The sequence below is a fragment of the Pygocentrus nattereri genome, chromosome 8 (assembly GCF_015220715.1).
Source record: "Pygocentrus nattereri isolate fPygNat1 chromosome 8, fPygNat1.pri, whole genome shotgun sequence".
NCBI lineage: Eukaryota > Metazoa > Chordata > Actinopteri > Characiformes > Serrasalmidae > Pygocentrus > Pygocentrus nattereri.
In genome coordinates, this window is record NC_051218.1 from 42,982,607 (window position 1) to 43,126,699 (window position 144,093).

At 41.2% G+C, this 144,093-nt stretch overlaps 7 protein-coding genes and 1 long non-coding RNA gene across 24 annotated transcripts in view; 4 read left to right on the plus strand and 4 right to left on the minus strand.

The window, feature by feature from the left end:
* Positions 1-40,459, plus strand: part of jakmip1 (janus kinase and microtubule interacting protein 1) — a 64,131-nt gene extending 23,672 nt beyond the window's left edge. For 3 of the 4 annotated variants that reach the window (XM_037540711.1, XM_037540710.1, XM_017716168.2), the window contains 19 exons: positions 951-1,445; positions 6,017-6,196; positions 7,540-7,653; positions 9,685-9,831; positions 9,957-10,106; positions 13,834-13,893; positions 16,811-16,939; positions 18,101-18,226; positions 22,778-22,861; positions 23,790-23,852; positions 26,557-26,655; positions 30,141-30,236; positions 31,979-32,032; positions 33,106-33,171; positions 34,737-34,805; positions 34,964-35,041; positions 36,139-36,342; positions 37,359-37,424; positions 40,027-40,459. In XM_037540711.1, coding sequence (XP_037396608.1) covers positions 951-1,445; positions 6,017-6,196; positions 7,540-7,653; positions 9,685-9,831; positions 9,957-10,106; positions 13,834-13,893; positions 16,811-16,939; positions 18,101-18,226; positions 22,778-22,861; positions 23,790-23,852; positions 26,557-26,655; positions 30,141-30,236; positions 31,979-32,032; positions 33,106-33,171; positions 34,737-34,805; positions 34,964-35,041; positions 36,139-36,342; positions 37,359-37,424; positions 40,027-40,077 — 2,331 coding nt within the window. In that variant the 3' untranslated portion in view covers positions 40,078-40,459. The remainder of the gene's footprint in view (positions 1-950; positions 1,446-6,016; positions 6,197-7,539; positions 7,654-9,684; positions 9,832-9,956; positions 10,107-13,833; positions 13,894-16,810; positions 16,940-18,100; positions 18,227-22,777; positions 22,862-23,789; positions 23,853-26,556; positions 26,656-30,140; positions 30,237-31,978; positions 32,033-33,105; positions 33,172-34,736; positions 34,806-34,963; positions 35,042-36,138; positions 36,343-37,358; positions 37,425-40,026) is intronic. The other variant, XM_037540712.1, reaches the window with a different exon arrangement.
* Positions 40,460-48,936: 8,477 nt separating this feature from the next.
* On the minus strand, positions 48,937-54,795 carry rtn4rl2b (reticulon 4 receptor-like 2b). The gene is made up of 4 exons (XM_017716183.2): positions 54,641-54,795; positions 52,935-53,161; positions 51,080-51,475; positions 48,937-50,658 (listed from the first exon to the last, which is right to left on the minus strand). The coding sequence occupies exons 1-4, from the start codon at positions 54,696-54,698 to the stop codon at positions 49,930-49,932; spliced, it is 1,410 nt and encodes a 469-aa protein (XP_017571672.1). The 5' UTR covers positions 54,699-54,795; the 3' UTR covers positions 48,937-49,929.
* An 11,647-nt stretch (positions 54,796-66,442) lies between these two features.
* Positions 66,443-73,556, plus strand: LOC108438374 (zinc finger protein 260-like). 13 transcript variants are annotated; one of them, XM_037540505.1, is made up of 5 exons: positions 66,443-66,592; positions 67,068-67,331; positions 67,533-67,643; positions 67,741-67,861; positions 70,688-73,556. In XM_037540505.1, exons 4-5 carry the CDS (start codon positions 67,744-67,746, stop codon positions 72,499-72,501), a joined length of 1,932 nt encoding a protein of 643 aa, XP_037396402.1. In that variant the 5' UTR covers positions 66,443-66,592; positions 67,068-67,331; positions 67,533-67,643; positions 67,741-67,743; the 3' UTR covers positions 72,502-73,556. The 13 variants fall into 13 exon arrangements, with proteins under 13 accessions (XP_037396402.1, XP_037396406.1, XP_037396403.1 ...); XM_037540509.1 differs by having other exon boundaries at positions 67,741-67,831; XM_037540507.1 differs by having other exon boundaries at positions 66,446-66,729.
* slc43a3b (solute carrier family 43 member 3b) lies at positions 72,951-103,558 on the minus strand. Of its 2 annotated transcripts, none has more exons than XM_017716156.2 (13): positions 103,126-103,558; positions 93,334-93,572; positions 91,511-91,640; positions 87,523-87,569; positions 86,703-86,779; positions 86,340-86,432; positions 86,052-86,191; positions 82,019-82,158; positions 80,163-80,306; positions 79,956-80,063; positions 77,424-77,610; positions 76,759-76,882; positions 72,951-74,819 (listed from the first exon to the last, which is right to left on the minus strand). In XM_017716156.2, the coding sequence occupies exons 2-13, from the start codon at positions 93,518-93,520 to the stop codon at positions 74,700-74,702; spliced, it is 1,497 nt and encodes a 498-aa protein (XP_017571645.1). In that variant the 5' UTR covers positions 93,521-93,572; positions 103,126-103,558; the 3' UTR covers positions 72,951-74,699. The 2 variants fall into 2 exon arrangements, with proteins under 2 accessions (XP_017571645.1, XP_017571646.1); XM_017716157.1 differs by lacking the exon at positions 103,126-103,558 and adding an exon at positions 93,833-94,038.
* Positions 103,559-111,783: 8,225 nt separating this feature from the next.
* LOC119263838 (MICAL-like protein 1) lies at positions 111,784-112,490 on the plus strand. Its single transcript, XM_037540374.1, has 2 exons — positions 111,784-111,926; positions 112,124-112,490. The coding sequence occupies exons 1-2, from the start codon at positions 111,784-111,786 to the stop codon at positions 112,488-112,490; spliced, it is 510 nt and encodes a 169-aa protein (XP_037396271.1).
* Positions 112,491-113,942: 1,452 nt separating this feature from the next.
* On the minus strand, positions 113,943-117,306 carry LOC119263818. Its single transcript, XR_005130546.1, has 2 exons — positions 117,230-117,306; positions 113,943-114,112 (listed from the first exon to the last, which is right to left on the minus strand). It is a non-coding gene; the product is annotated as an uncharacterized LOC119263818 (long non-coding RNA).
* Positions 113,943-117,360, minus strand: LOC108438373 (solute carrier family 43 member 3-like). The gene is made up of 3 exons (XM_017716149.2): positions 117,271-117,360; positions 116,773-117,011; positions 113,943-115,052 (listed from the first exon to the last, which is right to left on the minus strand). The coding sequence occupies exons 2-3, from the start codon at positions 116,957-116,959 to the stop codon at positions 114,919-114,921; spliced, it is 321 nt and encodes a 106-aa protein (XP_017571638.2). The 5' UTR covers positions 116,960-117,011; positions 117,271-117,360; the 3' UTR covers positions 113,943-114,918.
* A 6,253-nt stretch (positions 117,361-123,613) lies between these two features.
* smtnl1 (smoothelin-like 1) lies at positions 123,614-132,732 on the plus strand. Its single transcript, XM_017716182.1, has 6 exons — positions 123,614-123,635; positions 125,640-125,700; positions 127,013-127,677; positions 129,213-129,327; positions 131,761-131,912; positions 132,109-132,732. The coding sequence occupies exons 2-6, from the start codon at positions 125,653-125,655 to the stop codon at positions 132,473-132,475; spliced, it is 1,347 nt and encodes a 448-aa protein (XP_017571671.1). The 5' UTR covers positions 123,614-123,635; positions 125,640-125,652; the 3' UTR covers positions 132,476-132,732.
* Positions 132,733-144,093: the final 11,361 nt, after the last annotated feature.

The window sequence follows — 144,093 nt, forward strand, 5'->3', positions numbered from 1 at the left end:
ATTCTCAGCACTGCAGTAACACTGACGTGGTGGTGGTGTGTTAGTGTGTGTTGTGCTAGTACGAGTGGATCAGACACAGCAGTGCTGCTGGAGTTTTTAACTACTGTGTCCACTCACTGTCCACTCTATTAGACACTCCTACCTTGTCAGTCCACCTTGTAGATGTAAAGCCAGAGACGACAGCTCATCTACTGCTGCACAGTTTGTGTTGGTCATCCTCTAGTCCATCAGTGGTCACAGGACGCTGCCCACAGGACGCTGAGAATGTCTTTTTCTTAGGAACTTTCTCAAGAACAAATGAAAAAAAAAACATATATTAAGATATTAGTGCATAAGGGCCAGTCCTTCTACAGTCACATGCAAAAGTTTGGGTGCTGCCGGTTTAATGACCTTCTGTTGATTTTCTGCATGAAAATAAGTGAAACTGATCATAAACAAACAACACAATTCTCCGTATTTTACTACACAGTCACTGTTTATATTCTGAATTTAGCATTCTGGGAAAAGATCAACATAAACTGTGGTCTATACAAAAGTTTTGGTACATTTTATCTTTTATGTTTTCTTTTTTCCAATATGTTAAACTCTATGTTAAAAAAATAGAAATTGTGCAAATTTGCTGACAAATGTCATTAAAGTTTGTTCTCTGTAGAAGAAGAAAATGTAATATGGCAAGAGGAGTTCAGATGTTTGCGCAATTACATATCATTGCTTTTGCTGAAGAACCCTTGAATAACAACTCTTTAAAGATACATTACATTACATCTTTTGCTGTAGTACTTCTTGTGTGTGTTCTTAACTGACTAATAAAGAATGTTTATGTTGACATGGTGAACTTCTATTCTACTTAAACCTCCTTCATATCATTGTAAATATAAGCTTAAATCAGCCAAATAACATGAACTCTGGAGTCTGGTCCTAGCTCACTCACTCCCCCTGCGTCTCTGTAGGTGAGTAAGCTGCGGGAGCGGGTGCAGGAGCTGAGAGCCCAGAGGGAAACGGAGCAGCACAAGCACTCTGTGGCCCTGACGGAGCTGCGGGTGAAACTGCACGAGGAGAAGCAGCGGGAAGTGGCAGCGGTGCGGGAGGCGATGTGCAGGCAGCACGACGCTGAAATGTCCCGGGCTGGCCGCCTGCATGAGGCAGAGCTGGCTCGCCTTCAGGCCCTGGTCAGTGTGCTGCGGGACGGGGCCAGCGCAGAGCTGAGGAACGCCCTGAGGGAGGAGGCACGCGAGGAGGCACGCAGGAGCCACGAGGCCGAGAGGCTGAAACTGTCGCAGGAGCTGCAGGAGGCCAAGGCGGCCCGGAAGCAAGCCGAGGAGGCGCTCGCCAATGCCGTGCAGGCTGACAAGGCCAAAGCAGCTGACCTCAGGGTGGCCCACCAGGCCCATCACGAGGAGATCCAGCGGATCAAACGAGAGAGCGAGAGAGACATCCGCAGGCTGGTGAGTGGAGGTGCAAGTATATGACCACACCACAATTAGTCAGATTATGATTTCCAAGGAAATTATTTTGTGCCCATTATTTTGTGATTTTTTATTTTTTTGTTAAATGCCCACAAATTTTGTTTAGGCATAATATGAGCACATTCTTTATTGACTATTATTATTATTATTATAATTGTATCTGAAATTTCCAAATTAATGCAATTGATGCAGCAGTGCGTTTACCCCTTGCTTTATCCATCCACTATAAACAGTGGATGGATAAATGGATGATCAGATTGGGAGGCAGGGAGTTAGTGTTGGTGAGTCATAAAGTCATAGAGAAATCCAGGATATAACTCCAGTGAGGCATTTCATAAAGCAATATTTCTCAATAAGCTGGATAATTTTGAGTTTTAACGTTAATTCAATTGAGCAGAATTGCCAAAATTACCTTTTCACCTATTAGACAGGCTTTCTTTCGGTTGTTCCAGTGGTTCTACATCCAGTCCACCAGATGATATGCATTTTTCCTGCATCCTCAATCCCAGTAGAGTACAAATCCGATCTTGATTGCCTGGTTTATTGCCTGGGAGCTAAGAGAGAGGAAGACTGTGGGCTTTTTTGTCCTGCTTGTTGAAATACTCCCTAGTTTTTTTCCAGAATAATGTCTAATTGGTAACCTGAGGCAGATTGCAGTTATGTTACGGTGTGTACCTATTGAGATCCATGAGGGCAAAACATAAAATAAGACATGCCTGTAGTACTGCCAGTACTGCTCTTCTGGTTACCACTCCATACCAAAACAGTAGAGGGCAGTCTTCTGCAGCCTGTCATCAGGTGGACTGCTTAAGTCAGGAGTAACAAACTCAGCCAGTAAAAGGGCCACATTAAAAAAATCTCATCGAATCCGAAGCCAGAGAAAAAAGTGTATTTATTTATTTTTTTATTAATGCTCTATCCCGAACCAGACACAGTTTATTTGAAATATGCAAAAACGTCGTAGTAGACCTTAAAATATTACATGAACACTTTAAATGTAAATGTCTCCAGGAGCTCGGTCATTCAAACCTACCTATTCGCTTAAACTAGACACCTGGCATCCTTTCTTTACTGCAAGTTCATTAAGACTTGGGTCCAATTTCTGAGCTTCTGAGCTCACGTGAAGCGTTTATGTTGGTTGGACTGCAGCTGAAATGCATTTTGGTGAAATGACTGGAGTGGAACTGTGTAGAATTGTGTAGAACTGAGGTGTAACTGCTGTTCCATAGACTGCTGTTGGGGTAGGAGAGTTGGAGCACATTACGTTGCAGTGCATGCTGGGGATTGTAGTGCAGTACATTGTGAAACGGGCTAATGTTAATAGAAAATTAAAATGCTTTTCCGAGACGAATAAGATTGTCACGGGCCTGATCTGGCCTTGTGTTTGACGCATGAGGCTTAAGCGAAGTAAGCTGTGGAAAGAAAGAGAAAAAAGGCAAGCGAGCTGGATAATGTGGAGCCCTGTAGAGCCAAGACAGCTGTGGATGTCCACTGTATTATGCTGTGACGTGGACATTTTTCTACAGTGAAGTGACGACATTATGATCTGATTTTGTAGCTCAGTGTTGGTATGTTGGAGTGAGCTCCTGGTAATACTGTATGCCCAATTTAGCATTAATTCTCTTTGGTCCCCCTTGGAGTTTATGTTTTTGAGCGCTCTTGTTTTTTGTTGTTTTTAGCTCATTAAACTACACAGAAAAATTTTGTCCAAAATACGGATTCTAAACTTTTCTTTGACGCTTCATTTGTGTGAGGAGAAGTGGGCTTGAGTGATATCCACTTGTTCACTTCTGACTTAGGCCCAATCCCATTTCACCTCTCGCCCCTACCACTTAGCCCTTAGCCCTCTGTTCTGCACGTTGATGGGGTAGGGTGTCCCAGTTTTTGTTGAGATAGAGGGGTAGGGCGAACAGAGGTTTTTCAGAGACACTTCAAACCGAGTGTAGTGAGAAAAACAGAAAAACCGACAAGGTGGCTGGACAAGCGACCAAAGAAACCCACAAATGTGAGAATTTTCTTCATTAAAAAAATTACGATAACCACTGTGTTATCTTAGTTTAATGTCATTTCAATGTATTATGGTCCTTTTCTTCATAACAAGCATTAAAAATCATGCTAAAGCTAATGTTATTAGTGGGCAATTATTAGTGTGGGGCAGTCGTGGGCTGGAGGTTAGGAATCTGGCCCTGTGACCGGAAGGTTGCCGGTTCAGTCCCCAGAGCCGACAGTCCATGACTGAGGTGTCCTTGAGCAAGACACCTAACCCCCAACTGCTCCCCGGGCGCCGTGGATAGGGCTGCCCACTGCTCCGGGCAAGTGTGCTCACTGCCCTCTAGTGTGTGTGCTCACTAGTGTGTATGTGGTATTTCACTTCACGGATGGGTTAAATGCGGAGGTGGAATTTCTCCGGTTGTGGGATCAAAAAAGTATCACTTAACTTAATGTCTTGGTAGCTGGCTCGATAATTTTCCCGTTCCACCTTAAACAGTCCAGCAGTTCTGATGCCTGAAGCGCCAGAATGTAACCATTTAAGGTGGAATGGGAAAATTCGAACAAAAAGCTGGTGAATATCACTGAAGAACAAGTGGTGGGCGATAATAAATAATTGCCCCCCTCTTTGAAAGCGTATGATGCCCTAAATGTAACTAAAGCTCAGCAGTGAGGAGCTGAACTTTACCCTCCTCTACTGTCCCTGCAGACAGAAGGGGTAAAAAAGAAATGGGATTGTGCCTCACTAAAGCACCGACACAAGTTTAGATCATAATTGTTCAAATCTGAGGTAGTGAAGTGATCCAACTGGCACTAAAGGGACAGAAACACAAGAGTAAACCTGTTCCTTGGTGTTTGGATCTGCATCCTGATCAGCCAACTTAACATTAGCTTAGCAAGCAGGCTACAGGCCCAAACATTACCACTCACCACAGTACAGGTTTCTGACTAACTGGTACTCTTCTGATGCAGGTTCACATGATAAAAACTCGTCTGTTGAGTGATCGGTGTTGGAGGGGCAGGAAGCCAAAGTCAAACCTGTTCTGTGGTGTTTGGGACTGTAGCGTTCTGGCTAAGCTAATGATAGCTCAGTTAGCAGGCCAAACGTGCCACACACACCACACTGTAGGCTTGGTTTCAGCTAAGTGACAATTATTTAGAGCCCGTGTGTCAAAGCGTGTGTCAAAGGCCCACGGCTCGAGTCAAGCCTGTGACACAGTGTTATTCGGCCTGCAGAATTATTTTAATCGTCTATTCTTATTAGCCTGTTTCAACCTGAGATGCACTACAGTCTCCAGCATGCCCTGCAACATAGTGTGTGTTCTGACACCCAGCAACAATCTATGGGCCAGCAGTAACACAAAAAGAAAGGATGGTGCCTGGTGTCTAGTTCAAGTAAATAGGCCGTTTTAAAAAAACTACCCAAAACAATTTATTTTTATTTAGAATTATTTTTGAATTAGATAGATAGACAGACAGACAGACAGATAGATGGACAGACAGACAGACAGATAGATGGACAGACAGACAGACAGACAGATAGATGGACAGACAGACAGACAGACAGACAGATAGATAGATAGATAGATAGATAGACAGACAGACAGACAGACAGACAGACAGTCAGACAGATAGATAGATAGATAGATAGATAGATAGATAGATAGATAGATAGATAGACAAACAGACAGACAGATAGAACTTTATTGATCCCAGAGGGAAATTGCAGTGTTTCAGTAGCAAGACACATGATTACACATCAACTTACATAAACTATGCAGGAAAATACAAAATAGAAATAAATCTAGACAGAAGTTAAAGTACAAGAGAAATAAAATAAAGTATACAAGTATATCTCAGGCACTGAGTGGTATGAGGTCGTCTAACAGCACATATTAAAGACATAACTAACTCTGAGTTGCATCGGTATTGTAGTGTAAAGTAAAGTGCACAGTGAAAAGTGTCATTTCAGTAATTGTTGTGATATATTGCACAGTGTGTGTTGAATAAGTGAATAAGTATTCAATGCCTATTTTGCTGTTTCAGTTTTGGCATATTTTGAATAAACAGTGGCCCGTCCAGGTCATGGCAAATTAAAAAATGAAATAAAGAGACAGTTGGCCCACAGATTTGCAGAGATTTTTAAATATGGCTGTATTAGCGGTTGATTTTGATACCTCTGATTTAGTCTTGTGACTGGTGTTAGAGCGACGGATGGAAAACTCTGAGCCCCTCTATAATATAAATAGGTGGCATGCGTATGTTTTGGCAGTTCAAACATGGAACAGAAATTTTATACGTCATAATTCTGGAAGTGCACACTCAAACCTGTTAATAGTGATTGAAGAGTGAATGTAAATGTAATTTATTATGTAGCTGCGTAATTAATTTGGCATAATTATTGTTGAATAATTATGTAATGTAACTCGAAATGACAGTAATACGTCTGTACTTCTAAGACTTTCTGACTCTTTAACATGATTTACCATAAAGACTTCTTACGTGAAGGGTCTGTTTCATGTTTCATAAGTGTTTGGGCTGTTAATGCATGCATGTGTTAGATGGAGGAGCTGCGGGGGAGGGACCGTGTGGTGCAGGCTCTGGAGAAGGAGCTGGGCGTGCAGGCAGGTCAGACCCAGAGGCTGCTGCTGCAGAGAGAGGAGGCCGAGCGTCACCACGGCAGCCCGAAGAGAGAGGTCATTCCTACACTCGGAGAGAACTGTGACTCCATCAGCAGCCAGGTCACTCCTGCCCTCTGTCCTGAGCACATATTGTTAACCCTTGTGAGGTGTTGATGTGTTTGCTATTCAGTGGTCTGGTGGACCCACTGCATCATTGACTTTAAGTCAATACAGTCATAACAATTTATGTAAAAATACCAGATCTTTAAAACATCACGAGTGTCCAGCATGGGGTTCACCTTTAGCAGCTGTAGCCAGTCAGCAGCCAGTCAGCAGCTAATTTGATGCATTATGTATTTTTGTTTATTAAAATGGACGAAAGTACATATTTCAGGCCCCATGATTGCTGCTAGTACTGTTTTGAATCATGAAAGCCTCATTTTCCTTGTTTTTTTTTTTAATTAAAAGATTGTTGGGAAACTTGGCTGTAATAACAGCCAATTTTGAATATACTGTTTTTGTGATGTCACAGATACCACTCATTTACATATCCATCTATTTAGCCAGCAGCAGTTTAGCCCTGCCCAAGCAAGCTTTAGTTATAAGGAGTGTTTCAGTATGGATTGTTTTTAAATGAGGACCAGTACAGAACAACCAATCAGAGCAGAGGTCATTCACAAATATGAGTCTTAAAGGCACAGTAACAAAAACAGTCAGCTGCAAGGGTTAAAGAGAGACTTGAAAATGGGAATGAAAAATGAATTTTGACTGTTTTTGGGTCATGAAACAACAAAATACCATAAGTTGAGCTCTGAGAACATAAAACCCAAAGGCAAAATGTAGGATACAGGCCCTTTAACCACATTTTGACCCTTATGTTATAGAAATATGTGCTACAGTGTCAGAAACCACCTAACCACATCGCTGTATGTCATGTACAGTCATATGCAAAAGTTTGCACACTCCTGGTCAAATCATGTGAAAATAAGTGATCTTATAACTCCCCTTCTAGAGTGAACATTCTTTTGCATATTTTGATGCACAATTACTGTTTGCTGAATTTACCACACTGGGTAAATATACAACCTGAAATGTGCCCTGTGCCAAAGTTATGGGGCATCTTATATTTTAGGCTTTTATTTATTTTTTTATATAAAGGGTGATTCAGAAAGATTAATAAAATAATTTTATTCCATTTGTACATGATTACAGAACAATGCAGTGAACTTTAGTGAGTTCAGCGTGAATTTCAGTGTGTTCTCTGTAGAGAATGTGTTTTTTTTTTTTGCTTAGAAAATCAGCAAAACATATAATCAGCCAAACGTTTGCAACGGTATGATTTACCATGTTTAAGTAAATTACAGGATGCACACTTTAAGGTTGCTTTGGTGTTTGTTATCTGACTGATCTTTCTGGGCCACTTTTTTGTTTGCATCTATCTGTCTGTGTGTCTGTGGGTATAGGAGGTAGATGAAAGGGACACTCGGAGGTTCCAGCTGAAGATCGCTGAGCTGCAGGCTGTCATCAGGAAGCTAGAAGACAGAAACACACTACTGTCAGATGAGAGGACTGAACTGGTACACACACACACACACACACACACACACACACACCTCCTCACAAAATCATGCTTGAACTATACAGGCCAAACATGTAGAAACATTTTTTTTCCAAGTTTCAATTTAACAACCAACACAACATGAGCTAATGAGCCAAAACATAATGACCACCCACAGATGAAGTGAAAATCATTGATAATCTTGTAAAAACAGAACATCAATATCTGGGATACATTAGGCTACACAGCAGGTAAAAGTGGCCCAAATCTGGTTCTCTCCCCATATCCGTTTTTATTGTTTGGCTGTTGACAGTATCTTTTAAATGTGATCTGTATCTGACATCAGTCCAAACAGATCAGCTCCTAAACTGACCCACATGCACAAAAGAACAGAGCTTCAAAAGATTGGCATCGAACACAAGTCACTCCCGGAGGGTTCAGCTTCTTCGCCAGCCTCATAGGAGCGATCATAAAGCTTTACTGGCTGACAGCTGGGCTCATCACACAGAATGTGTTCGAACTCGCCGTAAAAAGTGCACGTTATTCTTTTTTCTCCCCAATTCCACCCGCTAGGACTCCCCCAGTCACATGATGCTATTAATGTTAAATGTTAGGAGGGTGAAGACTAACGCAGACTTCCTCCGAGAGCTGTGAAACCAGCCACCATTTCTTTTTTCGAACTGCAGCTCACGCAACTTCACGGGACAGCCGAACGCGCTTGGAGGAAAGTTCCAACTGCCAGATCTGTTACGTCAGCAAACAGACGCCTGCACTGAGTGATGGGGGGAGAAGGGGGGGCCATCCGACCCACCCAGAGAGAACGAGGCCAATTGTGCTTTCTTGGACTCCCAGCTACGGACGGCTGCAGCATCACCAGGGATCGAACTCGCGATCTCCTGATGACACGGCCAACACTTAAGACAGTTGCGCCACTCAAGAGTTTTTACATGTACATTTATGGTATTTGGCTGACGCTCTTATCCAGAGCGACTTACAGTTTGGTCATTTTACACAGGAAGGCCAAGGTGGTGTTAGGAGTCTTGCCCAAGGACTCTTATTGGTATAGTGTAGGGTGTTTACCCTGGTGGGGGATTGAACCCCAGTCTACAGCATAGAAAGCAGAGGTGTTAACCACTACACTAACCAACCCAGTTGCGCCACTGTTCTTGGATTCACGTCCCACAGCTGCGTTCGGCCATGTCTTTTGAAACCTCTTTGAATACAGAGCAGTTGTGTTAAGTTTCTTCAATTTTTTTGTACAGAAACATCATAACGTAAATGTTTCCAGTCTCAGTAGTGCGAAATTTTGACAAATGTTGAGTCAAAAGTCAAATGAATTCCGATCCTGCTGTTCAGATCACATCTGTGTCACATATGAAGAAAAAGATCGGATTTGGGCCACTTTACCAGCTGTGTGAACAAACCTTAGATTCGTTACGCTGACATACAGTCGGCATGTTGGATGTGGGAGAAATGGGCAGCGTGAACACCTGAGCGACTTTGACAAGGGTGTAGTGGTTAGACGCTAGACGACTGAGCAGGCACATCCCTGAAACAGCAAACCGGTCAGCAGTGACGAGTGTCTACCGACAATGTTCCCAGGAAGGATAAACCACGTACCGGCGACAGGGAGTTGAGCGCCCAAAGCTCACATATCATACATCCTGATGCACTCTGTGGTAGGTTAAGTTTGAGATTCTTGATTTTAAGCAGATCTCTGACCAATCAGAGCTGACCTCTGGGTGCAGGCGGACACTTCGGTCCTTTTAGGTCATATTTTCTTAGTAGCAAATTGCTGCAGTTGATTTGCTATTAAACTGATTGGTAGTACACATGCAATTAATATATGAATAAAGGAATGATACAGCAACCACTTAGCCATGTCTTTGTGACGTTTTGGCTTATTATGTAAAATCATGTCTCGGCAAAGAAGCAAGAAATCATAGGTAAAATAGATAAAATTATTATTTCGCCAGAGGCACCGCTGCTAAGTGTGGCAACAAACGGACACATATGAACAGACGTAAATTACTCTCTCACTCTTTCTCAGTTGAAGCGTGTGCGAGAAACTGATGGACAGATGAAGCCGCTGTTAGAGAAGAACAGACGGATGAGTAAAAAGAATGAAGAACTCCTGCAGACCCTGCAGCGCATGGAGGACAAACTGAAGTCCCTCAGCCGCGAGAACGCTGAACTGGTGAGTGACACACACACAAACACACACACACACACACACACACACACACACACACACACACACACACAGACACACCTTCACAACCTCACATACAGGAGCACTTCAAACCAACGTTCCTCTCTCAGAAGGAGAAGGCAAACTCCGAATCCCAGCATGCGCTGCTGAAGAGGCCCAGCTCACTGACTGATCTAAGCCACGCCCACGAGCAGCAGGAGGTGGAGTTTCTGCGGCTGCAGGTCAGCGAACAGCGCAATGTCATCGAGGAGCTCACGCAGGTGTGTTACCATAACCACACACACACACACACACACACACACACAGGTGTATACCAAAGATATGCAAAAGTTTGGGCACTCATGGACAGATTGCTTTTTGTTGATATTTTACTGCACAACTACTGTTTACTTGATAAATTTAACGTATTTGAAAGAAATAAAACGTAAAATGTGACCTGTGTAAAAGTAAAGGCACATTTTACGTTTTATATTGCTTTAGGTAATTGGCCTAGAAGGGGGAAGTGGCAGCGCAGTCAACGTGTCCCGGCCCAGGTCTTAAAAATGTGCTGACATTATTAACAATCATACAGAATGTGGTTCTTAGAGAATCTTCTAAACCGCTAAAAAATCCCAGCCAGTCCATCACAGGGCAGACAAGCAGACATATACATTCACACCTAGGGGCAATTTAGCATGTCCAATTGGCCTGCATCTCTAGACTGTGGGAGGAGAACCTGGAGGAAACCCTTGCAGACATGGGGAGAGCATGTGAACCCATGCCCTTCTATCTGTGAGACAGTGCTACCTGCTGCTGCCCTATAACATATTCAGTACCCGTATATACACCGATCAGGCATAACATTATAACCAAGTCCTTGTTTTTACACTCATTGTCAGCACAACTCACACTAACACACCACATCAGTGTTACTGCAGTGCTGAGAATGATCCACCACCCAAACAGTACCTGCTCTGTGAGGGTCCATGGGGTCCTGACCACTGAAGAACAGGGTAACAGAGTATCAGAGAAACAGATGGACTACAGTCTGTAACTGTAGAACTACAAAGTGCAGCTATACAGTAAGTGGAGCTGATAAGATGGACAGTGAGCGTAGAAACAAGGAGGTGGTCATAATTTTATACGTACACACACACACACACGTATATATATATATATATGCTGTCTGAACAAAACCTTGTATCTCAACATCTCAACTTTTGTCGTTTTTCAGTCTTTGACATAATCTGAAAATGCATGTTATTCTTTACATTGTATGTAAATGTCATGATGAACGGACCAAAAAATGTGTGGTTCCATTGATTTACATTAAAAGTAAAGTATGTCTTTTTTTTTCTTCTCCTGTAAAGCTATTATTTTAGAGCTATGAGGTTTTGTTTCTGATATATACATATATATAATGGCATGTCGTTTTTATATCTACACAATGACTGAAAACTCTGAATATATGGATTGAACCTTGAGAATATGAAATGAATGTCTGAATATATGCAGTGAAACTTGAGAATACGGAATGAAATCTGACATTATTAAGGCGTTTGCGCGAGGTTTTTTTTTAATGTGTGATATTATCCCATACGGACGCAGGCCGTGCGTCACTATGACTGAGTCAGCACAAAATCTAGTAGCTGCTAAATAATGGGAAGATAATTAACACCCTGGCGAATGCATGTACTGGCCAAAATAACACTAGTAACTGTATTTAATATTGTTCTACTGAGGAAAACGTTTATTCACCGTTTCATCACGGAAGGCTCAATGCGGTCAATTTGCTGTGCTCATTCAACCATAATTCCTGTTCATCAGGCAAAAATTAAAGCCTTAATAAACATGCTTTCCACCTCACAGCAGTCCACACTTAAAGTCTTCACCCATTCACTCTAAAGGACCCAATTAAGGCCAGCTTTATAATATATACGCTACCTAGTCCTACCCCACGAAATAGCCTTGGGGTAGGACTAGGTAGTGTATGTATATTATAAGCGTAGTTTGGTACTGAGGGCGCCAGCAATTTAACATGTTTTTAGTTTTTCCAAATAGTCTATTTTCTCTAATTTAACAGGTGAAGGGCATCTTCAACCCAGTGAACAAAGATTGGTGGACAGATGTCAGATTTCAGTAAATGTTATATGGCGAATAATGTAACAAAAACAACACGATTAGTTTCTATCCCAGATAAACGGACCATATTCAGAAATACACTGAAAATGGTCACCACTGGACTTGAATATGTAGATATTAAGCCTCTGAAAGAATTTTAAAGGTCAAGGACTCAAATTCTGCTTTTTTGCACATGACCAGTGCATGTGTGCATGGGTAGCTGGGGTTACATTACATGAGTTACATGAAGGGTCAACATCAGTCAAAACCTTTGGTAGCTTCTCATTTGTCCTATGAATACGGTGCCCAGATTTACAAAGCTTAAGGCCAAGCTTTGCACAAATTAAGGAAGTATGAGCTGTATGTCAGATGGAATGCCAAAGTCGTTACCACCAAAATGAAATCAGTGACCCTTCTGTACATTTTAGAGGTCACCGCTGTTCACTCATCTTCTTGTGCGAGTGCCTTAATTGGTCTCAGACTGATTATTTCTGTTGTGTAATCAGTTCTGTTTGTTAATTAGGATGTTTACCTCATTAATCTGAGGACTAATTATCGATTTGTCATGCCTCCTCACTCACCCCTCTTTTCATCATAATCTCCAAATCCATTTTTAGCCAAAATGCTAAGCTGCTCTTGTAACTTGACTGTGTGTTTACTGCGAGAACCGCCTCAGTAACCCCTGCTCTTAGTCTGACCCACACGCTATGAAGTTTATAATGCGCTGAGCTGTTTTGATCTGCGCTGTACTTCTGCTATAAAATATACATTATAGGGATTCACCTATTTGTCAAGTACAGTGGTAGGCAAAAGTGCCAAGGTTTGAGCACCTCTGGATACATTTTTTTAAGTGAAAATAAACACACATCTGGTTAATTTAATGCACAATTACTGGGGGGGGGCATAAAATGATCCACAGCATTTCATGTCCATATCAATGAAGTAATGTTTCACCATCTTGGCTGTAAATATGTCTCAGCATGTGTTAATGTCCTAGTATAGACTAACAAATAAACACAAAAACACAGACTTACTTTGCTCTGCTTTAAGCTTTAGCTCAGCTATAGTCACTTTTCTCGCATCTCCAGCAGGAAGCGATTCACGCAAAAGTAGAAAAGCTTCTTGTAAAATGTTTCTCAACATTTGACTTTTTACGAGGCTAAAGACATTCAGATTTTCCGGTTCCACGTTAAATGGTGCCTGAGGTGCCAGAATGTTGCACCATTTAAGGTGGAACAGGAAAATTCAACCTCAGCTTTGCGACTTTATAGCATTTGACTCAGTGCAGATTATGTGTATGAGGAAACCAGCTGGAGTGATTATAAACACAAATAAGTCCATTTGTCTGCAAATGATCAATATTTGTCTTAAATCTTTGTGTGCTGTTTCGTTAGCTACTAGCTTGGCAAGACAGTTGTGTGCGTTGCTATGGTGACCAGCCGTCTGCGCTGATCGTCAGGGTTAAAGGGTGAATCAGCAGTTCTACATTAACTCCAGCGTTTAAGACCATTTACTGTTAAACTGAGTTAAAACTATCAGCAGAGCTTTATTTTACTGTAAAGGAGGATTATTTTATTTTTACATACAAACCTAATTCTGCTGTGGAGCCACAACAGGGCAGTAAAAGAGCCGCATGTTGCCGACCCCTGATTTGAAAACTGGCCTATAGTCTCTATTAAGTCTTTTCAAAATTCTATAATATTTAGAGATTTTTGAGAGGCTCTTCATTGCTGTTGTTCAGGTCATTTAATTTTTTGGCCTTTTTTAAGAAAATACTTTTGCATTACTAATATAATAGATAGTCCTGGTGTCAAAGCCCTTCTTAGCCTGACGAGTGAAGTGTTTTGTGAAACTGTTCTGTGATGTGATGTTTCTGTCTGGTTTCAGGAGCGAGACAGACTGATGATAAACAAAAGGAACAAGAGGAAAAACATCAGACTGCCGAAGGTGAGCAAGAGCAGGCGTTTAGAAATGCCACACAGTTACGCTCGCTAATATACTGCGTTGTGATGACGGTGAAAGAGGGGTGTGTGAGCTCTGTGTTGTGTGTATGTATGTGCAGTCTGTCATCGTTCTGTCACCAAGCAACCGTCTCCTTTGAGAGGTGAGCGTGTGAGAGAGAAAAGAAGGAACAGTCTACCTGCCGTTTAATTAACCTCCTGAGGACTCGAAGGAAAACTTTCTCCTTTCTGCCTCTTTTTCCTCCTCTCTGTCTGTCTTTCAGTCTCTCTTTTCTAGGCTCTTATTCTTACAATCCTAATTTCTTCAGTTAGTTGTTAAAGAGCCCATATCCTACGTTTGTCAAGGGTTTATGTAAATGAACTATGTTCTTATTGGCTGTCTTGTATTGCACCTTATTCAAAAATCAGTTTAGGCTGAAACACTCCTCATACCACATTCAGTGTGAGTAGGTGGGGCTGTAGGCCGAAAAGGGGGATGATGAATATAAATGGTTTTCATGACATCACAAAAGCAGTGAATTTGAAAGGCCATTTCGCAGCCTTGGTTTCCATATAGAGACTCTATGGACTGTGGAGCATGTTTAGAAACTTTGTCACTGTCCAAAAAAGTAAGAATCTCTATTTTTTTCTGCATAAACTGGCCATAGAAGCTGCTCTTGAAATTGCTTGAAAATGTCAGGATGAATGCACGAATATAAATGCTCTAAAATAGCTTAGAATAAAGTCTCTTTACATTAGCTTACATTAAAAGTGAAGAAAGTTTTTGCCGTCTCCTGTAAAGTTACTATTTTGAAGATGCATATTTTTCTTTGGACAGTGACAAAATGTTTACATACCACCTCAAGCAAGGAAAGACGGAAAAGGAGGAATGTAAAGTAAAAAACCATGCATGTCATTTTAAGTTAGCATATCGAAGTATAGAAAACAAGAGGCTGTTCAACTGCAGAAAATAGAATCGAATGAACTGGATGTAATCTGTGGGCAGCTGTGTGTTTGAGGATGATGTTGGGTGGGGCCTGATTGTTCATCCTTGGCTGTTGCTAAGGAGGAGGAGTCAGTGGACCACAAACTCATAGAAACATCAGACATCACCCTAACAGACTAACACACTCACAGACTCGCAGACAGGGACGCGCTTTCCTCGTGGAGAGTCGCACAGATGAACGTGACGTGATCCACGTCGGCTTGACTGGTTTCAGATTGAATGTTTAAGATTGTCAGAATTGTTAAAATATATGACGCTGAACTGATCACGCTCACTCACAGTCAGCATGACTGAGTATTTCCTACTGGTCCTCTACTTCTCCTCCTTCATCTGCCTGTGTGCGCTGGTGTGTCTGTATTTCTCTGGCTGTCAGGAGATGACCTACAAGCACGATGGTAAGAGCACACAGCCTCAGTCCGCTCAGAGGTCTGGGGTCAGCAGGATGTGTCTGTAAAGTGAGCTGTTTGATTTGTTTTATGTATGTTATGATATTTGAACTCTGTTTGTTGTTGAATGCGATGTATAGAGTTGTCATGATGATGCATAACATCTTTGAAAAAAAAATTCGAGAAATTTTCTTCACAGGAGAAGAAATAAATCTTATTAACTCATTTTAGACCTTTTTTTCAGTTCATTCATGGGGAAATTTTAACGAACAGCATCAACACTATTTTTTCATATATATATATATATATGTATATAATTTGAAAAAGACTAATGTTCTTTACACTGGGTGTATATTTCACAATGAATTGACCAAAAGAAACGGCCCAAATCCCAAATTTACTTGAAAGATTTTCTGAGTCCATTGATTTACATTCTTTCTCCTGTAAAGTTACCATTTTGGAGATATGAGGTTTTGTTCCGACAGCAGCTATATGTGTGTGTGTGTGTGTGTTTGTGTGTGTGTGTGTGTGTGTGTGTGTATATAAATGATGCAAAAACATCCACTTACAGTTCACACATCTATGCTTAGGAGTCACTGGTGTTACACATAAAAAAGGTAACACCAGAGACATTTTTAAGACTAAATGCATTTTAAAAAATAACTGCTATGGAGCATCAAACCACATGTGGTCAGTCATGGAATTTCCACTAAAATATATCATTTAATCTATTCTTATGCTATTTGTTCACAATTACCTAAGAATAAAGTCGGTCACACCAGTGACTTCAACCTAAAACCTTCATATGAGACCATGAGCTGAGTGAGAAAATCTCTGAGAACTGAGAGACACCGTGGGCTCACCGTGAGCTTTTCTTCATAGATCCTCAGAAAACAGGTGAAAAGAAGTGAAGTGATGTCATCAGTGTGACTTATTTCAAAATAAGAGCTTTTTGTTTCCCAGTAACACCAGTGACACGACTCCTGGGGACAACAGTTTTAATTATATATTTTATAATTTATATGTTATTAGTTTTCTTTATGTCGTTTAACTCATATTTCGTAGTCATGTATAGATTATTGCAGTTAAAATGGCTAAACATTTTGTTTTTTATCTCAAATTAAGGCTCTCAGCCTTTACACATGACTTGGAATGCATTTAAAAAACAATATTGCTAAATTGAGGCTCAAGAAGGTGTAACTGTTACAATAACTTATTGTTTTATCTTCAAATATAAATAAATTGGAACCCTAACCGTGTAATATATGTATAAACGCTAGGGACTAATGGTCTTTTTTCTCTCTATGGGGGTTGCGAGACAGGTTGTGATTTGTGATCAGAAATTGGTGTAATTTCCACTGTTCTGTTACAAAAACACTTAATGGTGTTGCTAAAAGAGGCAACCAAAAGTGCTACAGTCATATTTCAGGAACAGCACATAGATACAGCATGTAGATTACCTATATCAATAAATTGACAGTACTGACTAAAACGGTGTTTATCCCCTCTTTCTCTCCCGCTCTCTCGCTCAGAGGCATGTTGTGGAGACATATTTTGGATTTGATGAGGAGTCCATTGATTCAGAAACGTCCTCTCTGACATCATACAACACAGACCGCACAGACCACACCCCCGCCACTCCGGAGGAGGAGCTCGAAGATGTAAGTCATCAAAATATCACAACACAGATAGAGCCAGAGGGTCACCCTGACACATCACATGACTACGATCTGCTCTTGTTTTTTAGATGATTTTTTTCAACATTCTGGCTAAGACTGGCCTGAATCAATCAAATATTTGAGTACTTGTTCATTACATTGGAATTCATTTTTAAAATGTCCTTTTTGAGCCACAAAAGTTTGAAGCCTAAAATAATTTTTTATCACAAAGGCTTTTAGACAGCAGTTAATTAAAATATGGGAAAAAATGTGTTATTGTTTAGGGTGATTTTGAGAGCACGTATTTGAGTATTTGAGTAAGTATTCAAAGCCTGTAAAATGCTGTTCACAGAAGTTGGTAAATGATTAATAATATACCATAATTATCTGTTTACATGTATTTTTTGTCAAGTTATCCTCCTTAAGGTTTTATCACTATTTTAAACCCTTGTGTGAAAAAACGATGTGATTTATTAATTGATCATTTCAACCTCAGATTCTTGGTCTTTGCTCATATAAGAACCCTCTTCACTCTGTTCACCCCCCACACATTTATATTACACATGTGGAACCCACAGGGAGTAAAAGTGTGGAGGTGCTGTGTCCTTCACTCTGTTCTCCTCCTACATGGCCTGCTGTTAGTGTGTGTTTGTGGGGTGGGGGGGGCAACATGGACAGGCTGCTGACTGGCTACAGCTGCTAAAGAAGAACCCTATGCTGGAGATTTGTGATATTTTAAACATCTGGTATTTTTACATAAATTGTTATCTATCTATCTATCTATCTATCTATCTATCTATCTATCTATCTATCTATCTATGTATCTATCTATCTATCTATCTATCTATCTATCTATCTATCTATCTATCTATCTGTCTGTCTATCTGTCTATCTGTCTGTCTGTCTGTCTGTCTATCTATCTATCTATCTATCTATCTATCTATCTATCTATCTATCTATCTATCTATCTATCTATCTATCTATCTATCTATTTTACAGTCTCCTAGCTTCCTTTTAAACCCATGAAGTTGCAGCTGGTTTTATATTATTGAAACAATTGATTGCAAACTTATGATACATAGTGAACATATGTCCCTAGATATGCCTAAAACCAGACAGTAATGTGTGATATCATAGTGTTTGCACACTCCTCTGTGCTGTCAGGTGTTCTCTCGGGAGGAGGCGGAGCTTCGTTTTCGGCAGCTGACGCGAGAGTACCAGGCACTGCAGCGAGCCTATGCTCTTCTCCAGGAAACCACCGGCCCCATGGATCCTGAGAGGCACTGCAGGGTACAAACCTCCACCATGCACTCACTCCACATCCCACTGCCACATGGCCACTCACACCAGAGACGTTCCAGGCAAACATCCCCATGCTGCACGCCAGAGCATGCTGGCTTTTGGTTTTGCTGTGTTTTTTGATTCATTTCTTAGCAGTATTATTAACATCACTGGAAGATTCATCAGTTTAGTCTTGGGAGTTTGTTGTGATGCCATTCGTCACATGGTGTATGCATCACCTCTGTCCGAACTTGAACTTGTAACTCCAATAGTGAGGTTTTATACCGAAAGCGACAATGTGCTAATCACTTTCTTATCAACGTGCTCTCATTTCCAAGCAGACCCTGAGGGCTGATTCACACATACTGCTTCTGCGTAGCACGAGCGACACGGAAAGTCTTAACTGGCCAGCGCTTCCACACCGGCTGCATATGCGAAGCGGCAGTATCCTGCCGATGCAGCGCTTTTTTCCATGTGTACCATGCAAGATACACTGAAATAAGCCGTGAAATTTAAAGAAAATCAAACAGAAAACGTATCCAAATTTAAAATTGGTTTTTTTTTTTTACATTTCATTTAATTCATGAGGGACAGATTAGAAACAGATTCCCCAGGTGGTCTACAAGGCTTGAAACTTTTGCCTAATCACACATCTGAATGCGGTCGAGGATAAACAAATATACCGTGCACATTAACAAGTTATATTTTTGTTGAACTGAGTGTCTGATGTGACACAGTCAGGTACTGTATGTATGGAAGGCCAGTGCATTCAAGCTGTGGCGCCCACACAGGTGGCATGTGTGAATAAGGCCTGAGATGGAAGGCTAGATGTTCTGATATGGTAGAAAGTGTTGTGTTGTAGCACCGTAGCGCACATTTAAGCATCTTAATGTGCCTGCAGGAGCTACAGTAGGGGTGTGTGATCTGGCATACAATGTAATGTAAATTAGGGGTGTCACGATACACGTTATATATATATATATATATATATATATATATATATATTCCTTGAGTTCTGTTTTACACAATCCATGATAGTCGTAAATTTGGACAGTGAACATTAAAATCACTTTGCTCTGCAGCTCACGGGACAGGATTCCGGTTTGATTATCCTACCTTGGACAAAGCTGAAGTTATCCTATTCATCAGACTCTTTTCCAAATGTTCCATTCCATCTTAAATAACGCAGCAGTTAGGAGAATTTGAGGGGAATTGAAATAAGAAGCCAACTTCAGCTTTATCTACCTTGAATGGTTAATTAGCCAAGCTGTTTGAAAACAGTCGTCTCCTCTCTGGGAGCACTTCAGTTTCCCAGATGAATATCAGTGATGAGGTGGGTCAGACTTCACACCGGCACTGTGCGAGTATCAAATGTCTGTTATATAATAGCTGAACTTTGCTAACTCAACTTTGAAGACCCACTTGAAAGTCTCAGGTACCAGAGTGTGGAGAAAACATGAGTTGCAGCAGCTACTTCTCCACTCAGGACTCAAAAAGCTGCCAAGTGTGGATTGTAAACAGGCCACAGAAGTAGCTCCACAGGGATATTTGTGGCTTCCTATAGCTAGTCGGTTGTAGAGAGCGCTAGATTCTACAGTTTAATGTGTGAATGAGTTTAATGAGTGATTGAGCCACGTTAGAAAATCCTCTCTCACTTATTTCAAAAAGGTAAGACACACACTTTATATACTTAAATAAGTTTAATATTGAGATGTGGCCAGTTTTTGTTTACTTTTATTGTAATGAGATGTGAGAAGATGCATGTTCCCCCAAAAATATGTCTATATCAAAGGGAAAAATCGAAAATTACCTCCCTAAAAATATTTATTGTAACATCGTGGAGCGATGAGGAGGCGGTTTGGGGCAATTTGGGGCAAATCCAAACTCGGGGTCAGAACAGTCCAGGGTCATAGAGCCAACACGGATGGAACGGGGCAAAGACATGAAAAATGAACACAGGGATAAACAAACACCAAACACTCCAAACAGCACAAACAATACAAAGACCAACAAACAACTAGGAAAACCACAGGGCCTAAGTACAACAGGGATAACAAGGGATAACAGGACACAGGTGGAAATCACAGATGGTAACAATCAGGGCGGAGTCTGAAGACAAGGGGGCCGGACTGGGAAGATGAATGAAAGCACATTGACATGTAAACAAAAACACATGGAAGACCAAAACACAAGCACATGGATAACTGGGAGGGGCCAATCATGACATTTATTTAAAAATTGATAGTTTTGTTCGCATCTTTGTCTAATAATGTAATGAAAACATATTGTGTAGTTACACAGTATCATACTACGAAATTTGCATGTAATTTTTTGTCAGGACATTTTTTGTAATGTGATGCAATTTATCTTAATAAATAGTGTCATATTACCCACTCCTAAGATCCCATTTGTAGCAAAAGGCTAACTCAGGGGTGTCCAAACTTATCTGTAAAGGGCCAGTCTGGCTGCAGGTTCTCATTCCAGCAATGCAGGATCAGAATCAGGTGAGCTCCAGATCATTTCGAGTGAAAACCTGCAGCCACACCGGTCCTTTATGGATAAGATTGGACGCCTCTTGGCTAACCCTTCTAATGCTGTGTTAACATGTTGGTGGGAGATGGTCAGTAGCAAACTGGATATTCCACTGTTTTCAGTTTTTCCAGATACATACACTGTATGTCATATGCTGTTATGACTTGACGTGACATAATTTGTTCAGGAACCCAACAGTGTTTTGTTGCCTTTAGTGTTGATTGTCATGACAGATGTTGTAGTGGTTGGTGGTGATCATGACATCGAACATTATGGTGTCTGTCATGACAGCTATGGGTAACAGTAACCAGACAATGTTATATAACCACATCTGTAATGACAATTCATGACAGCATTTGACATCTGCCATAACATGTTTATAGCAAAGCTATGAAAATGTCATGTCGCAAGGTTCAAGTGTTACCGGTGTCTTCAGTGGCTGCTATTGGTCATTTTTTTCCAACACCAACACCATGTGAACACAGTATATGGCTTAACCCTTAGCCTTAGAAATCTAGAGTTAACAATCATCTGTACTACTGAATGTTATTACTCAGTAACAGTGAATTACATGTTTAGTTGTGTGAGGAGTTTAGTTTTGATTTACATTCTGCACCATCAGGTTCGAGCACACTTCAAATGTTTTGTTCGATATAGCAAGATTATACACCAATCAGGTATGACATTATGACCACCTCCTTGTTTCTACACTCATTGTCCATCTTATCAGCTCCACTTACTGTATAGCTGCACTCTGTAGTTCTACAGTTACAGACTGTAGTCCATCTGTTTCTCTGATACTCTGTTACCCTGTTCTTCAGTGGTCAGGACCTCCATGGACCCTCACAGTGCAGGTACTATTTGAGTGGTGGATCATTCTCAGCACTGCAGTAACACTGACATGGTGGTGGTGTGTTAGTGTGTGTTGTGCTGGTCTGAGTGGATCAGACACAGCAGTGCTGCTGGAGTTTTTAAAGACCTCAGTGTCGCTGCTGGACTGAGAATAGTCCACCAATCAAAAATATTCAGCCAATAGCGTCCTGTGACCACTGATGAAAGACTAGAGGATGAACAATGCAAACTGTGCAGCAGCAGATGAGCTGTCGCCTCTGACTTCACATCTACAAAGTGGACTGACAAGGTAGGAGTGTCTAATAGAGTGGACAGTGAGTGGACACGGTGTTTAAAAACTCCAGCAGTGCTGTGTCTGATCCACTCAGATCAGCGTAACACACACTAACACACCACCACCACGTCAGTGTTACTGCAGTGCTGAGGATGATCCACCTCCCAAATAGTGCCTGCTCTGTGAGGGTCCATGGGGGTTCTGACCACTGAAGAACAGGGTAACAGAGTATCAGAGAAACAGATGGACTACAGTCTGTAACTGTAGAACTACAAAGTGCAGCTATACAGTAAGTGGAGCTGATAAGATGGACAGTGAGCGTAGAAACAAGGAGGTGGTCATAATGTTATGCCTGACCGGTGTACATGTTTCAGTACAGTTATTTCTTCTGTTTTTGTTCATGGCAACCAATAAGGTGGTGCCCATAACTGATGAAATGCTCCTAGTAGAATCTCCTTTTTCAGGTTGGTACAGTTACACTATATGCAGCAATATTATTATATCTCCTTATCTACCTGCGAACACAAATGGTATCAGTTGAAAGTTTAGAATCTGTACTTTTCACTCAATTTCCTTGCTTCTTTGAATGAGCTATGAGTAAGAAATGATTAATATCTCAGTTATCAGCAACAATAACTGACACACTTTGTGAACATCCATGTCTGTTTACACCTTCTCCCACTCAAATACTGCAAAACAAGACATCAATCCACTGAGAGTGGCATTGAACAAGCTTGCGGCCTTCAGCTGGTAGAGCAGTTAGTGAAGCGAAACATCCCTGCTGTTGTAAAGTCACCTAAATGTAGGGTCCCGATCAACTGCACGCTCATTCCCAGTGAAGCTGTCTATCTCCAGTCTGCCACAGGCTGGCTCTCTGATTGGCTGTGTGCTCTGTCCGTCAGACGCGGGAGCAGCTGCAGGCGGAGCTGAGCGCCTGCCAGGCGCGGATCGCTGACTTGGAGAGGAGCCTGGCCGAGAAGGGGCAGGTAATGGAGAAAGGGGGCAGGCAGAAGAAGCCCCTGGCTCCGCTCTCATTGGCTTTGCTGCTTGCCTGTCTGGCGGCCGTGCTTGTGTGCTGGCGTTATGCGGAACGGATCTGCCACAGAGTTATGTGATGTCACGTGCTCAACCGTCCAGTCTATACACGCACGAAACCTTACCAATACCCAGGCCCAGAGCAAAGAATGGTTGGCAATTGCTAATGCTGAGATGTCATTCAGTGGTAACAGAACAGGTTTCTGTTACTGGACTGTGAACCCTTATTGGAACTTACAGCTAGTAAACTAGAAAAATATGACTAGAGAAGTTCAGCGCAACCCTACTACATAGTGGTAATTTATAATGTACATAAACGTTTTACCTCATTTTATTTAAAGCTGTTCTGTTACTGTGCTGCTTTGGGTTTAATTGGTCAGCTCTACACTGCATGTTTCCAGTTGTATTGTGCACATTTCCCATTGATCCACTCAACTTTCGCATGTTCCCTATCGATCCATTCCCACTTGTGCATGCTTCGCATTGTTCCACTTCACTTATGCATGATTCCCGTCGTGTCTTTAAACATGTCTCAAATACTGCTGCTTGTTTCTTGGTTGCCAGATGTTTCTAATGTGCTTCCTTTGTTAAACATGGTGGACTTCTCTTCATGCTTTCTAATAAAGCTTGACCACTGCTTTACATTTAACTCTCCTCACTTTATTTTCACTGAGTAAGTATGTGTGTGTGTGTGTGTGTGTGTGTGTAGGTGGCTCTGTTGAAGTATGTACAGTATGTTTTGCTATGTTAAGCTATAATTCCCCATGAACGTGTGGGATGCATGAATGTATTTGTGGTTAACCTGTAATTGCAAGTGGGTGTGTGAGTAGTTAATCCTAGTGATGTGTGTTTGTGTGCTTGTATGTGTGTGTGATGCAGGACTCGAAGTGGGTGGAAGAGAAGCAGAGCCTCATCAGGGTCAATCAGGAACTGAGAGAAAAGGTACTTCTGGTCCCAAACTAACCGTTACACCATTACACAAAGCTCGAAAAATACACAACCTAAGCTATATCTGCCACATCTGTATTGTACCCCAAATCAACACGGAGATCATTTCAACGTTTCCCAGTAGTTAGGATAGGACTGAGAACCGCTTCCAAGTGGTGCAACCCTAGTGCCATTGGTTCTATCATCTATAGATCGCATCAAAAGTGCCACAGCCATCTGTTCCCAGGAGCCCAAGCCAGCTCTCTCTGGGTGGGTAGGATGGTCCTCCCCCTCCCCGCATCACACAGTGTGATGCAACCAACACAGGCGTCTGTTAACTGATGTAACAGGATTGGGAGTTAGTGTTCTCGCCCAAGCACAATGCGCAGTCTATTGATGTTGCATCGGCGGCAACTTGTGTCCAGCATGGTAACATCATGTGATGAGGCAGACCAAACTAGATAGAAAGTTGGTCACTAAACTACACTGTTATTAATGAGAGGCCAGCTCAACTCACAATGATATAGTAACTGATATCATGGCTTTTCTTGAGTTGACTAAACTTGAGGACACCGGAGTTCACACAGCTTAAACTTCTTAGTTGAGTCAAACGTTCTCTTAATGTTGTAGTTCTGCATCTCAGTGAGATAAAAGAAATGAACTTGTTTTTTTATACTCAACTTCCCCACCAGCTAGGACTCTTTCACCCAATCTTTTTCCTCTTGGGTGCACACTTATGGATGGCTATGGCATCGCTGGGGCTCAAACTCTCAACCTCCTGTACAGGTGACAGCTTAGTCCACTGCACCACTCAAGAGCACGACACAACTCAGATTACGTGTCTATAAATGTTTAATACACTGGATAAAATATTTGTTGTTTTATCTTTGAAGTGTGGCGTCGTCTCATGTGGTGCAACTATCTAATAATTCATCCTAACATCAGGAGGTTGTGAGTTTGAATCCCAGCAACACCACAGCTGCTCATATCTGGAAGGCCCAGAGGAGAACATGCCAGATGGGACTGTGTGATAGAAAGAGTGCCAGCTAATGGGGAAATAAAAAAAAATCAAATTCAGTTTTGTTTATCTAACTGAGATGTAGACATAGAAATAGTAGCTGGGAGAACATTTGACTTTGAGTTGTGTGAACTTGTGTAATGTCCTCAAGTTGAGTCAACTCAAGAAAAGCCCTGTAATTAGTTACTATATCGTTTTAATTTGAGCTGACCTCTCATTTTTCACAGTGCGGGAAAAAAAACTAAGTACAAATCAAAAAGAACAAGAAAACCGTTGTCTCAAGACTCAGAAGCTGGTTCTTCATGCTGTGAAAACTGTAAAACTTGGCAATATAATGCAAAGTCAAAACTACAACTTAGGCAACTTATGCAAAACTGTGCACTTACCAAGTCCCTAATAAGCACTAGTTAGTTCCTGTTACCATCCGCCAGTGTACATGAGTGATGAACATTCCCCTTTGATATGATGATGGTGATCGTATGGGATGCCTTACTGCTTCAGGGCCTGGACAGCTTGCCATACTTGATGGAAACATAAATGATGTTCTCTACGTAAAATCCTGTAGGACAATGTCTGGTCATCAGTCTGTGGGTCAAACGGAGTTGGGTTATGCAGCAAGACAAAGATCCAAAGTGATGTGATGGTGTTACAGGACCCTAAACTGGCAGTTTAGGCTGGCAGTCCAACTTGGCTGAATTAGTTCTGAAAGAAGACGGGGCCAAAATTCCTCCATTGCTTGATCTCAAGTTATATGAAGTATTTGGGTGTTACGGGACGGCAGGGAGGCGGACCCAAGTGCAGAGAGGAAAACCCATGAGAAAGGGTCTTAAATGAAGTTATTGAGAGTGTGAATTTGGTGACTGTGCATGTTGGGGTTTGGATGGCTCAGAGCCAGGCTCGAACCGCCGATGTACTGATTGGCGGTCCGAGGAGTTACCTTAACGAATGGGAAATAAAAAACGCCGGGAAAAAGGCAAACAAAGGGGAGCAGCATGCTCAAGCAAAGGCTGAGATATTTTTGCTCCTTGTGGAACAAACACTTTTTGTATGGCTTGTTTCTTCCTCAAGCCTTCTTTTTGGTTTTTAAGTAGTTTTTGGGCAGTTTCTCTCTCTTGTTTTTCCAGCCATCTTTTCTTTTCTGTTTAAATACCCACCTGGGCTTAGTACCATATCGGTCACTCCTCTCCAAAGACGTGTCAAAGGGCTGCTGTTTGCCACAGCCTTAAGTAGAGGAGAATACAGGTGAGTCAAGTTGGGCCTATTCAGCCCGAGGGCTTCTGGAAATTTGTGGCACCTTGCCACCGCTGGCAGCCAGCAAAGGGCTGACTGGGCCCTTACATTTGGATGCAGTTATTACTGCTTAACGTCACCACTTGTTACATTTAAGGCAGTAACCTTATCCTCTTCTCCTTGCCATGTATTACACTTTGTTTGAGGATCTGATAACATTTAGAGGAAATCTCTAGAAGAAATAGGGGCAAATACTTTTTCACAGCACTATGAATCTTTACCGATACAATTCGGCGACTGCTTATTGTCTTGGATAATGAATTCAAGCAGGTCAGCGGGACCTCTGACCTGGTTTTCCATGGTTTTCAAGCAGTAGTACAGATGGCAGCCGATAAAAATGACGTTGAAAAGCATTGAAGTTTTCCGTCAATAATATTTCTGATATATTTGTACCTTCTGTGTGTGAGATAGATAGAGTTACTGGAGCAGTGTGAGCTACGCTTGCGTTCCAAGGTGCGGGACACTCAAGAACAGAACGAGCTGCTGGAGTTCCGCATCCTCGAACTGGAAGTAAGAGACTCCATCTTGTTCCCACTGCAACAACCCGGGGCGGCCAACCCCAACTGCTGCCTGCATAAACTTAACACATAGACGTCTAGAGACACGCACACATGCATGCTCACCGACTAGCACTGCATCTTTTTATCCTTTTTTATGTCAAAATATTCATCTTTGTCATTTTCAAGCGATTGTTTAAACGTTAAATGATGTATATTTGAATGAATGTTGTTTTAATCGGTTGAATATGAGTTGGAATAAAATTGATTTGAATTGAGCTCCTCACCATTTTTTGACTCCACTTCCCTGCATGTTGTTTTGTGTGTGAGCAGGTGTGTGTGGGTGTGGGTGTTTGTGTGCATGCATGTGTGTGTTTAAAGAGAAAGATGAGCATCTGAGCATCCCAACTACTTATTTCAAAGGCCATGTATTTCATTTTTACTATGGATCAACTCATTACCATAGTAAAAGTTGTGTTTGATTTCAGTTTCTGTGCATTTATATTTGTTTACTATTGTGTGCATGACGAGTATTTCGCTGCTGTCGGAAGAAAACCTTGTATCTCCAAAATGGTAACTTTACAGGAGAAGGAAAAAACATACTTCACTTTCAATGTAAGTTAATGGAACCAGAATTTTTCACATGTCATTTTGGGTCATTTCTTTTAGGCCACTCAACTCAAAATTTACAAACAATGTAAAGAGTAACAGATAGTTTCAAATTATGCCAAAAACCGAAAAATGCCAAACATGGAGATACAAGGTTTTCTTCCGACAGCAACGATTTGTCTGTGCAATCTGTGAAATGTGCCCGTTTAATTTCATTCACGTTTCCTGATATGTTCCCAGATCACATTTTTGTGTACACAATTACAAACCACTATTTTCTGCTTTTGAAAATATTGTTGATCAGCCAAGTCATGTTCAGTCGTGTAGCTAACATATCACTGCTTTCAGGACAAAACGATGCATCTCCATTTTTGTTGTTTTTAATTTTTTTTTTTACATAATTAAAAAAAAAAAATTACATAGTGTCAAAATTTTAGAATGCATGAGCCAACATAAAAGGTCCAAAATTACTTGTAAAAACATTCACTTCCATTAAAATTTCCCCGGTAAAGTTACCTTTTTGGAGATGGTTTTGTTCTGACAGCAACAATATATTAGAAATCTGGGTCACATGAAATCTGTTGATGAACTGTGTTTGTGAAGAATTGCTAATTAGTTAATGTTTCTGTGAACTACAGTCATATGCGAAAGTTAGGACTCCCTTGGTTAAATAATACAACCCAATTTCCAAAAAAGTTGGGACGCTGTGAAGAATGTAAATAAAAATAGAGTGCATTGATATGCAAATCATGTAAACAGTATTTTAAAGAAAAATGCTACAAAGACAACATACCAAATGTTGAAACTCAGAAATTGTTATTGTGTTTTGAAAAATATACGCCCATTTTGGATTTTGGGCTTGTTTCCCGCTGGGTTTCATCACCTCTTCTTTAACAGCACTCTGTAAGTGTTTGGGAACTGAGGAGACGCTGCTGTAGTTTTGAAAGTGAAATGTCCTGTTCTTGTTTGATACAGGATTTCAGCTGCTGAAGAGTTCAGGGGCTCCTTTGTTTTATTTTTCATTTCATAAGGTGCCAAATGTTCTCAGTGGTGACTGGTCTGGACTGCAGGCAGGTCAGTTTAGCACCCAGACTCTTTTAATATAGAGCAATGCTGCTGTAACACATGCAGAATGTGGTTTTGCACTGTATTGCTGAAGGCCTTCCCTGAAAAAGACGTCGTCTGGACGGCAGCATATTTTGCTCCAAAACATGTAAATATCGTTCAGCATTAATGATGCCTTCACAGATGTGCACATCACCCATGCCGTGTGCACTAATGCCCCCCTAAACTATCATGAATACTGGCTTTTTAATACTGGCTGTGCACTAATAACAAGCTGAGTGGTCTTTAGCCCGGAGGACACAGCATCTATGATTTCCAGAAAGCAGAAGTTCTGCTGTTTTATGTTGAGAAACGTTGTTCTTGAATTGTTGCTCTATTTGCTCATGCAGTCTTTCACAGAGTGGTGACCCCCACCTCATCTATACTTCTGAAAGACTCCGCCTCTCTGAGATGCTCCTTTTATACCCAGTCATGTTACTGACCTGCTGCAAATCAACCCCTGTCCCAACGTTTGTGTAACGTGTTGTTGGCTTCAAATTCAAAATTTCTCAGTTTTAACCATTGGTAGATTGTCTTTGTGCTATTTTCAGTTACATATAGGATCTAAGTGATTTGCACATTATTGCATTTTGTTTTTATTTACTTATTTATTTAAGGACACACTTCTGCACATTTTAATAGGGATGTACTTTATATTTGCTGAATTTAAAATAAACAGACCAACCAAAAAAAATGTAGCCTGAGCGAAACTAATGGCACATTATATATTTTGTTTTTTGATTTTTCTTTCATTATGTTAAATTCAGCAAATAAATAGAAATTGAGCAGGAAAAAATTGCAGGAAAATGCCATATTCAATTCACGCATGTTCTCTGTGGAATATGTACACTTTTATATTTGGGTGGGGCAGTGGATCATTAGAGGACAATGCAAAAGAAGAAAAACCTCACTATGCTCACACTTACTTGACACTCTTATCCAGAGCGACTTACAATTTGATCAGTTTACGCAGGAAGGCCAAGGTGGTGTTAGGAGTCTTGCCCAAGGACTCTTATTGGTATAGTGTAGGGTGCTTACACTGGTGGGGGATTGAACCCCAGTCTACAGAGTAGAAGGTAGAGGTTTTACACACTAAACTATACCAACCACCACTTCAGCTATCAAGTTAACTGCTCTCATCCACTGGAGAATTCATTTGTAATATATATATATATGTATATATATATATGGTCTTGGAATCTTACTATCTAAACAAAACCTTAGATCTCCAAACTAAGAACAGGAGAAGGGAACAACGTCCTTAAGACGTGAGATAATGCAATAAGAATTTATTCCAAGTAATTTTGACACATTTCTATGAATCCATTCCAATGTTCATGTACCGTAGAGGGCAGTTTTTAAACGGCCAATTTCATGGAAAAAACATTTCCGCACTTGGAATAAAGACGCAGTTGCATAAACAGCCTTTTTAATTGTACGGTTGGAAAATGGTCTTGGAAAAATTAGTTATGACTCTTTGTGTCAAAAAACCCAAACGTCGCAAAAAGGAGCCCAGGAGAAAAAAAAGCAGGCAATGTGCCCTTAAAATATGTCCAAAAAACAAGAATGGAGATAAAAGGTTTTATTATGACAAGGACTTTAGAAATTATTGTTCTAACCTTTCACATTAATAGCAAACAAATAATGCTGGATTATTACATGTGCCTCATTACATGACCCCTCAGAAATGTGACCCTTGGATGTCTGAGTCCAGATACTGACCATCTTTGTACTTTATGGGTGAATGGACATCATGTCTAGACCAATTTTGTGTTTGACCAATAGGAGAGGGAGCGGCGTTCTCCTGCCTTTAACCTACATATCTCTGCCTTGGAAAACAACAGCAGCCTGCAGCTACACTGCCAACAGGAGGGCATCAAGGTACTCATACATATCGCTGCTGTCGGAAGAAACCCGGTATTTTTGACGTTTTTCAGTTTTTGACTTAATTTGAAAGTGCCTGTTGCTCTTTATATTGTGTGTTAATTTCATGAAGAAATGACCAAAAGAAACAGCCCAAAATGACTTGAAAAAAAGTTTGGTTCCATTGACTTACATTAAAAGTAGAGTAGGTTTTTTTCCATCTCCTGTAAAGTTACCATTTTGGAGATACAAGGTTTTGTTCCGACAGCAGCAATTCCATATATACACACATACATATAACCACGTTCATATAATGCATGTACGCATATGCATACAGTTCTGTCAGTACTGTGCAAAAGTGCTATTCATTTATTCATTTCTGGTCAACACGACCATCAAGTACATGATGTTTTCTGATTTAACAGGAAACAAATAGATTTAGTTGTTTTCTCATAAATTAGTTTAAACCAAGTAGATTTTTTCCCTGTTTCCCCCGTTGTCGGCTCTTTGCCTTTATTTCAGCTTCATTTCTTTTCAGGAGACTAGCTTTCTTCTTTTTTTTTTTTTTAAAGAAATTATCTGGGAAAATTTTCACACCTCCCAAGTTCAGTCTTCGAAGTTGGACGCACTTTCTGCTTTTTTTTTTCCTGTAAATTAAGTTTTTATTGATTTTCACATAGTTATCCGAAACAGTACAATCAACTTAGAAAGAACAAACGTTCTAGGAAAAACAAAAAAATAAAAACAAACAACAGCACAGCAGGGGTCACAAGGAACTCGCTCTTTTCTCTAAAACAAGTTTCTTACAGAGGTTTTCCCACTCACCCGAATGTTTATGGTTCCCTATTAATTTTATTAACATTTTTTCACAGGAGACATTTTCAATTAACACATGAGAATCTGTCGTGTTGCTGTGACGATTCCTACTGTTATAATGCAAAACTCTGTCTTATTAATGTTGGGGATTTCAGTTTTGTCTCCTAAAAGACAAAGTCTTGGTGACATTGGGACTGTAACCCAACCCATTTCCAACTTTCTGCTTCTTACAGTCCAAATAATCCCAAACACATTCCGTGATGTCGAGGTCTGGACATCACCAGCATCGCCTTTGGTTGAAGTTTGGTTGAACTTTTCTTCTTTTTTGGTCTAGAAACTTAAAATTTGGTCTTAAAGTTTTAACTTACCCCACCACTTTTATTCCACAGAGTAGGAGTTGACCCATCCCCTCAAAAGGACTTAATTCAAAAGAGCATTAAGTTGCCTCAAAAGTTACTAAAGAGTATTTTTTCATGTTTTTTCTGTTTATCTGATTATCGTTGGGCCTTTTAAGGTATCGTTTAAGTATTTTTCTGATTTCAGTTTTGGAGGTTGGACATTTGAATGTCAGTGTCTCCCACTCATAGACTATACTGGGCATCCGCTGCTCACCTGAGGTATATTGTATATTGACTGCCACCCACATTTACAGTGTTTTGTCCATTTGTAACAATTAGCAATTGACAATTTGTCCCACTTTCACATATTTATATAAACAAGGGCACAGTTCGAGTTTGTTTTGCATAAAAATAAATTAGGTGAAAAGAGGAAAGGAGATATGCAACCAAGATGAGGATAACCATATAGAAGACAAAACCCCAACCCCATACTGCCAGCAGGATTATTTCAGAATGATGGGAAACAATGAATGTACATATGGAAAATTATTAACTCAGACTCGTTTAACATTTTTACACAAAGCATATCTGTATTGTGTTTTATAGGATGTCATTATTCCTGACCTCATAAAGAAGCTGGACATCCTGGGAGACAATGGGGTAAGACAGTCCACCCCCAGTCCATTTCTCAGGCTTGTGTTGATGTCTCTCTCTCTCTCTCTCTCTCTCTCTCTCTCTCAATCTCTGATGTAATGGCTACTATTGTGGGGTTTTTAGGAACCACACTGTTAGAAATAACGGTTCTGTGCAGATTCATCAAGGTACAAACAATGTAAATGTTCCCTTGAAGGTTCTAAAGTGGCTTTAAGGTCTGATTGTGGAGCTTAAATCAGTTCCTCCAGGTGAAAAGTTGGTATTTGTTCCTTTTCATAACCGAATGATTTAAAACAGAGCAGTAGAATTAAAGCCTGGAGGCGAGGCGAGGCGGGGTGTGTGGAGTCAGTACAGCTTAGAACAGATCATTTCAGTGGATTATGGTTCAGTTATGTTCCCTGACTAGAGGGACTGAGATGGAGCCTTGAGGGTCCCACCCCAGTGACAAGAGGGGTCCTGCCCCAGTGACAGTCTCAGACCATATTTCTGAGTGTGTATGGATCTACCCCAGGTTGCCTTCCCTATTTAAACTCTACAGGTTACTGCTTACTAGCGTTTTATTCTTTATTGCCTGTAGGTATTCCCAACAGACCAGGGCCCTGTATTCCTAAAGGTCCTCCGAATTGGAGCGATGATCTAAGATCTACTATCATTAAGCTAATCGTAAACATGAGAAGTGCTTTGTGGTTCTGAGACCAGATTTATTGTTTTTTGGCAGTTCTTTTACTTGGCCAAGCAAAATTAGCCATTTGAGATTCCTTTAAAAGCAATCAGCGGAAGCTGGACATGTCCGTTTTGACCTTGTTCCAGACTTTACCAGAATTACGTTTAAAAGCTGAATTTGGATTTTATTGAATTGCTAACAATACGGCTGGTTTAAGGAAAAAATAGGTTGTAAATGGAAGTTTTGCATCCATCAGTGACAAAGATGATTTATTGTCCGGCTGGAGTCTGGACATATATTGGTCCTGGGAGCTTAGCTTTCCTATTTTTAACATCCTTTTTTAAAATAATCATTAAAAAGGGCTTTCAAAGTCAAAGTCTCTCTCTCTTTGTTTCTTTTGCTCTCTTCGTCTCAGAACTTGCGGAATGAGGAGCAGGTGACCGTGATCCAGGCCAGCACTGTGCTGTCCCGCTGCGAAAAGGTGACCACTGACTCTCTGGCGCCCTCTGCCTGAGAACACTATACTGTGACCCTGAACTCTCTGCCTATACCATTTGCTCTGTTTTCACCGTTTACTAGCCAAGTCATTAAAGTAAGATCAGCAAACAATCATTTTTTAATAAGGGCCTGGAATCAAGGGTATGAAGGGAGGGTGTCCCCGCTTTGCTTTGTGCCATGTTTACTCTTCTCTACTCTCTTTACTTTAGATATTGGACCATTGCTGTGAGGATTTGAATGTATTTAGCCACAAGAGCATTAGTGAGGTCAGGTACTGATGTTGAATGATTAGTTCTGGATCACAAACATCACTATCACTCGTCCCAGAGGTGGGATGGAGCTGCGTCACTCCAGAGAAGCACTAGCCCTGCTCCACGGCCCAGTGCTGGGGGGCTTTATACCCCTCTAGCTGGCACCTGGCATTAAACGTGGTGACCTTAGGCTGCTCCATTCTTTTGGCAGTGCTTTTTATGGAGACTAGACAAGCTGTGTGTGTGCAACTGGACACTCGTGTCTTCAATGGGTGAACCTTAAAAGAGCTTAATTCTCTAATTTCAAGAGATGCGTGGATACTTTTGGATATATAGTGTAAATAGATGGACAGACGGTTGGACAAACAGACAAATAGATAGACGGACAGACATAGATATAGTGGATGGTCTGAAACACTCTAAAAGAGGTTTTGTTTTTTGTGTCCCTCTCTCTCTCTCTGTCTCTTTCTGTGTCTCTCTCTCCCTCTCTGTCTCTCTCTCTCTCTTTCTGTGTCTCTCTCTCTCTCTGTCTCTTTCTGTGTCTCTCTCTCCCTCTCTGTCTCTCTCTCTCTCTTTCTGTGTCTCTCTCTCTCTCTGTCTCTTTCTGTGTCTCTCTCTCCCTCTCTGTCTCTCTCTCTCTCTTTCTGTGTCTCTCTCTCTCTGTCTCTGTTTCTCTCTTTCTCTGTCTCTCTCTCTCTGTGTGTCTCTCTCTCCCTCTCTGTCTGTTTCTCTCTCTCTTTGTCTCTCTCTCTCTCCCTCTCTCTCTCTCTGTGTCTCTCTCTCTCTCTCTCTCCCTCTCTGTCTCTCTCTCTCTTTCTGTCTCTCTCTCTCTCTCTGTTTCTCTCTTTCTCTGTCTCTCGCTGTGTGTCTCTCTCTCTCTCCCTCTCTGTCTCTCTCTCTTTCTGTGTCTCTCTCTCTCTGTCTCTCTGTTTCTCTCTTTCTCTGTCTCTCTCTGTGTGTCTCTCTCTCTCCCTCTCTCTTTCTTTGTCTCTCTCTCTCCCTCTGTCTCTCTCTCTCTCTTTCTGTCTCTCTCTTTCTCGCTGTCTCTTTCTCTGTCTCTCTCTCCCTCTCTGTCTCTCTCTCTCTTTCTGTCTCTCTCTCTCTCTCTGTCTCTCTCTGTTTTTCTCCTTCTCTGTCTCTCTCTGTGTGTGTCTCTCTCTCTCTCCCTCTCTGTCTGTTTCTCTCTCTCTCTCCCTCTCTGTCTCTCTCTGTCGCGCTCTCTATCTCTCTCTCCCTCTGTCTCTCTCTCTCCCTCTGTCTCGGTCTCTGTCTCTCTCTCTCTCTCTCGCTCTCTCAGTGGCTGAAGCAGATTGATAGCACAGAGGCAGCTCTCACGCAGAAGATGATTGATCTTGAGAATGAGAAGGTGAGACAGTCCTTGTTCAAATCTGTTCATGCTGTCTGAGATGAATGAGTCCTGCTCAGTGTCACCTTCCTTTTACCTTTAAGAGCAGTTTGACTCTGCAGTAAAGAACTGACACATTTGAGGGAAACGTTACTCATGTGTGCTGATGCTGTTTACAGGAGCTGTTCAGTAAGCAGAAGGGCTTCCTGGAGGAGGAGCTGGACTACAGGAAACAGGCCTTAGACCAAGCCCACCTGGTACCTGACCATGTTATTGCATTTATGATTTAATTAGATAACGAATAATCTTGTCAGATTGGCAAAACGTGTGAACTTATCCTGTGTAATTTTATAGGAGAGGTAAAAAATGTAACTTAACATATTTACTGTAATTAGGATCATTCATTTGTTGATATCATATCAAAATCATAGCAATAGATATGGACCACATGTGTTGGTCCCTTCATCATGAAATGATTATATTATTTTTAATGGTCTAAAAAAGGACAAAGTTTTGATATGACAGCAACAGAACATTGTATTATTAATGGGACTGTAAATGTCTGACCTCACAACACGATTCTTAAGGAATTGATTTGAACAGTTTGATTTGGGAACAATTCAGAATTATTTACCAAAATACACTCAATATGCAAGTAACTGGAAGAACTGTTTACACTTTTTTGCTTAAAAGGAGATGAATATTATCCTAATGGATTTCCTGCATTCCATAAATGATGGAGCTGACTAGGCGTGGGAATCTTTAGGCACCTCACGATTCGATTCCAATTCTGCGGCTGTGATGTGACTATAAAACAATTATCGATGCATCCTGATGCCTCTTTTTGCTCTGTATAGGATTTCTATTTTCTCACTCTGAGGTACTTTTAAAGTAAAGTATTTGTAATGATCTGTAATGAATTTACTTCCAATATCTTCTGTTAATGAAACGCATGGAAGTGATGTGGTGAGTGAACTGGAAGGCTCTCATTCACTGCTCTTGTTGGGAGCACACGAGACGCTGCTGCCAGTCATCTGTGATAAAACGCGCTGTTAGGGTGAAATAAGATCCAGTGGTAATGGAAGTCCACGCAGCACGTTACAGCCGTCCTGCCCGTTTTCTTGTTCTGCCTTTTGTGTTCCGTCAACATTACATTATAAATTAAAACTTAGAAAAATGCATCTAAGAATCGATTTATCCCCGCATCCCTAGAGCTGACTATTAATTTGATGCTTTGTGATGTTTCTATGCACTTTACACTGATACATGTGACTGTGTATGTTTGAGATCTGTGAGTTGTCCTGAAGATGATCCAACATGTGCTCAGTGTTATGTCCTGTGTTGTGTCCTCCAGAGGGTGCAGGAGCTGGAGGCCACGCTTTACGCCATCCTGCAGCAGGACCCAGACAACCGATTGGCTGAGACATTGAGTGACAGGCAGCGGGCAGAGCTTGCTGAGTCGATGGAGGCTGTGCGGAGGCAGATCCTCAGACAGAGCCGTCACGCAGACACGCTGATCCTACAGCAGCGCATGGAGCTCCTGCAGTCCGCACAACAGGTCAGCACACACTCATGTGTGCGTGTCTGTGTAGTAAAATTTTAGCCTGTCAGATTGAAGAAATAGTGAAAAGTCATATTTATGCAATATCCCACCTTTTTTACCTGGTAAAATAATGTCATATTCATTAAGCCATTTATTGGGCAGCCCAATCCACAGCGCCCGGGGAGCAGTTGGGGGTTAGGTGTCTTGCTCAAGGACACCTCAGTCATGGACTGTCGGCTCTGGGGATCGAACCGGCGACCTTCGGGTCACGAGGCTGGTTCCCTAACCTCCAGCCCACGACTGCCTTATGGGAGCAGCATGAGAGTCAGAGATTATTCATTAACAGCACAAAGTTTTTTTCATGGTGTAGTAAAACACAATTCAGTTGCTGTGAAGCTTCAAACGCGGCTTAGCCAGTCAGATTTCAGGACCATAACTAGCCTTTTTATAAATCACCATATACCAGTGGGTGGGGAAATAATGTCAACCAAAGTTTCACCTTCCTCCGCCCACCACCCCCTCCTGTCATCGACCGAAAACGATCAGCTAGCTCAGAGAACCTCCCTGATACCATGTTTTTCTCAGAAATGTGTCACAGTATGGAAGGAAAATGAGTTGTGAGATCAGAGTCACGTTAACTAACCTCCAGCCCACGACTGCCCCTGACTGCTGGGAGCCAGGCTTGTGACCGGAACGTTGCCACTTCAAGCCCCTGAGCTGACAGTTTGTGACTGAAGTGCCCTTGAGCAAGGCACCTAACCCCCAACTGCTCCCCGGGCACTGAGGATAGGGCTGGCCACCGCTACGAGCAAGTGTGCTCACTGCCCCCTAGTGCGCGTGTTCACTAGTGTTTCACTGAACGGCTGGGTTTAATCCCAGCTCTAATTCCTCTGTGTGCAAACACAGTTGGCTGATGGTTCTGAATTCAGTTCAATTAACTTAAATTGTTATGTATGGGAGAAATCTACCAAAATTCATTCCATGTTTTATTCATTGACTCAAATTATTATTATTATTATTATTTTTTGCAGAGGATTAGAGAACTGGAGGACAAGATTGATATGCAGAGACGACAAATCAAAGAGATCGAAGAGAAGGTGTGTATGGCTGTGTGTGTGTCATTGCTCAGAGTGAGTGACGTGAGAAGATGGGGAAAGAACCTAAAACAGAGTTAATCAAGCTTCTTATTATTCTCTGAAATATGGTGGAACTTACATGATTTACACTACAATGAAAGGTGTCGGATATTTGCACAGTAATAAAAATGTTACATTAGCACAGTTGCTATCTTTCAGGTTACTTTGCAAGAATTGTGTTAACAGAGTGTAACACATTTTATTTACGCTTAGCTGTTTTGCTTGAACCATGTTCTGTGAATTCCTGTGGGGAACCTTCAGCGGCTACTAGGCCAGAGTTAAGCAACATGCGGCTCTTTTACTGCCCCCTTGTGGCTCCACAGCAGAGCTGGATTTTTAAATAGAAATCAAATAATCCTCCTTTGCTGTAAAATTATGCTTTGCAGTAAAATAAAGCTGAGTGATCTAACAGTTTTAACAGCTTTAACTATAAATGGTCTTAAATGCTGAAACTAATGTAGGACTGTTAATTCACCAACCTTCAGGCTGGAGTGCAGACAGCTGGTAGCAGCGCAGATAACAATCTTGCCTAGCTAGTAGCTTACGAAATAGCAAAGAAGAGAAATAGACAGACTCGTTTGCATTTATATGCACTCCAGCCGGTTTCATGATATATTTAATGTGTGGCAAAGAACTGTCCAACGCTAAAAAGTCAAGCATTGAGAGACATTTTGCAACAAACCATTCTACTTTTGTGGAAAAGTCTCCTGCTGGAGATGTGAGAAAAGTGACTATAGCTGAGCTTAAAGCTTAAAGCAGAGCAAAGTGATTCTGCATTTTTTGTTTATATTATTATATTAGACTTTTTAGTCTGTACTAGGACATTATCACATACTGAGACATATATACAGCTAAAATGTTAAAAAACTATTCCTTTAATGAAATAGACATAAAATGTTGTTGGTCCCAAAGTGGTTTGTTTTTTTGTTGAAATGGGAAAAAATGGCTCTTCTTAACATTTGCATTGTCAACCCCTGTTCTCGTCCTTCAGAGGAGGCCCTGAAAGCACTGAGGGTTCCCGGCTGCAAGTAGCAGGACATGATTCTAGCATGCGCAGTGCACCTGCACATTTTTGGGTAGTAAAATATGTTTCTAATTTTTAGTTCATTTTTATTGAACCCTTCTGAGGTGTTGGTGTGTTTGTTACTCAGTGGACTGGTGTACCCCAATGCATTATTGTTTTTTTAAATCAATACAGTCATAACAATTTATGTAACAATACCAGATGTTTAAAATATCACAAGTGGTCAGCGTGGGGTTCTTCTTTAGCAGCTGTAGCCAGTAAGCAGCCTGTGCATGTTGTCCACCTTCACACACATACACACACACACACACACACACACACACACACACACACACCCACACACACACACACACACACACACACACACACACAACAGCAGGCCATGTAGAAGGAGAACAGAGTGAAGGACACAGCACCTCCACACTTTTACTCCCCGTGGGTTCAGCCCAGCACCACATGTGTAATATAAACGTGTGTGGGGTGAACAGAGTGAAGACACTGAAAATGGGTTATTTTATATGTTCTTAACAGAAAATGAGCAAAGACCAAGAATCTGAGGTTAAAATAATAATAAATCACATCATTTTTTCTTTTGGTAAATAATGAAAATGGGTCCCACAGACCCCAACACCACACAAGGGTTAATAAAGTTATCATGCTTGTTGCAATGAAACTACAAAAAGTATTAGTAATAATAATTTGTTTCGGTTGGAAACAAAGAAGTTAAGATTTTGAAACACCCAAAGGAAAATTGTCTTTTTTTCTTTGTGGTATCTAAGGTACAGCCAGAGCTCTGTAATTGGTTAGGCCTTCAGAAGCTGAACTGAAGGCCTTAAACATTTGATTACCAACCAACAAAATTAATAACTTTCTCAGGAATCACCTAGTTATGTTTTGATTTCCAATGGATGGGGCCAATTTTGTAAGGAAGGCCTTACAACTGACCAGCCTTCTGGAAGGCCTTATTGACTGTGAATATGAGCATTAATTTAAGCCAGTTTCAGTTTAAAACAACATCGTCAGTTCAGCGCCAGAGCACTTACTGAAAGAGTCATACAAGGTCCTACATTAATGTTAATGTCTGCTTCAGATAAAAGATTTTGTAGTGTCTTTCACAAGCTTTGAATATCTGGGTTTTGAAGTAAATGGGCCAAAAACTGCACATGTGCACCAACAGTATCTTAAGACTAATATAATACCAGAAATCCCTTAGGGGTGCTAGCAGACATTGGCGTTATCATATTATGTTGTATTCTCATTTTTTGACCAAATGTTGACATTTATGTCATAAACTGAAGGCCTAGCCTGAATAGTGACCAGTCACCACTGGTAAATTCTAGCCCACGTGCCTAATGATATAATAATTTAAGAGATGTAAAAAGTGTCAGATGTTCAGTAGTTTAGTGGATGTGTATTAATAATTCTTGAACATTGTCAGTTTGTAAAGTGTGTGGTTCTAAAATATGATTCCTCTTTCTCTCCTCTCTCTCTCCTCTTTGAAATCCCCTTGTTTTTATTATGTTTATTTATGATTTATAGTTTTTGTTTCTTTTCTTGTTTTTCTCCCTAGCTTTTATTCTCTGGCCTTAAACACACACACACACACACACACACACACACACACACACACACACACACACGCGCACACACACACACACACACACACACACTTACACACCCAGGTGCAGTATCTGAATGGAAGTTATGGACTCCTCTAACCACAACTGAACTCTGCTCAGACCAACATTCCTCAGTTATTTTGTGATCTTTTTAATATTTTTATGCATTTCCAAATACAATCGTCAGCATCACCAGGTCCAGGTAAAGCTGCTTCACTCAGTCTCTCTTAAGTGAATATATAGAGTAAAGTGATATAATTTTAACCTGAACATTTGTTATAATGAGTATTTAAACACACCTCTACACTTGTCTAATGATTGCTTTTAGTTTCAATAAATAAAGTTGTATTTTCTTCATGCCAGCTGTCATTTCATTTAGAGTCACCTTATTGAGTACTTTTAAAAACAAGTGCATAAAAGGGTTCAAAGGAGGTTCTTTGGAGTTAAGCCATAGAACATCTTTTGATTTCCTAAAGAACGTTTCAACGCATAGTTCTTTAACGGAATACTTCTGCATTTGTCAGACTATTCTCTGTCTGCTGCATCTGTAGCATTTGGTCAGTTACGCTGTCATTGATGTGAAGAACTACTCTTATGAAACAACAAAAGCTGTTTGACTGCTAATGGCGCCCCCTTGTGGAGAATTTCAGCCTGCAAAACATGAGTGAATGAGTTACAAACCAGTTCCATGAGGTGCAAAAAAGGAATGTAATATTAAAGTAATTTATTGGCAGGAATTATGTTTATTTACTTTGGGAATAATGCATTAGAAAAGTACAATAGTTTATTTAAATACAGTTGATTAATGTATTTTTTCCCTGTATTTTTAATGTACAGTTCTTATGTGCTGTAATGTTCACCCTGAGGGCCCTCAGCTCTGCAGCATTATACACTACAACAGACACTCACCGGCCACTTTATTAGTTGCTTGTTAACACAAATAGCTGATCAGCCGATCACACTGATCAGCCAACTCACTGCATTTAGGCATGTAGAGGCGGCCAAGACAACTTGCTGAAGTGCAGACCGAGCATCAGAACGGGGAAGAAAGGGGATTTAAGGCACTTTGAACGTGGCGTGGTTGTTGGTGCCAGACGGGCTGGTCTGAGTATTTCAGAAACTGCTGATCTGCTGGGACTTTCACGCACAACCATCTCTAGGGTTTACACAGAACGGTCCGAAAAAGAGGAAATATCCAGTGAGCGGTCAGTCGTGTGGACGAAAATGCCTTGTTGGTCTGAGAGGTCAGAGGAGAATGGGCAGACTGGTTCCAGATGATAGAAAGACAACAGGAACTCAAATAACCAACCAAAATCTCTGAGGAACGTTTCCAACACCTTGTTGAAAGTCTGCCATGAAGAATTAAGACAGTTCTGAAGGCAAAAGGGGGTCCAACTTTTCTACTAGCAATGTAGCTAATAAAGTGGCCAGTGAGTGTGTGAAGACATAGTTAAGCACCACAAATCTATCTTGCCAGTTTCTGGAAGCACATGCTTGAGCATTCATGAGTGCCGTTACAGTCAAGATAACAACTGCACTGCATAAATGACAGTGACACTATATAGAGCTATATAGAAGAATATTTTGCATGTTGTCAAGTAATTTGGGGTTTCTCATGCTTCCAGAGGAGAGTGGAAAATGAAACGGTACCGTCATGCAGTCAGGTGTAATTACGTGGCCAGTTACTACCTGATCAGGTGTGCACATGGTCAGTCTCTTGTTACGGAATTCATGAGTAGAACCAGGCCACAGTGTGTCACAACTACCAGTCGCGGTAGTTAATCAGCCGAGACACGTCTGCTTCTTTAGTTTTAAAGACTAACGTAGCTAACGAGCAGTGGAAGCTTGCACTCCACCAGTTAGCATCTCTCTAAAGGCATCACACATTTGCCTCAAATAGTGTCGAGTTGTTATGTCAGTTTTAACAGACTTACTTATGTGCTGGCACTGTATGACAAACTGTTGTCTATCAAAATAATGTTTTACTTGAATCCTGCTACATGCCAATGTGGAATAGCAGATGTCATTTAATGTCCTTACGCTGCTTTTAACTGGTTTTGGTTTTATCTGAGTTTCCCACGAGGAGGGAATATACATAAACACCATAAACACCCTTCGAAGTCGGATAATGAAGTGGGTACAATGGAATTTTCAATGCAGCTCAAACTGGCCGAGTTGGGATGTCAGTGCTCTTGTCATCTTGGCGGAGGATTACAGGGAGCGGTTAAACAGCAATTAATTGTTGTTAACTCTATATATATATATAGATATATATGTATATATGTATATATATAGATATATATGTAACTCTATATATATATATATAGAGTTCTGGGTGCTTGCCGGATTCCTCGTCTAAGAAAACTACCATTTCACTAGCACTTGAAAGCAACATTAGTTGTCAGTTCAGTAATATAATAGTGTCAGTAATGTAACATTGTTATGACAGATTCCTTAATATTTCATGTCATGACAGGGGGTGGGCGTGGGCGTGGGCTGGAGGTTAGGTAACCAGCCTTGTGACCGAATGGTCAACAGTTCGATCCCCTGAGCCGACAATACGTGACTGAAGTGCCCTTGAGCAAGACACCTAACCCCCAACTGCTCCCTGGGTGCCATGGATAGGGCTGCCCACCGCTCCACACAAGTGTGCTCACTGCCCCCTAGTGTGTCAGTGGTGTTTCACTGCACGGATGGGTAAAATGCAGAGGTAAAATGACCCCATTCATGGACTAATAATTGGTCACTTAATAAGCTTGTTTCACATGCTAATTTTTGACGTCAAACATTATGACAAATGTGATTGAAAATTAGTGGTAATGGTGACATGACTCTGTCATATTTTTGGACATATTCTTCAAGGAAAACTGCCTTATCGTCTGTATGGCATTGTTGAACCAGCATTCAAGTAAAGTGTTACCTAAAATGGACAAAAGTTCACGCATTTTTAATGCATTCCTTTATGAGAATGTCATTCTATGATGTACTGGCCCACTGTTTGCAAATGGTCACCTTTGACCAAGTAAGAGTGTATATATATATATATATATATATATGTAATGCATTATAAGTATATAAAATATGTAAGATATGTTTGTAATACATCGATGTAAATGCAATGTAAATGACACATCTATGTAAATACAGCTAATGAATGAAAAATGAAGGACGGATGGATAGATCTGTGATAGATAGAGCAGCAAGAAAAAAAGAGAGGGAGGAGGAGAGAAACAGCAGTGGGAGTGAGACGTCTCAATGTGCTCTTACTCATCGGCGCACAGGACATTTGTGTGTATGTGTGTATGTACTTGTTTTCATCTTCTTTCAGGACAAAAATGTCCTGATTTTGTGAAATGCAACAGAGAAAAATGGTGTTAAAATATCCATATTTTCAGGGTCCTGAGGTCAAAGTTGGGTTTAAGTTTAAGGTTCTTCTTTTTCCATATATGCAATGCAAGACAAGTGTATTTGTATTGCATATTTCATACATGTACACACAAGTACAAGCAAAATATAAAACAGCATAAGGCTACAAAGTGCTTATGTGTCAAAGGCCTGGGAAAAAGAAACATCTTTAGTCTAGATGTAATGATGGCCAAAGTTGGGGACATATCTGAGACAGCTGGTCCAGGCTTTGGGCAGCATGGTTAGTTCTAATTCTGGGCCCTGCTAGCTGGCCAGTCTGTAGTGATCTGAAAGGCCTGATAGGTTTATTGTTTTCAGACAGATCAGAGATGTATTTTGATGCTAAGCCACTGAGTGATTTATAGGGTTGCTTTGCCAGACAGGGATTAAGCCTAGTCCTTTTCTTTCAGTGGAGAATCTCCATTCACAATGCTGTGAGGTCTAGAACTAGGCTTAATCACTGCATGGGAATCCAGCCCATACACAAATACAAACAATTTAAAATCAATTGTGAATGTAGCTGGCAGCCTGTGTAGGGATATTAAAACTGGGGTAATCTCATTTCTCTTTGTTTTCGTGGTCATTTTGCATATTGAATAAGCTGTAGCTGTCTAATGGTAAGTAGACCAGTAGTCCAGTCTGCTAGAGATTAAATCATAAAGGAACTTTTCTAGGTCCTGTTGGTTTTATATATATATATATATATAAATGAGGTTATATTCACCACATCACAAAAACAGTGAACTTTATTTGGGCTGTTTTTACATTTGAAGTTTTATATATGGAGTGAAGGGTGATTAGTATGTTCTGAAATGAGTGTCACTGGCTCCACTTACATGCAAAGATCTGAATGAATTCTCTCCGATTATAGACTAAGACTAAGGTGTTTATTTGCTTGTTCTACTCAACAAGCTGATCTGATCTGTTTACATGCTCACTACAAGTAATCAGATCAAATGTTTGCTGGTTGGTTAGTGTAGTGGGTAACACCTTTGCCTTCTACGCCGTAGACTGGGGTTCAATCCCCTGCCTGGTTAAGCACCCTGCAATAAGGCTCCTAACACCACCCTCACCCACCTGTGTAAAATGATAAAGTTGTAAGTTGCTCTGGATAAGCATTTCTGCCAAATGCTGTAAATGTAAAATTAAGTGTAGAAATTACCATGACAACTAGCAGACGTGTGTTATCTGACTTTTCAATTGGCTTGCTTGTTTTTTAATTGCTTTAAAATGATGTCAGACAGGAAAACATACTTCACGCATACTTATTAAACAAGGGGTGAGACGTTACGCCCTGCAACATTCTGAACAGCGCACTATTGTGTGCTTTATGGCCATCCTGCTTACAAGTTTGAAGCATAAACTTCGTCTCCTTTGCCGACCAGTTTCTGGAAACTGGTTATAACCTGAAAAGTTATAAACTTTCATTATGACTCAAAATGCACATGTGCAGGACATACTTAAAGTTTCCGATTGGAAATGTAATTAAATACAGGCGTTTACATGGTTATTATTTTTATTATTACCCATTCGGACTGGTCTACTCTAATGGTGGGGTACACATGGACTAATCCTACTTGGATTGAGCTGGTATCTGGTTTATTTATGTATCAGGCTGCATGTAAATGTGACTACTGATATGGGCCCTTTGAATGATAAATTATATAACATAATTATTTATTTGTAGCCATTATCTTCCTGAGATTTATTCATCACATTTCAAACAGGAGGGAAGAGTGATCCCACACTTTTGACTTGTGATTCCAACCCTTTAAACATGAGTATATGACGCCATGTCCTGATATTGTACAAAAACAAGTATGTGTGTATGTGTGTGTAGTTGGAGCTCAGAGCCTTGAGCCAGAAAAACAATCTCAGGCGCAATCCTGGGCAAACATGGCGGACAGAAATAGAGTGATGGACAGGAAAAGGAGGGATTTGACTTAATCACCGTGATCTACGTGATTAAACACAGCCTAAACTGGCAGCAGAGAGAGAGAGAGAGAGAGAGAGAGAGATGAAAATATTAAGGAGGCTGTGAATGAACGCTCATAGTTAGCTGTCCAAAAGCAGCAGCGCTCCCACATGAAGATTAGGAGGATTTGAGTGAAAGTTACCAAAAGCATGCAAACTTTAAACCCTATGAATCTACATCACACGCACACACACACACACACACACACACACACACACACACACACACACACACACTCACTCACTGCAGGTGCCGTCTGGAATGTGTATTCTTAGCTCTGAACAGAAGTTGGGTGAATGAACAGAAGGGTGTAGACCCCCCCCCATTGCTGTTGCCACTTCTTAATCATCCCCTCTTCCTCTGCCTCCCCTATCAGTCCCAGGCATACATTCTTCTGAGTTATAGTTACATGCATAATTTACCTCTCACTCTAAACCCATTCTTGAAATCAGTTTTTCCCTTTTTCATGGTCTTTATTTATTTGCTCTATTTTCTCCCAACTTAGTCAGAACCAGTTCTTAATTTAGTAACAACTCTGGCATACAGTGGTAATGTCAGTGTAAAGACCTTAAGGCTGCGCCCCCCTTCGGGCATTTATGGCATGCTGCACTAGCTGGTATGTTGCAGAACAATGTAAACAGCCAAATCCATCCTCAAAGGCCAACTATTAGATACACTGAGGTACTCAAAACATTCTAATTAGTGAATTCAAGGTGCTGCTTGTATAATCTGTGTAAAGTATAGCCAACACAATGAGACACTCTGGAGCGGCTGCCCATGAGCTTAAGGTTACCATGTCCAATGGCAAGCATTTGCTATAAGGCTATAAATCTCCCCAGCCTTGGGCTGTTGAAAGGAGGAACCGATGTTCCTTTGGGATGAGTTAGAGCGTTTGTGATCCTGAAGTAATCATCAGTCCCTGATGATCACACAGATCATGGTGCTCTTGTGGCTGAATGCAATTAAATCTTCACAGCAATGATCCAACATTTTGTGTAAAGTCTTCCCAGACGAGCACAGGCTGTTGCTACGGCATTGGGAGGACAAGCTCCCTATTAATACCCTTGATTTCAGAAGAAATGTTGGCTATCGCTGTTGTAGTAACAAAACCTTGTATCTCCAAAACGGTAACTTTACAGGAGAAGGAAAAAACCTACTTTACTTTTAATGAAAGTCAATGGAACCAGACATATTTCTAAGCAATTTTTGGCCATTTCTTTTGGCCTGTTCAACATGAAAGTTTGACACAATATACAGGACAAAAGGTCTTTTCAAATTATGTAAAAAATGGAAAACAACAAAAATGAAGATTCTGACAGCAGCGATAAGCAGGTGTCCACAAAACATATAGTGTATAGTGGAAGCTTACATTAGAGGTGTTAGCTAATCTCAAGCATACTTGCTTGTGGAATTTCTGACAAACTGCTATCTCTAAAAAGTGTTTGGAAGTGATCTATATGTCCGACATGTCGCCCACATACGCAGTGATATGCATATGATTAACACAATGGCCATTTTCGTTACAGTTACGTGACCATGTTGGGTTTCTAGGGCTGCATAAGTCTTAAGTCTTTCTGGTCCTTCTGTTCTCAAATAGCGAGCTCTTCCATTAAAGCCTTCACTCGAGCCGCTCTGACTCTTCTAAGTTCCTCCATTGCGGTTTCGTGCTACTTTCTTCTTCCTGACCAAATTGGCCTGGTCACCTCCTCCCTAAACCCAATCTTGTCCGGTAATGATCTGACACTTTGAAAGTTTAGACTCTTTTTCCACATCTCTCTCTCTCTCTCTCTCTCTCTCTCTCTCTCTCTCTCACACACACACACATACACACATACACACATGCAGACCCACATTTAGCTCCTTTCTAATAAGCCCCCATGAATGAAGATGAACGTCACTATCACGCCAACATAGCCAAGCGGGCAAACAGAACCATCTGTGGCTCAAAAGGAACAGAAAGCCAAAGAGAGAGAGATAGAGGGAGGGTGAGAGAGAAAATCAGGGTGGAGGGGTGTGAAAGGATGATGAGACACTGATGATGAGAGAGAGAGAGAGAGAGAGAGAGAGAAAAGGGAGGGAGAGAGAGAAAATCAGGATGGAGGGGTGTGAAAGGATGATGAGACACTGATGATGAGAGAGAGAGAGAGAGAGAGAGAGAAAAGGGAGGGAGAGAGAGAAAATCAGGATGGAGGGGTGTGAAAGGATGATGAGAAACTGATGATGACAGAGAGAGGGAGGGGGAGAGAGATAGATAGGTAGAGAGAGAGAGAGAGAGAGTGAGAGATAGATAGATAGAGAGGGAGAGAGGGAGAGAGAGAGAGAGAGAGAGAGAGAGAGAGAGAGAGAGAGAGTGTCTTTGAGTTCCTGACAGCCATATTGACAGCCCAACAAAAACAGGCAGGCACATGAAAGACTGTGAAAAAAAACAGACTGCGTTAGTGTAGGAGGGACGAATGAAAGTACTTATATGTCTGGAGGAAACTCTTCCGGCCGTTATTTATAAGAGCTTGCATGTGTGTGTGTGTGTGTGTGTGTGTGTGTGTGTGTGTGTGTACGTGTTAGGCTGCGGAGGTGTGCTTCATTAAGATATGTGAGAAGTTCCTCGCTCTCATTCACTGACTCACGTTTTTCTCTCTCCGGCCAAACGCCACACTCGCGCCAAGACTCTGCTGTGCCAACACACACACACACACACACACACATACACACATACACACACAGACACACAGGCGCGCCCACACACACTGACGGGTGACTTTAAAGAGCATTAAGGTTTTAAAGAGAGCATCTTAAGCAGTTTAAGGAGTGAATTGTAATTAAAGGTTAGACTGGTTCCTCTTTGACTTTACCATCTGCTGACTATGTATACACACACACACAACACACACACACTCACATATATATATACATATATATATATATATATATATATATATGGTCAACAGTGGTCCTGTAGTCAAATAGAGGGGTAATAGCCTATCTACACATACAGTAGACAAAGTGTGGCCAGTGAGTGGAGGTACAAGGTAGGTGTTTCTAATGAAGTGGTCAGTGAGTGGAAGTGCAGGGTAGGTGCATCTATTAAAGTGACCAGTGAGGGTAAGTCCAAGATAAGTGTTTCTAATTAGGTGGCCAGTGAGTGGAAGTGTAAGGTAGGTGTTTCTAATAAAGTGGCCAGTGAGTGGAAGCATAAGGTAGATGTTTCTAATAAAGTGGCCAGTGAGTGGAAGTGTAAGGTAGGTGTTTCTAATAAAGTGACCAGTGAGTGGAAGCATAAGGTAGGTGTTTCTAATAAAGTGACCAGTGAGTGGAAGTATAAGGTAGATGTTTCTAATAAAGTGGCCAGTGAGTGGAAGCGTAAGGTAGGGGTTTCTAATACGTGTACCTTGTTCATTCATTCATTCACAGACATACATAAAAATAATCAGATGAGTCAACGACACTGAAGACTTTGTTTTAAGATACAAAGAATATTTATTGGTTTATTTACAGTGCAGGACAAAATGCAGAGTTTGGTTTGCTGTGTACAGCGGAAAGTCTCCTTTTATGGTGAACCCGGGAGCGCATCACTCATTCCTGAGTTCTATAGGCCAAATGACTGAACGCACAGTGAAAGCCCAGAACGAACCACACACCCACGCTATCAGCGCAGTTTACATAAGCTTCACACAGGACACACTGCAACTCAAATCCCCTGAAACGAACACAGGCAGATGGACAGAGTCCGTCTTTCCATTCCTCAGGTGCTCTTCTTATTACTGCTTCATCAGGGGTTGCAGACAAAAAGAAAGCAAAGTTGTGCTAATTGTTCTGCAGTTTATTTAAGCACTGTCTATATGCTGATCCCAAATGTTTAGTTGCTGTCTTGTCTCCTATTTTGATTTATGCCAGAGCGTTTGTGAGAGTGCCTATATACAGATAGTGCATGTTAGAGGATCATGGGCTCTTGTGATGGCCTTAGAATGGCACATCTCCAAAGAGACCACAGTGAAAGAGTCGCTGTCTTTTTCTTTTTCCTTTTTATCCTCTAATCTTCCTTTCCTGCCTTTCCTGTCTGTGTTGTCTAGCACTGTCTTTTTGTACTTGTCTGTTTATCTCTCTTTTGTCTCTCTTTCTGTCTGTTTTTGTCTTGCTGGATGCAGAAAGTGAAAAGTGGCCCGAGGTGGTGCTGCAAAGCCTCGTGGGAGATGTAGTTCATCTCATACAGGCAACAGACTGGCCTAACTTTGCCTTGTGAATTATGCTGAATACTGCACTTCCCTCACAACGTGTGCATATATGTGTGTATGTGTATATATGTATGTATGTGTACCAGCTTCATCACTTCCGAGGCTGCTACTGCTGTCATGTGCCCATCAGAACCATGCCCCGTCAATATCACTGGGGGGCCAAGCACTTGAAAAAGAGCGAAAGAAGAGAAATGAATAGCTCGGACAGCTGCACTCAGCCAAATAGCAAGTGAAGGGAGAGGGCCAGCATGGAGAGAGAAAGGAGAGAGAAAAACGAAAAGAAAGAGGTTGAGGAGGAGGAGGAAGAAGGGAGGACTGGCGATTCGTCAGCTGGCGGGCATTCAAGCTCGAAGCAGCGGACTAAGGCTGAATCCTCGTTGCCGTAGTTGGCCCAGTATTCTTCTGGCTCCAACTTGGGCAGAGCAGCCTCCTCCGCCATTGGCTCGTACTTGGAGGCAAGATTTGATGCTGCCGCTGCAGCCGCGGCCGCTACAGGATGGACGTTCTTCACCGATGCGAACGGGAATGCCTTGACTGCCTCGCCACTCTTGTGGAAGGCGCCCTTGGATGAGACGGCTGGTTTGCCCTTGGAGAACCACCAGCGTGTCTTGGTGCTGAAAGTGGTGGTGGTAGTGCCGGCCAGTGAGCCTGGGTCGGGCAGTGGGCACAGGGCGAAATCCATCTCACGCAGGAAGCGCAGGTCCTGGTCCTTGCGAGGTGCCGGAGAGGTGCAGGTCACCTCCGAGCTGGATACCCGTGCACCCCGGAAGAACTCCCAGAGAGTGCGAGCCTCGCAGCCGCACCCCCAGGGGTTGCCGTTGAGGCGCAGGAACTGCACATTTGCCGTGTCTCGCAGCGTCTGGCCAGGCAGCTCCCGCAGCTGGTTGTCGAACAGGTAGAGGATGGTGAGGCGGCCCAAGTCACGAAATGCCCGACGGTGCACCTGCAGGGACAAGTTGATTAAGCAAGTGATGTTTTGGAAATGCTAAAGTATGTTTTAGGATTATAGGATAGGATTTTAGGATTAAAAACATTATATATGTTTTTAAGCCCTTCGATCTTAAAATATGATAACATTATTAAATTAAACACGCTGAGACACATTTTACAATGGGAATAGTCTCCTTTTCTTTATTGTACACATGCTAACTGCATGTACTCTTGAAACTCCCACAAATATCAAAAGTGCTCATATAGGGTGAAAAAGGCTGCTAGTAGCTACACAGTGCCATGTCTGCATGTTAGTTAGAGTTACAGAGTGTAATGTAGCCCATTTAAATCTTACAGGAAGCCTATTCTCTAACACTAAATCAAAATCTGCACCAACACTGCAGTGACATTGAGTTCAAAGCTCTCAGCCCTACCTGCCGGATGCGGTTGTCGTGCAGCAGCAGGCGGTCCAGGTTGACCAGGCCACGGAAGGCGTTCTCAGAGAGCGTGCGGATGCGGTTGCCGTGCAGGAAGAGGTGCGTGAGGTTGACCAGGTCGGAGAAGAGGCCGTCTGGCAGGTGGCTCAGCTGATTCTCCTGCAGGTAGAGGAACTGCAGGCTGTACAGCTTATGGAAGAGGTCAGCAGGCAGCTCAGTCAGACCACAGCGGTGCATGTGGAGGCTCTGCAGGCGCTCCAGACCGCGGAAGGCTCCGCCGTCCAGCCGCCGCAGTGATGGGTTGTCGCCCAGGTCCAGCTCCTCCAGCACACGTAGGTTGCTGAACGCCCCCGCCTCAATCCATGAGATGTTGTTGGAGTACAGCCACAGGACCTGAAGAACAGAGACGGAAACGGAGGCGGAACTCGATGAAAGAATGAACCGGGAGGCATCTGCAGCAGAATTTGTGAATTACTCACATTCTTCTGCATTAAATTGTGAGGCAGTGTTGGAAATTGTCCACTCATCACTATTCCGGGGTTTGCTCATCACTCTGAAGCAGCAGTCTCAATCGCATACAGCACAGCACATTCTGGCTATTCTATGTCCATGTCACCTATGTCACTTACCTATTGCGGCACACTGTGTGACTGTAGGAGTGCAGTGGATATTTCACATACCACAACAGAATGACTCGCTAAACAGTTCAGTATATTTAATAGAGCACAGTTTCAGACATAGCCTAGTTAGTCATATGCAAATCACCCCTGACCAAATTGCATGCTTTGTTTATTTTTTTAAAATAGGTTGACACATTTTCTATAGGGAATAAATTAAAATAAATTTTCTGCACGTTTTAGTGCACAATTTAAATTTATTTGAGTTTAACATCTGGGGGGAATACAGAGCATGTGAAGCATGACTAAGGTGTGGAAACGAACTAAGGCATGAGATGATGACCTATTAAGCTGTGGTCAAGGCTTAATCATCTCATTCCTGCGCCTTACTAAGTCATAGCCATGCATTAGGATCTCGTTCACATGCCTTAGTAAGTCATGGCCATGACTTGATTATCTCATTCCATGCCTTACTAAGTCATGGCCATGACCTAATTATGACTTAATTAACTCATTCCATGCCTTACTAAGTCATGGCCAAGACTTAATTAACTCATTCCCATGCCTTTCTAAGTTGTGGCCACGCATAAATATAAATATTATATTATTTAATATTATAAAATATTAAACATGCCATAACTTTTACACATATTTTGTTGATTTTTTTTCCTAAATGTCATATGTTGGCAAATAAACAAATAAACAGTAATTGTGCATTAACATGAACATGATTCAGTGTTCTTGGTAGATGATGTGTTAACTTAGCTCTAGTTGCTGGTTATACTGTGAAAAATCCAGTTGCTGGTTATACTGTGAGAATTTGATTATTACTATTATTATTATTATTATTATTATTATTATTATTGTTAACTTTATGATGAACCAATAGAAACAATCCAAGATTATTAGGAATAAATACTTTTCACAGTAATGCATGTTATTATTGTGTTATCCTTCTTCTATAAAGATGTCCTTTCAGAGCTGTTATATGTTTTTTGGCCTAGTTTTGCACTATTGAGTCGCACTGAAACCTAACTGCCCATATAGTCTAAGTGAGCTGTGCTTCCCTTGTTCCCGTCTTGGTCACCTGTGATGTGTTTTCTTGCAGACAAAGACTCTGAAGGGACTTGATTTCATCTCACTGTATGCTTGTATATGGATGAGAGGATAAAAATGGTGCTCTTGACTCTTGACTCCCAAAATCTTCTAACTTAATCTGTTTAAAGGCCACTCACCTGGGTCTCGAAGCCGAAGGAGTCGGCCCTGAGCTCGATGATGCGGTTGTTCTGCAAGAAGACGCGCTGAGAGTCGTAGGGAACGCCGACTGGAACGGAGGTGAAGTTCTGAGACTGGCAGCTCACAGTCATGGGCGTGTCGTAGCACACACAGAGCTTTGGACACGCACGACCTGGAGCAACACGACATGCCAACAGCCACACCACCAACCACAGAGTGAGACCACCTGCAGAGAGAAGGGGGAAGAGGGAGCTTAGGATATGTTTGGATTGATGGAAAGCATCATTGAAATTGGAATAAACTGATCGCCGCTCTGAAAGCACAGCTGGTGATATTTGTACAGTGTCAGTTAAGGGCAAGGTCATGAACTGGCCTACTGGCTCTAACAACAGCAGGGCGCAACGGAGAGGGCTGGCGTGCAGCTGTGCACAAGTCCTGAACGGATGGAAGGGTGTGTAAAGGCGCGTGAAACAAAAAGATGTGGGATTAACGTCATGCAGCTGAAACAGGAGCAGCTTGGAGGAGCGCAGCGCATTAAACTTTCAGCGCGTGAGGGGGGGTCCAGTGACTCCGCACAATAAAAAGCCTAATAGAGCCGCGCGCCGCCTGAATTAATCATTGCACGCGCATTCAGCTTCCGCACGCAAGATTTTCCTACGAGCCCGAGCCGTGACCCTCAAAGTGGTGTGTGCGTGTGCGCGTTTTGTTCCAAATAAGGGAACAAGGGCCTCAGAGTTTATCACAAAGTTATTTATATATATATATATATATATATATATATATATGTATATAAATTGATTTATATATCCATTGTGATACTGAGTTCCAAATGTATGTACATATATATATATATAACTATATAACTATATGTATAACTATATGTAAAGTCTGGTTCCATTGACTTACATTAAAAAGCAAAGTATAGTTTATTGCTTATAAGTATATATAAGCACAAAAATGTATATATTATATACATATATATACATTCTTCAGCGTCACATTCAGCTGCTGGACTGCTTCGCTCTGAACTCTCACTTTTGAGTTCTTAACATTTATTCTACTGCAAAATGATCCCAAAAATGGAAGAACAGTCTTTTGTGCCACGGTTCCTCTCAGTGGACGGTCCTTTGAATGACCAATTATTCCAAACGAGATGTGTGAGTGTGAAGCACCTTTTTAAAGATAGTGTAAAGCTTCTAGAACGAACCCTTAAGCTGGGAAAGAACCCGATGGCTGGTATATGAACCCATGAAAGGTTCTTCACACTCTGTGGCATCGCTCAAACGTCCACCTGTGGACCCTCTGCGTCTGCTGATAGATGCTGGTGTACTGCTGTTCTACGGGAGCTCGTTCGAGAACTAACTCTGGGAGCTAACTCTGGAGAACTTTTACTCCCAGATTCTTATTTGTCTGTTTTCAGTAATGTATTTTGTCCTTCATCTCCTCCATGCACAACACTGCAGAGCTCAACTCTGTGTATGGCTCTTACCCGAGCAGTGCTCCGGCATCTACCGCGCTCCGAACATACAAACAGCTTCAGCAAAACTCAAAAGTTCTGAGTTCAGGATTCCAGACTAATGTATCTCTGTACTCTGCCTGCTAGGACCCACCTGCTCGTTACGCGCATGCACCAGTGCGAGATCAACACGGGTAAGGCGTAATACAGCATGCATAAGCACATTATTAAGGAGAAGATCATACTTACTCTTGAAGCTGAGCGCGCTGGAGGCGCGAGATCGCCGCAGAGCCGCGCGAGATTCCATCTCTGAAGCCTTGAGCCGAGAGCCGAGAGCGAGTTAGCCGAGCGCGAGGACGTGCCTGCTATCTACGCTGCGTTCAGCTCTGGCGCGCAAGCTCGAGTCGAAGGCGACTGAGGAAACAGCGCGAGCGGCAGCGCGTTTATAGAGCGAGCGAGGAGAGGAGGAGGAAGGAGGAAGGAGGAGGCAGGGGGAAGGGAGGAGCGCGCGCAGAGGTGGGCAGCGACGGAATCGCTAGTGCGTAATGCGCGCGAGGGCGTGCAGGAGTGGAGGGACAGGGGAAGCACTGCGTGTGAGTGCGCTTGTGTTTGGCGCTTTGTGGGGACCAGACTATGGATGATGAACGCTGTGACGTTGTGGGGACGTTCGGAATAATCTCACCAACCAAAAGTCTTATCATTCATACATATATATGTATATTATGCTATTATGTCTATAAAATACATATATATATATACATAATACATATATAAATATATATATATAAACAAAACACTTCACATCACTTATATGATGAATACATACATACATATATGTGTGTGGTGTGTGTGTACATATATATATATATATATATATATTTTTTTTTATAGACATAATAGCATAATATACATATATATGTATGAATGATAAGACTTTTGGTTGGTGAGGTTATTCCGAACGTCCCCACAACGTCACAGTGTTCATCATCCATAGTCTGTTTATATATATATATAAACAAAACACTACATATCACTTATATGATGAATACATACATACATATGTGTGTACATATATATATATATATATATATATACCTATATAAACATGTATATATGTATGTTTGTATTCATCATATATATATATGTAAGGACATGGAAATTCCCCACATAAGGACATGGAAATTCTCCACAAAGACACGACTACAAAGAGGAATGTGGCAGAGAGTGTGTATAAATGAGAACTAGCTGGTGTTTTGGGACATGAAAGGCTGTCATACTCCCCAGAGTGCAATTAGGATAAAGAAAAAGATGAATTATGGTTAGTCATGTATTTGGAACGTAGGCCAGTTAAGGCGGAAACTGCTCAAGCAGCAGCACTAGTGGCATAAAACATGGAGTGGGATGACAGAAAACACCTCACGTTTTTTTTTCCTTCGGCTCTAAAGGGTTCAGGATCCGTGGGGATCCAGTAGGTTGTGCCCGGAAGGTAGACGGATTTTATATTTTTATTTTGTCCTATGTTTCGGCATGTGATTGCTACAAAAATGTCCGTGAATGTATGGGCGTAGTATTTGGAATGGGAAACTACACTAAAAGACACTAAAAGACACCCCACGATCTGTTGCATTTAGCTTGTGTAACCTCCACAGAAAAACATTGCCAACAGAGTGGGACACTGGAGCAACTGCACACGAGCTTAAGGTCACCAGTGGAGCATATAGAAGTCTGTAAAGCCCACCAGCATTGGGCTGTGGAGCAGTGGAACTGCATTCTCTGGAGCAACGGAGCTCCATGCAGTACCTTTGGGATGAGTTGGAGTGTTTGTAATACAGAACTAATCATCCAACATCAGTACCTGACCTCACTAAAGGTCTATTAGCTGAATACAATCCAATCTTCACAGTAATATCCCAACATCCAACGCTGAGTGTAAGGCCTTCACGGAAGAGTAGAGGCTGTTACTATTTCAGAAGAAATGCTGTATGAGGAGCAGGTGTCTTTTATGTAACACATCCAGTGTAGTTCATGTTACCTTTGCTGTCTGTAAGAAAAGATCAGACACACTTTGAATATGTAGTGTATTTGGTGCATTGAAGGCTTTGAATTTGTGTCAGGAACTTTGGGAGAACAGTGTGTGTGCGTGCTTGTGTCTCAATGCATGCGTGTGGGCTGTGCTGAATCAGTTCTGACCCGTTCTGTCCTGACCATGACTGAGGTCACAGAGTGTTCTCTGGCAAGATGCAATCCATCTGCACATGCACACATGTACCAATACCCACATAAGGCCACACCTAGGCTCTCAGTGTAATAGTATATCTATTGAAACAGCTCCTGTATTGTGGAGGTATTGGCTTCACTGCGATTACTGGAAGCACAGAAACATGCCTTGGTGATTGATACTGATTGATACAGTATATGCACACACGCACGTACGTATGAATGCACGCACATTTGTACCAGTGGTGTCTCTACTTTAGGGGCCTGGCCCCACCAGATGTCACTGTGGAGCAGTGCATGACATAAGCAATAATTCAGTATAACAACATTATATAACATTGTTGCATGTTTATTACATATGACAGTGGTAGGGCTGTCCGATACATTCCATATATCTTCCTGTGCCTGGTGTCTAGAGGCCAGTAGGCTACCTATTTCTCCTAGCAGTCCCAGCATGGGGCCCGTCAGTGCTTGTCTAACCAAGTGAGCAGTTTGGACGTTTGGGACGATGCCAGCCAGGGGATTTCAACAACATTCAGTCTGGAAAGCACATAAACTGCGCCGTCAGTCCAGAGAGGTTCACGCAAGAAACATGGCTAACTGTGACTGTAGCTTAAACACTCCTGCTTTGCTTGCCTGCCCTTTCTACGCTATCACTTCAATTCATTCATGGTGGAGTTTGAGAGAAAAGTTTTTGATAGATAAAGACAGATAAAAGATCGTCATGCACCTTTTCTTTTTGAGTGGGGATCATGACTAGTGAGTCTTTCTGCATTATTACAGGGTGTGTTACTCCTAAAAACTGGAAACATGTTTCCCTGCTCTTACATGTTGCTTTGGATATGGAGTTGCAGACCACAGTGATGTAAGTACACTATATTTCCAAAAGTATTTGCTCGTCTGCCTTCACACAGATATGAAATTGAATTACATCTCGTTCTTAATCCATATTGTTTAATATGATGTTGGCCCACCCTTTATAGCTATAACCGCTTCAACTCTTCTGGAAAGGCTTTCCACAAGGGTTAGGAGTGTGTTTATGGGAATTTTTGACCGTTCTTCCAGAAGTGCATTTGTGAGGTCAGACACTGATGAACAGTCTCCCCTCTAATTCATCCCAAAGGTGTTCTATGGGGTTGAGGTCAGGACTCTGTGCAGGCCAGTCAAGTTCTTCCTCACCAAACTGGCTCATCCGTGTCTTTATGGACCTGCTTTGTGCACTGGTGCACAGTCATGTTGGAACAGGAAGGGGCCGTCCCCAAACTGTTCCCACAAAGTTGGGAGCGTGAAGTTGTTCAAAATCTCTTGGTGCTGAAGCTTTAAGAGTTCCTTTCACTGGAACTAAGGGGCCGAGCCCAACTCCTGAAAAACAACCCCACACCATGATCCCCCCTCCACCAAACTTTACACTTAGCAAAATGCAGTCAGACAAGTACCGTCTCCTGGCAACCGCCAAACCCAGACTTGTCCATCGGATTGCCAGAGGGAGAAGCGTGATTGGTCACTCCAGAGAACACATATCTACTGCTATAGAGTCCAGTGACGGCACTTTACACTGCTGCATTTGATGCTTTGCATTGCACTTGGAGATGTAAGGCTTGGATGCAGCTACTCAGCCATGGAAACCCATTCCATGAAGCTCTTTATGCTGTTCTTGAGCTGATCTGAAGGCCACATGAAGTCTGTAGCACTATGCCCCTCAGCATCCGCTGACCCCGCTCTGTCATTTTATGTGGCCGACCACTTCGTGGCTGAGTTGCTGTCGTTCCCAATCGCTTCCACTTGGTTATAATCCCACTGACAGTTGTGGAATATTTAGTAGTGAGGAAATTTCACGACTGGACTTGTTGCACAGGTGGCGTCCGATCACGGTACCACGCTGGAATTCACTGAGCTCCTGAGAGCGACCCATTCCTTCACTAATGTCTGTAGAAGCAGTCTGCAGGCCTAGGGGCTCGGCTTTATACACCTGTGGCCATGGAAGTGATTGGAACACCTGAATTCAATGATTTGAATAATAATAACAACATGTCCCATATGGAAATACCTATATATAATAATTTGTCTTATATATACATATAGAGGACATATTATTGCCATATATATGACATTGTCTTTTACTATTATATCATTGTTGTCTGTTGTCTCACATTTAGGACAGCATATTCAGTATTGCACCATCCCTACTTTTTCTAAGTACTCTGCCCAAATCTGTATATATATCTATATATGTATGTATGTATGTATGTATGTATGTATATATATATATATATATATATATATATATATATAGTATAAAATTTTAGATAAAATCTACATTTTTGTACTCAAGTTGTATGATAAACAAGCACATGTACACACTTGGATGCTTTCCATACACACACACTGTTCTCTGAGCCCACCAGCCCAGCCACTGTTGAAATTTCTGATCACTACAGGGGGTCACATTATTTATACACACACACAATATGCACACACACATACTTACACAGTGATTCATACACAACAGTTCGTACACAGACACACCTGGTCAGCAATGTAAATGATAGTAAATTCAAGCAACTTCCTGTCACGCCCACCGTTTGTTATGGTCAGGCCTCTGAGCAACGGTTTAATGTTAAAATAGCACAACAAGGTACCAAACACACACACGGCCGAGAATACACACACATTCATACGATCATTTCACCCACAGACTCAGTCATCCCTGAGGATTCAGAGCGCTGCAGGGGTCTGCGGAGGATGACGGCCACGCACACACACATGCAAGCTCACTGACACACACACAAACACACTGACACACACATGAGGTAGTGGGATCAGACAGATGACCAGCCTCCCCCTCACCACTCGGGACAGTGATACACTCATTAAAGAGCAACAGACGGCGCATTGGGGAGTGGGTAGCCTGTGTGTGTGTTTGTGTGTGTGTTTGCGCGTCCACACATGTTGATGTGCATGCTAACACATGTGAGTGCCCTTTGAGTTGCTAACCCGGTAGGAACGAGACCAGAATGTCTTGTGCCAGTGAGTGGTCATACATACACATGCATGTGTGGACTGTATGTTAGTCACTGGAGGAAAATCTTAGCACAATTGATATGATGTGTAAAAAACTTAAAATAGGTATTCAAACACATTTGTTTTTATTAATAAATGTGCTTTCAGTGCATATAACCACTTCAAATTTCCACGTGTAATGTCTTTTGACTTTGCACGTTTATAGATAAGAACAAAAATGTATGTATTCATAGCCACAACTTATAATATGTTTAAAAAACTAAATTGATAGGGAACACGTATTCTGACAGTGTAACGTGTGGGAGCGACGATGACATGCTGAGAGAAGTGAAATTTATTAGGGGCAAATCCGTCATCAGGGTCAAGACAGTCCAGGGTCAACGAGCCAACATGGAGAGAACGAGGGACAGAGATAATGAAAATGAACACTGGGAAAACACACAACGGAGGCCGGAAGAACAACTCTAAACAAAACACCACAGGAGAATACACTACACGAGAATACAAAGACCAGCAACAAACCAGGACAGACACAGGGCTTAAATACAAAGGGTAAACACAGGTGGTTACAATCAGGGGCAGGGTCTGGAAACAAGGGGGCAGGACCGGGAAGAAACAAAATAAAAGCACATGGACAGGACTATAAGGTAAACACAAGCACATGGACAGGACTGGGAGGAGCCAATCATGACAGATAGTATATGTATAAATATGTGTATGAATGCAAAAGAGGACACCTCTTGTCAAAATTAATTTTTCTCCTTGAGATCCACTAAATAATTGTATGATTTTATATATCAAACAGGATCATAATTCATTTTCACATGACAATTTTCAAACCAGTCTTTATCCCTTACAATTAAACAGTGCTTTTGTTACTGTGCAATTTAGACTGATACAGTCTGTTCTAATTGGCTGCCATGTATTGTGTGTCACTCCAAAGCGCTCATATCTCAATTCAGAGCATGCCTTACATCTTCTGCATGAATGTTTGGGGCTAAACTGCTGTAGGCTGAATAGATGTGTGTGTAAATTAGTTGGTTCTTGTGACATCACAGAAATAATGCATTAAAAAAAGGCCTGTTTTTGCAGCAAAGTTTCCATATATGCACTGTATGGATTAATGAGTGGACGATATGTTATAAAAGTTTTGCAGTGTTTACATAATACTTGTTACATTTACCTTGTTTATTTATTTCATTACATTTAACTCTTTTATAAAGGGACATTTAGCTTTCCATTATACAGAACCTGGTAATGTAACACAAACACATGTACAGCTAGGGGGAATTTAGCATCTCCAAGTGGCCTGACTGCAGGACAAAACAGAAGAAACCCACACAACATGCAAACTCAACACAGAAAGGATTCTAGTTGCCCGGCCGGGGAACCGAACCCAGGCCCTTATTGCTCTGGGGCGATAGCGATACCACAGCAGCAACAGCTTTGTTCAACAATCTTCACGTATCTTCATGTCTCCCTCACCTCCTCCATCTCCACCTCCCAGTTCCATTCACGAAATGTGAAGAAAGCCAAATAGACCACAGCGCATCACTAATGCCACGAGCTTATGGTATATATTTTATAAACCAAAGAGACTATGTTGAAATTGTAGCCTTTTGTACTATTGTCCGAGTCTAATTTTTCAATCCATGATATGACAATCTAATAACCTATAATCTACCAACTTCAGTGATGGCCCCCACTGTGGCTATTCAAATTTCTGTGGGGCCAATGCCCACCCCCTTGACTTTTTATTATGGTTTAAATTAGATTTCCTATTACAACTTTAACAGCATATATTATTACTAGATATTATTTCAGTATTTAACCTTTTTTTTGGCCATCAGTTTTAACTGGGGTGGATAAGGGGTGGTACGGAGTTTGGTATGGTGGTAATGAGAATGTGCACGTCGGGGAGAGGGAGGAGTTGGAGAGAGGTTGGAAGTTGTTCTGCCACTGACAGCAAAATAACTCTCCTCTTAATGGCGCAAACACCTGCCCCACAGTGAGGTGGGAGCCAACGACAGGGCAGAAATTTTGGGGCAGCATCTGGGGTGGCCAGTCAGATTCTCGGGTGCAGAAACACTGGCCAATCCGACCAACCCTTTGCAACCTTGCATGTATACAGCGCCGTCGTGGGGCAGTCATGTGACTGGAAGGTCGCTGGTTCGATCCCCTTGGCTGACAGTCCATGACTGAAGTGGACCTAACCCCCAGTTGCTCCCTGGGTGCTGTGGATAGGGTTGCCCACCGCTCCGGGCAAGTGTGCTCACTGCCCCCTAGTGTGTGTGTTCACTGGTGTGCATGTATGTGGGTGTTTCACTGCACGGATGGGTTAAATACAGAGGTCTAATTTCACAGTGACAAATGGTTGTAAATTCTATTCTTCTAGAGTCAGTTTGCCACCGCTGGTCCACCCTCGGACCACCCAGATTTCTGTCCTGCATACAAGCTCTAACTGGTTTTTAATCTCCTCAAACAGATTTGAAATGCACTGAGACTTTTATTTTGGAAAATAAACTACGACAAATGTTACAAACAACTGAGAGAAATAACACATAATGAGAAATAAAAAATATATAAAAAATATAAAATCATTTTATGTTGCTGACACTGGACGAGATTAAAATTCTTTACTAAACTAATTTACAAAGTCTACCTAAAGCAAGGAAGGAAGGAAAAATAAGTCAATTGGACTGTGGAAAATGAGCGATGATGAGTAGAATTTTGTCTGATTTTGTCTAATGCTTAGACACGGTGGGCCGCCCAGAAAACACTGAGGAAAACACCAGTGGACCACCAGCTCTGCCGTCAGCAAGCCAGCAGTGGTCCACTATCCTCATGCTATCAGGGAAAAGCAGCTATAGCTGAGCTAAAGCTTAAAGCAGAGCAAAGTAAGTCTGCGTTTTTGTTTATGTTACATTTTTAGACTACACTAGTACATTAACACAAACTGAGACATAAAAGATGGGAAAATGGACATGAAATTCTGTGGCTCCCACAGTAGTTTGATTTTTCTTCAAAGGACACAGTGGCTCTTCTCAACGTTTTGGTTGCGACCCAACTCTAAAAGCTCCCTCACAGAAAATTAATTCCATGAAATGGTTATGAATGTGGTGCCTGATGCCTGAGACACCGTTTTAGAACAGTTTTGTGACACGGTTTCAGCCTTAAACCTCTCCTTTTAAAATCCACTCATGGCAGACAGCTATGAAGATCTTAACACAGCTATTCTGTATAAAAAGCCTCTCAGTTCTCAATCACCTCTTACCACCCCATCCTTCGTTCCCTCTGATCCTTTTCCTCTTCTCCATCTCTTGCCTTCCTTCTTTTCTCATTAGTGGGCAGAGGTGGAGAGGCAGACTCATTCACAGCACAGCACTGTCTCTCGGGAGGAAAGAGGGGGAATGTGAGGAGGACGATGGAGGAGCCAAAAGAAACTTCTTGGAAAGAGAAACAACGAGGAATGGGTGGGTTTGCTTGTAGGATAATGATGTTTTCAGTGTTCCGCTTCCAACTGGGATGATGTCATTACATCACTGGATCTTTATGACCATTAAAATGAGCGAATGTAGTGGTCACCAACTCTCCTGACCTACTCTTCCAACCTGCATCTAACATGTCTTCCCCCTCGCCCTTATTTAACTCCAATGCATCTGGTCCAACCAGTCAAGGACTTTGGAAGAACAGCAGGCGTGGTGATTGTGGTTAGAAAAGGACTCAGGGTTGCTGACCACTGACTTAAAGTAGGACCTACAGCCGGTCTTCCATTTGGTCAAAGGTTTCCAAAGATGTAGTCATTTCCGACGCGTGGACTTCCATATTTGGAATATTTAAGAGTGTCGGGAAGCTCACGTAAACTTTGTAGGCTACATCACGTCATTCAGCCAATCCAACGTGACTAAGGCGACGATTCTAATGACAAAAGGAAGTGTCTGCATGTGGTATTAATATGTGGAGGATTTATGCAATTATGTGCGTCCACGGCAGTCTGTCTGAAACAAAGTCTCGTTCTGCCTCTCCGTCAGTTCCTCTTCATTCATGCTCCGCTCCTCCGCCTCGTTCCTTTTTCTCCAGCCTAATTCATTGTTTTGCTATGATGCATGCTGTCAATCACTCCTCCAGTCCCTGCCCTTCCATCTCTCTACTAGAATAAACACAGGCCTGTCATCTCTCTTATTCCGACTATTTTGGGTTTACTTGCGTTCCTCCTTTACTGCCTCCCTCATCTGTCTATTTCTGCCACACATTTATTCATTTATCTCTATTTTTACTCAGTGGCGATCCCTGTCATATCCCAAGCCATTCTGACGCAGATGGGATGATGCAGCAGGAGAGAGAGAGAGAGAGAGACAGAGAGACAGAGAGCAGTAAGCTGGCAGCAAAGTAACAGCATGTTGCAGCATTTTTAAGACTTCATTCAACACAGTTTCCCATTTTTGCTCAGTTCACCCTGTCAATGGTTTGTCAGTTCAACCTAAAAACCACTTCATGATGCATCAAGCAGTTTAACTGGCTTCACTGAACTTAAATACATACATTGAATCAAACAATACAAAACAAAAGTTTAGTTTAGATAAACAGAAACAGCATCTTATATTACATCAAACCTCAAAAACACTTCAGCCCAAAACTTGCCATATTCCACACTTTACAGCAGGCGTGTCGAACTCATATATTACAACATCTCAACAAATCCATGGGCCAGCTCTTTTTATGGTGCTGCCCGCTAGATGCACATTATGTTGCAGTGCATGCTGGGGATTGTAGTGCAACTCATGGTGAAGTGGGCTAATATTAATAGAACATTAAAACAATCATGCGGGCTGAATAGGATTGTGCCATGGGCCTGTCTTGGCCCGCGGGCCTTGCGTTTGACTTTACTTTTCAGAGGAGACTAGTAATTTACACTTACATTACACTTACACTGACCTAGTCCAGTATATATAAGTTAAACTACGGTATGGTTGTACTTTCTGAGAATTTTCAAATGACAGTATTTAATATTTAAGTATATTTGTGAGGAAATCAACCTCCTTTTTGCCTCAGCGCCACTTCAAATATACTATGCATATTCATTACTCACATGGGTTACTGTAAGTGTTCACACAACACCTTGTCTCTTGTGTTAGGGGTGTCATTATGTTTGATTAGTCATGCCAGTGCACTCCCAGTTTACTTGAGCAGTTTTACCAGCCGAGGTTTCAAAGAGGTTAGAGGGGTGTGCCTATACACGTGCACTGCCCTGTCTTGTTCCCAGGTCAGAGGGCAGACACGGTCCCTTGTGACGCATTTCCAGAAAAAGTTGGGGCGCTATGCAGAGTGTAAATAAAAATAGGATGCAATGATCTGCTAATCATGTAAACCACCTTTCTAAAGGAAAATAGCACAAACACAACATATCAAATGTTGAAACTGAGAAAATGTATTGTTTTTTGAAAAATAGATGCCCGTTTTGGATTTGATGCCAATAACATTACAAAGACGTTGGGATGGGGCCGCTGTGTGTGCTTACCGCTCTGTTTCATCGCCTCTTCTTTTAACAGCACTCTAGGCGTTTGGGAACTGAGGAGACGCTGCTGCAGTTTTGACAGTGAAATGTTTTCCCGTTCTTGTTTGTTATCGGATTTCAGCTGCTCTACATTTCAGGGTCTTCCTTGTCATATTTTTCATTTCAGACAGGTTTTTGTTCCCGCTAGCTGGCTAATTGTTCAGCTGAAATACTCTAACAAAGAAAAGAGTTTAATGACCACCTGTATCACTAAAACACTATGACAGTATTTTGAGTGATCCGTTTTAGATGAAATAAACACTCAGACTCTCAGTAACGTAACAGCATATGTTACTAAAGTGGCTGGAATGCCAGGAAAGCAGCACCTCCTCGTGTTAAATTACCACATAAAGAAACACTCAGCCTCCCCGTCTCTCCTACACATCAGCACCAGCCTGGTATCAGTGTAGGAACCGACTGAAACCGCTGAGCAGGAAACTGTTTATCTAGAATAAAGAGCCGGACAGACTGTGTTGTCTGACTGTGTCTGTCTGTGTTGTTGAAGGAGGATCTCAGGCAGGGTCGTCTACACGGCCATCGGGGGCTTCATCTCCCCCCATTCAAAGAGGGCATGAAGTTTCACAGACAGTGAGGATGAAGATAAAAATGATCCACAGAGAGACGGGAGTGAGTGGAGCCAGGGCAGCAACCGAGACCCCAACGCTTTATAGCAGCCCCCCGACAGTTAGACCACTTTATCTTCCAAATATTATGACTTTATTCTTCAAATAGTAAAACTTTTTTTTCTCTGAATATTACAACTTTTTTCCCGAAATAGTACAACTTAATATTATAACTTTTTTTCTCTAAATAGTATAGTAAATAGTACCACTTTCGGGCAGCATGGTGGTGCGGTGGGTAGCGCTGTCGTCTCACAGCAAGGAGGGTCTGGGTTTGATTCCCTGACCGGGTGACCGGGGTCCTCTCTGTGTGGAGTTTGCATGTTCTTCCCGTGTCTGCGTGGGTTTCCTCCCACGGTCCAAAGACATGCTGTCAGACCAATTGGACATGCTACATTGCCCCTAGGTGTGTGTGTGTAGTACCACTTTTTTTCTCGAAATAGTACGACTTTTATCTCGAAAGATTACGACTTTTTTCTCAAACAGCACGGCTTTTTTCTCGAAGTCTACTATTTTTATTTTATTTAATAGTGGCCCTTAAACGTCGTCGTAGACGTTTAGATTTTTTTTTTTTTTTCAGAAAAAAAAATCAGGCAATCTGGCAACCCGGCACCGTCCCTTCATCCGCTCCAGTAGAGGCAACAGCCCAGTAAGTGCTCCTCACCGTAGGGCGGCAGAGGAAGACAAACAAACAGTTTCTTCCATTCCTTCAAACCTTTCGGCACCTAACAAGCACATTTTGGCGACCAAAATATTCAAAAACCTTCCAGAAAATGACGCACAGATTTTGTGAGTAGCAAAAGGCGACGGTACCGTCACAGAGAAACATCAGGGCTTCCTGTTTTGGGTCGCAGCCGGTGTGAGCGGTGTTAGCAGGCTAACGTTAGCCAGCCGGGACTGACCGAAACGCTGCTGTTTGTTGATTTGTATGTTGTTTATTCCTGATTTAATGTAGTTAGGGTCGCCACCTCAGGCCAGTAAAGCTCCTGGACACTCAGTCACTTAATGTTTAGTCCTCTTTAGCAGGCAGGTGGCTGTGCTAATGCTGCGGTCTAATGGCGAGAGGATGTCAGCTCAGCTAGCGTTACGTGCTAACGCGGCTAATCTTTTTATTTACTGCCCTGATGAGCTGTTCGTTATTAACGCTGTTCCTACGTTGAGGGTCATCTAAACCAGTCATACTCATTATTTCTCATAATTAATACTTATTTGATAGGATATTAGGGCCGTGTGGAATAACATTACATTTTTTTTTACTGGACAGGAACCCAAAACTTTGGACAGTTGGCAACCCTAGTGAACACTCAAGGCAGGGGAACCCCACCAGTTCTTTAAAGGTTCCACACGATTAAATGGTTAAGATGTGAACAAAGCCACGAAGAAGGTCTGGTGTGAAGTCCTCTGTTCTAGAGAAACAGTCTGAATTGCTCACAGTGTTGGTGATGGGAACCAGACGTCTGAAGCCTCTGAAAGCTCCCTATAGAAAGCTGTTACATGAAATGGTTATGAAGACACTGGCTGATGCCCGGTACGTTGTTTTATGAGTTTTCTGATGGTTTTCATCCATCCATAGCGAGGGGCACATGCAGGGTGTTCAAGGGCATTCGTTCATTTTTTACATATAAACATATATGCACATATGAAAACTTAGAAGACGTGTAGTTTCACTTGCGCCTGGTTCCTATCGCCACCGTTGTAATGAAATCGGAGTCTGTAATGTTCTCTACAGTGGATCATTTCATATCACAAAGCTCCAGATGACTATGTGCATCGCGACAAAGGAATTGTGCAAAAACGTTGAAAAATCTGTGTAATTCCTGAGGGAAAATTTCATTTCAGGGTAAATGATGACGGACACACCCACAGAGGCTTTCTACTAGTCATAGTCAGTTCTTAAGCTGTCATGTAATGTATATTTGTATTTTTTTCCGATGAAGAATATGGCCCATTTTGTCGTCAGGGACACAAATCCTCGGTCCCTCAGGATCTCCCTCACGCAGCTGAGTAAGAGGGAGCTCCATAAATACGGTAAAAGGAGCCAAGTAAACGAGCTCCCATGTAACGTATGCCAATAGATCCTTTTTTGTCATTGGTTTCTGTGAGTGGTGTGTTTTATTTGTTTATTCGTTTTTGTTGTAGGGTTGGGCGATATGGCAAAAAATAACCGCAATATTTAAACATTTTCACAATAACCAATATGCATCACATTTTTTTTTGTTTTCATGAGGTGTGAGAAGTTGCAACAGTCAAAGTAGAACCAGCTAAATGCATCTAATATGCAGATTTTTCTCCTTTTCAAAGGGTGCATGGCACTAAATCCAAATGAACAGGAGTAACTAACTCTCTCTTTGTATTGAACCGTGCACTTGTGTATTGTACTGTACAACGTGTAAAGTACTGATGTCTACAATATGTCCAGAAAAGTATATTTGGATGTAAATTATCATCAATTTATCGACAAATGTCATTATATTGCCCACCCCTACTGTGCAGCCTATTGGAAGTGGTGAAAGCTGTGGCCTGCATTGCTTTGCCTAAACCCACTGCACTTAATGAGTTCTGTGCAGTATTAAAATACTGTGTCACTCCTGATAGATCACAGTATCAAAGTATCAGGTGAGCATGCATTAATTACATTATTGACCCTAAGCCTCCTGAGTGCTGGTCCGTTGTACTATAAGAATGACATAGATGACAGATCGATTTGATTGGACTGTTTTATTCATTGTTTTTCCCCTAAAATCTCTTTAAAAGTGGTCCTTGTTCAGGTTTGTGAACATTAACCAGACACAAAGCAACTTAAGATCAATTTCTGATTTTATTCTCATTCAACAGACTTTCTAAATAGTCTGAAGCACTTGACAACTAATCCATATTGCACTTAATTGTCAATTGGGGGGGGGGGGAGTAAATGTAAAAACTAAAAATTCTAAATATATAATAAAGGAATAAATAATAAACTTGGCCGTGAACATGACATTTAAAACCCTTCTGCCAAATTAGAGCTCCTTAACGAGCAGCTTGTTGCTACATCAGAGTAACGAGCTCCACCCACTCGCTGCTCAGCCGGCAGTTCGTTCTCCAGTTCCTTACACTAAATTCCCAAACTGTCGTCACTACTGCGCAGCTTTTCTGTCGGCCGCTGTGACAGAAGAACCTAAACAACCTGGAATCAGCCAGAAATGAACCCAATACCATTCGCCAAATGTGTCGTCTGATCTTCAGAGTCTGACCAAATCAGACTGAGCCATAAAACTGACCCAATATCAGGTTCAGCTCAGTTTGGTCAGTTTGTCCAGATCAGTATTAATGTTGTTTTGTTCCAGCCGGTCTGTAAAACTTCTTACAGCCCGTTTAGTTTGGTGAATGGTGCTGGGTTCATTTCTGGCTGAGCCCAGGTTGTTTGGCTGTTCTTCTGTCTCAGCTGCCGACTGAAAAGCTGCTCGGTGGTGACGACAGTTTGGGAATTTAGTGTCGTCTCGTCTTCAGAGTCGGACCAAATCAGCTGTCGGTTAAATGTGATCTTAACAGTGTCCGTTTTCTGTTTGTGGCAAAGTAAGAAGTAAAAACGTTCAAATGGCTTGAGCGTCTCCTACAGCTGTCAAAGTCGTTGCTTAGCAACAGTGTCTCGGTGGAGTGATGGTGTTTGTGAAGAAACTGTGATGTTATAGCGAAATACCTCTCAACCAATCAGCTTGCATAGCCGGAACTAAGTGTTGTATAAATGGACATTATACCATGCATATAGTGTTCACATCTATAAAATAAATGATTACTGAAAAGCTGTATCATGGTATGTCGACGTCATGGTATACAGTGTATGGCCCAGTGCTAACTTTAATAAGGCTGATATTAAAGCATCAGCCATATTAATCTTTTTAAAACATGGTCTCCTCGACAGCAAATAAAAACCGATTATGGCATTGAATTTTTGCCCAACAGATTTTCCTCCGTAATTCATGCTGTAGTTAATCAAATTCTTAATTAAAACTGCTTCCAATAGGCTCTGCTTGAACATTCACCTTGATATAATAAGATGTGGGTGGCCATAAATAAACACAGGTCCATATTTCCTGGGGAAAGAAAACTCTCTCAAAGAAAATATTCACATGTAGGTAATTATGATTCATCACCATTTAACCAAGCAGTCATTATTTAACAGTATGCACCTGGCTTGGTTCAAAGTAATAAGAGTGTAATTAATGTGATTGGTATGTCACCAGCTTCAGTCATTAGTGAGAAAAAAGTCATAATCAACTTAAACCGGACTGTAGTCCATCTGTTTCTCTGCATGCTTTGTTAGCCCCTTTTTACTCTGTTCTTCAGTGGTCAGGACCCCCATGGACCCTCCCAGAGCAGGTACTATTTTGGTTGTGGTGTGTTAGTGTGTGTTGTGCTGGTATGAGTGGATCAGACACAGCAGTGCTGCTGGAGCTTTTAAACACTGTATCCACTCACTGTCCACTCTTCAGGTTAAAAGGGGGCGAAAAACATGCAGAGAAACAGATGGAGAAACTACAAAGGGCACCTATACAGTAAGTGGAGCTGATAAAATGGACAATGAGTGTAGAAACAAGGAGGGTGGTCATGATATTACGCCTGATTGTTGTTATGTGTTCAGGGTATGTCACATTTTTCTGTCTTGCGTATTTCAGCAAAATATATGATCACACATTGTAAGGAAATGCTATAATCGTAATGTTCATGCCAGTTCATCTGTATGCATGCAAGTGGTGTGATATTATTTCTCATTCATGCATTTATCTGTTTGTGTGCATGTGTTTTGGGGTTACATGTGCTAACAAGATCATGTCAGTCGTCAAAGTGGCGTTTTTGTTTTGTCAATTTAATTTTAGCTCTGTTTTCTTTTTTTCTCCTTTTAAGCTCCCTTGCTTACAAGCGATGATGACATGGAATCAGATGATGAAGCTCTTCAGACTCGGTTCTCTCTGAGCAAGAGGCAGAAACGCAACAAACAAATCAGTAGAAGTCCTGATCACGATGATGACAGTGTATCAGATGAGGAAAGGTCCACTGAAAAGAACAAGAACCGTCCATTGTGGACACACAGCTACCTGAGCCCAATTGACAGTGATGTAGATGATGGTTCCTTAAAGCACCGGAGAAGAGGTGGCCCTGAAAGCGCCGAAGGACAAACAAAGAGTGCACAACAGGATGCTGTAAGTGCTGAAGTGAAGGAGAAGCCTAAAAGAGGATGCAAGGCCAAACAGTTTAAGGGTTGTAAATTCATCAGCCTAGCAGAAAATGAATCTAAGTCAGAAAGTGGTGTTTCAGAAGTGCCACAGAAGAAAAGGGGTCGCCCAAAAAAAGTAAAGCAAGCAGAGAATGTATCAGAGAGCTTCGTCCAGGAATCCAAAACAAAAGCCAGTAGAAAAGAAAAGACTAGAAAGCAACAGAACCATAAACAGACCAATAAACATATCCCAACAGAGACGGCTTCTGACCCTGAAAATGAAGTCGCTACCAAGAGGGCAAAGAAACAGAAAGCACAGACCTCCAAGAAGCCAAGAGGAAAGCGTAGCACCACTCCAGGAAGCGCTGCAAGCCCAAACCACAGTTTGTCTGACTTGGAGGACACAGCAGGGTGTCAGAAAAACAAAACGTCTTTCCAGAACTTTGAAAGAAGTTCGGACTTGGAAGATGACGGATCAAGGGGTAGTAGCCCTGAGCATTCGGATAAACATACTGATGTCTCGGGTAATGAAGTAGAATCAGAGTCGTTGAAACAGAGTTGCAACAAATTCAGAAAGAACAGAAAAAGCAGTTGGGCTCTTAAAGACCCTTCCAGTTACTCTGAGTCAGAGGATGACGAAAAGAAGCAGCGCAGGAAAAAAACGACCAAGGGAAAGAGGCGAGCTTCAGGGGACTCCGATTTCTTGGAGTGGCCTATAGGTGGTTCTTCAGCCAGGCCGCGCGCCAAGAAAAAGGAGGTAAGAGAGAGCAAGTCAAAAGGTCCAATTGAGTGCAAAATATGTGGCCGGAACATCAGATGCAAGGCCATAATGGAGAGGCACATGCTCACGCACACTGGCGAGAAACCGTTCGAATGTGATGAATGTGGCAGACGCTACACCAGCAGTTCCAACCTGCGCATCCACCAGCAGAGCCACACTGGTAAGATGGACTACTCCTGCGAAGAATGCGGGCAGAAGTTCACACACCTACCCTACCTGAAGCGCCACCTGCTCAGGCACTCGGGCAAGAAGCTGCACATGTGCGACCAGTGCGGCAAAGGCTTCATCCAGAAGTATCACCTGACGCGCCATCTACTGGTGCACTCAGGCAAGATGCCATACGCATGCGACAAGTGCGATGCGAGCTTCAACCGCACGGATTACCTCAGCCTGCACATGCGCAATGTGCACCTGAGTGAGTGCAGCGAAAATGACATCCAGCCTGAGATCAAGAGGCCCTACAAGTGTGACGTGTGCGACAAAGCGTTCACCACACGCACCACCCTGGATGCACACGCGCGAGTGCACTCAGGAATTAAGCCGTATTCTTGCAACATTTGCCAGCGCATGTTTAAACAGTCGAGTCAGATGCACTCGCACTTGCGCACGCATTCGGGGGAGAAACCTCACTCCTGCAACTTGTGCGGAATGAAGTTCGCACGCAGAAACTATGTTAAGGTCCACAAGGAAAAGAGACATGCGGCTAAAAACGACTCTCCTTAAAGTTCATGATCTTCCATTCATTGTTCAAGAAGGCGAAACTATTACTTCACAGACACCCTTTATTATTTTATTTTGTATCTGAGCTTTTATTTGATACTTGGCAATTGAAGATCTGCATAGTATATGTCAGTAGACATGCACAGATAAGACAAAGCGGCCTCGGCCTTGCGTCTTGGCGGTGACGATCCGTTTCTGTTTTTATCATGGATCCTCTCATTTTGTTAGGATATACGTTTTTCATTGCAAATCAGTCCATGGGTTAATATTTATAAAAACATCAATTTTCTCTTTGATCGCATTTTTTTTCTGTCAAAGATGTCCTCTGTAAATTTTACTTTTGCCATTGCAGACTGTTTCTTTCTTTGCCTTAAGTGCTGAAATGTTAGATTAAGCTCTGGCAGTACAAACCGGTATTGGTGTACATTGGTGAAGAAATTAGTGTACTCAAATTTTATTAATAATATTTTTATTCATATATTTTTAAAAGTAATACTGAAAAGCATCACAGTGTCTGGAATGTAAGGCCTCTTGTGCCCTGCAGAGGGCAGCACACTTATGCTGCTATATGCATGCCAGTTACATGGGAGAAAGCTTGCACTTTCTACACTATACATGCTTATGAACAACACTTCAATGTGTGTGTGCAAACTATGTTGATATTGTTCATATCACTGTTGTCGAAAGAAAACCTTGTATCTCCATTTGTATGGTTTTTTTACGTTTTCGACAGAATTTGAAAGTATATGTTTCTTTTACATTGTAAATTTCATGATGGATAGACCAAAAAAAAAATAAAAAAACGCCCCAGAAGTCTGGTTCCATTGACTTACATTGAAAGTAAAGTAGGTTTGTTCCTTCTCCTGTAAAGGTACCATTTGGAAGATACAAGGTGTTCTTCTGACATCAGCAGGGTATTACTTTATAATACATGTCCCAGAGTACACTGTATACAGCACACTGTTTAGTAGCCATTGCATTGGTTAGGATCTGTTGGTTCTTACACCAGGGACCTCCAGTTGGTGCACATTTTTGCTCTATCCTTATGTGTTGCAAGTTAGGATGTTGCAAAAAATATGGACCATCTTGAGGGTCCCTCAGGACTGGTTTGAGAACCACTGCTGTTTGAGAACTTGTGGGCTGAACTTAACAGCTGCTCTGGTCCCTTTTAAGTCTTGCACTCGCATTAGCCCAGTGGGCATCGACCCTGGTTTGCTTTCCAGGAAACTTTAGTCCCAAACGGCAGTGAACATGCCATTCCCCCGGCCTGACGCTAAAGCAACTCATAAAGCATTCTGAAGAAGTTAATTAGCTGGAGCAGGTGTTTCAGATTGTGGTTAGAACTAGATAGCTCTCCAGGACCAGGGTTGGTGACCACGGTCGTAGCCTATGTGCTGGCTAACTGGCCTTAGATGTTCAGCAGTGGCTGAGAGGTGGAGTCTGCGTAGGTGGGGTAGGGGTTTAACACCGTCTTATGCCAGTGGTGTCGAATCTTATCTATAAGAGGCCGGTGTGGCTTCGGGTTTCGTCCCAAACGAGCTGGAACACACTTCAAACTCACAGTTTCTGAACAGCTGATCATGCACGCTCCTGCTTGGTCAGAATGAAAACAGGATAAGGTTTGACTGCTCTATGGCCTCAAACACAGCGGTCTCAAAGGGACCCTTGGGTGATCCATATTTTTGCTCTATTGATGTGTTGGAAGCTAGATTGGAGCAAAAATGTGGACCATCTGAGGGTCCCTGAGGATTGATTTCAGAACCACTGCTCTAAACCTGGGGTCCTGGAGATCTGCCATCCCGGAGAGTTCATATCCAGCACTGCTGTCTCACACTGTCAGATTCCTCTGAAGGCCTTGATTACCTGGACCAGGTGTGTTAGATTAGGGTTGGAGCTAAACTCTGGTAGTAGATCTCCAGGACCATGATTTGGCACCCCTGCTCTAACAGAATGAAAAATTCACATTATAAAAAATGTTTTGTAAGGAACATACATTCTCATTTGTGCAAAGCAAATTGGGCAGTGATAAACATAAAAATAGCTTAATCATCGTTCATATTCAGCCAGTACTATAGGTAACAAAGACACTAATGCTACTTTCTATACGAATGCTGACTGGAGTGGTTCAGCATTTATTTTGTGATTTACTGGAAAACGAGCAATGCTGGAGGTTAAAATAACATTCCCTTGGTGAGGTGGTCCTAAGAGGAGGTAGGGTTGTTGGTCTTGGTCCGTTCCGCTGCTCGACGCCGGCAGTGCAGGTAAATGAAGACGGGGTGGATAAATGCCAGGCAGCTCAGGATGGTCAGAGCAACGTTTACCTAGAGCACAGGTAAAGGCATCACTTACAGAGACGGCACATTCTTTGGACAATAACAGTATTAAGTTACAGTTTAAACAGGTTCAATTTTAATATGACTCCATGTCCAGTTCAGTAAAGTTAGATAGTCCTCTGGCCTCACTGGGAAGAGTTGAGGAGCTTAATGGCTCTAGGGACAAAGGATCCCCTGAGTCTGTCGGCTGAGCAGCTCTGGGACAGCAACCTGCCACTAAACTTGCTCCTCTTATCAATGATGATGGTGTGCACAGGGTGGTCATCATCATTCATAATGGAGAGCAGTTTGTACAGAGTCCAGTAGAGTGGGTAATATAAGGATATTGATCATTATGCTGTAATCTCTATTTTTCTGAGCATAAATTTATGCCAGTTTTATTACAAAGAGGTTTATGGGTTCTTTTTGTAGTTACACTTTATATACTGTGACTTCCACTGTTGATAGTACTCTTAATGACCCTGACTGCAAAGAAAAAGTTTAATCCATATTTTACTACTTAATTGTATGCTGTTATTTTGGGCTCATGGAATTTTAAATGAGTTGCTAAGTGTCCAAAATGAGGCAGTAAGACCGATACTAAGCTGTAGTGATAATGTGTTGCGGTGAGGGTTAATGAGTAGAACATAACTCAGAGTCTAAATGTCAGATGTTTATGCGCTTTGCTGGAATGTGAACACATTTGGGAGGTTTTCGTCCATGGCAGTGATGGGAACGTTGTGACCCAGCCTCGATAAGCAAATTCGGAAACACTTTCTATGAATTTCACCTTTATAAGCATCAATAAATACGTTCATAACATGTTATCATGCATTCCTAAGGCATTTTAAGCATGGCTATAAATATAAAAATGCATTACATGTTATAGCCATGCTTATTGTGTGTTATGAATTGAAACATAATGCATTAAGTACTGTTCATAACAAATTATAAGAGCTCATAAGCTGTATTTGTACGCTCTAAGCAAAGTGAAGCGTACTGTACTAAAGCCTCCTCCAGGGTTAAGAGTGAGGCTTCGAGTTGAAGTATTTACTGAAGAATTTACTGAAACACTAAAACACAATAAAGCTCATTACAGGCTTCAAATGTCAGAGTTTAAACCAGAGCTGCCATCAGTGTTTCACCCAATGTGGGAAAGTCAATGTACACCACTGTTAATGTGCACCACCGTTAGCCTGGCACTCACTTAACACTGCATATCCAATAGAACACTAGCAGAAATCAGGCTTACTGTACTGTAGTGTAGTGTAGTGTAGATGGGAGTGAAGGGTTCTAGTGTGTGACGTTAGAACCAGTGAGGGAACAAATTACAATGACAGCACTCGACTGTCTCACCTCTCCAGACCTTCACAGTAACCTCACGCTCAGTGTGATGTCAGAGGGGGGTCGGGGGAGGGGCTGATCAGTACTTGGTTTACTGTGATGTAATGTAGTGTTTAAAGTGAGAGCACTGGTTAGGTAAAGCACATTATAGCAATAATTCTAGGCTGGACAGCCTGTTTGGAGAATCTGAATATTCAGGACTGAAGCCCCTAAGAAGCCCTAACAGCACCAGCGCTGAGATACTATAATACTGGAAATCCCAGGGTGTAAATAAACATATTTGTCCTTACACTCCAAGCTGGGACTGACTTCTTTGACACTAACATTATAACATGTTATTAACACTATTTATAATGCATTATATTAACAATGCATAATGTATAATAAACATGGCTATAAAGTTTAATTCAGTATAATCACTTTTTATAAATATTTATAACCATGTTTATAATGCTATATCAATGCATTATAACATGTTATAAATGTGTTTATAGATGCTTATACACGACATTCAGCGTTGCCACAAATTCTTTAGAACTGTAAGGCATGTGTGAGTGAGACAGAGACGATGACGTCGCGTATGCTGTGTGTGTGACTGACTCACAGCAAAGGGGTTTCCCCCCAGAGGTCCATTGATGAGAGCGAAGCAGGGATACTGCAGGAGTGACACCACAGCTGAGAGAGCCATCAATGTTCCATACAACTTCCCAAAATGTGCCGGAGGGAATCTGTGCGCACACAAAACGTTTAAAGCGTTAGTTTGGTGACGAAGCAAATTTACACATATTTTTATGTTTTTATCCAGGGGATAAAAGGTGCTGTAAGTTAAGGGTGCTGAAATTTTCAGCGGAATATATGTGATTGACGCTGGGCCAAATTCGTAAAATATTTTTAGATAATTACATCAAACGCAGTTCTATAACAAATGTAACTGTAATTGCAGCAGATGTTGTAAGTGGCTTGGCTCACTGTAATAAAAATGCCGCGTTAAGCCAAAGTACCGCAGACTTAGAAATGTATAAATAAAACAAAAATACAAACTCGACCTTCAAACAAAGACATGTAGGTCTTTACTGCACTCAGTTTGTTTAGTTTTTTAATGATTTTTAGCAGTGCCAGTCCCACAGTCTGGAGGTGCTATGGTCCCTCAGCACTCCTGCTTTCCACTTCCATGCTCTAATCACTAACAATGGACAGAAGTTCACCACATGACCGGTGCTCACACCTTCACTGACTAAAACTTGGGCTCGTTTGTTTGTGTGAACTTACGCCATGCTGATGAAGGCTGCATTGCCTCCGTAGAGGAAGGACCTGTTGAGGACTTGCAGGATGAAGGTGAGGTACTGCAGGGGAAGGAGAGGAATGGCAGCACACAGGGAGAACAACACACACTGCAGCACCGTCACAAACAGAGACAGCACGGCTGCCTTCAGGTCTGCCTCAGTCTCACTCTGGCCTGCAGCATGAATACAACCAGAAAACAGAAAGCAAAGCTGTGGTTTTTGGGATGAAAAGGAAAACCATGAACTGCACTAATGTGTGCCTGAGTGTTAGCAGCTGTATTCCCAACCCTGGTCCTGGAGACCCCCTACCTGGAACATTTCAGTGTATTGTTCCTGCCCATAGCACATCTGATCCACCTGATCAGTCACTCAACCAGCCCAAAAGAAAGTAATAAGTAAGAAAACATTTAGTAAATTTAAAGTGTGGTAATTAAGGAGAGGACACACGATGCCATGGAGGCTGCATCGAGTTTTAGAAGTACAGACGTTTTATGCGTGGTTTAAATGCACATATCATGTGATGAATAAACGAGGCCTCAGGATGCATCGGAGCGCCACTGAACTCTGGAACTTTGACACCTCGGCCGAGTCAGTCATCTGATCCCAGATCCCCAAAGGGCCTGACCACAAACAGATAATTCCTAAGTAATTCTAACATATCATAACTCGTGTTTTAGTGAGAGAAGAGACGGCATATTACTTGCAAGCCAACATTAGTTCGCTGTGAACTGGGGAGACCCTGGAGGTGAAGCAATAAAAGAAGTCACCTCAACTCCAGCATGGCAGAACAAAGAAAAATGATGAAAAATCAAGAGAGTGGTTTTCCTTCTGTACTCCCACCCCAAGTTTGAGTTACAGCACAATCACAGTGATATACATAGATGTTCAACGGCACCCTCACAGTCAACATACCTTTGCTTACTGTTATGTGTGTTAATCAGTAAAACTTCAAGACCCATGAGTCATTTAGACATGTATGAGGTGGGGCTAGAGGGGGAGACGAACAGTTGTAGTGGAAGCATGGAGAACCCAGTAAAGCACGGTTAAAAGAACCAAGCCAGTTTGTCGTTTATTCTACCTAAAAACAACACACTTACCTTTCGATAACTGTTAATAATGAGATGCATTAGATTTGGACTGGAGGTAAAATGTGCAGGAAGTTTGATTTTTTTGTTTATTTGTTTATTTTTAGGATCCGCATTAGTTACTGTCACGATAGCCGGTATTCTTTCTAGGATCCAGTAGAACTATACATTACAAAATAGAGTCAATAAAATAATTAATAAAAAACAAAAGGAACCTGAGAGAAAGAAAACACAAGAAACATGAAAAAATTAAAGCACAAATAACAATAGAAATTTTATTGAAAGTGGAAAATTCAGAGTGAAAGAAAAGGTTGTTTGGCATTTCTCACAAGGAACTTAATCGACTCTATTCTGGTAAGCATCTACATCCCTGCCCACCATGAAACTCCATCATAGTGTTCTGTCGAGAACTGATCTTTAAAAAACAGTGTTCAATGAATTTAATCAATTTTTTGAACATTATTTTGCCCTCAAGTTTAGGCAGTGAGGCCAGTAGGGAATTCTACTCCTACCACTTCACAGCTCTACAAATTACTGTTCAACACGTGTTTAGTTTTTGCTGTACGTAATTTAAAATAATTGTTTGTGGTATTATTTCTCAGGCAGAAAAGGGTGGAATGCTCTGTCCAGGTCGGGAGTGAATTCTTGCCCCAAGTGAAGGAGTTTAAATATCTTGGGATTTTGTTCACGAGTGAAGGAAGGATGGAGCGAGAGGTTGACAGGCGGATTGGTGCGGCGTCTGCAGTAATGCGAAACTTATACCGATCCATCATGGTAAAGAGAGAGCTGAGCCAGAAGGCGAAGCTGTCAATTTACCGGTCAATCTACGTTCCGACTCTCACCTCTGGTCACGAGCTTTGGGTAGTAACCGAAAGAATGAGATCGCGGATACAAGTGAAATGAGCTTTCTCCACAGGGTCGCCGGGCTCTCCCTAAGAGATAGAGTGAGAAGCTCGGCGATTCGGGAGAGGCTCGGAGTAGAGTCGAGAGAAGCCAGTTGAGGTGGTTCGGGCATCTGGCAAGGATGGCCTCTGGACTCCTCCCTAGGGAGGTGTTCCAGACATCTCTGACAGGGAGGAGACCCCAGGGAAGACCCAGGACACGTTGGAGGGATTATATCTCTCGACTGTCTTGGGAATGCCTCGGTATCCCTCCGGAAGAGCTGGAGGAGGTGGCAGGGGAGAGGGAGGCCTGGGCCTCTTTGTTTAGGCTGCTGCCCCCGCGACCTGGACCCGGATAAGCGGTTGAGGATGGATGGATGGATGGATGGATGAGTGTATTAGCTTCTCTACCTTTTCAACGCTTCACTTGATCATAAAGATCTGCTGGATATTTTTGCCAAACCTGTCTTGGCTGATTGACTACCTTTGGTAAAAGACATTCAACTTTATGCCAAACTATCCTTTCAGTGTGTTTCTGTTTTCGGATCTGACCTGCTTCTCTTGGTTTTCCTTTGTGGCGGTCCAGGATAAGTCCATTCCAGGGGGCACACAGTATCCCACACAGCTGGGTGATGGCGAATGCGTTTGTGTAAGTGCTCACTGGAAAAGAGCCGTGACAGAGATACAGACATGATCAGAGCCTGCGGTGGTATGTGTGTGTACACATGTTGGCCTCTCTATCCGTGTGTCTTTCTGTACCAAGGCCAGGGTCTCCAGCTGTGAGGCGACTGAGCATAGGGTTGAGAGTCCCGATGAACAGGTAATGCCTCAGCTGCATGACTGACAACCACAACAGGTGCAAGAAGAAGAACCAGGAGAGGATACAGCTCTTGAAGCTTCGCTCTGAAACATGGAAACAACACAGTGTACAACAGACAATTCTGCACACATGAAAACATGCATGTTGATCAGAAACTATAACCCAGTTCACACCTGGCATTAATATGCATCCTGGGTGACATGATCATAGGTGATAAGTATAGGTGTACAGGAACATGCACAGGTAGACTTTAGGAAGGCCTTAAACCCCTGCCCCTTCTCCCTCTGACTGCAGAAGTGCCCTGTTGGGTGGTGTGTATAATAACTGGATTTTAAAAATTCCTGCTCCACTCTTCACAATTCATTTCAGAGATTTAAGGCTCAGGCTTGTTAGGGAACAGAGCTTGTCAGTGGGTTTTGGTTCTGCAAGATTCATCACTCTTGGGCGCCCCATATGGTGCAGTACTTCTGGAAATCCCACCAATAAAATATAATGATAATAAAAAATATATAATAATCGTTGTAAGAAAACATCATGTTCCATAATGCGATTATTTTGAACAAACATCATCAAATAAAATATTTTCCCATGCAACTACATTATCAGACTATCTGAGACATTGTTGGCTTTATGTATGTGAAATATAGTGACTCTTTGTTGAGCTGCTAGTGAGCAATGATGGGTGTTGGGAGGGGCAAGAATGCCTTGCTGTAAAAAACAATTCTTATCTCTTCACAAAAATGACTGCTGATATCCACACTGGCCTGAGTAAAAAGTGCATGAGGCTTCCTTTATTGTTGGATCTATCGTGATTTTTCCAAGTGCACAAGCACAAGCTCACCTTTAACAAAAAGGTATACTTACAGTTCATCTGATAAAATAAACTTACATAAAGTTCAAGTTTAATTCCCGAGTATACATTATGTAGTAGGTATACTAATATCAGTGTACTAGTGGTATGGTTTCAAGAAGTATTAGAAGTATTTTGGACTAAACTGACACACTTTTTACTTTATAAAAGTATATTTTAAAGTATACCACAAGTAAAATGATATATCTCCTTTGGATTGTGGGAGAAAACCCACACAGAACATGCAGACTCCACACAGAAAGGACCCCGGTCACGCGACCGGAGAAATCAAACCCAAGCCCTTCTTGCTGTGAGGCGACAGTGCTACCCACTGTGCCACTCTGTTACTTCATACACTGTTTCTTTATACTTACTAATACTTAGTACTTTAGTACTATAGTTACTTATACTTAGTACATCTTAATCAAAAGTTTAAGTACAAGTATAGGCTGAATATACTTAAACTTTTCTGTATACTTGTACATATAAGCCAAGTATACTTAGTATAATTTTATTTAGTATATCACTGATAAGTACATAAAAGTATACTAAAGGCATACGCACTTATTTTTTAGTTTAAAAGAAGTATACTAACTTTTAACTAATAACACATTTAACTAAATGTATTTTTTGTAAGGGCAATCAGAGTGATGTTCAAACTGATAAGCCCTTACTGTATTGTTTAATCAGAGTAATGATAAAACACGACGATTTTCCACACTGACGCTGAACACAGTGAAGCAATGTAAACAGCAGACGTCACAGTTTGGTGCTGCTCTGCTATAAAGCATTAACTACATTAAATGTTACTAAAATTATGTGCAGGAACCACAAAACATGTGCATAGCATTCTCCGTATTTCATTTAGACTGGATTACGACACTGAAAGTGAATCAAAGGCAGCTGGCAGACCAGCACAAGGACCGTAATGCAGTCTCCTCTCACCTGCTGTCTCAGTCTTGGGGGCTTGGCTGGAATTCTCTGTGTGAAATGGCGTTGTCTCAGTAACCTGGGAAGTCTGAATGTTGCTGCTTCCAGCTCCATTTTCTTGAGAGCGAGACTTCCGTGCATTTCCACATTTCAGCCTACCACAGGAAATGAGACATTGAGACACAGTCCATGATGGGAATGTAATGGGTTTTTACATACACTGCATGTTTTCTTCAGCTTATCAAGTAGAAAACTGTTTAGAGCCATTTTTACCATTTTTCATTGCAAAGGCTGCAAAACTACTACCCTGGGAATATTGATACAGTCCACGCATTTTATCCCTTTGTTTCCCTTTCAGGTGTTTAAACCACTTTTGGGCCAAGTGAGTTTGCTTTTAACAAGTTTGGAAAAAAAGGCAAATCTTATAGGTGAGATGTTGTCTTCATACCAAAGAGAACACTTTGATCAACAAGAAGCTAAGCTTTGCAGAGTAAACTTTAAATCTAGTAACAATGTGTGCTCAATAAAAGGGCCGAGAAAGCCATTCAGACTAGTTTGATGTGAAATGCTCCATTCTAGCCTGCCGAGCCAGAATTGTTCACAGTGGTGGTGATAGGAACCAGATATCTGAGGAGTTTAATGCCTCTAAATGCTCTCTCATGGAGTGGTATTACAGAAAATAGCTATAAGTTTGCAGCCTGAGACATTCGTGAGATCCTATGATAGATTTGAGCTTTTAGAGTCAATTCATGGTGGAGGAGTACTTGCAGGGTGATTTAAGGTAAATAGTTCCCAAAGAAAACTTTTTCTTTTCAGATTGACCACTATTTCATAATCATCAGTGTTACATGTAAAACTCAGAAGTCATGTGAAGGTTCATTGGTGGTTGTGGTTAGTAAATAAAATGGCATTGTAGACATTTTGACCTTTGGTTCCTGTCAGCGCCACTGTTCTCTACAATGCTCCATTTCACATCAAACCACTCTGACACTGTTTACATCTCCACCACTGAATTATGTCATAATTTGAAAAAGTTGGTGGAGTTCCCCTGGCCTTATTTTCTCATTTAGTTAAAAAGTAACAGTGAACACCGAACAGGACAGGCTGCCTCTATACTTTTCAAGGACAGTTCATCTATTTTTTCCATGGTTCGATTCCAAGGAAAAGTTGTGACACACAGAGCATTTTTTTATTAATAAGTGATCTCAATTTCAAGTTACCATGTTAAAATAGCAAAGATTTCCGTCTTGGTACAAAAGGCACATCTACAGCAGACAGCAGGACTCATTTGGATTGGAGTTGTTTTACATTTCATGTGTTTTTCAGATGAAGTCAGGCTGCTTTTGCTCCAGAAAACGCATAATAATAATAATTAATATTGTATGGCATTTGCATACTATCCCATGTATGTTGTTCTGGAGGAAGGGAAGAGAATAACTGTAGATAACTAATAGAAGAGAATGCTTAAGTGCCTTTTAGTGCCTGTTTCTGTACACATAAGATTTGTCGCTCATCTGTAGGCGTAGTTTAAGGCAGCTACCAACAATTATTTAGTAATCACAATCTAAATAATTCATTTACATGGCAAAAAATACTTCAGCACAATGCAAACCTAAGGTTTTTACCTAAAAACCTTGTCCAGTAAAGGTTTTAACTGCAGTCCTAACAGTTAGTGGCATCTTTCACAAATACATGCCAATGTTTTCATATGCTTGCTTGAAATGAGGTCAATAAGCTACTTGCTAAAAAAAAGATTTAGTAAAATGGCATGAACAAGCCTTACTTACACATTAAAGATAAAATTAATATATAAAAAAATAATATTGAAATGCTTTTTTTAATTTGTACAGTTGTTTGTGAACCATACTGTTCAGAACCACACCAACCTGCCTGAATTAAGACCTGGATGTGGTTTGAGTGGGTTAACAGAGGTTTTGGGCATGTATTTACAGAAACAGTTTGGGTGACTATTGAGTTCCAGTATTTGTTAGCAATGTTAGCCTAGCAGATCAAGTTCTAAACTAAAGGTGCAACATTTTGATACCAAACATGTCGTGGCTGATTAACTGCATTTGGGATAAGTGGAAAGTCCAGTTAACTATATTTTTGCTGAACTATTCCTTTAAATGATTTTGAAAAAGTAAACCACTTAGTATCCAAACCTTATGACACTAACATGCTACAATACCACTAAACTATAGGCTAAGTTCATGTGCTCGTTTATTTATAGACTTTTAATGTGGGAATTAGGAAACTGCTTACAAGCTTACAAGTTTCTGACCAGAAATAAAAGCATCTCTTTTCTCCATGGCGTCACCACATTGTGTGCTGTGCTCAAACGGGTTTTTGGAGAGAGGTGCTGCGAATACTGATTGAGTGGTAAATGGTTCCTAAGCTTGCAATATGCAAATCAATGCGTTTAGAGAGTCCAGTGTAGAAAGCCCAAGTGCAGTACTGAGGAACAAGATTTGAGGTTTGTCATTTACACATTGAGTGTGTTTATACATTAGTGTCTGTGTTTACATGCAAGGATTTTCGCCAATCTGATTGAATACAATCGGATTACAGACTCAGACTGAGGTGTTTATTCTCACTCTGTTCAACTGTCTAATGAAAATCTTTGTTTACATGCTCGCTACGAGTAATCCGATGCAAAATGACGTGCATGCGTGGAGCAGCGCTTAGAGTGAACGTTACCATGACAGCGAACATCACGTGAGGTCCAGTCAGAGTGAGATGAGCAGCAGTGAGCAGTGCTTGTGCTTTAAACTGACATCAGACTCAGAAAAACGTCCTTCACATGCACTTATAAAGCAAGACGTCGTGCTCTGAGACACATAAGCTGGATGTCCGTCCCACCGCCGTCTTTTAAAGCTCAGAGTATAAACCTCGTCTCCTCTGCAGACCAGCTTCTGTTGAACGTTATAAGCACGTTATAAGCGTCTATGACGCGACGCGCATGCGCAGAACGTACTTACACATTCCGATTGTCGTGTAATTGGATTCAGGCGTTTACACGATTATTATTCTTCCATTTAACTGATTATTTAGAGGTTTACCCACCTCGTTCAATCGGATAGAAATTGTATTCCGAATGGCCTCAATCGGATTAGTCTATTCCGATTGAGGTGTTTACATGGATGTATTCTGTTCCGATTGAGCTATTAGTCGGATTATTAACGGATTATCAGGCTGCATGTAAATGTGGCTAGTGATCCGATCATCAATCAATCGGATGTCTGCAGTTTTGATTATTCAAATGGTAAACAGCACATTCTGATCTAGAAATCCAGATAAAGAGGCTGGATTTTAGCTCAATAATCAGATTTGTCAGCGCATGTAACTCAGATTTCTTTCCGATTTAAGTGACCCTTATTAGTTCCACAACGGGGAAATTTCACCTCCGCATTTATCCCGTCCGTGAAGTGAAACACCATTCACACTCACTAGGGGGCAGTGAGCACACTTGCCTGGAGCGGTGGGCAGTCCAATCCGCAGCACCCGGGGAGCAGTTGGGAGTTAGGTGTCTTGCTCAAGGACACCTCAGTCATGGACCGTCGGCTCTGGGAATCGAACCGGCGACCTTCCGGTCACGAGGCTGGTTCCCTAACCTCCAGCCCGTGACTGCCCCCTGATTTCTCAGTCTGCGCATGGGCGGAAAAACAGACTGGAAATAAGCGAGCAGCGTCGCTCAGCAAAACACTTGGAGCAACACTGAAACCAAATACATGCTTAATGAAATTGAAATATTCTTCATCTTCTAGATGATGTATGTTCATATTTTCTGGTAAAGTGGCGAAATGTTTTTTTAACAAAGCCGAAGTTTGGATTACGTTACGTTTACGTCGCGTCTTCTTCTGTGAGTTTATTGGCTGGTGGCAAAGCAGAAATCTGATTACTGTCTGACTCATGCAGAGCTTTCCCCATTATCTGATCTAGTGCATATAAACACACTGATTGGATTACTAGCAAAATTTTATCAGATTACTGATACAAACGCACTCACTGTCATAGTTCACATGAAGAGGGAATGGGATCTGTAGTTTACCCGTAGCTGTAGTTCTCAGGAAGAGGGTAGGGTATGTGTGAGCGAGGCATCAACAGAAAGGTGCGGATCAGATGGACCACACTGCAGCTGGACAGGAAGATGAGGGCAGCACGTAGAGACACACCATCTTGATACAGAAGCTGAGAAACAAGAAACAGTGACATCACCATCTTCATCTTGTCCTTCTCTCCATCATCATCGTAACCAAATAAGACTGTCTAACCCTTGAACTTCACTCTTTGTAATTGTGAGCTGTACTATTTGTATCGCTGAATTGTTTCTACTTACCTTGACAACAAGGAAGACAGCAGAAGAAGAGTCAAAGGCTCCATTGTACAGGGTTATGATGGTGGAACGATGGGATCCAAAGAGATTCCCCACCTGGAGTGTTATATATGTGAATGCATATGTTTGTGTTAAGAGGTTAAAAGGGAAAACAGCTGAACTTCTTGAGTTTCAGACATCACAAGCTCATATGTGGGACGTACGTATGTGGTATGTGAACCTCAGGGCAAATTCACACTGTTAATGTACTGTCTCTTGTGAAAGCCGATGACTCTTATTTTTAGCAACAATGAGAAGCTGGGTTCATTGTCATGATCTTCAAAGTTCTGTGCTGGTTAATCCCTCAAATGGTCAAGCATATCATACCTGCATGTTAGTGACTAAGAACAGTATCCCTCCGACAGCAATGAAGGAGAGAGCGGGGTAGAGGAGGACTGAGAGTGCTGTGGGAGAGATGAAGAAACAGAGAGAACTAATCCAGTACCAGTCAACCAATTGAATTAAAGAAAAAGCAAAATTAAATATATGAGGAAAATTGCTGATGATATAATGATATAATCTTGCTCAGAATTCCACTTTTTTGCAAACATTCATGGTAAAAGACCTTTCAAGGACCTTAAATTTAAAAAAGTTGAACAAACAAAATATAGTAGTGATTAGAAACTTTACACAATTTAAACCCTCAGTATAGTCAGCTTCATAATTACTGGCACATTTGGTAAAGATGGGTAAAAACCATCATACAAAAAAATATTTCTGCTTAATTAGCTCAATCTCACTCTGAAATTGGGGGAAAAAATCTTTATTTAGCACTCTTTTAAATATATATATATATAAACCTGCCCTTGACCTTTTCATCCATCTTTACCAAGGGTACCAATAATTATGGAGACTGGCAAAATTAGTGTAGGAATCAGGCAGACCGAACTTTCACTCCCATCAGTTGTCTTGTATGCAGACAAAACTTTGACATGGTGTTCTAAATGCTCTTCATTTCTACATCTTTTTTTCTAATTTATATATTAATTGTAAATGTGAAGCATATTCATGAAATTTTTCATTCTTAAGACATTCCAAAACTAATTGATTTGGCCTCCAGACTCAGACTGGACATGAGAACCCTGACTGATTTGTGAAGTTTGAAGCTGATGTGCAAATGTGTCCAGTGACATTAGAAATACCTCACCAGCATTTGAGAAGGATATCAGCAAGGTCCCAGTGGTGTAGATAGATCTGAGAGGGGGAAAGAAAAAAACAGAAAAATTTAAAATTACAGGCCTTGGTCATGTTGGGAGGGGAGGGGGGGTGGGGTGTGCTGGTCATTTCTTTCTTATCAAGGTTTTTCCACCCACTCAGTTCTGGACATAATGAGTTACTACTCACCACTACAAATAGCTAGTTTAGTGTTCCCAAAGAACATTTGATGCTGCCAGTGGTCAGGTTCAGTATTGGTATAGACCACCTCATACCCTCCTTGATAAAGCATCTTGGTGGGCAGACCAGTTGACCATGTGCAGGTGGTACTGTCTCTGTTCAGCTTGAAAAACAAAGCCCCTTTACTAAATATCAGTTGTCCAGCTGTAACTAAGCTTAGAACAATATGCGACAGCATTGCACATGAGGAATATACACACTATACTGCCAAAAGTGTTCACTCGTCTGCCTTCACACGCATATGAAGTTGAGTGACATCCCATTCTTGATCCATAGGGTTTAATATGATGTCGGCCCACCCTTTGCAGCTATAACAGCTTCAACTGTTCTGGGAAGGCTTTCCACAAGGGTTAGGAGTGTTTATGGGAATTTTTGACCGTTCTTCCAGAAGCATATTTGTGAGGTCAGACACTGATGTTGGATGAGAAGGCCTGGCTCACAGTCTCCGCTCTAATTCTTCCCAAAGGTGTTCTATCGGGTTGAGGTCAGGACTCTGTGCAGGCCAGTCAAGTTCGTCCACACCAAACTGGCTCATTCATGTCTTTATGGACCTGCTTTGTGCACTGGTGCGCAGTCATGTTGGAACAGGAAGGGGCCATTCCCAAACTGTTCCCACAAAGATGGAAGCATGAAATTGTCCAAAATCTCTTGGTGCTGAAGCTTTAAGAGTTCCTTTCGCTGGAACTAAGGGGCCGAGCCCAACTCCTGAAAAACAAACCCACACCATAATCCCCCCTCCACCAAACTTTACACTTGGTTATACTTTGTTATAATCCCACTGACAGTTGACTGTGGAATATTTAGTAGTGAGGAAATTTCACGACTGAACTCCACAGGTGGCGTCCGATCACAGTACCATGCTGGAATTCACTGAGCTCCTGAGAGCGACCCATTCTTTCACTAATGTCTGTAGAAGCAGTCTGCAGGCCTAGGGGCTCGGCTTTATACACCCATGGCCATGAAAGTGATTGGAACAGCTGAATTCAATTATTTGGATGGGTAAATTAATACTTTTGCCAATATAGTGTACATCACATACTCAGTGATCAAATTTTACTCATAAACTGAAGCTGTGCAGCTAAATTAGCATTATATGTATGGTTAGTGTATTTTGTTACTGTTATAATGTACACCTGTGTGACAGAGCTGTGGCACGGCGATGCTATAGCACCCCTCAGACTTATATGCTGACTTCTGCAGACCAACACTACAAAATATTGGTAAAACATGGTAATTTGGGATTCATCCACATTCATACTCGACAGGCAGTCACTATTCCACAGCAGAAGCCATAATTTCTAAACTTAATGCTGCACAGCGCACGATTTAGCACAGGAGTACGGAGCCGTTTGGGACTCAGTCTGGGTTTGACGCGACTTCTGATTGAAACAGGGACATTTGAAGTGTTTAAGACACTCAGGTGACTTCTTCAGACTTTTATTCTGCCGTTTTTCAGTGAATCAAACCGTAAGTACTTTAATTCAAGCCTGTGATATTAATGATGGCGATGTTTAGCATGTTTGCTATCCTTTAGCCTGTTAGCTAGATGACCAGTCTAGTTCTAGTTAAGAAAAGTTTTCAGCCCCTCGGTTTAAACAAAAAACGTGTTCTTACTTCATCAGTTTACTCGGTGCTGCAATCAGTATTAGAGTCGAAGATTGATCCATTAACAGCAGAAGGATTTTTCCAGTCGTGGTACAGTGATGCAGAGATCAGTCGCTGTGAGGCGTCGTAGCTGTTCAAACAGCTTTGAACGTGGCTCAGTCAATCAGATTTTAGGACATGAACTATCCATTTTATAAATGATGCTTTCTTAAGAGAGAACAACGTATTACTTCTTTATCAGCAGGATTTTCAATGCTGTGATGCATGCATCCATTGACAGAAGTTACTGGAGTGGTGCCTCCATAGGCCCAGAACTGCACTTGAGCAGGTGCCCAAGGGTAATGAAGCTTGAATAACATGATATCAGAAAATGCAGTTACTACACACGCTGACCATGAGGGCAATTGCACAGGCTAAGGGTCATGGCCCCATGGGGACTATCTGTGTACATGCCTAATACAGAGATGATGAAAAGTGGATGGGAGGTAACTGCTGAGAAAAAGGACCCCCTTACCATTTAGCAGTTTAATTAAGATGCAACTGTGCCTGCTTTCCTGCCCCCTCTTGCCCCTCTCTGCTCCTTAGTATCCCACTGCTTTCATTTCCTTTCTGCTTCCAGTTAAAACTGCTATTGGAGATTTGAGTTTCTTTGCTCCGAGCTACACGACGCTAAACACACAGCTGGTCTACATTAGCGAGCTTACATAGCCCAACCTGTCTCACACAGCATAAATAAACATTCCAGGGTCTACGGATTTCACATAGCAAATAAAACTCCTGAACCTTGATCACACAAATACACTGAGCCATAAATATACATTCTCCCTTTCACACATCTCAGCAAGATATTTTCTTTATCAGGTTTTCTCCCTCTCTCTGCTCTCTCAGGCACAGAGCCATTCCCAGAGATCTCCTCCCATAACTGCAATCTTGACAGCAGTGTTTTGCAAGGCCTAGGTGTGTCTGTAAATTGTGGTATGTTCAAGTTTGCTTGTACTGAGCCCAGAAAAACTCTGAAATACTCGTCATTCTTTTCCTCACAGACTGAGCAAGTAGCAAATATGATTTCAGGTATAAAACACCACAGTCATTTGCAGTGGTTTTAAAACCACAGCCACACAGTTTAAGAAAAACTGGTGGCCAGTGTTTTGAATGATCTGAAGGAATTCTCCCCAGATTCATAGGACAGACTCCGAATGCCAAAACCACTAGCTTATGAAACTGTCCATTTCCTATTATTGTTTGTAAACAGCTGAGTCAAAAGACCGCCTCCAACAGATGCACTGCAAAAAAGGAATGCTCAGTGGGTGCATACACAATTTATACACAATTTAAGTCAATATGTGCATTTCTGTCCGCCTTTGAGTTTGTTGCATTGGGTGGGAGTTGGGCTGAGGCGCAATCCCACTTCTGACACCAGTGAAGCATTCATGAAGAAGAACACAAACTGTGATTTAAGGGCGAGTACTCTGTTATTGAACAGGGCGCAAAGGAGAGCCACTGCTCAGCAATAGCTAACATGGCCAGCAAGGATGCAGGTCACTTCTAGCCACGCACTTTCTCATTGTAGACACTAATAGTGGCACTGTGTTTCCACACAGCTCAGCACAGAAAGGCATAAATAACACTGCAGCATGTGATAAGCTAATAACAACAACTTATCTACAATAAACGTCTCTCCTAAAGCAAGCAAGCCCTTCCCAAGAGCCTTTTCACATGTCTGCTTTACATGGCCATTCTGATTTTGCAACACAATGTTTGATTTTGTGTGGAAGCTGAACAAAAACGTAGAATTCTTTTAAGTCGCAGCTACTCATTGTCTCCTCAGCTGTATCCCCAGGAGGGCAATCGCCATTTCCCCACCTCAGCTCAGATACAGAGCTGTAAACAGCTAATGAATGTCAGATTATCCTACTGCCCACAGTTGTGCCTTTGTTTTGTGTTGTATTTCCCATTTTATCTGTGGTTAAGTCATTCTTTAAGAGGGTTTCCAAATGTGTGCACGTGTATAAAGGGCTAACGTGGTCGTATGTCAATTTACAGAATAATCAGTCGCTTTTTTTTGACAGATATATTTGAAATTCAGACAAACATCTAAATCTGAGAAGGCAGGAAAAAAATAATCTAGGACTCACATTCCCACAAGTCTGGTTACCCTGGTACCACAGTGGTCAAACAGGAAGCCATTTGGTAGCGTGAAGAAGTTGTTCATGAAGGAGGCGATGGTGAAGATGATGGAGAGCTGCTCATCTTGTGCACCGCAATCTAAGACACAAACACTACGTTTTATAATGCAGCTGCACAATATGTCGTTTGTTACTTGTCCCAGTATTGGTCTTTGTAATACTCATATTTGGGCACTCACTTCCAAAAAACAAATAAATTTGCCAATCTTTAGCAATATTACACCAATTTTTGGCGTTTGTAATAGTGTTAGTAATATGCTGCAAGGCATAATGGAATCACAATATTTAGCAATGTAACTAGTGATGGCATACCATACTGATAGGTACCAAAATGCTGGAGGGAAATTCTGGATTGATTATTGGAAAGAAAAAAAACAATAAATCCAATCCAGTCCAACAAATTTCACCTGAAACAGCACACGCTCACATTGTGTCGTGCTGTGTTAGCTGTGATTTTTTTATCTGGTGTAGTAGTGTTTGAGATTTGTTGTAAATTCAACTAATCTGTTTTATATGCTATTTAAATATGCTATAAACTTATTCCTACTCTCTTATAGATTACTTTAATTTATGTCTATTTTTCTATTTCTGACTAATTTATATCTGTTTTTATTCTTATTTTTATTTCTGCCTAATATATACTAAGTTTGTCCCATGTTCTGACTTGCTAGTGTAAAAGTGCTATCTATCTATCTATCTATCTATCTATCTATCTATCTATCTATCTATCTATCTATCTATCTATCTATCTATCTATGTGGTATTTAAGATGCTCATCTTCAGTGAAGATCTTCCTATAAACTAATTTTAAATTTTATTAGTTTAAAAAACTCATATTAGAAAGCTTCAATATCAATATCAATATCAGGAAAGAAAAAGTTGTATCATGCTGTCTGTCAATCTGTGCAAAAGCCAGAAACCTCCTTCCCTTCATTAAACTTCCAGTCCACAAGGCTAATCAGCACAATCTATTCATTTTTCAGGACGTTAATATGAGGAGATTAGAAATAAGATCAATTTGCATAGAAAAGGGGAAAGTTTAAAGAAAATAAGTGGGGAAAAAAGATTTTTTTTTCCAAAACTGGAGCTTGAAATATTAAAAGATGCAGAGAAATTGGGACTCATAACAACCATGCAAGACCAGGTAGACCACAGAAACTGTCATCACCATATAAACAGTACTAAAAGCTTTTATCTAAGAGAGACATGAGAAGGAGCTCCATTCTTGCTTCAGATCTGAAAACATCCACAGATGTTTCTGTGCATCCTTCCACTGTGAGAGGACAATGCAGTGCTATGTCTGAAAGGATGTGCAGCTATCAAGAAGCCTTCACTGAGAAAAGAAAATGGACAATAAGAAAATTTGCAAAGACGTTGCTGAGATTCTCGAAACAGTGGATCATCCCAGATCTCAATGTCACTGAATGTGTCTGGATTACTTGGATTGTTAAAAGCAGGAAATACAACCAACTTCTAAGACTGAACTTTGGAGATGTGGAAAAAGATCTCTTAAAAAAACTGAAAGTAAGTCTACAAAAATAGGATGGAAGCTGTAATAAAGGCAAAATAGGGACAAGCTGAATTCTGAAGAATTTCATATTTCTGCACTTCCTCTTTTTTTTCCTGACACAGAAAAATCTGAAATTTATTTACTGGCTGCTTTGATTATAAATGGTGGTCTCTGTCTTTTGCATAAACATGTGTTCCATTCGGTGCAGCTCTGTTTTACATTGCATGTAAAGAGTGTGTGTATGTGTGTGTACACAGCTTACCTTCTGTGATGGTCCCATTGACCGTCTTGTTCACACACAGGTAGCTGAAGTAGCCGTCGCTCTTGAGCACGAAGACCAGCGAGGCCCATCCGAACACGACCCCAGCGAAGCATAAACACTCCACCAAGCCTGTGACCAGTGTTAGCCAGTAGCAGACCCTCATCCCACCACCCTCACGCCCCAGCATCCTGCTCTGCTCTCCAACACTCTGCACGCTCAGACTGTCTTACTGAGAGCTCCTGTCAAAAGAAGAAAAACAAATCGTACGCACATTAAACAACAGACTGAGTTGCTGTGGTTTTGCTACATTATTTAAATTATGTAACTGCATAATAACTTTATAGTCAGTTGTATAAGTAGCATTTACTTTCAGCTTATATTGATATATCAGATTCAAATCTGCACTTTTTTTCCACTTGCTTTGGCATCAAAAACTGACAAAAACATACAACAATGACCTTTGATTAAGTTCTAACGATGATAAATTTGGTCTACTTACGAGCACAAATGTGTTGATTAATAGTTTAAATCTCCCTTGATGAAATTTCTCCCCTTGTTTTAATGAGCTACAAGTGGTAAACAGGCTAATTAATATAAATTACACCTGGATTTTGTGATCAGTGGAAATAACCGAGTATTCTGGTGATGTTCCTCACTCCTGAGTTTCTCTATCCAGCCCCTTTCATGAAGAACCTCTGCGGTGTCCTCAGCTTCCCTCCTCTATCTTTATATGGAGCTCTCCCACTCCCTCGTTCCTCCCCCCTCTCCCTCTCTCTCTAAGGACATCCCTCTGCTCCTTATCTCACAGCTTTCACTCTGTCTCTGAATGAAGAAGCAGATGAGGTTTAAAGGGGAACCTTATCTTGTCAAGCACAGAATGGAATTGAGTTTTTAAAGTAAACGATTTCAGTAAGCCTGACCTAAAAACAGAGAGCCTGTTCATAAACACACAGCACTACTCGGTGCCAGCTCAGTGTCTCTGTTTTGCATGCCCTCCAGCTGTCTAGAGAAATGATGTTAGCCAGAGGTAACTTAGCCAAATATGGGTCAAGTCTAGTCAGGCCCGCTGAAGCCACGCAGCCACAAACACCAGAGGTCTTACAGTGGTCTACTCGCCTTCAGTAAGAGCTGGGTCGTTCTGATTATATCACCACACTTTCTAAACAAACCACAGTATCAGGAAAGCAGATGGTACGTAATGGTGAAAAATCATGTTTACACAATGTTTCCCGTGTCCCAAATATAGCCAAATAGCCAAGATGTTTCTGAAATTGGCACAATATTTGGTTGATTGGGAGGTTTTGTATTTATAGTCTTTTAAAGCCGTTTATGAAAGAAAGAAAATGTACTTGAGGTTGAATGTGTCACAGCTTATATTGGGCTAAAGAATAATTTCTATATATTTCTGTATAAAAGTGTTACAGGCCTTTAAAGCAACACTAATATTCGTTTAGACTACAAGTCATCTTATCTTTAAAGGTCCAGTGGTGCTGCAGGTTTTCATTCCAATCAAGCAGCGGCACTTCTTCGATCAGTTGTTCTCAGTCTTCAAATAGTTGCCTAGTTATATGAGGTGGCTGGAAAGAAACCTGAAGCCACAGTGGCCCATTTTGGATAAGATTGGTGATCCTTGGTTTAGACTACGAGTGCACTCCAGTCCTGGAGGGCCAGTGTCCAGCACAGTTTGGTGATTTAACACTCCAGAGTCAACTCATCTGATCATTGACAGATTTAGTGGGTATGTTTGAGTATGGGAAAGTATCAAACTGGCCTGGACACCGGCCATCCAGGACCAGAGCTGTGGAACCCCAGTTTGGACCGTCAAGTACATAAGAAAAGCGAAATACACTCTCAGAAATAAAGGTCCTAAAATGTTGCTGGAGTGATGCCCCTCTCATTACTAGACTGGTACCCCCAAAGGTACATCGTCAGCAACTTTAGTTAGGAAACATCGGTCCCACGTTATATTAAGTGTCTCTAATAACTGTGTAGTTACATGTGAACAACATAGGCCACAACAATGTAACTACTAATGATTTAGTCACCGTCACAGAAGTACACCTTATGTAATTACACAGTTGATATATAGGTACAGTGCAATTACAGTGTTAATTATAGAATGGCAATTAATGTGATGTGATTAGAATACCTTGTTACAGCACAGTTATTCCACAGTAATAATGTAAAACAAATGTAAAAAAAAAACTTCATCAAAAATATACACTACAATTTGAAGGTTGATTAACACTGTTTGACTGTGTAGGTCTGTTTTTGACTATTAGGGCTTAAAGTATACCATTGGACAGGCGTGTCCAATCTTTCCAGCAAAGGGTCACCTTGTGTAGTCACTCCACCTTTTGTGGGTAAGACTGGACACACCTGCAATAGGAAGTTGCTTCCGTCTGCAATCATCCAGAAGGGGGCGCTCATGCTGGTTTCACTCGCTAATAAAACATCAAAGGAAACTTTGCTTCCTTAAAGAACAGCAATTTAATTCTACTGTGGCTAACTTAGATGTTAGAAGAGCAGAACTAGAGCAGAAACATGACAACAGAGTTACGCAATCATGACTTCGGTGCTCAAACCAAAACCTCATCAACTCATGAAAAACACCACAGTAGCTGAAGCAGAGCACTCATATCAGTACAAGTAACTCTAAATGCACTTGAACTTATTAAGCCATGTTAATAAAAAAGCCACAATGTCAATTTTTCACCCTACATGGCCTTCATCAAGGCAACATTTCTAAATAACATCTGGTCATCAAATAACATCAAATCATTTCCAATAATCACTAATTATTTTAGTATTTTGAGTTTCTGGATAGGTTGATATTATAGATGTAATAGATTCTAACAGTGTAACAAGCATTCTGGTACCGATTTCAGATGCATTGGGTGGTCTCCTAATAGGATCTTGAGGTGTCCTACAGGAAACTAGTGGTCCCGCCCCTTGGCATATGATTGTATTTTGTTTTTACATATTATAACCTGTTCTTTCAAACCAGACTCCTCAACAAAGTTCTTGTTACATATCACACACACACACACACACACACACACACACACACACACACACACACACACACACACACACACACACATATTTTCTAAGCCTCAGGGCTGCGGGGGAGCAATGTAACATGTCCAATCAGCCTGACTTCATGTCTTTGGACTGTGGGAGGAAACCAGAGAGCCCAGAGGAAACCCACGCAGACACGGGGAGAACTCCACACAGAGAGGACCCCGGTCTTGTTACTTATCAAAAGTGCTAAAACTAAAAATTGATGTACCGGAATAGTCACTGGACAGTGTCACTGGACAGCTCCAGGAATTTTGGCCACACGTTTCAGCCTAGAAATGCACTGTAAAAAGTGGCTTGTCAGATCTACTTAAAAAAAAACTATTTTTGTGGTGACAAGTAAATTAACTAGTTTTATTCAATACAAATGAATACTTAGAAACAATGATTCTTTCAATCAAAGATGAATAAAACTAGTTCTTACTACATGACGTCATTTTTTAAAGTAGATCTGACAAGACACTTTTTGCAGTGTGGGGGCGATATGGCAAAAACTGAAATATCATAATACTTTAGGAAGTTTTCACAATAGATGATTTGCTATGCTATGTTTTTTCTGACATCTGGTAAATTGGAACAGACAAAGTAGAGCTATATATCAAAAAACTATCAAAAATCCTGAATACAATGAATTTAATTCAACATTTCACATAGTGGGCTGCACTATATTCAATTAAACAGGACTAAGTATGACTCTTATAATTGACTATATATAAATATTATTAGTCATTTATAATATTATATATTATAAATGACTAATAATTACTCTTTGTAATCAGTCATGCAGTTAGAAAGCATTGACAGTGCTCACAATAGCGTATTGTGATGTATTGTGACATCACTTATGATAATAATGATAAACATTGTCATATTGCCTATTGTCCTGTTACAGCCTCACATGGTGACTGTGTTTATGCTTGGACATTCTGAAATGAGGGAGCAATGGAGGCCTTAATATCGCTCAGTAATGAATCTGCTCACTCCGTCATCTCTTTCAGTGGCCTACATTGGCCAATGATGCATGCATTGCTATGTATTGTGGGTAATGAACGTCAGAGCCAGAGTTTACCCTCATTAATTTCATGACACTTGCCAATGTAAAATTCCACATGAGCCTTCACATCCTGGTACTGAAGACAGTTAAGCAAATTGCAAATGAATTTCCTTTTAGCTCCTTCCCAGCTCCATAAATCTCCCAACAAAATCCACTAGCATGGGTTATGCAAATGTAATAAAGGAAGAAAAACATGAGACAACAGTTGAGAATAGAAAGACCATCCTTTTCCCTGCTTGACTGGGCTTAACCGTTACGAGGTCACGACCAGGCTGACCTTCAAACAATAAAGGCAGATAAAAACAAGCTCGCTGTGTTAATGAGTACCAGGATCCACTTTCTCTTCAGCCCATTCTGAGCCAGGCACCATAATTCACCAGCATGCAGAGATATGCCAGGGAATGAAGACTGAGACAAAATAGGGAAAAAAAGGTGTATTTGAAATGTTGACCTTTTTTTAAACTACACGACAAACAGTCAGTGTAAAACCCATGACTAATGTAGCTTATAATAATATTATTATTTACTGTATTAATGCTAGTTTGTATTTATTCTTGATGTTATATACATAAAAACACACTTATATATAAATAAATAAGAGGTCCTGAAATGAACGCTAAAGTGACATAAGCCACATATAAATTAAGGTCTGTGGGTATAAATAGTGCAGATATAAACAATAGTGCAGTTAGACTGAGCTTATGGAGCAGTTAAAGTGATGGGTGTGTAACTATAGAATGAGAATGTCAGAGTTCAGTACTGGGGAGTGGGGGGTCAGGAACCTGTGTTTTGGTCCAAGTGGTTCACTTTCATTGGCTGAAACCGGACATGTTAAAATGTCAATACAATACAAATGTCGCTCCTATATGAAAATGCATAAATATCATTTAGAACTTCAACAAAAATGTTTAAAATTAACAAAAGTAACCCAGAAGGATAAGCAGCTTAAAAGGTGGATGGATGGATAATATTCTGTGTACATTTTATATAAATAAATGTATAAAACTTTTGTTAACAATAGTTTTTTTAAGTTGCTGGCCAAAAAATCTGTTAGAAACAACAATAATAATAATTAAATAACTAAATCAAAACAATGAAAAGGTTCTTTACAACAACAAAGATGTTCTGGAATATTTCAGAGTTATGAGGTACAACTAAATATGTGTTTCTGATATTGGGAACGGCTTATAAACCTAAATTTTTTTGCACTTTCATAGAGCGCTAATGCACGTACACTTCATGTCCCTATCGTCCATCTCAAAACCATTAGATATGATTTTGCTTTAATTAGAAATATGCAACAGGACTTTGGAGCGTTTGACTGCTTTAAGTGATCTGAACACGTGAACTTACATGTTACTTTGGTAGGCTTCCCCAGTTCCTCTTTGGGAGAAAAATAAACACATACTCGCTCTCTCTCTCACACACACACACACACACACACACACACACACACACACACGCGCGCGTCTAAAATTTCTTCTGCCAGTGCTGCAAGATGCTTCCACATTACTTCCTTCCTCAGGGCAGGTTTTAGTTCACGGGTAGCACAAGACAAAGTTACTCACTAATCCACGGGTTTTCAGGCTGATGCAACCGTGCTCAGAATAATCGGACCTAATCGTACTTTCACACTGCTCATCACAAGACTACTGAGAGATTTCCCTTTAAATGTGACCAACTGCGTCAAATACTGGCACCACACACACACACACACACACACCCTCTGCATGCTACACTGGATGACCAGAGAAGCTTACTCAGTGGCCGTCTGTTACAGCCGCGCTGTGTTAAGGCCGTGTGAGATCTTTCTTACCTACTGCAATACGGCTCTACAACAGTTCTCCTTACTGCAGAGACGGTACTGATCTCCTGCTGTCTGAACTGTGCTGAACCACCTCACTGTATCTCCTCTCTGATTAATACACACCGCAATATATCACACCTATTACTGTAATGACACTTTTCACTGTCCACTTTACTGTACACTACAATATTGATGCAACTCAGAGTTAGTCATGTCTATATGTGCTGTTAGGCCTCAAACCACTCAGTGCCTGCTGTCTGTAAATACAGCGAATCTCCCATACGCCATGTAAATATGTAAATAGAAATACTTTTATTCTTCATTTTATTTCTCTTGTACTTTAACTTATGTTTAGATTTATTTTCTATTTTTAAAAAAGTCATTCAGAGTGGTTCAATGCAAAGAGCTCCATTCAGAATTGTTCACAGTGCTGGTGATAGGAACCAGACGTCTTAAGAGTTTAATGCTTAAAAGCTCCCTCACATACAGTGACAACATATAATAAGTTATGAATACACTGATTGAGGCCTGAGATGGTGTTTCTTTGAGTTTTAAAAGAAGGTTTTGGTCTAAAACATACATCTTAGGGCACATGCATTGCAGTGAGGTATATCCGGGGTGTTCTGAGGAAACATGGTGCCCCAAAGGAACCTACTTTTTCCAGGTTTACTACTCTTTTACCCTCACCAACATTACATATGCATAGAACATGTATAGAAAATGTGTGCAGGCTCACTGGTCATTTTGGATAATGAATAAAATGGCTATATTTGTGCTGTAGGCATTGCAATGCCTGGTTCCTATCACCACCACTGTAAAGAAATCTACGTCAGTGAATGAGCCACTTCACATCAAACCACTTGTTTTATTTACATCTCAATGACTGAATTATGCTGAAATGTGAATCACTAGAATTCCCCTTTAAGAATCCACATGATCATAGAGTCAACATAAAGCAATATGTTCTATACTTTCAATCAAGGGTCACTAGTGGCCAAACTAGAGGCCCAATCTGACTTGTCAGCAGTTTTTAAGAGATGTTGTCACCCCTTCTCAGAAGATCATGAGGTTTGACTTCATCTTTCTTCCTCAAATTAAATTCAGGGCAATCTGAGCGCCATCACACATTTTACTAAAATAACTCAGACACATGAGCCTATAGAAAGCAGCTGTATGATTAGGACATGCACAGAGGTAAAGAGAAGGAAACAGTTGACACATGACCAGAGATTCAAATGAAACAAATGACCAGTCACCAATTCATCTCTCTTGCTGGGAAACAAAACAGGCCATCTCTTTCACAAAAAGTAACTGTACGTTGGCATTATTTAGCCTCCAAAGGTTCCAAAAGTCAGTGTTATCTCACTAGTGCAACTGTTCCACTAACTTGACAAGGTACCACTTTAGTCAAAGGTTACCCACTTTATGGACTTCAAAAGCAGAAGCATTTAAAAACAAGTTGCGTGTTTATGAACAGTTCAGGACAGTCAGGTACATAAGAAGGATATTTTGGGGCCACAGTCCAATCAAACGATCCCATTCCATGACAATGAAATTTGCTTGTCTTCTCATTATTGTTATGTCTGGAACAAGTTGATGCTCTCGAGGCCCACCACTCCGCCCAGTAGCATCAAACTTGAACATATAGTTAAGACTTTAAAATGATAAATAATTTCTAATACCTTTCATGTATATACCACTGTATATTATGTTGCAGGCTGGGAAGGATCTGTTTGAACATGGTTTCCATGGATGAGATGTATTTTGAACAGGGGGATAAACAGAAATCAGGGCCTCTGTAGTGTTGATAGAAGTTAACTTTTGAGATACAGTTGTATGCAAAAGTTTTCATGCCCCCAATCAAACTGCATGTGTTTTGGAATGGAATGTATTGCACTGTCGCCTCATGGCAAGAAGGGCCTGGGTTCAATTCCCCGGTCGGGCAACCAGAGTTCTTTCTGTGCGAAATCTGCATTTTCTCCCCGCGTCTATATGGGTTTCCTCCCACAGTCCAAAGATATGCATTCAGGCCAGTTGGAGATGCTAAATTGACCCTAGATATGACTTTTCTGTGACATAAATTGAAAAAAAAAATCTCTATATATATATATATTCATTTTGTGTGCTAGAGTGGACATGTTATGCTTAATAGACTCAAAAACAACTAATATTAAACAATTAATATTATAGTTAAATAAAAGCACAGTTTACTCCAAAGGCTGACATGATGTCACCCCCTCTTCATCATGCCACTTAATGTGACAGCACATTATATATTGTATATAGTATGTCGCTGCTGTCAGAACAAAACCTCATATCTCCACAATGGTAAATTTACAGGAGAAGCAAAAAACCTACTTTACTTTTAATGTGAGTCAATGGAACCAGACGTCTTTCCAAGTCATTTTGGGTTGTTTCTTTTAGTCCTTTCATCATAGAATTTACATGCAGTGTAAAGGGTAACAGGTATTTACAAATTATGTCAAAAACATTAAAAATGGACATACAAGGTTTTGTTCCAACAGCAGCGATATATATATATATATATATATATATATATATATATATATATATATATATATATATATATATACACAACTTAGAATGTGTTTCATTATTAACTTTACATATTGCTGTTGTCAGAAGAAAACCTCATATCTCCAAAGTGATAACTTTACCGGAGAAGGAAAAAACCTACTTTACTTTTAATGTAAGTCAATGGAACCAGACGTCTTTCCAAGTCATTTTAGTCCGTTTCTTTTTTCTGCCATTCATCATGAAATTTACACACGATGTAAAGAAGAAGAGCATTTTTAAATAATGTTTTCATTAGATTTTGTTCCGACAACACTGATATGTAGTGTAAATGTATAAACATATCTGAGCACGATTTGATGTTACAACTTGAAACTGTATCATTCGCACCATGTTAACGAGTAACATTGAATGATTACATTTAAGCTTGAAAATCACTTATTAACAGATCTTTTGTCTTATACACATGGCACCGAATGGTGTGCACTGAATCGGCACTCTTTTCTTGGAACGACTCATATGAACACGTGTGCCTAAAGAAAGTAGATAAATAAGAATGATATTATAAACTTGCTGGAAAAAGCCCACTAGAACAATTAGGGTTAAAAGGTCATGGGTTCGTTTACTAACTGGCTGGCTGAGTGGTCACTATTAGAGACCACAAGTTTCCTGACACCTTTAGATCCCATTGGGAAACCATCAAATGCTTCTGGAATCAGTCCCAGATCACCATTAAGATCCTTTACACTGTGATGTCAACCCAGGAGGAAATGTCTTTACCGACTACTGGACATCACAGAAACTTTGTATGGCTTCTATGACTTTTTAGAAAGGAACAACAACAACAACAACAACAACAATAATAATAATAATAATGATAATGATAATAATAATAGCTGGCATGGCCAAAATATCTACCCTTTTCATGAAACACTGCTGTCCATATGCTTAGATCTCCCACTGAATAGCTGAGCATATGGCGAGCACTGATCGCTATTAATGACGCTAAACTGCGCCGTCATAAAGAATTGGCAGAAATTGCGTCAATGTAGCTTAATTGAAGGACTCGTCAGGGTCAGAAACTCCAGCATAAAGCAGGAAAAGGCTCAGGCATTGCCTTTAACACACGACTACACGTCTGGACCTCTCCTTACAGCAGCGGAGCAGCAGGTCTCACTGCGTCCGTCTTTGGCGCTGCAGCTATTTACTTTAATGCGCTGCTCAGCCTCTGTTATTGCGGCTATTCTCAGCTATTCTCAGTCCACTGTTTGTGTGCGTTAGAAAGAAGAAAGGGAAGCGGTTATTTCTGACCAACCCGTGTCCAGCTGTCTGCTGTGCCAGCGGTAAAGCCTCCGGGTCCTGCTGTACTGAGAGGGAGGCTTCTCTGTCACTGCGGGCTGCCGGCGCGGATCAGCTCCTCATTCGCCCTCAGAGCTCCCGGCTCTGCTCCGCTCCCACTCCCGGCTCAGCTCGGTGTCAGACACGATTTGCTCCTCAGCTCGGAACAAGTTAAATGACCCGTTCGTTTCATGACCGTCACTGTTAATGAATGAATGTTCAACTGTCTGCTTGCTTTATAGCTCACATATAAAACACGACCGAAGCCAGATGTACGACTTCACTGAGAGCCTGCAAGTAAAAGCTTTGAAACATTATGTTCCCTTGCAATATTGTTTGCATTCTTTTTCAAACCTTTTGCATTCCACTGTATTTGCGAGGTAACACAGCATTAGCCAAAGGAACACAGAATTATTGCAATGCAAAATTATTGTGAAAGAATGCAAAATTTTTGTGAAAGAATGCAAAATTGTGAAGAAATGCAAAATTATTGTGAAAGTGCAAAATTGTGAGGAAATGCAAAATTTTTGTGAAAGAATGAAAAATTTGGAGAAAATGCAAAATTATTGTGAAAGAATGCAAAATTTTTGTGAAAGAATGCAAAATTTTGAGAAAATGCAAAATTATTGTGAAAGAATGCAAAATTTTTGTGAAAGAATGCAAAATTGTGAAGAAATGCAAAATTATTGTGAAAGTGCAAAATTGTGAGGAAATGCAAAATTTTTGTGAAAGAATGAAAAATTTTGAGAAAATGCAAAATTATTGTGAAACAATGCAAAATTGTGAGGAAATGCAAAATTATTGTGAAACAATGCAAAATTATTGTGAAACAATGCAAAATTGTGAAGAAATGCAAAATTATTGTGAAACAATGCAAAATTGTGAAGAAATGCAAAATTATTGTGAAAGAATGCAAAGTTGTGAGGAAATGTGTAACAGGACAGAATGACGCAGACGCTCGCAGATGTAGTGTAGTAGTGTAAACAGAACCCACAGTCCCAGTCAGGTCACAGGCAATGGTCAAATCTAGAAAAGACCATATACACAAAAACAAACATGACCAGGCAAAAGAGTCCAAAAGGGATCAGGTCAAAAAACAAGGCGGAGGGGTCAGAACAGTCCGAGCAGTCAGAAGTACCGCTCAGTAGCTCTGTGAGAAGAACCAACACCTCGCAATGAGACGATCTACAAGCCCGGCTTTACTGAACTAATCAAGGAAGAACAGGTGAGACCAATCAGTGCTCTGGGGAACTGGAGGCTGGTTGGAGCGAGTGTGAGAGTGAGGCTTGCGTCATGTGATCTCCCAGGGAATTCTGGGAGATCGAGTCCAAAGGGAGTCGTGACAAAATGCAAAATTATTGTAAGGGAACACAAAATTGTTGCGAGTGAATGCAAATTATTGTGAGGGAACGCAAAGCCATTACCTGTGTTTTTTACCAGTGGTCCTTTAAGGGCTCCGTAGGACTTTTTCACGCTTCACAAGCAAGTATTCAGTTACTTTCTCACCTCTTTAGATTGCAATATTTGTGCAAAAGGACAGAGACTCTGAATTCAAATGTATATTTTGACAGGACAGATGAAGTTCAGAAATGCTATGTAAATACATATCTCACTGCTTTCGGAACAAAACCTTGTATCTCCAATTTTGCCGTTTTTCTGTTTTTCGACATATTGGAAATTGTTGTTTCCCTTTATATTGCCTGTAAATTTTGTGATGAATGGATCAAAAGAAATGGCCCAAAATGACTTGGAAAAAAATCTGGTTCCATTGACTTACATTAAACGTAAAGTATGTTTTTCCCTCTCCTGTGAAGTTACCATTTTGGAGATATGAGGCTTTGTTCCAACAACTGTGTGTGTGTGTGTGTGTGTGTGTGTGTGTGTGTGTGTGTGTGTGTGTAAATATACATACGGGGCAAAAAATGTGTGTATGGGTGTATATATACGGTACTGGAGTTACAGTTACAGTTAGTGTTAATGTTAGTATAATAGCAGTCCACAGATAGAGGTAGTTTACGATAGCAGTATTGTTCCACAGTCATACATTTCCACAGTGTGTCCATATTTGGGTAAAAGTGCCAGAAGCAGTACTGCTGTAAAACACAGTATTGTGCACAAAGACCAGTGCAGAATAAGCAGTAATAAAGTGCAGTGCAGATGATACGTAGATGAACAGGGATGCATGTGGAACAGATGCATTACGGTGCAGGAAGAAGTGATCTGTGCAGCGAGGCTGGAGCCGCCTGCTGCTCACTGTACTCCTCTGTCCCTGTAGTGTTTTGTGGAGTGAGTGGGAAAAAGTTCTTCATGATAACTGACACCTTTGCCAGCATCTTCCTCTCCTTGACTATGTCTAGTATAGCCCTCAGGACTGAACCAGCCTTTTTAATGATCTTGTTCAGTCTGCTTGGGTCCTTTGCTGTAATACTGCACATAATTGCATAAAAAATGACACTTGACATCACAGACTCATAGAAAGTTTTTAGCAGCCGGCCTCTCACACCAAAGGAGCTTATCCTCCTCGGAAAGTGTTCTTGTACACCTGGACCACGTTCACTTCCCATCCCGGCTTGTTACACGTACAAACAGCCTGGTACTTGTAGGTGTTAACTATCTCAGTTTCCTCACTCCGGATGGTGACAGGAGCTGGAGGAGACATAAGGCCGGACAAGCCTCGCCAGACCTCATCAAATGTGACGTCAGCTGTAGTAACTACAGGTCTGTAGTAGTTAATGAACAATTACTGTTTATTTGCTGAGTTTCACATATTGGGGAAAAATAAAAAGTCATGCCACTTTTTAATATTGTATGTTTTTTTTTTCAGATTAATAGATAAATAGAAACTGTGCACAAAAAGGAGACATATTTAAGTTTGCTCCCTGTAGAAAATGTGTTTTCACGTAGAAAATCAACAAACCATGTTGACTGGGGGCGTTCAAACTTTTGCTTATATTTCTATGCAGTTTAAAATCACCAAATCTTTCAGAATTCTTTAGACAAAAACATCAGTATAGCTTAATTACAACGTTAGCTAGTTTTAAATCTCCAAAAAGAGTCACATGGATAGGTGACTTGAAAATAAATCAGTTTTAATCATTATGCTTGACCAACACGGTCCTATAATGATTAATAATTGATAATTGATTAACATCCTCCTGCGAATTCAATGAAAGAAGGCACAGTGACACTTCAGCAATCAGGATGTTATGGGTTGGTTTTCCGAACAAGGATTAGACCTAGTAAAATACATTTTCCTTTCAGGTAGCTGCTTCATATGGGACTAGGCTTAAGCGCTGTCTGAGAAATTTATTTATTTATTTAAGTGACACTTATTAGTCCCACAACAGGGAAATTTCACCTCCGCAATCTAACCAATCAATGCAGTGAAACAGCACATACACAGTAGTGACCACACACACTAGAGGGCGGTGAGTACACTTGCCCGGAACGGTGGGCAGCCCTATCCGCAGCACCCAGCAGTTGGGGATTAGATGTCTTGCTCAGGAGAACCTCAGTCATGTACTGTTGGCTCAGGGGTTTGAACCAGCAACCTTCCGGTCACAAGGCTGGTACCCTAACCTCCAGCTCACGACTGCCGACCCCCCCTTCTTTATTTACTTATTTAATAATAAAATAAAATTGTATTTAAATAAAAAGAATATTTTAAATCGACCCTGTATGTTCATTTTATCTGCTGGGAAAACAGCACAACTGGCCTTCAGCAACCAGGGATTGGTGGAAACAATCAAATACTTTCTAACCCTGGAAATCCATGAAAGATCATTGTTTATGGAAGCCACTAATTTCCATCAAGTAGCCTTCTGAAGTTCATTCAAACTTCTGGTGTAACTGCCATGAAAGAGCAAATAAATGTGGTCATGAAGCAAAGGGCAATGGATTTCTGCTACAACATATGTCCAAAGGTTTGTAGACACCAGTGTAGCCAACGTTTCTCCCGAAATCAGGGGCGTTATAAGGGTATTCATTCTCCTTTGCTGCAGTAACAGCCTCTACTCTTCTGGGAAGGCTTATTAGATGCTAGAGCATTGCTGTGAGGATCTGATTGCGATCAGTCACAAGAGCATTAGTGAGCTGTTGGTTCAGGGGTGCCTGAATACCTTTGGATGGTGTATCAGTCATTGTTCAGATCCATTCTGTTCACCACTGAACACTCATTTGCTGGAAGCATTCCAACCCTTCAGTCTAAGTTAACTCTCTTCAGAGTGTGACAGGTTTTCTGATAAAGGTCAAAATAACATGTGACCATCATTTTTTCCATTTTTATAGATAACTATATGTCATACAGTGTCAGAAACCAACCGAGCAAGTTCGTTTGAGATTGCTTAATGCATTGTGGTTTAAAGAATGTGATGATTTATGTCATACAGTTTGCACAATATTAGTTGGTGGCTATGAGTTTCCATTAATTGTTAACTACATACTAAATACACAAGCATGTCTTGGTCCACTGATTGCATTTGAGATAGAGAAAAAGGTATGAATTTGACTTTTTCCTATCTTCAGCCTTAAAGTCAGTGTTAATCTGAAATCATATTGCAAGTGAAACACAGAATCAGGGACGAGCATTTTTTACTCAGTGACAGGTGGAGGTGGATATTACTGGTTAATGTACACTGATCAGGCATATCATTAAGACCACCTCCTTGTTTCTGCGCTCATTGTCCATTTTATCAGCTCCACTTACTGTATAGCTGCACTTTGCAGGTCCGGTGCAATGTGGATCGGGTGGCGGCCGAAGGCGGGGGCCTTGGCGTTCCGATCCTCGGCTTCTGAAACTGGCTCTCGGAACATGGAACGTGACCTCTCTGGCAGGGAAAGAGCCCGAGCTAGTGTATAAGCCTGAGAAATACAAACTAGATATAGTTGGGCTCACCTCAACACATGGCAGGGGCTCTGGAACAGACTCTCTCTCTTGAGGGGTTGGACTTTATTCCATTCTGGAGTTGTCTAGGGTGAGAGGTGTTGGGCAGGAGTGGGCTTACTCATAGCTCCCCGGCTCAGAGCCTGTACGTTGGGGTTTTCTCCGGTGGACGAGAGGGTTATTTCCCTGCGCCTTCAGGTCGGAGAACTTATGCTTATGCACCGAATGGCAATGCGGAGTACTTGGACTTCTTGGAGACCCTGGATGGGGTACTGGAAAGTGGCCCCTGTGGGGACTCCATTGTCTTGCTGAGTGACTTCAGCGCTCACATGGGCATTGACAGTGAGACCTGGAAGGGCGTGATTGGGAGGAACAGCCTCCCCGATCTGAACCCGAGTGGTGTTTTATTAGAGTTCTGTGCTCGCCACAGTCTGTCCATAACAAACACCATTTTCGAACACAAAGGTGTGCATAAGTGCACAGTTAGGCTGAAGTTTGTTAATTGACTTTGTAGTTGTGTCATCGGATTGGCAACCATGTGTTTTTGACACCCGGGTGAAGAGAGGAGTGGAGCTGTCAACCAATCACCACCTAGTGGTGAGTTGGATCAGATGGCGTGTGAAAATACCGGACAGACCTGGCAGACCTAATCGAGTTGTGAGGGTTTGTTGGGAACGTCTGGCAGAGGAACCTACCAGAAAGATCTTCAACTCCCACATCCGACAAAGCTTCGACTGCATATCGAGGGAGGCCAGTGACATGATGGTATACAGTGGGGCTGGGGGGCTGCTGACTTTGACTGGGGATGTCATTGGACGGTGGAAGGAATACTTCAAGGATCTTCTCATTCCCACCAATGATCCTTCCCCAGAGGAGGCAGAGCTTGGAGATCCGAGGAAGGATCTGTCAATCACTCGGGCTGAGGTAGCCAAGGTGGTTGGAAAACTCCTTGGTGGCAGAACAAAGGGGGTGGATGAGATCCGCCCGGAATTCCTGAGGGCTCTGGATGTTGTAGGGCTGTCTTGGCTGACACGCCTCTGCAACATCGTGTGGACATTTGGGGCAGTCCCCCTGGAATGGCAGACTGGGGTGGTGGTCCCACTTTTTAAGAAAGGGGACCGGAGGGTGTGTTCGAACTATTGGGGGATCACACTTCTCAGCCTACCTGGTAAGGTCTGTGCAGAGGTACTGGAGAAGGGAGTCCGACCGATAGTTGAAACTCAGCTACAAGAGGAACAATGCGGGTTTCGCCCAGGTCGTGGAACACTACACCAGCTTTTTATCCTCACCTGGGTCCCGGAGGGTGCGTAGGAGTTTGCCCAACCAGTCTACATATTTGTTGTGGATTTGGACAAGGCATTCGACCGCATTCCTCGGGGGATCGTGTGGGGAGTGCTCCAGGAGTACGGTTTGAGAGGCTCGTTGTTATGGCTCATTCAGTCCCTGTACAAACAGAGCAGAAGCTTTGTTCGTATAGCCGGCAGTAAGTTGGATTGGTTTCCAGTCAGGGTTGGACTCCGCCAGGGCTGTCCGTTGTCATCAATTCTGTTCATAACTTTTATGGACAGAATTTCTTGGAACAGCCAAGTGGCAGAGGGTGTCCAGTATGGTGGCCTCAGGATTTCATGTCTGCTTTTTGGGGATGATGTGGTCCTGTCAGGCCGGGACCTCCAGCTCTCTCTGGATGAGTTTGCAGCCAAGTGTGAAGCGGCTGGGATGAAAATCAGCACCTCTAAATCTGAGACCATGGTCCTCAGGCAGAAAAGGGTGGAATGCTCTGTCCAGGTCGGGAGTGAATTCTTGCCCCAAGTGGAGGAGTTTAAATATCTTGGGATTTTGTTCACAAGTAAAGGAAGGATGGAGTGAGAGTAGAGTGATTGGAGTAGAGCCGCTGATCCTTCACGTTGAGAGAAGCCAGTTGAGGTGGTTCGGGCACCTGGTAAGGATGGCCTCTGGATGCCTCCCTAGGGAGGTGTTTCAGACATGTCTGACGGAGAGGAGACCCCGTGGAAGACCCAGGACACGTTGGAGGGATTATATCTCTCTACTGTCTTGGGAACGCCTTGGGATCCCTCCGGAAGAGCTGGAGAAGGTGGCGGGGGAGAGGGAGGCCTGGGCCTCTTTGCTTAGGCTGCTGCCCGCGTGACCCAGACGTTCAGGATGGATGGATGGATGGATGGATTTTGCTTTCTAATAGAAAATTGGTTCAATGGTTACCATTAGAGTTCACTAGTTTCCCCGGGAAAACACGTTTTGAAACCACTGAGTGCATCAGGAATCTGTGACATATTAGTGTTTGTGTTGTCTTTTGCAGCAGACTGAATAGACTTCCCTTCTGACACTTGATTGGCTGCTCTTCTCAGGCTGCCAGTGGAGCTGAGCCCCTGTTGGATTTATGTTTCTGGTTTCTTGACATGATGAAAATTCTGCAATGCTCCTACAACATTCATGAATGTGTTTTACCTAATTATATTTAAGCAAATCTACATTTTATTTTACATTTTATTTTACTGGCATGATTTAACCCACAACCCCACTTTTGAGAAAACTGCTCCACACATGAACTCAGACTCACACAGCTAAGGTTATGACCTCGTGTTGAAGCTTGTACTGCTGTAAATTTGTACATAAGTCTGTCTGTTTCTTTTAACATACAAGACTGATGACATCTTGACCTTTATAATTTCACTGGGCTTGAGAAGAAACACATTGGTTAGCTTGGCACTCCCTTCACATGCTCAATCAGATTTCATGTGAGATGAACTATTCTTCCAGAATCTGTGACCACATGTTTATTTCTGTATATAGCTGCCTAAATAAAAATGATGGGTCCTGTTATCCATTGCCTCAGTATACCCTGTTCTCCTCTACCTACATATTTCTGTAAGTCATTTTAATGAACTTTGTATAGAAACTAGGAAAGAGCATTTCCTGAAGAAAATGCAAAATGATTGCACAGCTCACGCAGTTCCCATATGGTTGCTAGGGTGTTGCTGAATGGTTACTATGTTATTTATTGATGTGTTTGTTACTCAGTGGTCTGGTGGACCTACCACATTATTGTTGTTTTTAATACAGTCATAACAATTTATGAAAAAAATACCAGATGTTTAAATATATCACAACTGACCAGCATAGGGATCTCCTTTAGCAGCTGTAGCCAGTCAGCAGCCTGTCCATGTTGTCCACCCTCTCACACACACACACACACACACACACACACACACATACACACACACACACACACACACACACCAACAGTAGGCCATGTAGGAGGAGAACAGAGTGAAGGACACGGCACCTCCATACTTTTAACCGCAAGTTCAGCCCAACACCACATGTGTACTATAAATGTGTGTGGGGTGAACAGAGTGAAGACACTGAAAATGGGTTATTTTATATGTTCTTCACTGAAAATGAACAAAGGCCAAGAATCTGAGGTTGAAATGATAATAAATCACATCATTTTTTCTTTTGGTAAACATTGAAAATGGGTCTCACGGACCTGAACACCACACAAGGGTTAAGTTAAAACGGTATCTATATCTCAAAAACTGTGGGAAGAGTTGTATACTTTCAGATGGCGGTGGAAGGTTGCTGGTTCGATCCCCTGAGCTGAGAGAACATGACTGAAGTGCCCTCGAGAAAGGCAGCTAACCCCCAACTGCTCCCTGTGCGCTGTGAATAGGGCTGCCCACCACTCTGGGTAAGTGCGCTCACTGCCCCTTAGAGTGTGTGCTTTCATTAGTGTGAATGTGGGTGTTTCACGGCACAGATGGGTTAAATGCAGAGGCCTTCTGTGCTCTTGTTCATCGTTTCTTCCCAGATGCTTTGGACTTCTGCACCCTTAACAGCGAACGAGAGAAGAACTTCACTCTGGCCTTCAGCACTGCAGAGTAAGAATTCATGATAAAAAACAGACAAAAGGAAAAAGGCATTGAGAAAGAAGTGACTGTTTATATGGAGGGTAGAGAGAAAGAGAGAGTGTCTGTATGTAAGTGCCTTGATGTGAACGTGGGTATCACATACAATAGGAATGTGTTAGAGTGTGAATGAGTCCATAATTCATTCTCCATCCTACCCCCTTTCTCAGATCTCTGGCTGGCTGCTGCCCCCTCCTGGACGTATCAGACATGTTACTAATGGGGAAGAACCCTGACCCTTTCAGTGTGTTCACCTACGTTCAGTCCCTCTGCCAGCACCTCTCAAAAATAGAGCGAGATAGGAAGGAGCGAGAGAAGGCAGAGGAGGGCAAGAATCAAGGCGAGGCTGAAGCCCAAGGCAAAAAAGAAGCTGAGGATAAAGAGCAGGAGATAAGGGAAGGAGAGGAGCAGGGGGAGGAGGAAAGAGAAACAGAAGGAGACCCAGATGAAGAGAAAGGAGGGACTGAAGAAGGTATGAAGATGGAGACAGATCAAAATGACAACGTGGTAAACAGCGAGCAAACAAATGAGACTTAAATACAGTAAATAAGCTGCCAGCGAATGATGTGCCGGAGTGAGAGTGATGTAAGGAGGAGAGTTGCAAGCAGTGAGATTATTAGATAGCTAAGAACACTTTTTAAAATATTTTAGCCTATAATAAATAGCTTAATATACCATATTAATATACTGATACAGTACTGATAATTTAAGCTATTATAAAATAGCTTTAAATGCAATATTAACAACTTTGTGTGTGATGTGAAGATTGTTTACTATTGTAAGCTGCACAAATGCCCTATATATATATATATATATATATATATATATATATATATATATATCTGTTATTCTGACATTGAACGATTTGTTTTTGCTTTGTATATGTGAATATATACATTTCCTAGGCTCTAATAAAGCTAAGAAGCTGTTGAGTGAGTGAGAAAATGACAATAAACTGATACAAAGCATTGCTATATGATATATATGATATGCACTCACTGGCCAATTGTTCAATTGTTTGTTAACACAAATAGCTAATCAGCCAATCACACGGCCACAACTTAGTGCATTTAGGCATGTAGAGGTGGTCAAGACAACTTGCTGAAGTGCAGGCCGAGCATCAGAACGGAGAAGAAAGGGGATTTAAGGGGCTTTAAATGTGGCGTGGTTGTTGGTGCCAGACGGGCTGGTCTGAGTATTTCAGAAACCGCTGATCTGCTGGGATTTTCACGCACAACCATCTCTAGGGTTCACAGAGAACGGGCCGAAACAGAGGAAACATCCAGTGAGCGGTCAGTTGTGTGGACGAAAATGCCTTGTTGATGTGAGAGGTCAGAGGAGAATGGGCAGACTGGTTCCAGATGATAGAAAGGCAACAGGAACTCAAATAACCAACCAAAATCTCTGAGGAACGTTTCCAACACCTTGTTGAAAGTGTGCCCTGAAGAATTAAGGCAGTTCTGAAGGCAAAAGGGGGTCCAACCTTTTACCTAATAAAGTGGCCGGTGAGTGTATATGATATGCAGGTCTCAGAAAGCCATCGGTCTAATAGACACACACAACCTCCCATCATATGACTGTGAGATTGTTACTTACTCATGAACTCTCTCCTCTTCTACTCATGGCATATGTTTTCCATGGCAGTCAACTCTTGCAATAAAGTCTGAGCCCATTAACTCTGACAGACGCGTTAAACAACATTCCACAGTGAAACATACAGTTTCATAAAAGACAATTACAAGATGTCCAATCATTATTGAGACTATTTACAATGAAGTGTGATGTATAGGAGCTATATGTAAGGTATGGTTCATAATCAGTATGTTTTTGTACTACTTTGCACCAGCTTTGTGGTCATGGCTTTGTTGCTCCTTCTTAGCCCATAGTATATGTGTCCAGTAGTTTCTACTCTGTCCCACTTTATATTAAGTGTTTTTAATAACTTTACATTTGTCATGACATGAATAAAATCAAATAAAGTGCTGTATCTAAAGCAAGAAGCCACTGTTTATTTATCACAATAAATCAGAATTCTGCTACTCATGTAACTATGGTACAGCTGTAGCATCAACATTTAAATACAGTGTGAGAGCACTTACCCGCCTCCCACTATTTACCTCATAGCACTGCAACACAGATCATCCTAAATAAACAATGACCTTTGATTAAGTTCTAACGATGATAAACTTGGTCTACTTACGAGCACAAATGTGTTGATTAATAGTTTAAATCTCCCTTGATGAAATTTCTCCCCTTGTTTCAATGAGCTACAAGTGGTAAACAGGCTAATTCATATAAATTACACCTGGATTTTGTGATCAGTGGAAATAACCGAGTATTCTGGTGATGTTCCTCACTCCTGAGTTTCTCTATCCAGCCCCTTTCATGAAGAACCTCTGCGGTGTCCTCAGCTAACCTCCTCTATCTTTATATGGAGCTCTCCCAGTCCCTCGTTCCTCCCTCCCTCTCCCTCTCTCTCTCTAAAAACATGTTGTGGCTTAAATATTTACCTCATAACATTATAACACAGATCATCCTAAATAAACAATACATTGGTTTCATTTTTTGAGCTAAAATCTGCCGATTCTGATCTTGACCCATTCCAGTAGTGCATCCCTACTGTTACTTGCCTCTAAATATGAACTTTTAATGTTTATGAAACTTTTTAGGTTCTTTAAGAGTTTTTCAGTAAAGGCATCAGAACCAGGACAACTCACAGAACTGTTCTTTTTATGTGTGTGCTTCTAAGTATTCTACATTTCTTTCCAGGAACTTTCCACGATGGAGAACCTGTTATATATAGTTTTTTTAAAGAACCTTTTACAAATGTTTCTATATAGCACCAATATTGGTTCTGCTATAGTCACAAACCATAGCCCCTTTTTCTGCAACTGTATAGAATCCTTTTGGCTAGGAGTGATGCCACAGAAGAACTACGTTTGGTTCCTTAAGAATCATATAGGACTCACATTCCCAAAAATCTGGTTACCCTGGTACCACAGTGGTCAAACAGGAAGCCGTTTGGTAGCGTGGAGAAGTTGATCATGAAGGAGGCGATGGTGAAGATGATGGAGAGCTGCTCATCTTGTGCGCCGCAATCTAAGACAAGCGCACAAACACCACGTTTTATAATGCAGCTGCACAATATGTCGTTTGTTGCTTGTCCCAGTACTGGTCTTTGTAATACTCATATTTGGGCACTCACTTCATCCAAGAAACAAATACATTTGGCCAATCTTTAGCAATATCGCACCAATGTTTGGCGTTTGTAATACTGTTGGTAATATGCTGCAAGGCATAATGGAATCACAATATTTAGCAATGTGACTAATGATGGCATCTCATACTGATAGGTACCAACATACTGGAGGGAAATGCTGGATTGATTATTGTAAAGAAAAAAATAATAAATCCAATCCATACTCTCTTATAGTTTACTTTAATTTATGTCTATTTTTCTATTTGTGACTAATTTATAGAATTAGAATACAGGGTGAGTCAGAAGTCACAGGACACCGCTTTATCTTATTTTATTTTTATTTTATTATCAACTTTTATCTCTGGGGTCATCTCAAACAAATTGTGCATGCTAAGAAAATCCGCAACAAACACCACCTTCATTGTGGAGGGTTGTGACAGCATAAAAATAAAATAAGATAAAACGGTGTCCTGTGGCTTTTGACTCACCCTGTACAATACAATTATATGACTTGCTACTGTAAAACTGCAATTTAACTTCAGTACCAATCTATCTATCTATCTATCTATCTATCTATCTATCTATCTATCTATCTATCTATCTATCTATCTATCTATCTATCTATCTATCTATGTGGTATTTAAGATGCTCATCTTCAGTGAAGATCGTCCTATAAACTAATTTTAAAATGTGTTAGTTTAAAAAACTCATATTAGAAAGCTTCAATATTAATATCAATATCAGGAAAGAAAAAGTTGTATCATGCTGTCTGTCAATCTGTGCAAAAGCCAGAAACCTCCTTCCCTTCATTAAACTTCCAGTTCACAAGGCTAATCAGCACAAGCTATTCATTTTTCAGGACGTTAATATGAGGAGATTAGAAATAAGATCAATTTGCATACAAAAGGGGAAAATAAGTGGGGATTTTTTTTTTCCAAAATTGAAGTTAAAAAAAATTCTGTTACAGAGAAATTGGGACTAGACCACCAGGTAGACCACAGAAACTGTCATCACCATATAAACAGTACTAAAAGCTTTTATCTAAGAGAGACATGAGAAGGAGCTCCATTCTTGCTTCAGATTTGAAAACATCCACAGATGTTTCTGTGCATCCTTCCACTGTGAGAGGACAATGCAGTGCTATGTCTGAAAGGATGTGCAGCTATCAAGAAGCCTTCACTGAGAAAAGAAAATGGACAAACAATAAGAAAACTTGCTGACATTCTCAGAACAGTGGACCATCCCAGATCTCAACGTCACTGAATGTGTCTGGTTTACTTGGATTGTTAAAAGCAGGAAATACAGCCAACTTCTAAGACTGAACTTTGGAGATGTGGAAAAAGATCTCTGCAGATTTCTTAAAAAAACTGAAAGTAAGTCTACAAAAATAGGATGGAAGCTGTAATAAAGGCAAAATAGGGACAAGCTGAATTCTGAAGAATTTCATATTTCTGCACTTCCTCTTTTTTTCCTGACACAGAAAAATCAGAAATTTATTTACTGGCTGCTTTGATTATAAATGGTGGTCTCTGTCTTTTGCATAAACATGTGTTCCATTCGGTGCAGCTCTGTTTTACATTGCATGTAAAGAGTGTGTGTATGTGTGTGTACACAGCTTACCTTCTGTGATGGTCCCATTGACCGTCTTGTTCACACACAGGTAGCGGAAGTAGCCGTCGCTCTTGAGCACGAAGACCAGCGAGGCCCATCCGAACACGACCCCAGCGAAGCATAAACACTCCACCAAGCCTGTGACCAGTGTTAGCCAGTAGCAGACCCTCATCCCACCACCCTCACGCCCCAGCATCCTGCTCTACTCTCCAACACTCTGCACGCTCAGACTGTCTTACTGAGAGCTCCTGTCAAAAGAAGAAAAACAAATCGTACGCACATTAAACAACAGACTGAGTTGCTGTGGTTTTGCTACATTATTTAAATTATGTAACTGCATAATAACTTTATAGTCAGTTGTGTAAGTAGCATTTACTTTCAGCTTATATTCATATATCAGACTCAAATCTGCACTTTTTTCCATTTGCTTTGGCATCAAAAACTGACAAAAACATACAACAATGACCTTTGATTAAGTTCTAACGATGATAAACTTGGTCTACTTACGAGCACAAATGTGTTGATTAATAGTTTAAATCTCCCTTGATGAAATTTCTCCCCTTGTTTCAATGAGCTACAAGTGGTAAACAGGCTAATTCATATAAATTACACCTGGATTTTGTGATCAGTGGAAATAACCGAGTATTCTGTTGATGTTCCTCACTCCTGAGTTTCTCTATCCAGCCCCTTTCATGAAGAACCTCTGCGGTGTCCTCAGCTTACCTCCTCTATCTTTATATGGAGCTCTCCTCGTCCCTCGTTCCTCCCTCCCTCTCCCTCTCTCTCTCTAAAAACATGTTGTGGCTTAAATATTTACCTCATAACATTGTAACGCAGATCATCCTAAATAAACAATATACTGGATTCATTTTTTGAGCTAAAATCTGCCGATTCTGACCTTGACCCATTCCAGCAGTGGATCCCTACTGTTACTTGCCTCTAAATTTGAATTTTTCATATTGATGAAACTTTTTTAGGTTCTTCAAGAGTTCTTCAGTAAAGGCACTAGAACCAGGACAACTCAGAGAACTGTTCTTTTATGTGTGTGCTTCTAATTTTTCTACAGTTCTTTCCAGAAGGTTTCCATGATGGAAAACCCATTGCATATAGCTCCAATATTGGTTCTGCTTTTGTTACAAACCATAGCCCCTTTTCTGCAACTATGTGGAACCCTTTTGGCTAGGAGTGATGCCACAGAAGAACCACTTTTGGTTCCTTAAAAAGACATGTTTTAAAAGATTAGTATGTATAAAGAACTTTTTAATGTTTTGAAGAATCTTCAAATTTAAGAGTTCTTTCCAGAGCCTTTATGTCATGTTCTTATTTCACAAAAATGGTTCTCTGTAGAACTATCCATCGAAAGGATCTTTAAACGCTTCTATAGTTTTGCACAAAGAAACCTTTCCAGCACCTCTGTTTTGATGCTAACTCTGGTTTTGCAGCACGATGTTTGATTTTGTGTGGAAGCTGAAAAATAAAAATACATAAAAAGTAAAAATACACAAAAATATAATAAAAATCATAAAACAGTCATTAAAACATAGCTACAATGTAAATGTCAATAAAGCCAAATCTAAAAAAACTAAAAACTAAAAAAAAACATTTATTAAAATGACAAATAATAATAAAATAATCATAATTAAAATAAGAATAGAAATATGAATAACAGTACATTAACTAACAAATAAATAATAAAAATTAAATAAATAATGAAAATAAGATAAAAATTCAGGTAAAACAGTGTCAGGCAGAGTGGAAGTGGTTAGGGACTAGATTTTTAAAATGACCGAGTGACCCATTGAGCTGAACTTTAGTGTTTCTTGTAGTGAGGTTCCAGCTCACTGGTGCTGTAACTAAAAGCAGATTTTTCCAGTTCAGTAAAAACCCTCAGTTCCTGGCATGTGATCCAACTACTGGAGCGAGACTGATAAATACCATCATTTACAGATATCACTGAAGTAAAACATTCTGGCATATGACCATATGAGTGTTTTATAAACAAAAATAAACCGGTGTGTTTCCTGTGATGGTAGTGAGGGCCAACCAACTTTTCATACAGTTTGCAGTGATGATTGTTGTTGAACCTCAGTGCAGAGTGATTCCAGTGGTTTGAGGGAGCTGGCAGATGCGTGTTTGTAAATTACATCACCATAGTCCATGACAGTTAGCAAGGTTGCCTCAACAATTCTTTTTCTAGCATATACGGGGAAACAAAATGTATTTCTTTATAGGTAACAGAGCATCTGTCTACATTTGGCAACCAATTGATTAATATGGGGTTTAAAATTGAGTTTATCATCCAGCCATATACCAAGGTATTTATACTCTGTGACTCTTTCGATGTTGGATCCTGTCAGGGTAGTGATATTTACAGTATTAAAATCAGTATTAGTAGATCTGGAAAACAGCATGCTTAGTTTTCTTAGCATTTATGCAAAGCAACCTGTAGAACATTAAATGAGCATTGCCGTTTTCTTATCGCAGCATGAACAGAGTCAGCTGAACAGTATAAAACCATGTCACCTGCATACAGGTATACTTTGCAGTCTGAGGCAGAGGCAGCAAGTTCATTAATATACATATTTGAATAAAATTGGGCCCAAAATTGAACTTTGTGGTACTCCTTTGGATACACTCAAAAAATCTGATTTGTAATTACTCAGTGCTGCGTACTGTTGTCTGCCTGAAAGGTAATTTTGGGTCCATTTGAGTAAATTTTCCTTAAAAGAAGAATGTGATCAACTATATCAAACGCTTTTGATAAATCAACAAAAATGGTAGCACAATGCTTCTTCCTGTCCACATAGAGATTATTTGCCGCCGAGTCAACACTCCCTTCCGTCTCCATGGCTGATGTGTACAGAGCCTTCATGCATGTTAACATCCGCAAGGCAGTGGGGCCTGACTGGGTCCCTGCCCATGCTCTCAAAGCCTGTGCACATCAGCTGGCAGGAGTGTTTACAGACATCTTTTATCCTCTCACTCTCAGTTGAAACACTCCCACATGCTTCAAACTGGCCACCATTGTGCCAGTTCCAAAGTCAGCCAGAGTCTAAATGACTGGCGCCTGGTTGCTCTGACCTCAATCACAAGCAAGTGCTTTGAAAAGCTGGTCAGAGACTTCATCTACTCCTCATTACCTGCCACACTGGACCCACTGCAGTTTGCTTACAGACAGAACAGGTCCTCTGATGACACAATAGCCCTGACTCTACACACTGCCCTCTCCCACCTGGACAAGAAGAACATGTATGTGAGAATGCTGTTTGTGGACTACAGCTCAGCATTCAGCACCATCGTGCCCTCAAGGCTCGGTATTAAGCTTCAGGGTCTGGGTCTGAACAGTTCTCTGTGCAGCTGGATCCTGAACTTCCTGATGGGCCAACACCAGGTGGTAAAGATGGGCAGCTTCACCTCCTCCTCACTGACCCTTAACACCGGAGCTCCTCAGGGCTGTGTGCTCAGCCCTCTCTTGTACTCCCTGTTCACCCACAACTGCTCAGCCAGACGCAGCTCCAATGTCATCATCAAATTTGCAGATGACACCACAATTGTTGGCCTGATCTCCAATGACAACTAGGAGGCCTACAGAGAAGAGGTTAGCTTTCTGACACTCTGGTGTCAGGAGAACAACTTCTCTCTCAATGTCAACAGGACCAAGTAGCTTATAGTGGACTTCAGGAAGCAAGAGAGAGTGCACACCCACATCACCATCAATGGAGCCACGGTAGAGAGGGTCAGCAGCTTCAACTTCCTTGGTGTTCACATCACAGATGAACTGACATGGAGCAAACACACCACATGGGTGGTAAAGAAGGCACAACACCTCAGGTGACTGAAGAGATTTGGCATGAACCCCCGCATCCTCAGAACATTCTACACATATACAGTGGAGAGCATTCTAACAGGCTCCATCCCCACCTGGTATGGAAACTGTACTGCCATTGAGCAGAAAGCTCTGCAGAGGGTGGTGTGGACAGCTCAGCACATCACTGGGGTCCAGCTCCCAAACTTTTTGGACTTATACACCAGCCGCTGCCTGAGGAAGACCAGGAGGATTCTGAAGGATTCCAACCACACCAAGCCGTTGTCTGTTTTCACAGCTGCCGAGCAGGTGGCAGTACAGAAGCATAAAGTCCAGAACCAGACGATTCCTGCTAAACAGCCAGTAGTGCTGGTGTATTGGTCTGTAGGCCTGTCAATGCACCTCTTGAGTCATCATCTCCATGGACAATCTAAATCACTCTGATCCTCTGCACATTCAATCTAGCAAACCTATACTTACACATATAGATTAACATCTTGTACATCTTCTATCCATATCCTGTACAATCTGGAAGATTTCTATATCAGTTTCCTATCCATGAGAACCTGCATCTCATTTATTATCAATCTCAGACTAACTGCACATACGGAATGTGTACAGCAGCACATTTCATAGTTTTATGTCATGACTTATTACTGTACAACTGTACATTGGAATAGTTCAATACTAGGGTATATTGTGTATATGTGTATATTCAGAATGTATATATATATATATATATATATATTGCTTTTTCTTCTTAGATATTTATATATATTTTTTGTATTTAAGTTCTATAAGGGGGCCAGGCACCTAAGATTTTCATTCACTTTCCACCTGTGTAAATATGATGCGACATACTTTGATTTGATTTTGATGACTTTCCAGTGACACAATCATTTCAGATGTTCTAAGAATGCTATAGATTAGCTTAGCTTATCTAAACGACTTACATGTGATGATCTAAGAAGCTAATCTATAGCATTCTTAGTACTTCTTCAAATATTGTATGACTGTAAAGTTGTTTGGATAAGCTGTTTTAAGAAGTATTGAGAATGCTATAGATTAGCTTAGCTTATCCAGATGACTTTCCACTGACAAATACAGACACATTATCAGGCTAACATTTGCCAGCCCCAATATTAACTGTGTTATGTAGCTAACCAGTTTTTTATTCTGTATTTAGCAAAAATGTAACCATATTTCTGACGACTCTGACAGAAATACTAGTATTCAGACACACAGCAGTTAAACTGTTTGTTATTTTTTGATACTCTCTACGTCTCCTCATCCGTTTTGAGTTCAATGAGTTATGGTAAAATTGCTTTGAACATTTTCCTGCTTTTTCTTTTTTTCCTTCAGAAACCACAAACAACAATGACGTGGTCATTTAATAACATACTTAACAGAGGATTAGATTTTCTATTATTGTTAATGGAAATAAATGAAGCTTTTTATCTGAAGGGTGGTGATCTGCCATAAGTTGTGTATGTGGTGCCCTCTAGTGTTACTCTTTCCATGTCATAAGCTTAAGAGAGAGAGAGAGGGAGAGAGAGAGAGAGAGAGAGAGGGAGAGTGTGAAAGAGGAGTGAAGAAGACACACACATGGCTGACATTTTAGCTCCTAGGGAGGGGAAAGAAGAGGAGAGTAAAAGGAGGAGGGGGAGTAAAAGGAGGAGGGGGAGAGAACTGATAAAGATGGGCACTGAGGGAATGAGAGGAAAGATAGCAGTTTATTTTTAAAGCCATCTGCTTCGTGTTGAAGGAGAAGACACAGCATTAGAAGACAAGTGTACAGGACTGTTTACATATATAGATGTCACAGCGAGGGGCTTCAGGAACAAAAGCTGAAGCAAATGTACAGTCGTAGTATAAAAGTTTGGACAAAATTATTTAAATTTTTATATTTTTCACTCTTTTCACATTACAAAAAAAGTTGGGACACTGTAAAATGTACAGATAAGCTTTTTAAATGAGCATAGGGCCCAGAGAAGTTGGCAGCATTTCTGGATCCTGTTTATATTTGGTTTACACTTTTAGAGTTTTAACTTTCATTTTTGGATGTGTTCAGAGACCGTTTGAGAAGTATTTCTGAGCTCACGCAGTGATTTCCACCACAGAATCATGTCGGTTTTTAATGCAGTGGTGTCTGAGGGCCCAAAGATAACATTGTTTTGGCTTTGTCACATTTTTGGACCTTGTCCCTTACATACAGAGTTTTCTCCGGATTCTCTGAATCTTTTAATGATATTATGTAGCTGTAGATGATGAAAAGCCTCAGAGACTCAGCCTCTCTGAGATGCTCAATACACAATACCCTTACCTGTTGTCAATCAACTACCATGTGTTTTATTTAGCATTACACAACTTTACCAGTCTTTTGTTCCCCCATCCCAACTTTTTTGGAACATGTTGTTGGCATCAAATTCAAAATGGCCCTATATTTTTCAAAAAACAGTGTCACAGTGTCAGCAACAACATTTTCTATTGAATCATTTTAAATTAGGCCTAGTCATTTTTTTCTCTCAGTTGTTCATAATATGTAATTATTTTTGTAAATAAAAGTTAGAACTTGCATGCAGGCCACAAATCATCCAAGAAGTGGACCAGCAGTGGCAAACAGTCAGAGGGCTGCCGATCTTATCAACCCAGCAGACCCAGCAGGTTGTTGGGCATTTAACAATATATTTTCAGAATAATGTTTTTTGTTTTGGAGTGTATTTATATTTATCTTTATCTTTCAGGCATTTAAAGAATTCATGCATTACTAACACAGTCATTCGGTTTTGACTGTAACTTTTACACTCCTGAAGTTTCTCAATGTTATCTGCATTGATGGGGTTGGAGGAGTGAGGAGTGGACAAACTGAGGACATTAACACAGTGCAGAGAATTTGCACATGCTTGACCACCCCCCCTACACACACCCATTCTCTTTCACACACACACACACACACACACACACACACACACACACACACACACACACACACACACACACATAAAATGCTGTAACTCTCTGACTCAGCAAATCCATTCAGAGTGCCCAAGGGCCCAAGACCACAGAGGTAAGACACAGTGGGTTTATCTATATTCTATACAAGTATACACTTGATATATGCAATAAATGAAAACTCCTGGCCAAACTGCATGTTGTGTTGCTCTTCTAAGTGAAAATAAGTTAATAAATCTTCTGCAGATAACACACTCAAATATGCCATTTTTCTAGATATTTTAGTGCACAATTTCTATTAACTTGCTGGGTTGAACTAAAAAATGTGTAAAATGTGCCAAAACTTTGGAACATTTTATGTTTTTTTTATTATTATTTTTTTTTATTCCCAATATATTAATTTCACCAAAAACCAGGAAACATTAAAATCAATTGCAGTGTGTTCTCTGTTGATGAAAACACTTTTCAGACATTTACTGTAATTTCACCAGGGGACAAACCGATGTGTATCGATCCTTCCTTGCATTTTCTTTAGAGATCAACAACAGCCTCAGCACTTGTGCTTAAGCCATAGTAAAAATTTCAAAGTGCAAGCCATCCAAAGTGGATGTAGCAGAAATAGGTGACCTGAAGGGTTTTTCGATGTCACTTCCAATGTCACTTCTGGTTACTTATTTGCATGTTTTAAAATGGGATTTATGAGCATGAAGAACCTTTTAAAGGTTCAGAAACCTTCACACACCTTAGAAATAAAGGTTCTGTGCAGGTACATTTTTCATACATACATGATCCAAACAATGTTCCCTCAGCAAGGTACAGCAGTGGTTTTAAGGTCTGATTGTGATCCTTAAATCAGTTTTTCCAGATGAAAAGTTAAAATAAAAAGCCTGGAGAGGAGACTGGGTGTGCAGAGTCTTAGAAAATATCATTTCAATGGATTATGGTACAGTTATGTTTCTTGAGAGAACCACTCCAGTGGCAGATTCATAGCTTTTTTCCTGAGAGTGTAATGTAAAGGTTCTTCTTCAAACCTACATTACGTGGAGGATTTTTAAACTTTGCAATGGTTCTTCACACTTGTGCATCATTTGCAAGAATGGTTTTGTAAAGAACCACCTACTGAAAGATTCTTAAGGGAACCAGAAGTATTCTGTCTATTGCAAAGATCCCTTTCGGCAGCTTTACTTTAAAGAATGTGTGGCTCTAGGACATACATTGAAAAAATAATTCAGTTATACTACATTACACATCCAAAGATCTGAAGACACCTGCTCAGCCAATGTTTATTCAAGGGTGTTACTAGAGAATTTGTCCTCTGTTTGCTGCAGTAACAGCTTCTACTCTCCTAGGAAGGCTTTGGAACATTGCTGTGAGGATTTAATTGAGCATTAGTGAGGTCAGGTACTGATGTTGGATGGTCAGTTCTGGATCACTCCGGCTCATCCCAAAGGTGTTGACTGGAGCTTCATCACTCCAGAGAACACAATTCCACTGTACTACTGCCCAGTCCTGGGGAGCCTCATAACCCTTTAGCCGAGGCTTAACATTGGGCATGGTGACCTTAGGCTCATGTACAGCCACACTACAGCATTCTCTACTATTGGCAGTGCTTTTCTGTGAGGATTATATAAACTATGCTTGGTATCAGTACTGGTGGCTGAATTCACTCATTAGAAGGGGTAAAAGCTCAGGTTGTTTGGGTATCGAATCATTAAGTATATCATGTGCAGTACTAGACAGTGAAGAAGGCAAGTGTTTTGGCATGAAAGTAAGAAGATTAGAGTCTCTGTGTGCATGTGTGTGCGTGTGTGTGCGTGTGTGTGTGTGTGTGTGTGTGTGTGTGTGTGTGTTGTATACTGTTGTCGCTTAGTTTCCAACAGTAGCAGCTGTTGGGGGGTCTGTCTGAGCCAATATTACCAACACTACACTGCCTATTTCTGTAGCATGCGTTGTTCTAAAGGTCAGAGAGAGCGCAAGAGAGTGAGTCAGACTCAAAGTAAATTTGAGGAAAAGAGAGAGAGGCACAGAGAGAGAAATAAGATAGCCAAAGAAAGACAGAGAGGGAACTTGTTTTGACTTTGCAGCAACTGTGAAGCTTTTAAGGTTCTTCATTGTGCAGGACCTTAGGACAAATGGAGACTTCTGCAGTGGCCAGTGGGTCAGAGGAAAGAAAGAATAAGGTGAGAACATCGCTCATTTACAGAAATCAGTTAGACTGTGAATCATCAGCTGTCGGAAGAAGTTTGCATTTTTGACATTTTTCAGTTTTTGACAAAATTTGAAAATGCCCATTACCCTTTACATTGTTTGTAAATGTAATGATGAGTGGACCAAATGAAATGATCCAAAATGACATGGAAAGACGTCTGGTTCCATTGACTTACATTAAAAGTAAAGTAGGTTTTTCCCTTCTCCTGTAAAATTACCATTCTGGAGATATGAGGTTTTCTTCTGACAACAGCTTCACAGTATGTGGAGGCTCTTTTTAAAATCAGCCTTTACACCTGCACATGTATTTAAATGATTGTTCAAAGAACCATCCATTGAAAAGTTCTTATGGAACCAAAAGTGGTTCTTCCATGGTACTGCTCCAAAAAGATCAACAGAAGGAAATGTAAGGGAGATGTTTTGTGTACTAAACAGATTCATCTGACTCACAAAAAGCAGAGTTTTTGTTAGAACACTACCAATTTCTGTCATCTCTGCGCTGTAGTGCGTATATTTTCAGTTTTTATGATCGTGTGTGTGTACACACACACACACACACACACACACCTGCTTTTACAGAGGAATGTCTCTGGCACTTACAACTGTTGAGTCATGACCTTATGACCTTATGTGACACCTGGAACTGTTCCTCAAAAGCAGATTTCTCCCACTCACATGTACACGTAATAGATCATTCTACCAAACTGGTTCAAAGTCTGAGTTCAAAACACTTTTAACTTCAGACTTTAGACTAAAGTCTTAATTGAAATGCTTCATATTCGTGACAACACATTCCTACTCATCATGTTTTGCTTAAATACCTCGTTGAATCAAATAGTAATAAAATAGAATAAAATACTTTTCACTTTATCCAAGTCAGTGGTCACACATTCTCCTTGCAGAGACCTACTTTCCTGCAGAATTTAGTTACAACTTTCATCTAATGTGCTGCCCTGCATCTAACATAACAAGTCTCTATCTGATCCAGTCAATCGGGAGCTTCTGAAGAAGCTTATTAGCTGGAGCAGTGTGGTGGATTAGGGTTGGAACTACACTTTGCAGGAAGGTAGATCTCCAGGATCAGGGTTGGTGACCACTGGTGTGAGTAATAATTGTATATAAAGTAAGAAAAACATTCGAAACCTTTGATGTTACTATGTAACTCTAAATTTTATAACACCTGTTCCAAGTAAGAAGTTCTGGGAAGGTAAGAATTGATGATATCTGTCATAGCTTTGGTACTACCACAACCATGTAACCACGTTTGTGATGGGTGCTTGACAGGATGCCACAAAAGAATCCCCTGGGGAAGAGAGCGCGAGTGGGCGGAGCTCTGACTCAGTAGGTGTGGCTTGTGAGAGTACCAGAGGAACTAATGAGGAGAATGGAGAGGAAGAGCCAAATCCACAAACTGGAGCCAGCGAGGGAGGAGCAGAGATGACAGAAGGTGATGCCAAAGACAATGAGGGAGAGAAGGATGGAAGCAAAGATGGAGGAGAAGAGACTGTGAAGGACGAAAAGGAAAAAGAATGTGAAAGTAGCGAAAATGCTCATAGAGAAAAGGAAAAGACAATAAATAAAGCTGAAGAAGGAAAAGCAAAAGAAGCCAAGGAGGATGGAAATAATGCCATTGCTGGAGAGGAGGGAAGAGGTAAAGCTAAAAGTGAGGAAAAACACGAGAAAGAAGAGAAAATTGTGAAAGAAGAGAAAAACAATGACTCCGAAGGCCCGGCCCAAGCGACTGCGGATAAAGAAACGAAGGCCAAAGAGAAAGTCGAGGCACAGACAAACAAAGAGAAGAACAGAGACAAACAAGAAAAGACAAAAGGAAAAAATGGAACCCCTCCCTCCTCGTCCTCTCTCAGAACCTCCGCTCTGGCCTCTTCTCGGCCACGGAGCGCCCGGCCTTCAGCCCGGAGAGAAGCTATGGCCAAGTTTCAACAGGATCAGTGAGTCATCCTTATCACCGTCATCATCACCCTCAAAAGAAACCATATCATCACTGCATCCATTAGCAGGATCGTTATGTTTTTATCAGTGTGCTAACAGCCTTCATCCACATATATAAAAACCCCTAATCAGCATGTTTTGATAAGCAGTTCTTTTTCAGGCCTTGCCAGTTTTCATAGGCATGATGTTTTTCTCAGAAGGAATTAATGTTTCATTGACGTACATTTCACTGATGTCTGTAGATACAGAGACCCCCATTCCAGTAACTTTATTATAAAAGACTTTCAAAATGGCAATTTAACTGGGCTACTGGTCAGTTCATATGAAAGCAACACTAATTCAGAGAAAAATCACTATTTTACCCTTCTACTCTGAAATTTAGTTAATGAACCAAGATGCAGTCGCGTGAAAAAGTGAGTAAACTGCTTGAAACGTTTCTTTTTTTCTTTAATTAAACAGTGTGTATAGATAGAAAGTTATGCAAGATAACAAAAAAAACAATAGAAATTTGATTTTGCAATCATTTATTTTAAAAAAAAAGTGGAAAAAATAAATATACCCCTACTGTACAAGTCGTAAGTATACCAGTACCGCTTACTTTGGCAAAAACAACTTTAAGCTTATGTTTCCTAGAACTGTTTACCAGTTTCTGATATCTACTTGGTGAAATTGTTGCCCAGTTCTACATGCAGAATTCATTCAACTGTGCACTATTAGAAGGTTTCCTTGCAGGTACAACCCAATTCAAATCTGAATTTCAATGAGGTTCAGATCTGCGCTTTAACTAAGCCATTCCACAACCCTCCATGTCGAGCCATTGCTTGGTGCATTTACGTGTATGTTTGGGATCATTATCCTGTTGGAAGATCCACTTCTTCAGCTCTCATGCTCTTTCAGGCATGAAAGAGAATTCATAGTGGATTCTGATTGTAAGTTGGCCAGGCTGTGATTTAGTAAAGAAGCACCAAACTATAACATTTCCATGACTCTGTTTTACAGTAGGTGTAAGGTTTGTATAATCTCATTCAATGCTGTCTTTGATTTTCGCCAAACATGGTTTCTGGCTCTGTCAAACTGCTCTACATTGACTTGTCTGTCCATAGCACATGGTTTCAGAAGTCCTGGTCCTTCATTAGCAAACTTTAGTCTTGCTCTGAGTCTTGCTCTCAGCAACTTTTTAAGCATCTTTTAGCATCTTGCAGTCAGTGCTTGGATTTCATTAGCTGGGACAGCCTGACCTGGATAAGTTGGCACTGGTTTAAAATCTTGTCTACATGTAGTTGATCTTCCAAACAGTGAAATGATTCCATTAATTTGGAAATTTTCTTAAACTAATCGTCCATTCCTAGATTCATAGGCTTTTTTTCTGAAGACTTCAGCAAGCTCCTTTGATCTACGCATGATGATACTAAATACTCTCATAACAATAAGCATTCCAGACTAGATCTGGGGTTTAAATAAGGGCCATCAGGATTTTCTCTATTATTATGTCTTCACTGAATGGCTGAAAATAGGCTGTGTTCACTCGTTGTAGGGGTCCTGCTGTCCGCAACTTTAAGGTCCAGAAGGTGTCTGCAGGCATGTCTGCTGGTGCCTCAATCAAGCAGAAGATACTCCATTGGTGTAGTAACAAAACACGGAATTATGAGGTGAGGATTTGGCTGTAGGTGGGGTGTAACTACTGATGGTCAAGCTTGTGAATACATAAAACGTAGCACAATGGGTTTACACTGCCCATCAAAAGTATATTGCCTTTATATAAAATATATATATTTTTAGCTATTTACTGAAATATCGGGTATATTTTGTGTGCATGTTTATATTTTATATTATATATTTATACTATTTTATATTTTTTGCAGTTTTGTGTGGTCTTTGTGACAGCACTGTCACAAATACTACCACAAATGTTGTTTTCATGTTCATCTCACAAAGCGAGTTCTGCAGATGTAGTTCCTGACTAAGTAGCTTCACAACCCCTAACAAACGGAACAGCAGTTAACTCATTTTACCAAGACAGTTAAAGTGTCTTACTCAGTGAGCTGAAATTGGTAAGTGTAGTGGTTAACACCTCTGCCTTCTACGCTATAGACTGGGGTTCAAGCCCCCTACACTATACCAATAAGAGTCCTTGGGCAAGACTCCTAACACCACCTTGGCCTACCTGTGTAAAATGATCAAATTGTAAGTCGCTCTGGATAAGAGCGTCAGCAAAATGCCATACATGAAAATGTTATAGATAATCTTAAATCTTTCTAGGTAGGCTAAACTTGTTCTTGCAGGCAAGCAGTAAACATGTACTAAGCACACCCTTTGGAAAATGTTCCAATGACCAATAAACGGCTGATGTATTTCACCATAGTTCTTTCCTCTTGATGTAAACTGGGTGGTCCTAGTCTAGGGGGTAATGCTTCTGTAAGTGTTCCCCTATCAAAAGGCTGACATCTCTTGCCCCACCCACACAAAACAGTCTCAGAGTCAGAGGAACAAAGTCAGCTAAAGCTAACCATGCATAACCAAAAGCTAACAAGCTAGAGCATTTGTCTGTAACTGCCTGTCGCCCATTCGTTTATCCATACACAAACATCGTCTGTCTGCACACCTGTTCGTCCAGTTACCGTCACATAGACGCTGGATACTGATTTTATTTCTGTATGAGTGGTGGAGCAGCCTAGAGAGCTGTCAATCCGTCTTCTTACTAGCCACACCCACATAGTTCTCAGATAGGTCTGGTCAGCGTTTTTTAAGCCATGTTTTATCATATTTGTCTATTTTTTCCTTTTAAGCTTTGCTAGATGTTTAATATAACACTCAACTTTAATATCATGCAAACATTTTACTCTGTGATCCCTGGAACTTCAACAACTATCTCTGTTAACCCAGGTTTAGATACTCTATGGTTGGTCCTTGTGTGATAACGATGAGCAGACAATCACATGAAGCATGAGGAGGACTCGAGTGGCTTTTTTCAAAGAAGGAACAAGAAACCTACATAAATGAGTAGAAAGTACACTATTTTATAAGAGTAAAAGCAGCACTGTTAGTGCTGGTGCTTTTTGAAGTAATACTTGCTTTATATTCTTCATATCTATTTCGTAGGATTTGCTACCTCTTCCAAAAAGTAAAGTATAAGGAAAAAACTCTGTCCATTGACTGGCTTATCCCTGGAGGCTGATGTGAGCTTCTTATTCAAATTTTGTCCCACCTTAAATACAGTTACACGCTAACACCCTAACAGACATCTGAATGTAACTGCTGTGTGATTAAAGGTGGACAGGAACTCTATTCACTGTATGAGACTCATACTATCAGCAAATCAGGGCTCTTCTGCCTGAGGTGGGGGCCACAGGTTTAACCCCTAAATACACCTGAGTGTAGCATGTATAGCTTTCTTCTTCTCATATAGTTTGTTGTTCTTGTGCTTATATGGCTGATTTTATACATTAGCTGAAAGTAACCAGTCCGTGTTAGGCTGTTGTGTTGATGCAAATGAGCTCCTCCTGCTTGAGCACTGTAAGGTCGCATGCATTATCCCATCCTGTTCAAACAATCAGTGAGTACTTAATAATCCGATAACTGCAGAAAATCAGATTTTGTCAGTAATCCGATCAACGCATTTACATGCTCTTGAGTAATTAGATAATGGGGAAACTCATAAGTCTGACTGTAATCAGATTTCTGCTTTGTACCCAGCCAATAAACTCACAGAAGACATGATGTAAATGTAATGTAAAACTCAAACTTCATGCTGTGGTTTTTTACCTGAATATACCAACTTACATCATCTAGAAGACAAAGAATATTTACATCCACCGTCTGATCTCAGCAGACTGAGAAATCCGAAAGAAATCAGAGTAAGAGTTCAAGTGCACTGAGGAATCTGAGTACTGAGCTAAAATCCAGCCTCTTTATCAGACTTCTTAATGGGATTTCAAGATCGGAGTATGGTTTACTTGACCGTTTGAATAATCGGATAACTGTAGAAATCCGTCTATGAAAAAGTAGTGTGAACCATTAGTAGCAACGTCTGTATGTCTGTATGTCTGAATGTCTGCTGTTGCCCTGTTATTGTTTGTCTCCAGGGCGTTTCTATCGAGAACTTCTCATCTTCCTGGAGTGATGGCCTGGCCTTCTGTGCCCTCGTTCATCGCTTCTTCCCAGATGCTTTCGACTTCTCCACCCTCAAAGCCAATGAACGAGAGAAGAACTTCACTCTGGCCTTCAGCACTGCAGAGTAAGAATTCATGATAAAAACCAGACAAAAGGAAAAAGGCATTGAGAAAGAAGTGACTGTTTATATGGAGGGTAGAGAGAAAGAGAGAGTGTCTGTATGTAAGTGCCTTGATGTGAACGTGGGTATCACATACAATAGGAATGTGTTAGAGTGTGAATGAGTCCATAATTCATTCTCCATCCCACCCCTTTCTCAGATCTCTGGCTGACTGCTGCCCCCTCCTGGACGTATCAGACATGTTACTAATGGGGAAGAACCCTGACCCTTTCAGTGTGTTCACCTACGTTCAGTCCCTCTGCCAGCACCTCTCAAAAATAGAGCGAGATAGGAAGGAGCGAGAGAAGGCAGAGGAGGGCAAGAATCAAGGCGAGGCTGAAGCCCAAGGCAAAAAAGAAGCTGAGGATAAAGAGCAGGAGATAAGGGAAGGAGAGGAGCAGGGGGAGGAGGAAAGAGAAACAGAAGGAGACCCAGATGAAGAGAAAGGAGGGACTGAAGAAGGTATGAAGATGGAGACAGATCAAAATGACAACGTGGTAAACAGCGAGCCAACAAATGAGACTTAAATACAGTAAATAAGCTGCCAGCGAATGATGTGCCGGAGTGAGAGTGATGTAAGGAGGAGAGTTGCAAGCAGTGAGATTATTAGATAGCTAAGGACACTTTTTAAAATATTTTAGCCTATAATAAATAGCTTAATATACCATATTAATATACTGATACAGTACTGATCATTTAAGCTATTATAAAATAGCTAAAGATTCAATATTAACAACTTTGTGTGTGATTTTGTGAAGATTGTTTACTATTGTAAGCTGCACAAATGCCCTATATATATATATATATATATATATATATATATATCTGTTATTCTGACACTGAACGATTTGTTTTTGCTTTGTATATGTGAATATATGCATTTCTTAGGCTCTAATAAAGCTAAGAGGCTGTTGAGTGTGTGAGCAAATGACAATAAACTGATACAAAGCATTGCTATATGATATATATGATATGCAGGTCTCAGAAAGCCATCAGTCTAATAGACACACACAACCTCCCATCATATGACTGTGAGATTCTTACTCACTTACTCATGAACTCTCTTCTCTTCTACTCATGGCATATGTTTTCCAATCTGATTGAATTTTGCCTGCTTGCCCACTTTCAGTAGCTCTTTTCCTGGTTAATGAGGTGTTGTAGGTGTTGCCGTACCACATATTGTTTTAACCCCTTAAATGGCCAGAGTGTGCTGGCAGGCCCAAAGTTTTATTACACAACTCTATAACCTAAAAATGGCTCAACCAGTTGAGGTCCCTGTTGTTACTGAATAATAAGCCTTAGCATGTAATAAACCTGGGATTTTAAAGGGTGAAACAGCAGGGGGTTACCGGGAAAAAATAAGTCCACGTAGTTTCTAGCCTACAACACTGGGCTAAAAAACAGGTAAGTTAATCACTACAATACAACTACCGACTTCTTGCCAAGTTGCCTGTCACTCTAGAAGAAAAAGCCAAGAGTTGACACTGGGTCAGAATCTAACTGCTGTCTGTAAGCCAAATATGCACTTATATACACATCTCCATACTTATGATCCTATCTAATGTAACTTACAATACTGGGTGAATATAGCATTGGAGGTCTTGTGAAAAGACTCTTATTAATATATAGATTATTTTACTGAATTGGTTTGAAATCACTATTCAAAATAAATTGGACTTAGTCATAACGCTACCAAAACATGGGGATCCAAGTGCAGATTAATTGAGAGAAATTTCTAAGTATAAATAAAGCAATCAGTGCCAAAAAATAAAAATAAAAAATAGGTCCAAAAAACAGAAAACAAATAAATAAATCATCTTAAACAGAGACACTCAGACTTCAGAATGATAGCAGAGAAGACAGAGGCGAACACAGTCCATAAAAGGCTCGCTAATGAGCAGTACTCAAAACAGGTGCGCAGTGTTCTCAGAATTAAGATGATAGGGACCTCTGGAGGCAAGGAGGGGAATTCCCATTGCTGGACACCACTCTGTTTCAGTAGTGACAGTTTTCGCTCATTTTGAGCATAATTTAAAAGCACTAACCAGTACATGACTAGCAAACACAGCTCTGAACAGCTGTACACTTTTACAATCATAAAAGTTTATCAAAATACAAAACCTTAAAAATATGTGTTTCAGTAGTGACAGTTCTTAAGGTTACATGCAGATTTTCAGACTTTTGGACAACTTACTTCAAAACGATGGGATCTTATAATTATTGTAAATGTCTAACGTCTGAATACTTTAACTGTTTTTATGTTTACAGTTTGAATGATCCATATAAAAGTGCTGTTTCTTCCTGGATGAGTAACTCAACTTCTGACTTAAATGGAAAGAAATGGAGTTATCCACTGAGTTATGAGTTATCCACTAGACTATACAACTTCTACAGCTAAAAGACCCTGATGGTCAGTTAATAAACTAATTGACTCTACTAAAATAATAAACTACCAGAGATGTTAAGTTCATTCACGTAAGAGTCTTGAGTCTGTGCTGTGAGTTCGAGGCAAGTCTTGAGTCTTTAGTAGAGAATTTTTGTTTATTCTCACTATTAGCTGCTATTGTGTTAGCTAACATACTTGCTGTCCAAACTATGACCTAACAGTGTTTTGGGTTTAACAAGAGTGGTTCTGTGTTCAGAGTATGACCACTGATGGTACAGCTAACTATGCACAACAAGAGATCAAAGACTATATAATCTAATACAGAAGTTCCCGACCCGGGTCTTACAGTGTCCGACAGGACTGGGTTGGGAACCACTGGTCTAATAGTTCACCAGTTAGGTTTTTTGACTATGGATCACATTAATAGCTAAGTTATCTCTGTTTTTCTTCCATGTTTCTTTTTAAACATGAGCCTAACAGCGATCTTGCTTTCTCCTCAGAATAAAACAGAAATATGGAACCTTAGCAGTCACAGCAGCATTACATGTTCACATAGGGTGCAATGTGAAACCCATGGAATGATTATATATTTAAGGACCTGAAAATACAGCTGCAGGGACAGTTCATTTATTGGACTTAGTGACAGGGTGTGAGTCTCGAACACATACACACAGACATACATACAAAAATGCACCACGTGTGGTGGTCATTAATCTCTAGAGTTACAGGGTTGACCTCACTGGCTGCCGAAGCTAAAGTCACACTGCTCTCAGATCTGTATGTAGTGCTTTAAGGGCTGCACCACAAGACCTACGAAGGGCTTTATTCCCTATAATCAGCATTTTAAAGGCAGCCTGCATGTGTACATTCTGTTTTCATAGGTCAGTATATGAAAGCATTTGAGAGACAGGGGTTAAAGAGACAGAGTCTGATGGACGAACAGTTTCACATGCCGGCAAATGACTGCAAGTGTTTTAACTCTGTAGTACACTTAATGTGTCACATTTCTGCCTGTCATGTTCCATCTGCCTTCCTTCACGTTCCTGTCATTCGCTACTAAATATATTTAGGGGTCTTATCACTTTTTCATTTGCTCTCTGGCTCGCTTAGTCCCTCCCTCTCTCTCTGTATCATATTTCCCTGAGCCTTGCTTAGCACAAGTGCAGCTGATCTCTTTGCACAACAGATCTATCAGTGCTGCTTAACACTCCTGCAGACTCATGTGGAGGCTTCAGCTGTGAAAAGCCATTAGAGTGACTACAAGAAGCAAAAGAAGAGGAAATAAGTGAATACGTTCATATGCCGTCTTATGCAAGGAGTATAGACTGACACAACTCTCCTGGAAAGGCTGTTTTAACATTGTGGTATATTGGAAGATCACTTCACTGAACTACAGGACCTCTAATGTTGCAATGAAGATTGAAGATCTTTTGTTAAATGACTGTCATTGTTGTAATAGTTGTATGGATGTAGGACTATAAGGTTATGTCCTATAACTCTTTCTTATTCTGTCAGGTGGCTATATAAAAGCCCGTCCCTTCTTCTCTAACATGGATACTCTACCTACGCCCTCCATCTACCTGTCCGCCACTCGTGACGGTTCTCCTTCGGACCTTCCCCCGACATCTTCGTCCCGACGTACTACCCATTACCGTGATAAGGGTGGGTTGATCTATGGTTTGGGTGTGGTCTGGACCCATCTGCGCCCCTTCTTGCCATTCTTCTTGATCTCCTGCCTGGTGGTGGTGCTGGTTTACTTGCTGCAGACGATCGTATATGGAGGGCCGTTCACTGACCCGCTCTTCTTCAGCAAATTTGAGCAACGCTGGCCGCCACCTGGCCAGCGGACCCCCACAGGTCATCCATCGCATGGATCATTTGGGGGAAAGAGCCAGAATCTGGCTACCTGAGGCAAAATCCAGTTTGGTGAGGCTCCCAATTCAATATGTATCCAGTATTCATAAAATACAGGAACCAGGACACAAAAGCTGAAGGTTTTGATACTCCACAAGTCAAATGAAATACAAATAGAATTGAATGGATGCTGTAAACTCTCAGGACTCCTAAAATGAAGAGGGATTATTGTGTGGCTTTTACAAGCCACAATTCATGTAAAGGAGGACTTCTTCAGGATGTATGACAAACTTCGCCAAAGATTCAAAAGGAATAAGACTGGAATACACCAGATGAGGGCTACATAAAGAGTACATGGAGTAGCCACTACTAGTCATGTGCATATTTGTGGAGAAAGGCAGGCATATCTAAGGAACACATCTTCACTTCATAATCATCACAAGCAATTTCTTTCATATTCGTGAATTTTTTGCCTGGTTCAGTAGTTGAGATGTAAACATAGCCATTCAAAGTGGTTTGTTGTGAAATTGCCCGTGGTCGATGAAGGTATTGCCTCGGATTTCTTCTGGTCTCAACGTTGCGATGATCACTACACAAATCAAACAATTTTATTTACTATCCAAATCCACCATTGAACCCACACGTCTTCTGAGTTTTCATATGTAATGCTAATTATGGTACATTAGTGGTAAATCTAAAAAAAGTTTTCTTTAGCCACTATTTTGCCTTATGTTGCCCTGCATGGACGTCTCCACCAATAATGTGTTCATAAATACCTTATAGGCCAAATCAATGTCTATTCAGGCCGTGTATTTGTACCCATTTCATGTAATAGGTTTTTGTGAGGGAGCTTTTAGAAGTTGACTTCTGATTACTATCACCAACACTGTGACCTATTCCGACTCTGTAAGTTTCTCTAGAACGGAGCATTTCACACCAAACCACTCTGAACAACTGTTTTACATCTTAAACGTTTAACTATGCAGCAAAAAAATTGGCAGAATTCCTCTTTAAGTTTTTTTTATTCAGCTGCCCATTACGTTGTATGAACTCTTCACTGTGTGTGAACTGACCAACTGAAGTGGCCCAAAATGATTTGGAATCTTAATCTTAATCTTAATTTAACATACGTTAAATACTTTTTCCTTTGACATGCAAAAGTTTTGAAACACTGGTGGCATTTCCCTTTAGGCCTGCTACTGGTTTCACAGCCTGGGGGAGGTTTATTTTTCATCTCTGCTGGAAGATGGAATGTGTCTGCACAGCAGTTGCCTTATGTGTTTATGCAGGCTATGAAGTTTCAGCACATATACTAATGCTATGCATTAATACATTAATGCTATAATGTCAGCAGTTTTTCCTCTTTTTTAAGGCCGAGGTGGGCAGAGTTTGGCAGGCGAGGCTGAGGTTGATCTGGCTGTCTCTGAATTTAGTAGGTGTGAAGGCTGATACCAAGGCATATTTTTATCTCATGATCTGGTCCAGTCATTCCATCTAATAAACAGTAATTGCCTCTTCTAGACTGCACAGTAAACACTGGCTATTTCCTTTTGCCCATTTCTCTTTGAGCTTGTTCTGACTTTACTGAAACATTATCATAGAGCTGAGATTCACCAGTGGTGTTCACATATCATAACCTTTTGTTAGAAGTTTGAGGTTGGAAAGAACTCGACTCAGGCTGATACAATGCAGGGTAAGATACCCCCCACCCCTTTATTTTCACTACTGATGAAATGATAGGGCCAAATCTAATCTCAGCACATTTGCAGAACAGCTGTGTTCTAATGTTCTAACTCATTCTGACGTTTCGTCTTGATGACCACGTTGCTGTGATTTATTCTCCCAGAATCTCTCTGTGGTCTAGTCTATTTGTTTCCAGTGGATAATCATCATCAATGCATTTATTTATGTTTTGAGAGGATTTTGTTTCCATTCTGGACGGAAACTTTAGGGTAAGAAGTTCTGGAGTTCACAGCTAAATAGCATAAGTGTGCATTAGCATGCTGGCTATAGTGATTGTTGTTATTACAGTTAGGTAAGATTTCTTGCTAAGATAGATTTGTGAATTGCAATTTCTTCTGTTATGTCTTATAATCATTTGCACTTAACAATTAAATGTTAAATGTGAGTAAAAAATTTTAACACAGTGTTAAATGCTATTGCTTTGTGTAAATTGTTGTTGTTGCTTTTGCTCTAATAATAATCATACATACATACATACACTATATTTCCAAAAATATTCACTCACCCATCCAGATCATTGAATTCAGGTGTTCCAATCACTGCCATGGCCACAGGTGTATAAAGCTGAGCCTCTAGGCCTGCAGACTGCTTCTACAGCCTTACATCACCAAGCGCAGTGCAAAGCATGGAATGCAGTGGTGTAAAGCGCCGCCTCTGGACTCTAGAGCAGTGGAAATGTGTTCTCTGGAGTGACCAATCACGCTTCTATATCTGGCGATCTGATGGACAAGTCTGGGTTTGGCGGTTGCCAGGAGACGGTACTTGTCTGACTGCATTGTGCCGAGTGTAAAGTTTGGTGGAGGGGGGATCATGGTGTGGGGCTGTTTTTCAGGAGTTGGGCTCGGCCCCTTAGTTCCAGTGAAAGGAACTCTTAAAGCTTCAGCACCAAGAGATTTTTGACAATTTCATGCTCCCAACTTTGTGGGAACAGTTTGGGGACGGCCCCTTCCTGTTCCAACATGACTGCGCACCAGTGCACAAAGCAAGTCCATAAAGACGTGGATGAGCCAGTTTGGTGTGGAAGAACTTGACTGGCCTGCACAGAATCCTGACCTCAACCCCATAGAACACCTTTGGGATGAATTAGAGCGGAGACTGTGAGCCAGGCCTTCTCGTCCAACATCAGTGTCTGACCTCACAAATGCGCCCCTGGAAGAACGGTCAGAAATTCCCATAAACACTCCTAACCCTTGTGGAAAGTCTTCCCAGAAGAGTTGAAGCTGTTATAGCTGCAAAGGGTGGGCCGACACCATATTAAACCCTATGCATTAAGAATGGGATCTCACTGAAGTTCATATGTGTGTGAAGGCAGGCAAATGAATACTTTTGGAAATATAGTGTATATACATACATACATATACAAAATATGTTATTTGTACAACCCCAAGAACTATTTAAATATTCAAGAAACATGGCATTTCAGGATTTTTACATACAATACACACACACACACATTTTCTAAGCTGCTTATCCTTCTGGGTCGCTTGGTGAACTGGAGCCTATTCCATCAGTCACTGGGCAGAAGGCAGGATACACCCTGGACAGGTTACCAGTCCACTGTAAAACTCAGCAGGGGTGGGTTTAATGATCTGGGGAGCCCCTTTAACAAAACACAGTAAAGGGACCCCCTGGATTCACATTTCTAAATTAGTTGAAGCTCTGGGCTCCCAAGTCGTGCAACCATCTACACAGCAAAACTGAAATGACCTTAAAACTAGTCAATATATCTCATATTTCTTATTTCGAAGCATAAGAATAAGATTATTTAGCTTATTTTTAAGTTTTACATTTTGTTTTCAATTTTATAAAGTGAAATTATCTCTCTTATTGGCAGATTATTTTGCTTGTTTTAAGAAATAATGCTTGAGACAAACATTATCTGCCAATATAATAAGATAATTGGTACAGTAAAGGATAAAGAGGCCACTTTTCCATGAAGGAATAAGTAATATAAATCACACTACAGCCTTAGTAACTTGTAATGGATTACTTTTATGAGCAATTGGTCCAACACTGTTACTGTGTATCCTAGCATGGGGCCTCATTCACCAACATCTTCATATATATATCTCAATGCTGTCAGACGAAAACCTTGTATGTCCATTTTTATCGATTTTCAGTTTTTGACATAATTTGAAACCACCTGTTGTCCTTTACATTGTGTGTAAACCTCATGATGAACGGACCAAAAGAAACAACCCGAAATGACTTGGAAAGACGTCTGGTTCCATTGACTTCCATTAAAAGTAATGTTTGTTTTTTCCTTCTCCTGTAAAATTACCATTTTGTAGATACCAGGTTTTCTTCCGAGAGCAGCGATATATATACCTAGACGACAATTTGACAGTTGATGCAGGATTCACTCCTTAGCCCAGATTTGGCCCTGATAGTTTTCAGTGCTATAAAAACAAAGCTGTCTAGTCTGACAGACACTCCTTAGTTTTTCAGCAAACGAACACTTCACTCACCAGTACCTTCCCAAGCTCCTTCTTTATTATTATTTTATTCTCGAGACAAATTCTACGGCAGATTCATGACATGTTCTTAAAGCACAGAACTCTTCTCCCCTTTGTGTTCTTGACTGTGTGTAGATTCTGTTTTTACCTAAGAACAAATTCCAAAAACATTGGTGAATGTTCTCCGTTCTCCTGCTATGACCACATCTCCCTCCCTCCACTTGGACCACTTTTTAGCCACACTTTTGGAAGACCTGTGACCTATGTGACCTCTTACACATGCTGCAGATGTGCCACAAAGCATGTAGAGCCAAATCTAACTCGACGCATTGGCGTAAACAAACCTCTAGCCAGCTGGGTCTGATCGCGCACTTACAGTGTGCGGCCACAAGACGGCGCCAGCGCTACAGGCAACACGGCGCCACTCGCAGTTAGACTGAATATAAAGGGACTTCACGTCTCAGATAAAGACTACAGCACGAATAAAGGCTCGACAGCATGCTGGAAAAGAGGGCGAGCAGCCCATGGTGTGTTCTAAAAAACATACAAATGAGCAATCTGGCAGAATTGGCTTGATATTGTCAGCTTGCCTCAAAGAGCAACAAGCCAGAAAGGCTTCAAACAGAGTGTCATGTTCGTCCAGCACGTTAAGCTTAACCTGCAGACCTCTATCCGCAGCCACGGCGCTGGGCTGGGTCTTCAGAAGACGAAGGCGCCGTCTTGGCCGGCAGAGGGCGCGCTGTGCACCGCAGCAGAGCCAGCGTGGCCGGGCGTATGTGCACCATAATTAATTTATGTACAATATTTGATCACGGCATATTTTAAAAATCATCTTGTGTGCAGTGACACTGAATGTATATTGTGTAGGTGATCGACAAGGAGGCTTTGCGATGAATGAAGCTGTTTTGCGCGTCACTTGAAAATATAGGCAATGTACGGCGACGCAAAATCTAATTATTTCTTTGCAAAACCTAATTAGGCATTAAAAAAAAGGTTAACGCCAGCGCCTGAAACCGTTTTTGTTTAATAATCCCATTACTGACGGCTCATCATGTATAAAATGGCGCAGAAGGACACAAACTTTCCACTTGTTAAAGCGAATCTCCCAGAAAAAGGCGAGGCCAACTCCACCGTAGCCCTTTTCTTAGGATATGAACGCGAGACGGGGATAAGAAACGTGGGAACGCTGTAAGTAGAAGGTCTGTTGCAATGTTTGAAGCGGACTTATTCCTTTTTTCCTCTCTTCTTGATATCTCGTCTTCGGCTGTCTGTTTTCCTCGGGGGTTGTAAATCTGAGCGGTTGGCTGTTTGGGGGGCGATGGCGAGGGCGAGGGCGATGCTGCTGCTGCTGCTGCTGCACTGCGTTTTTTCTGCTGGGATCACGTTTTCAGACGAGCAGCCTACGTGGCGGCGCTGCCGAGAGGAGCTGCTATTCTCAGAGGGGCTGAAGCTGCGATTAAAAAAAAAAGAAGCAACTTTTAAAAATAACGAAAAAATCAAAAATCAAATCAAATCAGAAATAAAACCACTTCTAATTCTACTTTAAAGCTAAAGGGGGGACAGGACTGGACTAACAGGTGGAGACTGAAGTGTTTCCACGCCGTCCGCGCTTAGACGCGCTACTTTCGATCTGCGCATTTTGTGCAAGTTTGCGCGCGTTGAATCTTCCGTACGCTGCGAAAAAACGTTCCTTCGCGTGCTAACAAGAAAACCCGTTTTTCTCAACCTGCATCAATACACTGAATTAAGATTTTATTTATTTTTTCGATCAGAATAATTTTCTAATTGAAAAGAAAATACTTCATTTACTTGTTACCACGTGAAAGCTTTTGGTTTTTTAGGTTTAACCTTTTTTTTTGCAGTGTACCTGCTTTTGTATGGGCAGCACTTAAAAAAACAGAAAGGAAAAACTGGAGCATTTTTAGCGGGATTTAAGCGAAAAACTATGGCAACCCGCTCGCTTTTGCACCCTTAACCTTTCTCTTTCCCCCCCAAACGGATCCATCACTAAAGCCGGAGCGCGACAAAAGCGGAGGCTGACAGATCAGAGCCGCCCAAAGCAGCGCGCGCTTCACTGTAAACACACTGTTTACACTTTTATATATTGGTGGTTTAATGGTTATAATTATCAAGACGCCCCCAGTTTTGCCAAGTCAGCTTAAATTCACTCACGGGCTGATCAAGTAGTCGTGCGCTCGAGTTGAACTCGCTGCTGGAGTTTTAATTCAAAAAGTTGAAGTTCATTTTTTTATGCAGCTAAAACAAAAAAAAACTGCAACTAAAACATGACAGAGAGAGAGAGAGAGAGAGAGAGAGATGCGCGCTCCGGGAAGATGATGAAGTGGTGCCCACGAGGAAGAGAGACGCGAGAAAAGAGCGTAAAAGCAGCCCGAAAGGAAAGAAAAGGGGGGATACGGTAGTGAATCAATTTCCAGCAGAGCTCTTTCAAAGCGCTGATCAAAGAAACAAAACACTGAGCAAATAAGAGGCTGAGTCCGGCACCAGAGCGCGCTCCGAACGAGACGCGCGCGTAACCGAGCGCGGACTCCTGGAAAACCGGGGAATGAAAAAGTTCCTGTTGTTCTGAGTCGATTCTTTTCCTAAAGGTTTAACAGCCCGGACCGGTTTTATCCCCGCCACAGCCCGACCGGGCGCCCAAGACCCGTTTTTAGATCTGATGATTTTTATTATTGGTGTCATTTTTTTAAAAACATTTTTAGCGCATTTTTTCTCGGACGCTCTTCAGGAATGTGGCGGATGAATCCATCACTAGACTCGTCATTATTGTCGCAGCTCCGCTCGGGTGACTCGGCCGCTCTGGATTGATGAGATGCTGATTGTCAGCCCAAATCGCCGAGGCGTTTCACAAATTTCTAGCTGACACCGGCTATTGTTACCGTCGCCTTCCCTCGCTTACATGTGAAGAGAGGCGGGATGAATTGGCCAAAAACAAAAACAACAAAAGAAAAAGGGAAAGAGAGAAAAAAGTCATTTATGACTGGAATTTTCATAGCATTTAAAGAACTCGTGTAAAACGTGTGAATTTGTTTGGACAGAAACTGTTACACGGTGGGAAAAAGCGCGTTAATAAAGCGAGAGAGACTCCTCAGCGGTCTAACAGCCACTGGTGGAGCTCAGAAGCGACGCGCGTCTCTGCGTAAAATGAATGTGAAACGCTGAGATTATCAAAACAAACAAGACGTAGGTGATGCAAACGATGACCTGCAGAGAGATGGAGGAAATGCAACTTGCACTGCTGTGGGTCACATTTAAGGTGTAGTCTGGGATTTTAGCCTCGGATCTAAAAATTGCGGGGGAAATGTCTCCAGAAGGAACGAGTGCTTTACAGTATTATACGCACGTCTCATTCCTGGTGGAGCAATTTTTGTCATATTTCACTTTTTGACATGAATTGAAAACACGTGTTTCTCTTTAGTGTGTTTATTTCATGATGAATGGACCGAAGGAACTGGCCAAAATACCAAAATAACTCGAAAAAATGACTTACATTGAAAATATGTTTTTTCTTATATAAATAAATATATATATATATATACACACACTACATGTATATATCGCTGAAGAAAACCTTGTATCTCCATTGTTTTTGTTGTCTAAGCTGAAAATGCCTGTTGCTCTTTTCATTGTGTGTAAATTTCATGATGAAAGGACCAAAAGAAACGTCCCAAAATGCCTTGGACAGACG

Excerpts from the sequence above, each read along its gene's own strand:
- rtn4rl2b (XM_017716183.2), bottom strand. The coding sequence starts at position 54,698 with ATGGAATCTCGCGCGGCTCTGCGGCGATCTCGCGCCTCCAGCGCGCTC. Across the intron at positions 53,162-54,640 it reads CAGCGCGCTCAGCTTCAAGA|GTGGTCTCACTCTGTGGTTG; the intron begins GTAAGTATGATC and ends TTCTCTCTGCAG. Across the intron at positions 50,659-51,079 it reads ACGACAACCGCATCCGGCAG|GTGCACCGTCGGGCATTTCG; the intron begins GTAGGGCTGAGA and ends TTGTCCCTGCAG.
- LOC108438374 (XM_037540505.1), top strand. The coding sequence starts at position 67,744 with ATGGCCCATTTTGTCGTCAGGGACACAAATCCTCGGTCCCTCAGGATC. Across the intron at positions 67,862-70,687 it reads CCAAGTAAACGAGCTCCCAT|CTCCCTTGCTTACAAGCGAT; the intron begins GTAACGTATGCC and ends TCTCCTTTTAAG.
- slc43a3b (XM_017716156.2), bottom strand. The coding sequence starts at position 93,520 with ATGCTGGGGCGTGAGGGTGGTGGGATGAGGGTCTGCTACTGGCTAACA. Across the intron at positions 82,159-86,051 it reads CCTGAGAACTACAGCTACGG|GCTGAAATGTGGAAATGCAC; the intron begins GTAAACTACAGA and ends TTCCTGTGGTAG. Across the intron at positions 76,883-77,423 it reads GCAGCCTTCATCAGCATGGC|ATTCCCTCCGGCACATTTTG; the intron begins GTAAGTTCACAC and ends GTGTGCGCACAG.
- LOC119263838 (XM_037540374.1), top strand. The coding sequence starts at position 111,784 with ATGTGGGTGTTTCACGGCACAGATGGGTTAAATGCAGAGGCCTTCTGT. Across the intron at positions 111,927-112,123 it reads CTGGCCTTCAGCACTGCAGA|ATCTCTGGCTGGCTGCTGCC; the intron begins GTAAGAATTCAT and ends CCCCTTTCTCAG.
- LOC108438373 (XM_017716149.2), bottom strand. The coding sequence starts at position 116,959 with ATGCTGGGGCGTGAGGGTGGTGGGATGAGGGTCTGCTACTGGCTAACA. Across the intron at positions 115,053-116,772 it reads CAATGGGACCATCACAGAAG|ATTGCGGCGCACAAGATGAG; the intron begins GTAAGCTGTGTA and ends CGCTTGTCTTAG.
- smtnl1 (XM_017716182.1), top strand. The coding sequence starts at position 125,653 with ATGGAGACTTCTGCAGTGGCCAGTGGGTCAGAGGAAAGAAAGAATAAG. Across the intron at positions 127,678-129,212 it reads GCCAAGTTTCAACAGGATCA|GGGTCCTGCTGTCCGCAACT; the intron begins GTGAGTCATCCT and ends CACTCGTTGTAG. Across the intron at positions 129,328-131,760 it reads ACAAAACACGGAATTATGAG|GGCGTTTCTATCGAGAACTT; the intron begins GTGAGGATTTGG and ends GTTTGTCTCCAG.